The following is a 110047-nucleotide window of genomic DNA, read 5'->3' on the forward strand; positions in this document are numbered from 1 at the left end:
ACTGATGAACCTGTAAGGACACTAAGTGGAATGTGGGTCTCGGGGTGCTAGGGAGGGTACAGTGGTGGATAAAAGGAAGATGATGTCAACGAGTTCAGGAAGATATAGAATGCTTAGAAACGGATTGTGGTAACAAATGTACAATTCTGCTTGACTCGATTGAACTATGGAATGATATGACATATCCATCAACTCTCAGTAACAAATTAAAAAAAACCAATACTACTAACCGGTAGTCTGGTTTTATGTGATGGCTAAGGCTTTTTTTTTTAGGGAGGGTTTATTTTGGCCTTTTGTCTGAGACCTGAATTTTCCAGTTTCCACATACAACATACTCATATCTGCTTTGGAAGCTCTTAGCTTAGGTTCAGTAAGTGGCTTTTTCTTTGGATGGTGAAGTGCAAGTAATTTAAAAAATCTCCAATAAGTTAGTAGATATAAGTAACTTAGAAGAATGTTTAATTCACAAGATAAGCATGGTTCTTAATACACTAGTCGTTACTAGACTTTGACTATAAGCAGTGGTGGTAATAATGGAATTTTACTTCAGTGGCTTAGTTTTTCTGCCGGCAGAGCCATTACTTTGAGGACTAAGGTGCATTGGATCAAAGTTGTTATATTTTCAATTGCTTCCTATGTATATGAATTCACACAGCAGTGGTTCTCAACCTTACTCATGGGCAACCCCTGTTTTGGGGTCATTCGACCCCAAAGGGGTCATGACCCATAGGTTGAGAACCACTGCCATATGGTAAAATAGCGAGGCAGCAAAAGAGAGACCCTCAATAGAATGGACTGACACAGTGGCTGCAACAATGGGTCAAGCATAGGAACAATGGTGAGGCTGGCGCGGGACTAGGTGATGTTGCATTCCTTTGTATATAAGGTGGCTGAGCCAGAGCTGACTAGCTGATCCCCAACAGCAACAATAACCCTTCCCTGTGCTTTGACTGAGATCATATCAAAAGGCAGTTTGGGCATCCTCAAGGGACTGAAATCCTGTTCCTTTCCAATGTTCTTTGAGTTTTTAGGAACAAAAAGAAGTTGGAAAGGGTTTTATAGTAGGTGGGGTAAGGTTTCCCAACATTTTCATAGGGCAGCCCTGCTACCCTCAAAGAATGAGTAGTGAGAGGCGTAACAGAGGTGCAGAATTTAGCCAGGAATGTGAAGTTGAGAAAGATTTTATTGAGGCAGGGAAAGAATTACCAGGAGGGAAGGGAGAGCAGAAGAAGGGATGGAAGCATCTAGAGCCCCTGGGTGTGTTCCACGACCCAATGAATCAGGTCAGGGAAGTCGCGCCCGGTGCTAGGGTGGCAGGATATAGATATGCTATGAGCTTAAAGGCACGTGGGCCGGTCAGGGGAAGGGAGGTCCTTTGTGCTGCGGTTGCAAGTTTCGGGTCAGGAGATGACCTGTCAGTAAATCATCTTGTTCTCAGCAAACTTGCTTCCGGGACCCTAGGGAGAGGGGGCTGTGTTCTGCCCGGGAAGGTAAGCTTTGTGAAAGGCTGGAGGCAGCTGCCTTGAAGTTCAGCGGTCATTTGTCTTCCAGGCTGGTGCGAGGGGCACCTGGTCCAGACCCGGCCCAGACAAATAAGGTGTAGTATCATGATGAAAAAAAATTCTCTTCTTAAACCAGGGTGCAACTTCTCTGGCATTTTTCTCACCAAAGGCAATTTTCCATTCCTTTCAGACTCATTAATAAGCTCCCATGGTCGCTTGTGTCTTTGAGAAACTGTACTAAGACTCCCTTTGGAGTCCCCCAAAGAGTTGCCATAACCTTTTATTAAAAAAATCATTTTATTGGGGGCTTGTCCAATTCTTATCACATTCTGTACATACATTCATTATGTCATGTGCTTTTTTATTATATCTTTTAAAAATCATTTTATTGGAGGCTTATATAACGCATCACAATCCATATATACATTACTGTATAAAGCACATTTGTACATTTGTTAGGCTCATCATTCTCACCCTTCTTACCAAACATGATGTCCTTCTCCAGGGACTGGTCTCTCCTGAGGATACGTCCCAAGTGTGTCAGAGGAAGTCTTGCCATCCTTGCCTCTAAGGAGCACTCTGGCCTTACTTCATCCAATATAGATCTGTGTGTCTTTTAACTTTCAATATTCTTCAGTCACCATTCAAAAATCATCCACCAGTCAACCATTTGTCTGTCTCTACCACTTGTCTCCATAATCCACCACTTGTCTGCCAATTTGTCCTACTGCGGTGGCTTGCTGTGATGCTGGAAGCAATGTCACTGGTATTTCCAATGGTAGCAGGGGCACCCAAAGGGAACGGGCTTCAGCGGAGCTTCCAGACGAAGAACAGACAATGAAGAAGGTCGCGGCCCCCACTTTGGAGGAGGAAACCACTGAAAACCTTATGCATGGTTTTGAAGCATTACTTTCTAGTCCGCTCTTACTCATACTGACCCGACTGGCCAGGCTAGAGTTTCCCCTTAAGGTTTCAAAGGCTGTAAATCTTTATGGACCCACATTGCTGTAGCTTCCTCCCAATATACTGAGCTGTTGCTTAGTAGGCAACTACTTTAACTACTCCACCACCAGGACACTCCGTGAGGCACACGTGTTTCTAAAATCAGCCTTTCACACTTTGGAGTTACTGGACATTCTTAGACCATGCACAATCATGTGGAGTTTCCTGAATGGTGAGCCTTTTCTCCATCTTCTGTGCCATAATTTTTGTCCCTCTCTCTAGGAAGGGCCCTTTTCTTCTAAACTAAATTTTAGAACTAAAGGCTTGGCTACCTCTGGCGTAGAAGCAGGGCAAGAATTCTTGACTTATATTCAGATAATGAAGTCTTTGTGGTGTAATGGTTACCCATTGGGTGGTTTGCATGGTTGGCAGTTCAAAACCACCAGCAGATCTGCGGGAGAAAGACTGGACTTTCTACTCCCATAAACAGTTACAGTCTTGGAAACAACCCCCAACCCAAAGCTGGTCTGTCCCAGCTTTGCTTTGTTGGCCTTAACTGAACCAAGGTGGGCCAGATCCCAACCCTGAGATAATGGGTGTATTACTTTTTTATTTCTCATACGGGATATAGGACAGTAATGTGGCTTTAGTCAGGTGGCATTTTTACATATGTGTGTTTATATTCTACCCTTTGAATAAGCATCTAACATATGATTTGCTTTAATAGAAAAATACTGTGTTGACTATTTGTCCTGAATACAGATTTCTTTCTTTCTTGTTTATCTCAGATCTTGTTATGTCCCATACTTTACTGGACTCTAAGAAGTAAGCAGACAAAATGGCAGTGGTGCCAGCAGATTTTGGTTCCCATTTGTAAGTGAGGGAAGAAAGAGAATTCTCAGGGAAGGAGAAGTACGTGTGAGTTTTGTGATAGAACTTAAAATCATCCGCTTTCTTAGCTGATCGCTCTCCCAAGTGTAGGCTTTCCCTAAGAGTCACTGGTCGGTTTTAGTTGTAATGAGAGTTGGTGTTAGTATTTCAGCAAGTGCAGAATGCAGAAATGGGCAAATTGACTGTGGTGTGGAATGTCCATTGTTTGTTGTAATCAGAGCCTGTGTTCTGTAGATGGCTAATCTCCCGAAATTTTTGTAAACAAAAATTGCACTACGAATTTCTGTGGTGCAATACCAGAAGGTTTGGAAATGGTGACTGTTTCATCCCTTCCATTGAGGGATAGAGTATACATTGTCATAATCACGCCTCTGGGAAACTTAATAAGCCTAACTTTTATAGAACATTAACTGCATGCTAAATTCTTTGAAGCATTTTGTTTTACCCAGAGTTTCTCAAATGTGCTTGATTGTAGGATTCTTAATAATGTGCCTTAGGAGTTCATGGTTAATTTTCTGAAAAATGTAATTTTTGGAAGCACAGATTAATACATACATGCCTGACTAATTCAGTGCATTTTTGTATGGCGTGACTTATATGATTTAATTATCTTCCTATATTTTCTTTGCTCTATGAGGTTTGATCCCAGAGTTATTGCATCACTGTCCAATTGAAGATCTACAGTAAGTGGTCAGGTGTAACACACAACTGGGCTTAAGCTGCAGTTCTGCCATTGACTTGTATGTCCTTGGGGAAAATATTATTCCTAAGATATTTATTGAGCTTTAATTCATTCATTGAACAAACGTCTATTATTTCCTACATGCTTGTTACAAAGGAATCTAAAATGAAATGATTCCTATGTTCCAGGACCTTTTATTCTAAGATGAAAGAACATGGGTAAATCAAGCAGGGGCAAAGTGTTTGATAAATGTTAAAACCTTGAGTGAAGTCACCAAGGTGAGAGGCATTAATTCTGTTTAGAGGGAAGCAAAAGCACCTCACAGAGGAGCAGATACAAGCTGAATTTTCAGACCCTTCAGTTGCCAAGTGCATGACCTTGGAAAATTAGCTGAGTTCTGGCAGGTCCAAGTGCAAATTGTCATGACTGAGCGCGGCAGCAGGGCTGAAACAATCCACTTTATGTGTTATCCATGTTAATTCTCTGAGGACATCTAGGCAAACATTGAAGGAAGAAGCTCTTTAATTCAAGGATGCTAAGTGACATTCTGAGCAGAGGAAATGGGAGAAAATGCAGAGAAGAGCAACACTGAATTTCCCTGGGTGTTCTACAGTAGCTGAGTGGTTTTCAGGGACTATTCCTGATGGGCCACAGATTGTAGCAAGCCCCGTCGGCTCTCTTGACTTTGACCTGGATAGAGGTTGTCAGTTTGGCTTAGGTGTTGCCGTGATTCTGAAGGCCATGTCACTGGTATTTCAAATACACCAGTCACACAAAGTGAATCGGTTTCAGTGGAGCGGCACAAGACCTCTTTAAAGTGTTGAACTGAGGTACACTTGATCCAAGCCATGGTGTTTTAATAGCCTCATATGCATGTGAAGGTTGGACATTGAATAAAGGAGACCGAAGGGAAAAATCAATGCATTTGAAGGAGGGTGGTGCCGAACACGGAAGTGCCAAGGACTGTCAGAAGAACAAACCGCTCTGTCTCGGAAGACGGACAGCCAGAACACTCCTTACAGAACACTCCTTAGGCAAAAATGGCGAGACCTTGTCTCACGTCCTTTGGGCATGGTATCAGGAGAGAGCAGTCCCTGGAGAGGGGCGTCATGCTTGGTAAAGTGGAGGGGCAGCAGAAAAGAGGAAGGACTGACTCAGTCGCTGCACAGCGGGCTCAATCACAGGAACGATTGTAAGGACGACGCAGGACAGGGCAGCGTTCCCTCTGTTGTTCAGAGGGTTGGTATGAGTGGGATCTCATTTGATGGCACCTAACAACAACAACAACCATATGAGCAACAGCCACAATAGCAGCAGAGGTTGAGGGAGTTAAAGACAGATGTATATTCTATAGCATCTGAATTTTAAGTACCTAATACTATATTACCTGACAGCCATTGAGTCAATTTTGACTCACAGTGGCCCTGTAGGACACAGTAGAATGACCCCTTTGGGGTTTCAGACCGTAAACCTTTACAAGAGCAGAAAGCCTCATCGTTCCCCTGCAGAGCAGCTGAAGTGTTTAAACTGTGGACCTTCCAGGTATCTTCTCAGTACATAATCTGATATGCCATCAAAGCTCCTCAGGTCCCTGTTGGGTAAGAGGGGGACTGCTAAAATAGGGTTGGTAGTTCAAATCCACCATCTTCTTTGTAGGAAAAATATGAGGTTATCTACTTCTGTACAAATTAACAATTGCAGAAAACCTATAAAGGGTCACTGAGTTAGAACAGGTTTGATGGCAGGGGGTTTGATTTTAAAATGATAAATTAATATGGTATTAAAATATTATTTTGATTCCAAATTATATTATTAATCGTCAATTTTATTTATTATACAACATACAACTTTAAAATGTATCTTTACATTTTAAAGGCACGAACTCACATTTTTCTAACTAATCGTCACCGCCACTGTATGAAGGTGTTAGGTGGTGTCCAGTCAGTCTGACCCAGAGCGACTCTGTGTGTACAATTGTTATGTGTGAGCCCAGTCTTATAGCCACTGTGTCCGTCTGTCTAATTGAGGACCTTCCCATTTTTCATGACCTTCCAGTTTACCAGGCATGATGTCCTTTTCCTCTCCTGATAACGTATCCCAAGTATGAGAGACTAAGTCTCAACATCCTTGCCTCTAAGGAGCATTCTGACTATACTTCTTCCAAGACAGATTTGTTTGGCAGTCCATTAATACTTTCAACATTTTTTCCAGCACCATAATTCAAATGCATTTATTCTTCTCTCATTTTCCTTTTTCAGGGTTCAACTTTCAGATGCATCTGAGGCTGTTGGAAACACCAAGGCTTGGGCCAGGTGCACCTAAGTCCTTGAAGTGATATCCTTGCCCTTCAATACTATTATCTGCCTTTATTTGAATAGAAGAGGGAAGGGAAGTAAACTGGATATTTCCCAAGGTCAAAAGATAGATTAGAGACAGAAGCAAGATTGTAACCTGGAAATCTAGCTTCTTGGTCCATGTTCTTGAAAACAAAAATGAAAGGAAGCAAACAACAGAAAGGTAGTTGCCGTAGAGCTGATTCTGATTGATGGTGATTCCAGGCATGCCCAGTTAGAGCTGGGCTCCGTAGCGCCTTTAAGGACTATTTTCTCAGATCATCAGTTTTAACCTTCATAGCATATATGTCTTTACGCTATACTACAGCGTGTTCTCAACAAAAGGATCCCTGCTGGTGCAGTGTACTAAGCATTAAGTGGTTCAAATCCACTACTCCTTAGTGGTAAAAGAGGTAAGGCAGTCTGCTTCCCTAAGATTGACAGCCTTTGGAACCCTAGCGGGTAATTCTACTCTGTCTAGTATAGTGGCTGTGGCTTGAAATTACCTCCATGCCATTGGGCATGGCTTTGGTTTCCTGCACAACAGGTAGTACTGCCTTTTTTGAAAAATCTGCACTCCCGGACATTGACTTAACAGTTGATTAAAACCCTACAGAATTTGACACATTGTATAGGTCAATGGATAACTTTCTTTAAGAAGGCATTTAAATGATCAGTTGTATTGCATTTTAAACCGACCAGGACTCTGTTCGTAGATTTTGTTTTAATTGTATATATTTTTATGAAAGATAAGAGAACAGCTAGAATTTAGATATATTAGCAGTTATATCTTCATATACAGTGAAAGTTGCTTAGTGGACGTTTCTTCACTCTGAAGAAATGGCATGGAAGCCACGTCTGACCTTCTGTGGCTACACAAAGGACACGGATAATCGGACCCCCCAGCAATCCAAGGCTGCTTACAGAAGGTAGAAGCCACGCATGCGTCCACTCTCCAGCCTTCTTTATCTTCAGACGCCAGTCAGCCTCCTGTTTCTCTTTGCTTCTCTGCTACATTCCTTATCTGTGGCGGTGGCCATGCAGCTCTCTCAGGATTCTATGGGACGTAGTAGAGCAGCTGACAGGTTGTAACATGTTAAGCATACAGTTAGGAAATGAGAATGCCATTAAGAATACAGTGAGAACGCAGGACACTGCAGCGCCTCTTCTCAGCCATGCTGCGTGCTGGCCTGCATGTCTCTGCTGGCTCTCAGCCTCTCAGCCACACGGACCCTTGTTCTGTGGGTGCATTGCTTTGTTTCACAGTCTCTGCTGGTTCGCTCCTCTCTCTCGTGACCTTGGTGCTGGGGCCTCTGGGGCTTCTGCTGCCTCTGCCACTTCAGACAGGAATCTTTACTGTTCTTCCTGGATGGTCTCAGGAGTCTTGCTCCCTGTTTCTGGGATGGCTCACTGGAATGACAAGACTGACCGAGCCTCTATCAGTGTTCCACACACCCCGTTTGCGTGTTCCCACTCAATCATTCGGTGAGCGTTACAAAAGCGTGGATAGAAGGGCCGTGCCACGTCATTTTACTTCACTAGACGCCGCAACTAGAATATGGTGAATGTTTACTCAATGCACCAAGTCTTCATTATGGAACAAGTAGGGAAAATTTGACCTTATTTTCAAAGACAGAAAAAAATTTTTGTTCAGAACAGCACCTGGCTTCCCTCTTCATAAAAGAAGAACTCAAAACTTACTGCCGTTGAATTGATGCCGACCATAGGGAACAGAGCAGAACTGCCACATGCGTTTCCTAGACTGTAGCTGTCTGCTGGAGTAGAAAGCCTTGTCTTTCTCCCTCAGAGCATCAGGTGGTTTTGAACTGCTGGCCTTTTGGATTGCAGCCTGGCATATAACCCCTATGACACCAGGACTCCTGTCTGAAGGACAAGAACTCTTTATAACTTCTCAAGACTCTTAAGAAGGCTCTGGTGGTTATGCATTGGGCTGCAACTGGTCGACAGTTCAAAACCACCGGAAGCTCCGTGGGAGAAAGGCTGGAGAGTTACAGCCTTGGAAACCCACAGGGGGTAAAAGGGTGTGTGTGTCTCCATGAGTCAGCACTGAGTCGACTGCAGTGAGTTTGGTTTTTGGAGGAAATCTCTGCAACTGGGCATATTTGACTGACTGAGTTTTGTGGCTGATTTCAGGCCTTCATTTTTCTGGGTGAAAGTGAAATTCAATCATCTCTGTAAACATCTCTTCTGTATCTAGAAGGATATAACCATTTGTTCTCATGATGCTTCGTTTGAAATGTTAATGTGTGGAGTCTCAGGGGGGAAGGTGTTAAAGTATTATATACTCAGCGATGCACAAGAGGTAGTTGAAAGCCAGGAAGAAGTGAGGGATTGAGATGAAATGAAACTGCTGGGAACAGTTCAAAGCCAGGCTTCATATCAATGGTCGTTTGATGGGAGATATGGTTGAGGAAGCGTCTCTGGGAAAAAAAAAGTGTTTTATAAGATGAGAGACCTCATCCCTCAAACCTTCAGAATTGGTATCAGAGAGACCGTCAGGGAGCAGAGGGTGGCTGACAGGGGAAGCCCAGGATGACAGGAATCAGGCCCTGGGGCATGATCAGACGAGAAGGAAATGGGCTTCACAGACGCACAGCTCTGCCCTCCTTGGTGACATCATCAACTCCTCGGAACGCTTTCCTTCCCCTGACCTTGGCGCTTGTCTATTTTTCTATTAAACTTGGTGTCATTGACCCAAACCAACTGGGATTTATCCACTCCCACAAAACATTGAAGTCAAGAAACTGCAATAAAGTGTATTTGTTGTTTTAAGATGAAAACTGCCTTTCCCATTTTGAATTTCCAAAGCTACTTTTCCTATGTCACTTTATCTAACTAAGCCCAAACCAAACCTTCTTCTATGGAGTCAATTCTAGGCCACAGTGAACCCGACAGGACAGAGGAGAGCTTCCCTGTAGGGCGACACTCTTTCTGGAGGCTGACAGCCACCCCCTTCTCTTGTGGAGTGGTTGGCGTGGTCCAACAATTAACTGCCGGGTTAGTGTTGAACGCTTACCCATTGTGCCCCAGGACTTCTTTGACTTCATATGGTCGTTTTGCAACTGGAAAGGACATCTGGAGAAGGTTATGCCATGGCTGGGAAATGCTGTTTTAGGTAGAACTAATGTCATGTGACTTCTAATTCGGAGTAGTATTTCATTTCAAATAAGCACGGTAGTTTTTCTTAGTTCAATCTTCGCCTTTGGGCCATGGTACTACAGGGCGTCTATTAGACAGAGCCCTAGGCCCTGGTTTTCCTTTAATAACTAGAAAAATGGAACTATCTTGTCTGAAGACATACACAAGTAGAAATTTGGGAACTTTATGGCCGTTCTGAAAGTCTTAGGATTATTTATCACAGATTTATTAATTCTATGAGTATACATAAGTATATATATGTCTACATAAATAATATACCCATACACATATGAGGATTACCTCTCCCCAAATGGAATTGTGCTAGCCAGAGCAGAGTATTCATAATACACATTTTTCCTGCTAGGCATGCATCAAGCAACTGGCTCTGAGTTAGGGCACCCAGTGGTGTCTGCGAAGGTTCTCTCTGGTCACAATGAATTTTTCGTGAAAGCAGTTTCATTCAAACCTCATTTTTTGATGTGGTCTATTTAAGAGAACAGCATGCGGCTGTGAAATTTTGTTTCCTGCTCCAGAAAAATGGTGCAGAAACTGTTGTGATGTTGAACATAGCTTAGAAGGACAGTGCTGTGGGAAAAAGTCACGTGTAAGGGTGGTTTTCTCATTTCAAAAAAGGTGAAATACTAATTGATGACAGAAGAAAATGGTGACTCATAGTGCAGTTGGAGTTCATTCCACCAGGTCAGACTGTTAATCAAACTTTTTATTTCGAGGTTCTGAAAGGATTGCATAACAATGTGCCACAAAAGAAGGCCTGATTTGTGGCAGATGGGGACTTGTTTTTCCCACCACAACAATGCTTCTGCTCACTCAACCATCTCTGCACCAGTGTTTGGAAGAGAACAGCATGCCCTTCTTGCCCCATGCACCTTACTCACCTGACCCGGCTCCATGCGACTTATTTTTGTTCTGCAAGTGCAGCGGGGCACGATAGGACAGATTTGACGAAGTCGAAGAGATGAAGAAAAAAAATGAGGGAGGCGCTGTCAGCCATCCAAACTAATGAGTTTGAAAAATGTTTTCCAGGATGGAATGGCAGGTTTGATGAATGTCTTAAGTGTAATGGAGAGTATTTTGAAGGTGGTAAGCTTTGTTTTGTAAAAGAAACTTAAACATATATCTTCGAAAAAAATTCTGCTTTTTTGGGGCATGGGGTTCCTCCCTCGTATGTAAAACTAATACATCTTTTTAATGCTCACAAGTATTCACTCCTGATGGAGGCGTTGCAGTCTCTGTCACTATTAGAATTTGGACAGGCGCTTCCTTCTATCATCCTCTTCCAGCCTCACGTTGATCACAGCAGACCTCGATGTCCTTCTTCCAGGGAGCGTTCGTTGCTGTCTGGTTGATTTTGACTTAAAACCAAACCAAAACAGCCTTGATGATAAATAATAATGTACGTGCTCTGTGCTCATCCTTGTCTCTTGCTCTCATTTTCATTGAAAGAAAGATGCAAAAGAAGAGCTCTTTTCCTCTCCCAAGAGTCCCGCAGATAAGTTATAAAGGAGCGTTAAAGTGTTGTCCTCAGCAGCAGCTCGGAGGGCGGAGGAAGAGCTCAGATTTGCTGGTTCCTGGTGCTGCTCATTTCCTCTAACATGTGATCTCCTCATTTTTGTTGGTTTATTATGAGCCCTGGCTGACATTTAAACTTTTAATTATCTTATAATAAGTTATAAATTTGGAAAGGTAGACATGATCATCTTTTTTGAGGTCCACCAGCTTTATTTTATTGTTCCTATTTGGTACTGCCCATAATGTCAGTGAGTCTGAACAGTTGCCTGAGTATCTTCCTTGTGTACTCAGTAGTATAATTTCTGTGGAGTTAAACTAATTTACCTTATTTAAATGAAGCTCCCTACCTAATTGAGAAAAAACAGGCATACTGACTCCTCTTGATCCAGGACCTGATTTAGCCAGTGATTTTCATATTAGTATATGTTATTGTTTCATATTTATGTATTAGCTTTGGCTAACAAATAAGATAGAGTCTACATTGAATTCAACTGTAGTGGTATGTAAATTTGACCTATTTTGAGGAAGATAAGTTTCCTTCAATACCAGGGACTCACTGAGAGTGAGAATTGTTTTTAACTTAGTCCCTAAAATAATCATGGTTTCTAGTATTTGCCTACTATATGAACGAGACTCAAGAAATATCTGATAAATGAATTAATCTAATTAGTAATTTTCAATATGTAGTCCCTAAGTATTTATCTGTAGTAGAATTGCATTGGCTCACTATAGTAGCATCTCATTACAGAATTTGATTAAAATCCCTTTATTACTATTTTTTTTACTTACTGTTTAGGAAAGACATCTTTTTAAAACATTTTCTTAGGACCTCATACAACTTATCACAATCCATACATATACATACATCAATTGTGTAAAGCACATCTGTACATTCTTTGCCCTAATCATTTTCAAAGCATTTGCTCTCCACTTAAGCCCTTTGCATCAAGTCCTCTTTTTTCCCCTCCTTCCCTGCTCCCCCCTCCCTCATGAGCCCTTGATAATTTATAAATTATTATTTTATCTTATCTTGCCCTATCTGGTGTCTCCCTTAACCCCCTTTTCTGTTGTCTGTCCCCCAGGGAGGAGGTCACATGTAGATCCTTATCATTGGTTCCCCCTTTCCAACCCACTCACCCTCTACCCTCCCAGCATCACCCCTCGCGCCCCTGGTCCTGAAGGTATCATCCACCCTGGATTCCCTGTGCCTCCAGCTCCTATCTGCACCAGTGTACAACCTCTGCTCTATCCAGACTTACAAGGTAGAATTCTTCATCGGTGCTACGTCGCACCCTGACTAACTCATCTCCTCCTCTAGACCCCTCTGTGAGGGGATCTCCATTGACCAACAAATGGGCTTTGGGTCTCCACTCTGCACTTCCCCCTTCATTCGCTATTGTAATATTTTATTTTTTTTGGATGATGCCTTATACCTGATCCCTTCGACACCTCATGATCACACAGGCTGGTGTACTTCTTCCATGTGGGCTTTGTTGCTTCTGAGCTAGATGGCCGCTTGTTCACCTTCAAGCCTTTAAGACCCCAGACACTATCTCTTTTGATATCCGGGCACCATCAGCTTTCTTCGCCACATTTGCTTATGCACCCATTTGTCCTCCGCGATCGTATCATGGAGGTATGCACCCAATGATATGATTTTTTGTTCTTTGATGCCTGATAACTGATCCCTTCGGAACCATGTGATCACACAGGCTGATGTGCTTCTTCCATGTGGTCTTTGTTGTTTCTGAGCTAGATGACCGCTTGTTCACCTTCAAACCTTTAAGATGCTGTCTCTTTTGAAAGCCGGGCAGCATCAGTTTTCTTCACCACATTTGCTTGTTCACCCGCTTTGGCTTCAGTGATTGTGTTGGGAGGGTGAGCATCATAGAATGCCAGTTTAATAGAAGGAAGTATTCATGCATTGAGGGAGTTCTTGAGTAGAGGCCCAAGGTCCAGGGAAGACATTTTTATAATGAATGAAAAAAATAGAAAAAAGAATGAATTATAAATGAATAGAATTGAGAGTCAGAGTATTTCTAAAGTCTCTGGCAGAAGAGAAAACAAAACTTTAGAGGCTCTTGTGTTGAAGAAAAATAAATGCTTTTCATGAGGTGTTAGTCATAGATGATAATCAACATATATAATTCAATTAGTATACCTTTGCTTGGTAATTTGTGCTGGCATGATCATAGTAATACCTTGAATTGCCATGGTCACTTTTTACTTTCAGTGTAGTTTTGATCCCTTATTGACTCACCACAGTCAGTCCTGTGAGGCAGAGGGCAAGGTCAAGTTCTTCTTGGAATGTGAATGGATGGTGATAGTGAAGGCATCTTAGGTTTTTAGTGCTGCTGTGTTAGAAATATGGTTAAAATGAGTGGCTTTAGAAAGCCTACACTTATTTTTAACCAGTTTATGAAGCTAGAAATTTAAAGGCAAGGTGCCAGCTCTAGGTAAAGGTATTTTCCGTTTATCTGCTCTGTGGGGAAAGCTCCCCTAACACAGCATCTAACTCTCTCCCATTTTTACTTTCTTGTTTCCTTAATTTACTCCTTTTCTGTATCAAAAGTGATTGGTTTAAGACATAGCTTACACTGAAATGGGCTCATTAATGTAAGAAATAAAGCTATATTCCAATTGGAACTTTATCTGTTAGTATATAATATAAACATAAGAGTTAGGATTTACAACCCAGATTTAGTGGGACACTATTCAATCCATAATAGAAATTAAGCAATTTGCTTAAGTCATTTTGCTAGTTGGTGACAGACAAATCTGATCAGGATCAGGGTAAACTCCTTAACAACCTGCTATGTACAGATAGCACACCGTGGCTTGCTGAAGGCAGGGAGAAGCCTCAAAGCTCTTATTGCTGTAGAGCAAAGACTTCAATATCGATCACACCTCAACTTAACCCCCCCCCCAAAAAAAACCCAAAGTACTCACAGTTGAATCAGTAAGCAACATTGTGATAAAAATGAAAATTTCAAGTTGTCAAAGATTTCATTTTACTTAGATCTGAAATCAATGTTCATGGAAGCAGCAGCCAAGAAATCAAAGGACATATTGCACTGGGAAAATCTGTTGCATAAGACTCTCCTTAAAGTGTTAAAAAACAAAAAGATACTGCCTTGAAAACGAAGGCATGCCTGACCCAAGACGTAGGATTTCAGTCCTTTCCTGTGCGTGTGGAAGTTGGCCAGTGAGTAAGGAAGATGGAATCGTTCATGTATTTGAATTATAGTGTCGGTGAGGAATATTGAACCACTGTGGACTGCTACAAGAATGAACAAATCCGTCTGAGAAGAGCACAGTCCGAATGCCCCTTAGAAAAGAGCATGGAGAGACTTGGGATGTGTTATCAGGTCAGACCGAGCCCTGGAAAAGAATGTCATGCTTGGTAAAGAGTCAAAAAAAGCGGAAGATCCTCAGTGTGACAAATTGAACAGTGGCTAAACCAATGGACGCACCGTTTACAATGATTGTGAGCAGTGCACAGGACTGGGCAGTGATTCACGCCATGATTGCCATGAGATGGAGCTTACTCATGTCACCGAGTAGTAACACCTGTTTAACTACCTCTGACTGCGTTAATATGATAGAGATTTAAAAACAGTGCAGAGGCAGATGCTGTTTTCCAAGTGTGCCAGTGATTGTAGCAAACATTTAGTCTGTGTTTTATGTCAGGCACAATGTTAAATGTTTATATAGGTTATCTTAGTTATTTGTACAACACTTCTTTGTGACAGGTGCTATTGCTATTTCCCTACACACGTGAGGAAGTTGACATCCATACAAGAAAGCAATATGGTCAAATATTTCAGGAACGGATATCATAGGTATTACACATGAAGAAATCTGCGAGAAGCCTGAGAGAGGAAGTGCTTCTTGCTTCACATTACACATGACCATTCCTTCAGGGTTCCGGACAGGAGATGAAGACTGCTGTGCCATACAGTAATTCCACCGGAATCGCCGTGTTTCTGATTAGACTATAGTAATACTTGCCTGAATCAAATTTTCTTTGAAGTACCAAATTTGGAATAAGATAGAGCTGAATTTGAAGATCAGCTTTGCCAGTAGCTAGCGGGCACCTTTCATTAGATTACTTAGCTGCTGCATCTGATAAATGGGGATAATATCTTTCTTCCTGATAGTTGTAGCATAAGTAGAAATAACACTGCAGAAAAGCACCTCATATGTAATAAATATTCAATCATTTGCTTTCAATTTCTCTTCCTTTTCCTTCTTAGGCAGAAAAAACCTTGAAAAGAATTAGGAATATTCTTCATGATTTTAACAAGGTAGAATCACTCTCTGAAGTAGCGTTAGTGCTGAAAGACATGCTTCTCAAGGACATTTCTCTCCTTTTTAGCTTCTAGGATCCTTTATAGAAGTGTAGCATTATGTGTTGGGCCGCTAACCACCAGGTCAGCAGTTTGAAACCACCAGCTGCTCTGAGGGAGAAAGACAGGAGTTCCTAGTCCAATAGAGAGTTACCGTCTTGGAAATTCATAGGGGTCATTCTAGCATGTCGTATAGAGTCCCAATGAGTTGGAATTGACTCAGAGGCACTGAGAGTTGAGGGTTGCTTATAAAATTTATCATATAATATCACTTCACGTTGATTAAGTTAATAGTTAAATTTTGGACACTAAACGATGATTTCTTAAAATAAAGATTTCTTTTACTAGTTAGTAAGTAAATGTTTTCTGGACTGTGTAGCCTCTATCGAAACTGTTCATGGTTGCCACCCTGGTTTGAAAGCAACTGCAGACAATTTGTAAATGAATGATCATATATTTCAATAAAACTATGTTTAGCAAATAGAACGCTAGACCGAGTTGGTTATGGTTTGTTGAACCCTGATTCAGTATAATGTTGGATTTTGGTTTATTTAGGGAAGTACTGTCTGACTCTAAACCTAAGAGACCCATAAACTGCTATGTGGTGTAGCTGTGAGTGGTCGTTGACTGGATTCTAACTCGTATAACCTCGCGTGTGCAGAATCGTATTGCCCCGCAGGGATTTAAAGGCTGTGCCCTTTCAGAAGCAGATCATCAGGCCTGCCTCCTGGGTACCTCTCAGTGGATTTGAACTGCTAGCCTTTCGGTTCTTACTTACCTGGTTCACCATTGGCTCCAACTCCAGGACTCCTTTTAAAGCCCTTGCTCTGAGGGGTCCAGCTAAACACAGTAACTGAAAAGGTTAGACGGGAAGCTCAGCGGGATGTGAGCGTCTGTCATCAGGGGAGGAGTGGATTGCAAAATGAGGATGCGACAGCTGCATATACTGTGGACTAGAATCAGTGTTGCTGTGTAGTATATGGAGAATATATGTAGTATATGTTGGGGTGTGTTTTGTAGTATTTATTTTTAATAACAAAAAGACCTAGAAACTATAGGAAGTAAATATTTTTCAGGATTTTTTAGGTGGTGCTGATAATAATAGTAACGTGAATGATCATGTACTGCATGCTAGGCGCTGTGTGCATACCATATCTGTGCATATAAATTTGTACATATACATACACATATGAATGTATAGCTCTAGGAGGCAGGTGCTGGGACTATACCCTCTTTTTCTTTTCTAAGCAGAAACCAAGGTCAAGTAAGTCACTTAAGTTCACAGTCTTAGGAGGTGACACAACTGGATCCCAAGATAAATCTCGACACTGTAGCCCACATGCAATATTTGCATCTGGCTGCTGGCGGAAAGGTCAGTGGTTTAAGCCCACCTGCTGCTCCGAGGGAGACAGATGTGACAGTCTGCTTCTGTACGGATTTTAGCCTTGAAGACCACATGGGAGAGCTCTATTCCACTCTACATGGGTCATGATGAGTCAGAGTAGACTTGCAGCAGTTTAAGAAATATATTATGACATTTAGTAATTATGGAATATTGATTCAAGAGTCAGAAGTTCATTGTATGGTACCCATGCCCTTTCTGAAGGTAATAATTATATTAATTCAGTACATAGGCAAATAGGTGGGTGTACCCCATAGCTCTAATTACTTAATTCGTTTTCCAAAATTACCTTGTTTTTATTTCTGGCTACGTTTTAGAGTCCTCTAAAAGAGGAATCTAAATGCGAGGCTTTGTTGCTTCATTCTCTGCTGGGAAATTTGTTTTCCTTCGTTGGACAATTTGGAGGCTTATTTTGTTCTTGATTCTTTAATATCCTGATTAAAGGATTAGAAAGCCCTTTAAGAGATTTGAGACACTAATACCACCCCGACACAGTGCCACATTCTTGGAGGCGGGCATTGATTTGCATAGGTTTGCGCTTTTTGAATGAATAATAACTTAGCAGCAGAACTACTTTTTTTTCTGTTACTGTCGATTATTCTTGCTTGATATCACTCATACCTGCTGTTTCTGGATCTAGGTCTCAAAATTCACAGGGAGCTTGACATCAGTAATAAGACGTAAGTTGCAGATATGAGCAAGTTGGGGTTGTGGATATTGAAAAAGTTGGCTCATGGTTTCAGAGTAGAGATAAGAACTTCCCGTTGGAAATAAGAACTTCCTGATGCCCCCTTTTTGCTTAGGTCACCGCATTAGAAAATAGTTTATTTGCACGTTGTGCAAGATACAGTTAGATACAGTTAGGGGCCCAGTTTCACATTAACTGGCAATTGAATTGGTCTGTGTATGTTAATTCCTTTGATAGAGTTACTGTAAAAAGGGATTATAAGAATATACACCAAGGTCACGGGTTTGATCCCCATACGGGCCACCCAAAAAAAAAAAAAGAATATTGAGGGAGGTACAACTTAGTGTCTCATGAGGTCAAGGTTGATGTGGTTATATAGAATTACAAAAGGGAGTTTTCCAGGGCGTGCATCTGATCCGGTCAGGATCTTCAGGACAGAGGAACAGAGCATCAGGAAAAGAGGATGAAATAGCTGGGGAATGACATGACTTTTGTTACAACTGGAAGAGGGTGGGGCCGGGCGGAGCCTGGCCTAATCGGTTGGGGCCAGATAATGAATGTGTATGCAAGTCACTAGAAGCTTTCAGCTAGGGTGTGATACGGTCTGAATTTTATAAAAGTAATTCTGGACAGTGTGTGAATGTGAAGGAACTTGATAGGGATGGCTGGTGACTCATGGGGTGTCCATTCTTCTGCCTTTCAGCCTTCTCCTGTGCTTCTGGAGAATATCTAGAAATGAAGAACCAGGTTTGCAGTAAGTGTGGTGAAGGGACCTACTCCTTGGGCAGTGGCATCAAGTTTGATGAATGGGATGAATTGCCATCAGGATTTTCCAACGTTGCAACCTTCATGGACACTGTGGTGGGCCCCTCTGACAGCAGGCCAGATGGCTGTAACAAGTAAGAACCCTCAGGAGCTTTTGAATCCTGCCCCAATTCTTGAGAAAGGTGTACTTGCTGTTTTCTCGAGTGAAGTTGAGAATAATGCCAATTATATTTTAGAAAAACTCATTGTAAAGAATCCTATTTCTTTGGACAGTCATTGCAAATAATGAAGGTGTGCTTCCATCAGATTCAAGTTATTTCCTCCAGTATAGTCTAGTTCTGTATGTTAAATACATTAAACAAAATCAGGAGAAACACATTATTTTCCTAATGATATACGGCTATATTCAAACCAGTGCTGTTTCTCAACCACTTTTCTCTACACCCGTTTATAATGTTTAATGAACAAGCCTGGATAACCATAGACTTGGTTAACCCTTGTAATAGAATAGGCTAAGAACCTCAGGTAGGAAGTTTGTATTATTATTTTTACTTCTGACTGTGCCAGAGGGCTATGGATTTGCTTAAAAAAACAAACAAAAACAGAAGGGAGCTCTAGACCAACTCCTACTCCTTGATCATATAACATTTCTTCTTTTCATATAGCTGAGTTCAAGAAGCTTAAACTTTGGCCTCTGGCTACCTTCTGACTAAAATGACTGATCAGGAATTAATTTTCCCCCTATGAGCCTAGAGGTCAATAGTGATAGAATGCTCATGCTTCATGTCTGAGGCCTGAATTCAATTCCTGGCCAATCCATTTCACCCACAGCTACCACCTGTCAGTGGAGGTTTGTGAGTTGCTATGGTGCTGAACCTACCACTTGTCTGTCAGTTTGTTGTACTGTGGTGGCTTGCATGTTGCTGTGGTGCTAGAAACTGCCACTGGTATTTCAAATACAGCAAGGTCACCCAAAGTGAACACGCTTCATCAGAGCTTCCTAAGGAGAAACTATGAAAAAGGAATAGGCTGTCCACTTCTTAGGAATCAGCCACCTAAAGCCGGGAAACATTATTAGATACTATAAACCTCATGAATATCAGCATAAAACTGTAAGATACAGTACTGGATGATGACCTATTCAGGTTGGAAGGTTCTCAAAACACGATGGAAGGAGTAGAGTTGACCTTAATGATGCAGGTAAAGTAAAGCTTTCAGGACTTTTGTCTGCTGAATGGGTATGACTGAAAATGAGAAGAGCTGAAAACATCTATTAATAGTTAGAAATTGGAATGTATAAAATATGAATCTAGGAAAATTGGAAATGATCAAAAGTGAAATTGAATGCATGAATAACAAGATCTTGGACAATGGTGTTAGCTATACTGAATTGGATGGTCATATCATTCACTATGCTGGGAATGACAAATTCAAGAAGAATGACATCACATTTATTGTCAAAAATAACATTTCATCATCTATTTTGAAGTGTAATGCTGTCTGTGATAGAATAATATCTGTCAATATACAATGAAATCCAGTTAATACAACTAGTATTCTTGTTTATGTACCAACCACTAATGTTAGTAATGAAGAAATTGAAGAATTTTACTAACATCTTCCATCTGAAATTGATAAACATGAAATCAAAATGCATTGATAATTATTGGAAATTAAAATGCAAAAGTTGTAAAGACGAAGAATAGTTGGCAAATTTGACAGAGACAAGGCTATAGCTAGCATGATAGTATATTGTAAGGCCAATCACTTCTTCATTGCAAATACTTATTCCAGCAACACAGGCAGAAACTGCGGAGGTGGATTTCTCACAATGGAGTAGACAGAAATAGCATTGAATACTTCCGTGGGAACAGATCATGGAGCTCAGCCAGGCAGCTGGGCCAAGGCCAGGGCTGGCTGTGGAATAGACCATCAGTGCGCAGCTGTTAGTCCAGGTTGGAGGTGAAGAAAATGCAAAGGGTCCCACGAGAGCCACAATACAACCTTGAGTATATCCCACTTGAATGTTGAGAAGATCGCAAAAACAAATTTAATACATTGAACACTAATGGCGAAGACCCTAAGAACTGTGGGAGGACATCAAGAACTGCATTCAGGACGAACGCAGAGGCCCTGAAAAAGACAAGAAAGAAATGACCAACGCAGAGGTCCTGAGAGACTCTGAAACTTGGTCTTGATTGTAGCTGAGGCAAATGGAAGCAATGGTGAAGTAAAAGAGCTCAACAGAAAATGTCAAAGGGAAGCTTGAGAAGACAAAGTGGAATGCTATCATGAAATGTGCAAAGACCTAGAGTTAGAGCCAAAAAAGAAAAAAAAAACACGCTAAACATTTCTTAAAATGAAAGAACTGAAGAAAAGAATTCATGTCTTGAGTTTCAATATTGAAAGATTCTATAGGCAAAATATTTAACAATATAGTAAATATCAAAATAAGATGGAAGGAATGAGCAGAATCATTATATCAAAAAGAACTAGTTGACATTCAACCATTTCAAAAGGTGGCATATAATCAAGAACTGCTGGTATATGTGAAATGATATCTCCTTATGGCTTTTGTTTGAATTTCCCTGCTTTTTAACAATGTTGAAAACTTTTGTCCATTTGCCTTCTTTCGTTCTTTCTTTTTTGGGTTAGTATTGAGCTAAAGAAGTTCTTTGTATTCTGAGTACAAGTCCTCATCCTCTGAATATTTAGGTAATGTTTGGTATCATCAAGTCAATACTCACGGATAGCCTGTTGATGCTATAGAACAGAGAACTGCCCCATAGGGGTTCCCGGACTTTGATCTTTGTGGGAGCAGGTCACTAAGTCTTTTCTCTAAAAAATAGGTGGTGTATTTCAACAGCTGACTTTTCAGTTAGCAGCCAACAGCAACATTGTGTCACAAGGGTTACTTACATACAATATAAAATATTTACTCCCTGTCTATAGCTTGTCTTTTCATTTCCTTGAGGGTAATCTTTGGCAGTTAGAAGGGGAATAGAACTATGTACTCATATCTATATGTTAAGAATCAAGATTGCAGATGGACATTGGGTCTCAACTCAAGTATTCCCTTAACACAAGAACACTTGTTCTAACAAACCAGCATTCTGTGATGCTAACCTTCCCGACATGATCATCGAAGACAAAATGGGTGCATAAGCAAATATGATAAAGAAAGCTGATGGTGCCCAGCTATCAAAAGATACAGGGTCTGGAGTCTTAAAGCCTTGAAGATAAATAAGCAGCCATTTAGCTCAGAAGCAACAAAGCCCACATGGAAGAAGCACACCAGCCTGTGTGATCATGAGGTATCAAGGGGATCAGGTATCAGACATCTAAGACCCAGAATAAAACCACACCCAAGGTGAATGGAGGGGGCATGGAGTGGAGACCCAATGCCCATCTGTAGACAATTGGACATATCCTCACAGAGAAGAGATGAGCCAGTCAGGGTGCAGTATAACATGGATGAAACACACAACTTTCCTCTAGTTCTTTGGTGCTTCCCTTTCCCCACTATCATGACCTCAATTCTTCCTAACAAATTGGATTAGACCAGAACATGCACACTGCTACAGATAAGAGCCTGCAACACAGGGAATCCAGGATAGATAAACCTCTCAGGGCCAACAAGGAGAGTAGAGATAGCAGGAGGATTAGGGGAGGGTGGGTGGGGGGAGATACGGGGAATCAATTACAAGTTTCAACCTATAACCTCCCCCCAAGGGGAGGAATAATGAAAGAGTGAGTGAGGGGTTGTGGAAGATGATGTAAGATATAGAAAAAATTATAACTTATCAAGTGTTCATGAGGGAGCACAGGTGGGGGAGAGAGGGAAGAAATGGGGAGCTGATATCGGGCTCAAGTGGGAAGAGAATGCTTTGAAAATGATGATGGCGGCATATGTGCAAACGTGCTCGACACATTGGGAAGAATGTATGGATTGTGATAAGAGATAAGAGCCTCCAATAAAAGTATTTTTTTAAAAAGAAGTTATGGTTAATTTAAAATTTCCATCCTTTGAAATTTAATGAGATTTGTTTTATGACTTAGCATATGGCCTGTTCTAGTTAACATTCCATGTGCACTTGAAATGATTGAGTATTCTGCAGTTGTTAGATATTGTTTTCTAAAAATATCAGTTAAGTTGGTTGATAGTGCTAGTCAAGTTGTCTATATTGGTCTGTTATTCAGAGAAAGGTGTTAACATCGTCAGATATTTGTAGATTTGAAAATGTATCCCTTTGTTACTGTCGGTGTTTTCTCCGTGTGCTTTATAGTTCTCTTGTTTTGTGCAAACACACATAGGATTGCTACTTCCTAGTGATGAACTAATAGTTACAGTTATGCACTTTCCCAATTTTTCTCGTTTTACCCTTTTACTTGGAGGCTCTCAAGCTGACATTAATGTAGTTTTAATTTTTACACTTGTGGTTTTTTATGGCATATCTTCGAGTTTTAAAATATTAAACTATTTAAAATTTCTCTTTGTGTCTTCATATTTAAAGACCCTTGTGAAAATAGCATATAGGTAAGTGGGGATTTTTTTGGTTTAGTTTGATGATATTGTATATTTTACTTGGGATCTAAGTAGATTTAATGTTATTACTGATGTGGTTGGTTTATCATCTTTATTGTATTTGTCCTGTTTTCCTTCTCCCCTTTCCTACCTTACTTTGAGCTACTATAATTTTTTTCTTTAGAATTGTATTTTATTTCTTCATTTACCTTTTTAACTATTTCTCCTTGGATTTTACTTTTTTTGGTATGTGTGTGATGGCTGTAGGATAGAAACTACGTTACACAATATTTTTATAGTGTAGTTAGAGTTGTACTTTCATATCATATGTAAAAACATTAAAATAATATAGTTGAATTTACAGGGTCATCTTTATGCTATTGTCAGGTATTACATTTGAATTCATATAATAAGCCCAACAATATACTTGTATTATGTTTTAAATAATGTATTATATGTTTAAGAATTATGACATAAGAAAAAATGAAGCTTTATATACTTATCTACATATCAATTGGGGTGCTTTTCCCCCTATAGAACTGAATGTACACTAATGTCATTTTCCTGTAGTCTATAACATTGCCTTAATTATTTCATTTAACTGAAGTCTGTTGGTGACAAATTCTTTCAGCTTTCGTTTGTATAAAATTTTTTTTTATTTCATCCTCCTTTTGGAACAATATTATGTTGGATACAGAGTTCTATAGTTTCCCTTAACATCTTAAATTACTTAGTTATCATGAAAAGTATAGCCTTTATTTCCATTGAATATGATGTGCTTCTAGCTCTTTATAAGATGCTCTTTTGTTGAATCTTCAGCAGCTTAACTGAGATGTGTCTCAGATTGGTTTTCTCTGCCTTTTGTTGGTTCAGGATCACTGAGCTTCTAGGGTTATTTGGGGGCTGGCATTCTCACCAAGATAAAACTATTTACATATTCATTTCATAAAGTTTTTTTCTGATAGTCTTTCTGTTACTCCAATTAGATGTATGTTAATATTGTCTCATATGTGGAGACTCAATTTTTTCCAAATTGTTATTGTTCTGTATTTCAGATCACATAAATTTTATTTGCCTGTTAACTGTCAGTTTCTTTTTAAATCTTCAATTTGTTGATAAATTTATCTAGTGAACTTAAAAAAATTCATATCTTGTAATTCTCAGTTCAAGAATTTTCACTTAGTTTATTTGGATAGTTTCTATTAGTCTTAAAATATTTGCAATTGTTCTTCTACTTACTCATTATGTTAATCTTTAATGTTTTAAAATTATATTTATAAGAGCTATTTCATGCACTGTCTATTTTTATTGACTTAATTTTCTCAACCAAGGTTTTTTTTTTGCCCCCCACCATCTTATTCCACGTCAGGTAAAAATTGATTAGATCCTGGGTGTGGTATTTATGTAATTTTCAATTTGAGAGGCTTATGAGTGAAGGGGTAGAGTCTATTATATCAATCAGATCTTAGCCAATGAGGCTTCTGTGTGGGCATGGCCTTCTGAGAATTCTGGGAAATTTGATATTTCTTCCTTGGAAGTGGGAGACTCTCTGCTCACACTCTGGAAGACATAGCAGCTGACAAGACACATGGACCCATCCTGATGCAGCTCTGGGTGCTGGAAAAGCCATGCAGAGACCCCTGCAAGCGCTGAGATGTCTCCAACGCCACTGGATCCAAAGACTTTCTACCCACTGGCCTGTGATCTTCTCCATTTGGCATCATTGCATCTGTCTCGTGAGTTTGAAGAGGACTTCATAGATTGGTATCAGACATATGGGCCAATATCAGACTTAGGGACTTATCTGGACTGGGCTGGGATGTTTTCTCAATGTTCAATTGCTCTTGTATATAAATCTCTTTCTTATACACATATGTGTCCATGGCTCTATATTAATCAAACATTTATTTCGATCATGACCTTTACTATAGGGCATATATTGTCCATATATGACCTGTGGACTGCCATTTCCTTTTGTAAATCAAGCTATATTGGAACACAGATGCACCTGTTTTAAACTATATAGTTCATCCACCCCTTCTTATTTAGACAGACCTGCGGAGATAACATGCACAAAAACAAGACAGCAAACCAAGCAGCAATATACAACAAAACAATAACAAAAAAACCAATGACACAAAACAAAACATAACAAGAAAGAAAAGCTTGTAGTTAGTTCAAGGACTGTCTGATGGCCTTTAGGAGTGTTTTCCAGTCCAGTGTGTTGGGGCACCATGACCTGGCCCCGAAGTCTACCTTCAGCATTCCCTGGGGACCTCACCGCTCCATTCCCTTGCTGTTCTATTGCACCCCTTAGTGTTTTGCCTCGGTGTGGCAGGATCAGATCGGGTGCAATTCCCAAACTGTGTCTCCGGTGTTGTCCCCTGTAGGGCTATGGGTCAGTGAAGGATGTAATTTCTCATAGTGGGGCTGGCTATGTGGGCCTGTCTGTGGACTGGCTGCTCTAATAGGGAACATCGTCCTCGAGGCCTGGTGGGCCAACATTTGCTCCACTCTCTCCTCCTCCCCCTTCATCTGCTCCCGTGTGCTCTGATCAGACATGTCCCTCTCCCGGAGCTGCAGATTCAATGCTGTCTTTTGAAATAAATTCTTCTGGGGGGGAGGGCAGGTGTCCACGTAGTAGTTGGGATTGGGGCCAGCCCCTCAGACTTCTCCACTGGTTCCCTACTCCACGCTGGCATGTTGCATTCACATCTTGGAGCACTGGGTTGAAGTCTGGTCCCTCTTTCCCTGTGAAGATATAAACAATACCGTCCCCTTGACTGGGTTAGCGCCCCATGCCCCCACTACCCATTTCTTTATTATTATTTTTCCTTTCCCCACCTCCTTTTAGCTGTCTACCATATGTATCCCTGTGTTTGGTCTGGTCCCTGCCAAATTACCTGGTCCTCACCCCAGGAATGTTTGCGTACAGTAACTTTTTCCCTATGCCCCTTTTGCATTTTTTTTTAAAGCTTACCCTAGCGGACTTATGTTGTACTTGTCATTTTGTGCTTGGCTTACTTTGCTTAGCATGATTTCCTCCAGTTCTTCCCATGAGGCAATGTGCTTCATACGTTCATCACTGCTTTTTAGCGATGCTTAGTACTCTATTGTGTGTGTGTGTGTGTGTGTGTGTGTGTGTATCACAGCTTTTTAATCCACTCGTCAGTTGATGGAAATTCGGGTTGTTTCCAACTCCTTGCAATTGTGAACTGTGTCGCAATGAACATTGGAGCACAGATGTCTGGCTTTGGTTTGTTTCTTGCCTCTTCTGGGTATATGGCCAGTAGGGGGATTGCTCAGACATATGGTAACTCTATTTCCATCTGTTTTAGATATCACCAGATCGATTTCCATAGTGGTCGTACATACTTACAGGTCTACCACAGCCCCTCCAACACTTGTTGCTTTCTGAGTTTTTGAATTGGGCTACCTTTGAGGGTGTTAGGTGGTACCTCATTGTTGTTTTAATTTGCATTTCTCTTATGGCTAAAGATCAGGAACATTTTCTCATATGTTTGTTGGCCATTCGGATTTCTGCCCCTATGAAACTTCTGTTCAGGTCCTTTGCCCACCTCCTCTGTGAGCAATTAGTTTTTTTTTTTTTCTTTTTGGAACCTAATAGAGTATTGTAGATTTAGATTTTTGTAAGAAGGCCTTTTTCTGATGTGTCATTGCTAAAGTTGTTTTCCCAGTCCGTGGACTCTCTTATTCCGCTCTTGGTGAATTCTTTCGATGTGCACAGGTGTTTTATCTGCAATATATCCCTGCAGATATATGTCAATTTGTGCCTCCTCTGTGTGTGTGTCCTTCCTTATTTCTGATAGCCTGTGTATTCTCTGTGCCAAAGTTCTCAAGTTGGTCCCAATTCTCCCATTGATGGCCCTAATAGTTTGGGGTTTAACTTCAAGTTATGTAATCCATCTTGAGTTTATTCTTGTGCATGGAGTGAGATAAGGGTCTTGTTTCATTTTTCTGTAGGTAAATATCCATTTTTTTCCAGCACCACTTGTTAAAGAGGGCACCTGCTTCCCATTGGATATTTTTGGGCTCTTATCAAAGATCAGTTGTCTGTATGCTGATGATTTTATTTCTTGGGTTTCAGTTCTTTTCCATTGATCTGAGTATCTGTCATTGTACCAATAACACACGGTTTTTACCACTGTGGCTGTATAGTATGTGCTAAAGTCAGGTAAAGCAAGCCCTCCCACTGTGTCCTTCTTCTTGAGTTCTCTGCTAATTCTGGGCTTCTTCCCTCTCCATATGAAGTTGGTAATCAGTTTTTCCATTTCTTTGAAGAAAGATGAGGGTAATTGTATCGGGATTACATTCAATTTATATAGAACCTTTGGCATCTGACAAAGAACTCACATCTTGACTATATAGAGTCTTTCAATCCACAAGCATGGGATATTCTTCCATGTGTTGAGGTTGCTCTTGGTTTCTTGTAATAGTGTTCTATAGTTTTCCCTATATAGATCTTGTGTGCTTTTAGTCAGGTGTATCCCTAGATATTTCCATTTGTGTTCGGCTATTGTGAAGAGTACCACCTTTTTGTTCTCTTCTTCTGTGGTTTTATCTGATGTGTATAGCAGTCTGATAGACTTCTGTTTGTTGATCTTGTATCTTGCCACTCTACCAAACTCCTGTATTGCTTTCAGTACTCCCCTTGTGGAGCTTTTGGGATTTTCCATATATAAAATCATATCATCTGCAAATAATGATAGTTTTACTTTTTCCTTCCCCAGATGAATACCTTTGTTGTCTTTTCCTTGCCTTATGCTGTTGTTAGCTAACAACTCCAGCACGATATTAAATAAGAGTGGGGACAAGGGGCATCCTGATCTGGTCCCTTTTTTCAGTGTGATTTTGTTAGTCTTTTCTCCATTAACTAACACATTGGCTGTTGGTTTTTCACATATAGCTTGTATTTTGAGGAATTTTCCTTCCATTCTTGTCTTCTCAAGTGTCTTAAACAATCTGGATCAACAATCTGGAGGAGAAAACAACGGGACCCACAGTTCTGGGGCCACATGGGAGGGGGAAGTGGGGCGAAAGGTAGTGGTGCTAACAAACTCAGGGACAAACGAACAACAAGTGATCCAAATCGGTGGTGAGGTGGGTGTAGGAGGCCCAGTAGGGCATGACCAAGGGTAATGTAACCAAGAGGAATTACTGAATCCCAAATGAAGACTTAGCATGATAGTGGGACAAGAGGAAAGTCAAATGAAATAGAGGAAAGAGCTAGGAGGCAAAGGGCATTTATAGAAGTCTAAATAAAGGCATGTACATAAGCAAATATATTTATACATGAGGATGGGGAAATAGATCTATGTGTATATATTTATAAGTTTAGTATTAAGTTAGCAAATGGGCATTGGGCCTCCACTCAAGTACTCCCTCAATGGAAGAATACTTTGTGCTATTAAACTGGCATTCCATGATGCTTCCTTTCCCTACAGGATGACTGAAGACAAATGGGTGCATAAGCAAATGTGGTGAAAAAAGCTGATGGAGCTCGGCTATCAAAAGATATAGCGTCTGGGTTCTTAAAGAATTGAAGGTAAACAAGTGGCCATCTAGCTCAGAAGCAACAAAACCCACATGGAAGAAGCACACCAGCCTGTGTAATCACTAGGTGCCGAAGGGATCAGTTATCAGGCATCAAAGAACAAAAAATCATATCATTGTGTCCTCACCTCCATGATATGATCTCTGAACACAAATGGGTGCATAAGCAAATGTGGCGAAGCAAGCTGATGGTGCCTGGACATCAAAAGATATAGCGTCTGGGGTCTTAAAGACTTGAAGGTAAACAAGCAGCCATCTAGCTCAGAAGCAACAAAGCCCACATGGAAGAAACACACCAGCCTGTGAGATCATGAGGTGTTGAAGGGATCAGGTATCAGGCTACAGGCATCATCAGAACAAAAAATCTTACCATAGTGAATGAAGGGGAGAGTATGGAGTGGAGACCCAAAGCCCATTTGGAGGCCACTGGACATCCCTTACAGAAGGGTCTCAGGGAGGAGACGAGTCAGTCAGCGTGCGATGTAGCAATGATGAAACATACAACTTTCCTCTAGTTCCTAAATGCTTCCTGCTCCCCCACTATCATGATCCCAATTCTACCTTACAAATCTGGCTAGACCAGAGGATGTACACTGGTACAGATAGGAACTGGAAACGCAGGGAATCCAGGGCAGATGATCCCTTCAGGACCAGTGGTGTGAGTGGTGATACTGGGAGGGTAGAAGGAGGGTGGGTTGGAAAGGGGGAACTTATTTCAAGGACCTACATGTGACCTCCTCCCTGGGGGATGGACAACAGAAATTGGGTGAAGGGAGACATCGGACAGAGCAAGATATGACAAAATAATAATCTATTAAATTATCAAGGGTTCATGAGGGAGGGGGGAGTGGTGAGGGAGGGGAAAAATGAGGAGCTGATGTCAGGGGCATAGGTGGTGAGCAACAGTTTTGGGAATGATGAAGGCAATGAATGAACAAATGTGGTTTACACAATTGATATATGTATGGATTGTCATGAGAGCTGTATGAGTCCCTAATAGAACAATTTAAAAAATCCTCCTCAAACGCCTATATAGTTAATGGCTGCTATAGAGATAAAATGGCAGGATAAATTGTTGAAGCAGAAAACAGCTTATAAAGCCAAAATTATTTATGTATTCTCAGGTTTTTTATTTGAACACTTGCTGACACTTCATGTCTTCCTTCTAAGGCATGGCAATTTTGTAGTCTCGAATGAATATCCAGAGTCCTCATTGCGTGCTCTCTGGCTGACCTAGAGCTCTCATTCAGTCACCTCTTAGATTTTCTCTCACCATGCAGCATCTGTTTTCTGTTGACTTGTGCAGTAGGTCCATTTCCTAGAATCTACAAGTGGACCCTCTGCATGAACTTCTAAGTCTCTGTTTTTTCTTTTTTGGGCCTTCAATTTATTACCACTTTAGCTTCCCCAAGCACTTAGCTCATTGAGACCACTGTGTACTAAAGAGAAAAGGCAAACTCAGTACCTAATTCCAGTTATGTCTGCATGTGGAAGTCTTGTTTTTCACCAGAATCTTTTCTGTTTGAGAAGAAAAATAATTCCACAAAATCTCACTTTTAATGTTTTAGTATCTTGAAAATTGTTCAGATAAACAGTTGAATCTGAAGGGAAGAATGTTAAGTTGTGCTATCAGACAGTGTAGTTAGGAATTGTTTTGCCTCAAAAGGTGGCATGATACCCATTACCAGTTATATTTTTTGTTTAAATTTTGTTGACCACAAAACATGCATTTTCTTGATATTTGATATCATTTTGTATACTAAATCCAAATAATTTTCCTACTTTGTACTTTGAAACTGTGATTTATATTTTATGTACATTTACTTTATTTATTTATATCATTTTATTGGGAGCTCTTACAGATATCATAATGCTCCATAATTCAATCCCATCAAGCAGTATCAGACAACTGCCATCACAATCAGTTTCAAACGATTTTATTTCTTCTTGAACTCCTTGGGCTCGCAGTGCTTTTTCTCTTAAAAGAAGAACACCCTTCCTTTGTTTCTATATATGTATAAAATAAAACTTCATATGTGTGTCAGAGACTAGTTCCCCCTAAGGATTATTAGAATCAAGGGTCAAATTTTAAGTAAAAATTGGTGGTCACATTTGAGAAAGATCATTTTTCACAGCAGATATCTACCATGTAACTTCAGTAAGATTGCGATAAACAGGTGCCTTAAGAAAGGAAACTCTTCTGTGAAAGAGCTAGCCTTTGAGCTCTGCATCAGCTTCTGGTTTTCTTTGCTGTTTGGAATTTGGGTTTTACGGCTTTGTGAACTGAAGAGGCTTCTGAATGCTAACACGAAATACCTGGATGTTGTTTCCACAGCTCTTCTTGGATTCCTCGTGGAAATTACATAGAGTCCAATCGTGATGACTGTACCGTGTCTTTGATCTACGCTGTTCACCTGAAGAAGTCAGGTTATGTCTTCTTTGAGTACCAGTATGTCGACAACAACCTCTTCTTCGAGTTCTTTGTAAGCCCTTTTACATTCGGTAATTTTCATTTTAAGGGATTTTCATATGAAATTCCTTTTAATCAGTTTTTTCCATTCTGCTTTGTGTTACCACAGGTTTTTTTCTGTTAACCACACTTTTAGAAAATCAAAGAAAACTTTAATTTTGAATGATATTTTGATTTTTATTTAATATTACTGTAGGCCTTGGTGCATTAGCACCTGGTAGAGCACCCTGGGCATGTTTTACTTAGTTGTGATCTTTTGTGGGCCATCTTGTTCAAGCTTGTGACAAATATTTGCCTCAAGATTCATTTTAGTTAAAAATGTTTTTTAGCTACATGTGCTTTTGTTAAAAATGAGTTTTTAACTACTTTTAATTATCACTGAAAAGATGTTTTTCTTTGTAGTTTAAATGTTTTCCTTGCTAGTTAGAATGATTTCAGTGTGTTCATGCACAACATTTTAGATGGAGAAATGGCTGTGTATTTCTCGCGTGCAGTTTATGTAAGCTAAAGCAGTCAGTGGGTGGATTAGTAGATGTCTCTGGGAAGAGGCTACATACCATCACTGAATATGGGATAAAATAATAGTTGTTCTAACAAAACAGAAGGTTACCACTAAAATCATCTCAATATTTAAAACAAACTATTTTTAAGCTATAGGCTCACCATGAATTGAAATGGACTCATTGTCAGTGGCTCTGGCTTGGGGGTTTGTAATCTAGCAACACTGCTTGTTGCAATTACTCAAACGCTTGAGAAAATATTGTCATATTGACTTCTCTTACTGAACACACTGTGTTTTGCAGGCAACTAGGAAACATATTTCATTAAGTGTTTCAATAGTCCAGACTTGGAGACTACACTAATAATTCTAAAACACATTTATATGGCTCCTGAAAATGGAATTTTCTAAGTCCAAAATTTGGTAGCAAGGGACATTTTCCATTAAGCATGAGCCTTGAAGTTGAGATTCTGGCTCTGTTCCAGACTCTGCAATGGCTAGCTATGTTACTGAAAAATTGAGTTAACATACTGTCTCTCAGCACAATCTTCTGTAAAGTGGATCCTTTTAAGGATCCTCCTACCTCTAATATCCTTTTAAGAATTTAAGATACTAAGCACCATTCAAACTGATTGACTTTTAAAGCTATAGTTTATTTGCTAAATTCTTCTCATAGGGAATAAGTTTTTTCATGGAATATTTTGGCACTATTGCTAAAATTGAGATAATTAAGCAAGGCAGTTATCTAACATTCAATATTCCTATAAATTCTGCCCCTTTGCCCCAGATTGTGAAGGCAGTTCAAATTCTAGTCTATGTCAGCGGGTCTGAAATTTAGCTGTTCACAGAAGTCCGCTGAGGAACTTAAACAATATAGTTGCTTGGGTCTTACTCTCAGGTACTGAATTGTTCTGGGATGAGACTTGGGCATCAACATTTTGACAACACTAACTTACTCCAATAGGTAGCCTACGAGGACAGTGCCTGTGCTCCGTCCTCATCTCTCTGTTCACCGAGCACTTCTAGAGCACCAGGGCATCACCCCCTGCAGTCTAGTTAGATTAACAACTGGTTTTGTATTGTCCGGTAAGTCCTTTTTGGTCGATTAATAACACTATTCTTGACCTGGCTTCATGATTTCCTTTCATTGATGACTTTGTTGTTGTTATTGTCTGAAAGATATGTGTCCCTAGTTTCTCCCTTGCCTGGATGTTTCCATTTTGTAGGTGCTACTTATTGGCTCAGTGCATCAGCCTTCTCAGGTGCCATGATCATTAATGGAAAGGAAGCAATGACATATTTGATTTTAGAGCTAAATGACTTTTAAAATATTGAAACTGAAACAAAAAATAAGTGATTGGAATAAGACTGTATCTTCACTAGCTACTTTTAGAATGAGTAACAGATATTAAAATTAGAATGTACAATAATTCACAATGCTTGTGTTCAGCAACAGAACAAAACCTCAAAGTTTAGTTCATCCAAATAGTGACTATCAAGGGGATATTTAGGTCCATATTTTTCCTTAAGTGTTGTAACACTTGTACATGTATCTAGATGGCCATTTTGCTAATAATATAAATAAGACACAAATACAATTAAAGTCAATATCTTCATTAGCTGTTATTCTTTGGTGTTTGGATGCTAAAAGGATCTTTTGTCTAGTAAATTTTTAGGAAATATCTTTTTCTTTCTATTTTTTAAAAAAAGTCATTTTATTGTGGGCTCATACAACTCTTGATCACAATCCATACATCCATCCATTGTGTCAAGCACATTTATACATTTGCTGCCATCATCATTCCCCAAATCATTTGCTTTCTGCTTGAACCCTTGGTATCAGTTCCTCATTTCCCCCCTCCCTCCATGATTCCCCCTCCCTCACATGAACCCTTAAAATTTATAAATTATTCTTATTTTGTCATGTCTTACACTGTAGGAAATGTCTTTTACTGAGAATATTTGTATATTGTTTATAAATTAGTCAGGAGGATAAGTAAAGAGATAAAATGAATTAGAGAAGAAACAGTCATTTTGATTCTGTTTAACCTTATTGCTGCCTGTTGTAAAATACTGAGAAGATGTACTTGCTCCTTTAATCTTAGTAGACCTGGAAATAATGAATGTTTCTGCTCCGGGGTCAGTGGTTCGAACCACCAGCTGTTCAAAGGGGGGAAAGGTGTGGAAATATTTCCCATAAAGGCTGCAGCCTTGGCGGTGCAATGGGACAGCTTGCTCTCCCCTACGGGGTTGCTATGAGTCAGAATACACTGAAAGACAGTGTTTTTAACCTATAGACATTTTGGAAGAATTGTCTAGAAAACACAATACAGTAGGTGCTAAAGATATTAGCCATCTGAACTGGCATGGTAAAGGATTACAGTTTCCCCCAAAATAATCATTGGGGAGTTTTATTTTGACCAGAGTCACCTGTCTGCACATTTGGCTTAAGAACCGTGAATTGATAACAAAGGAGACCTTACTTACTTATTAGCTTAAAATGTTATTGCCCCAAATATTATAAAAACATGTTTTGTTTATTTTTATTCAATTGGGCTTGATCTGTCAGTGCAAGCTGTGAAAACATTTTGGTAGATGGGATGGTTTTCTTGGTAATGACTTTTTCTCTTTCATGTGCATTGTCAGTGTTAACTGCACTTTCTCTCTGTGGCATTTGCTCTCCTTAATGGGCCGGCCTTTTGCTATATCAGGACTGTTTACATAAATCCACTCACCCATGTGCGTTTGAAACATAAACTCCAGAGGCCCTGTTACAGTTACTTGTTGGGAATGACCCACAGCCATAGCTTAGTACAGTGGTTCTCAACCTTCTTATTGCCGTGACCCTTTCATACAGTTCCTCATGTGGCGGTGGCCACCCAACCATAAAATTATTTTCGTTGCTGCTTTATAACTGTCATGTTGCTGCTGTTATGAATTGGGCGACCCCTGTGAAAGGATCGTTGAACCTCCAAAAGGGTTGCGACCCGCAGGTTGAGAACTGCTGGCTCAGTACGTCTGGAAATAAGTGGTTACAGTCTGCCCTGTGGTGAGTGCAGAATTTCGTAAAAGGCGTTATTCAAGAAGCTTACTGGGGCCCTTTGTCTAATTCACAGATTCAGAACGATCAGTGCCAGGAGATGGACACCGCCACGGAGAAGTGGGTGAAGCTCACAGACAATGGAGAATGGGGCTCTCATTCTGTAAGTCTCTTTGTCCTTTCTTATTTTTTAGGAAAAATTATTATTAATTAGAAGTTAATACATATGTTCTATCATTCCATACTTCAGTCATGTCAATCACCATCAGTTTCCAACCATCCTTTTCCTTCCTGGGCTCCTTGACATGGTCTTCCTTCCATTATCCCACCCCGTCGCAGGGTACCCTCCACCCCGAAGCCCTTATTCTACTTGCTGTCGCTATAGATTCATCAATCCTGGGTTTCATATACCCAAACACAGAGAACCATACAGCACGGCTTCAGGAGGGTAGCCTCCAACGACATAACATCTCTGAGATAGACCGTAGTATGAACAAACAGAAACAAAACAAATTACAGAAAATGTTGAAAACCAAATCAGTTCCATCATGCATCGGAGGTGGAAACCACGGACACGGTTTTAACTGCTCTCGCAGATTTGTGCCTTTGATCCTCTATACTCATCTCTCCAGTGCCCTCTGCTCAGGAACCACTTTCCCCCCACCCTCAGCCGTGGGAGCTCACTGGGGGCTTCTTTCTTAGGCAGTCCCCACAAATGAATCTTGGACTCCCACTGTCATCCATCCACAGCCTTCTGAAAGCATGATTCTCACAATTTAGGCTCTGATACGAATCCCTCCTTCAGCTTCAAATGATATGATTTACAATCCTTCGGTGAATGATGAGGTGGGCTTCGTCCATGTGGACTTAGTTGACCTCTCACATAGATGGCTGCTGGTTTGCAGACAAGCCTTTAAGACCTCAGACACTATTTTATCTGATAGCCAGGCACTATCTAATCGTCCTTTATTCTTTTCCCACCAGCCACACTCTTCTCCTTTTTTTCTTTCCAATCATCCTCCAAAGTTTACTTTAAGGAAAAAATATGAAAGTGATCTGTTTTGAATAATTTACCGAAGAGCTGGAAAGAAGTAGAGAATCCATTGCCCCGAGTTGCATGGGCTCAGATTCTTCCCAGAGAATTTTTTCCCTGCCTTTCTGTTTCTCCATAGCTTCCATTTCACCTTCCCTTTGTAGCAAGTTTCTCTCCTCTCAGAAGGACAGTAACAGGGACCATAACTATTCAAATCTGATATACAAAACCTTGAGTATGCATGTTGACACATGTGCCTGCTACCTGGGATAGAATCAGTGACTTGGCGTTGGAAGGATCTTTGAGTTCTTTTCATCCAACTTTCTCTGCGTTGTCCCCAACAAGTGATTTTCCAGCTTATCTTGCTGGGAGATTTTCAGCCTGTCTTGCTGGGAATTGTGCTGTCTGCCTTGTTGGACAACTCTGAGTGCCAGCCTGTTTATCCATGTTTGGGACTCTATGTATTTGCCACTCATTAGTCGAAGTTTTACCCTCTCTGGTCCCATGGAATAAAGTAAATGTTTCCATAGGACAATTTTTTAAAATGCTTTAAGGCAATTATTAGATAACATGATTTCAAGGATCTGCTCTTATTTGAGGTAATTTCTTTGGAAAGAGACATAGACTTTAATTCTAGCTCTGAATTGCAGTATTCATGTTGATTTAGTCTCTTTAACTCTTATATTTTATTCGAGAACTGAGGATAATCTGGAATTGTTGCATTAAGTGGGAGGACTTATGAGAGGCACGTGAAGTGCCTCAAATGTAGATTAAACTCTGTTTCAACAAGTGACTGCCCATCCTTGCCTTTGGTTTTAGCGTAGGTGCTTAACAAGAAACCCTCTGAGAATATTTTGTAACCTCTATGTGTGAAAGTGACCTTAATACCACTAGCAAACTCTCACCCAGTAGTACACGAATCTCTTGGCCACAAATACGCTTTTGTCACAACAATGTAAAATCAGTGAAAGCACTTAATAAACTACTTCTGTTGATGTCTGGCAGGAGAAGGGACTGGGTATGGTTTAGTTTTATACAGCTTGAGTTGGACTTGCCAGAAAAGAATAAAGGCAACAGATAAGGAAGCCAGGGACACCTAAAAAAACCACCATGAAATTGATAGAAAATTGGTTTGATTTCTAATTGGAAATATTTTCCATGAGCAAAAGAAGTAAGTAGTAGACATAGTCCTGGAGTCAGAGAGTTAAATTTGGTCATTCTATTAGAACAATTCTATTTTCTCTAGTTGCCCTTGTACTGCTGTTTATTTCAAAACTTTAAAAGAAACAAACTCAGTTTGTGGCCTTTTAACTTTTAGAACTCAAAAATCTACATAGAAATAGTCCCAGCTATTGTGAGCGATGTCACTTTTGCCCTCTAAGTTGACTCTCATAAATATAAACTTAAACATTCCATGCAAATGACTTGGAGTTCATTTTCTCTTTTTGTTTGTACTTCTTCATGAAATAAAATTCTATAGTATTTTACATATGATTTTGTTAGCAGACTTCTTTTTCATGAGGAACTATGACTTCAGCCGAGCCTAGATGTGAATTAACTGTAGACTTAAATGTGTGCGTATAAATTAATGATAACTTATAGTAATCGTGTGATAAAAAGTGTACCATGGCTTTTAGGGATGGAAGTGCTGGAAGCAGCGGGGCTTCTCTGACCTGGGGTCTTTATCTTTGCAGGTCATGCTGAAATCAGGCACAAATATACTGTACTGGAGGACGACAGGCATCCTTATGGGCTCTAAGGCAGTCAAGCCCGTGTTGGTAAAAAATATCACAATTGAAGGTACTTACAGAAACTGGTCTGAGTAGGCACTTAGCGCATCTTCTTCTCAGTTAAGATGCCTGTCGTCGTTTTGGTTTGGCTGGTTCAGGCTCAATAGGGTAGAGAGAGAGGAACTGAGATTTAGACTTCAGAACAGTCTAGAAACCCTAGTTATCTTCTAGGCATGCTGATTGTTTTTTTTTTTTTTTTTTTTTTACTCTTAGAGAGAATTAAGGGTAATTTGTGGAATTAGGGGTAAAAACCAGGATGATGACCAAAACACCCACCAAGCCACAGTCACCAAGTCGATTATGTCTCACAGTAATTTTAGTCACTTAAAGAAAAAGGATTCTGTCAGTGGTATCTGTCCACTGGGCTACCAGGTCTTCCTGCACCACCATAAGAATAAATAATAAAATAGCCATCTTGCCCTGTGTCTCCTAAACCTCTTGTGTCTTTCTGGGCCAAGCTATCCCTGTCCTCACCCAAGGGAATGGCTAATAGACTCTGGCCTGGACCGTACTCAGCGAGGGCTACTTTTAACCAAAGCATTGATTCTCCTTCGTCGAATCAGTTTGCCCTCTACTTTGAGATGGTGGCAGGGTTTCATCTCACGTACTTTGGACATGTCAGGAGAGACCAGTCCCTGGCAAAAGGCATAATGCTTGGGAAAGGAGAGGATCAGCAAGAAAAGAGAAGACGCTGGGCAAGGTGGCTTGGCCCAGCGGCAGCAGCAATGGGCTCAGACTTAAGAACAATTGTAAGGATGCTCGGAACCAGGCAGGGTTTCCCTTGAGCATTGTGACCTGCTCGCTGGCACCAAACAAATGTGCCTGCTCTTGCGATGACGCAGTAGTAGGAGAGGCCTCCTCTAGCAGAGGCTATAATTTCAAGCCCGAAGAAAAGTCAAGGCCTGCCTGGGCTCTCGGAGCCTTGGGGGCGGAGTGGTGACAAGTTGGGCCGCTATGCCCCAGGTCAGCAGCTCGAAACCACCAGCTGTTCTGCGGGGGAGGACAAGCTTTCTACTCCTGTAGAGTGACAGCCTCAGAAACCCACAGGGGCAGTTCCCCTGTCCTGTAGGGCCACTCTGAGTCAGCATCTTCTGGGTGGCCGTGCGTCTTAGGTCTTACCGATGGCTTGATGAGCAGCCGAAGAGGACCCCGCGCCCCTCCGCAAACCCAAAGATCAAAGAATAATAGGCTTTTGGTATTTGAGGGGACTTTATCATTTATTTTATTTTTTTAGTTAGCAGGGTAGTTGTCTGAGACCCACAGCTTTCAATTTATATACTTATTATCCCTGATCAAATGTCCCTGTTTAAAGCATTTCATTCCGTCTGTAGACCAGTGCCTTGTGCTCACTGCTGAATGAGTCAGGAAGAGGGTTTATTTGTGCTGTTCTCTCGTGCTGGCGATGTCTCTCTTATTTCTGGAGAGACATGACAAGTAGGTTCACACCTCCTCTCTTTTCCCCTCTCACACAGGGGTGGCATACACGTCAGAGTGCTTCCCGTGCAAGCCAGGCACGTTTAGCAACAAGCCTGGCTCGTTCAACTGCCAAGTGTGCCCCAGAAACACCTATTCGGAGAAAGGAGCCAGAGAATGTGTCAAGTGCAAAGAGGATTCCCATTTTTCAGGTAAGACTACACGTGGCCAGTCTATGACCTTTTCTTTCTAGGTTTGTGATGACAGAGTATTCACTCTTACGTTAGCAGTTCACACCTAACAGGTGGCACGAATGGTGGTCCTTCAACAGAGTGCCGGAGTGGATCAGTGTTCAGCGGACAGATTTAGGACTCCCTGTTATCCCTTTGTGGGCTCCGTTCCTCTTTGCTTAAAAGTGTTTTATTCCACATCCCACAAGCAGATGTGTTTATACAAAATCTGAAACATAAAGGAAAATATTTGCATTATACTTTTAGGTGCTTAGCTGTTAGAGAGACATGCTTTAGTGCTTACTGATCATGAGAGCAAACTCTAATGTATTTAGAAAAAACTCTGATTTTCATCAGGTCTCTCCTGGAAACATTGATTGTTTTAGGAAAAATAAAAGTGTAGACTCTTGCTTTTTCTAGGCCCAGCAGTTCTGCCTCATATATTCCTGTAAAGGTGCTATTTTCTGTATTGATAAGTTGCCTTCTCCCACCGTGGGTTGAGCAGAGTCTGAAGGCAGCCGACCTTGTCTGAAATGCACTTTCTGTTGCAGAGGAAGGAGCCAGCGCATGCACAAAGCGCGCCCCCTGCACCACCAAGGACTATTTCCAGATCCATACTCCATGTGACCAACAGGGAAAGGTACATATCGGCCGTGCGCAGTCCCGCCAGCCCACATTTCTATCACCTTCCTCCCAGGCTCGAGCAGCCGATTTACCCAGGGAAGCTTACGTAAGCTGGTGAGAACACCTGCGGGCCAGGTAGCAGCCGAGAGAGCAAAGTGTCCAGATTCTGAAGCCTGCCTGTCTGCGGCTGCTGACTGTGGGGGCCAAGTTTCTTGATGTCTCTAAGCCTCAGTGTTCTCATCTGTCAAATGGGCTAATATAATTCTCTACTTCTAATGGCACTCGATGGGAAATGCTCAGCATGATGCCTGATGCGTGCTGAGCTCCCGATCCTTTACTGCTATTTTTAGCAGTTAATGCTTTTCCAGCAGTAATAGCATCTGGAAGAGCAAACCTCAAAAATGTGCATGGTGACCCATAGGATAGAAATGCTCCGTAGCTTCTCTCTAATCATTTGGCTGCTCAGGAGATGTGTGGAGGCAGGTCCCGCCGTGGCTCGTTCCCGTGTGACCGCATTTAGGCGTCACAGAGCAGTTACCATCTCAGTGGCACCCATCCAGGGGCAGGAGGTCTACCTGCGCTCTCCAGCTGACCTGCCTCTCTCTTAAGCAGAGAACCGGCTGGGAACAGGCAGGAGGGCCGGGCAGGACAGGGGCTTGCTATGCAGGCCTCCTTATGGAGGCTTACATCTTGTTTGGATCAGGCAGACGCCAATGCATTTATTACTGGCGTTCCTGTTACTGTATTCCTAGGTTCAAAGCTATACTTCTCATACTTAAAGTAGTTGCTCATTTTACCTCGAAAGGAATGCACTTTTGTACATGTAAGGTCAAGTACGTTCTTATTTGTGTAGTACAGCATTTGGCCCTAACTGACTGGGGAAAATTGGGGGGAAGGCTGATTTAAATAAGTGAAGGATTTCAGTGATAAATATAACGATTATTTTCCATAGGAAGAGTCACTCAAACTTATCAGCTGTTTTCTCTAAAATAAGGTCTTGATGGCCCTGCACCAGTGGCCAAATGCTACCACTAGGTTCTAGTTAGAGCATCTTTGCAGAGAGGTGAGGAAGTGGCATGCCCTCCTTAGGTGACACAGGGCGAAGGAGCCTCCAGGATCATGTCTGCCCAAGGAGGATTTCTATGCCTCCAACATCCACCTTCCTCTATCCCATTCCAATACCAAACACCCCTCCAGTGACCTCCTACTTCTCCATTGCCATGGCCACCCGGAACTCACAGACCATGCTCACTCTTATGGTGTTCATTAGGGAAGCTAACAGCTTACAAGCTAGGATAAACAACAGCAACACTAAGAATATGATCCTTTTGTTTATCATGCCTCTGCCTAGCCAGACCGGCCAGCATGTCTTCAGCCACGTGGCCCCTTGGCCCCTGCCCTGCTCGACTATGAGACAATGCTTCTTTCGAGCTGATCTATGCTTAAAGGGCGCCCCACTCTGTACTTCCACCTCCTGCCCAAAGGCTCCTTGCTTTAGTTATTCTGTGGGCTGGGAAGCAGCCTCTGTCTCGTGGTCACATGCTGAGGTCTGTGGTGTCTCTGCTGCTGCCACCACTGCAGGCAGGGAGCTGCTACGCTGTCTGCTGGTGGCTGTTCTTGTTTGATGCTCCTGAATATCTCTCTTCCGATTTCTGAAATTGCCAAACTGACCTGTCCCTGAGCGACAGTACCCCCTGCCTTCTTTTCAGGTTCCCACCCAGGCACTGGGTGGACATTACAAAGACCATGGCTGAGAGCAGTATAGAGCAGTTTGACTTCATGAAGACGTAATGCTGCAGCAGGTTAGGAAGTAATTTGAAATGATGCTATTTTTGGCTACAGTTGCTGTCCTGAAAAATACAACAGAAATAAATTTAGTTTATTTTGGATAATGATGTATCCAGCATTACTAAAGCTTGAAAGAATGAAAGCTGGTGGAGAACCTTGAACTTTGTTATAACGAAAAGATCCCCAAAGCTGGGTTTCTGCTTTCTGTCCATAAGTAGTTAACTAAAGTGGAAGACTCGAGTTGACATAAGCCAACACGAATGAGTTCTAATGCACACCACACACACACACGTCGTACACACACACACACACGTCGTACACACACACACACACGTCGTACACACACACACACACACGTCGTACACACACACACACACACACACACACACACACACATACACAAGTGATGTTTTCCTCTTGAATCTGAGCGAACTCTGAACAGTCTTTTGGTACCGACCACAGAGGTACTAGCTAGAATGAAAAAATTCAGTGACTTTTTACAAAGTAATTTAAGATACTTGTCAAGATACTTGTTTCTAACTTAAGAAGTAAATAAAGTACTAAGCAGTTCCAGCATGATTGATTCCTTCGGGAGGTACTAAGGGTCTTCACCGTGCCTTGTAGTCCTACCTCCAGCCTGCCCCTCTGCCTTCAGTGGGCTTCTCTCCTGTGCATCTCTGGGTCTCCCGGCTCCCTGCCTCAGCATTTCCTTTTCTTCTCAGGACCATTGTCGTTGGGTTTGGCTCTCACCCTAAATTCAGGATGCTTTCTTACCAAGATCCGTAACTTAATGATGTCAGCAAATATCCTATGTGCACCAGGGTAGCATTCACTGTACTGGGGGTTGGGACTTGGAATATCTGGTTTTTAGGGGGAACACCAGCCAATCCACTACAGAGAATTAACTTTCAGTTAAACTATTCAGAGTTGAGAAACACAAGCTTCCTACTAGATTATCAATAGCCACAAAGATTGTCTTGATACCTGCAGATATCAGTATTGCTAAACTGGTGACAATTATGTTGTTCGGTTTCAGCGACTTAGAGAAAACACAGACTTACTTGTTTTGGGTTCTAGAACTCAGTAGAGAGCTTTGTTTGTGTGATTTGTTGGTTTATCTCAGGGTTCTTTTTCCTAAACCCCTCCCCCCCACCGACTGTGGGATGTGTTGCATGCTTTTTTTTTTTTTTTAATGGTGGCAGAGCAAGGTGTCAAGTTTTGTTGCCACCTTTGAGGCTCATTATGACATACTATACGAATTGATTTAAAAAATATAGAAAGCGAATGGGAAAGCTTATTCATGGGAGAGATACAAGATTAGAACCCTGTGAAACTGGGGGGCTGAGACCCGTTGGTCATAACTAGCCAGAATCAGTATAGATCCAACAATTCCATCAGAACCTTTCTCTTACCGATTCTTGCTGATAGTCTTAGTTCAGTTTCATTTCCTTATCAGAGAGACTGTCTTCTTCTTGGGCCCCTCTGGCCCCTCTACCCAAGCCACCTTCCCCCCTCACTGCTTTTGATCCTGCGAGTGTTGAATGGGCCACACTGGACTCCCTCCAGCCCCAAGCTGATGGCCAAGAGGCAGGTGTCAGGTGTGCCTGCACCTTCTGTTCTCTTTGAACCTGATTCTGACACCTACTATCTGTCTCAGGGCACTCTACTGCTGTGACAGGGCTTCATGGAAATGGCCACATACAACTCCGACAGTGTCCACCATTGTGGGTTTTATTTGGGAAGGGAACAGTGGAGAAATGCTCAGAGTACAGTTACGCAGTCAGCACAGTGTGTTCTCTTTCTTTTTTAATCATTTTATTGGGGGCTCATATAACTCATCACATTCCATACATCCATCCATTGTGTCAAGCACATTTGTACATTTGTTACCCTCACCGTTCTCAAAACATTTGCTCTCCACTTAAGCCCTTGGCATCCGCTAAGCACAGTGTATTCTCTACCATGCTCATGAACAAGCTTTTCTCTGGCTCTCTCTCAGCACTTGGCCTGGACTCATTGCTGCTGAAGGATGTTACAGGGCTCCTTTAGGGCTGCCACTATATGCCTGAAGGTCATGTCACCTTGCCATATGCCTCAGCCAGAAGGCACTCAACTCCAGCTCTGTGGGTCAGCAAGCCAAGCTCCCCAATTAAGTGCCCAACGGCACCTTCACACGCCAGCTTCCTGCCTAAAAGCAGCCAGCTCTGCTTTCTGCGTGGCCAAGGGGCCACTGCTCTGCCCCTCCTGCTGCCGTTGCTGCTCTTCTTTCTCTCCTCAGGTGACAGAGCTGTCTCCTGGGTCAAGGAGGTTCACTGGGTGGGGATTTGGGGGTCTCAATGTGTACCCCCTTCCTGGCTCTTCTCACAGCTTGTAGTGAGATCCTCCCCCTCCTCTTACCTTCTGATGTGGCTCGTTTTATACATTACAGGATGACAGTTATAATTAATCATGGTAGCCATCACTGAAGTTAAAATATATAATCAAATCAGTATCTTCCCCTCCTTCTTACTCAGACTCATTTAGCAAAGGCCATTTGGTGAGACCATGGCTAGAGGATTCAGTGCAGGGCTGGCCAACGTTTCAGAAGTGACTGATGGATCCTGCTGGAATCTGAGCCCATCCTAGAGGGATCATTTCATCACACTGAGGCTGAGCTGCCTCATTCACCTGCTCCTTGGGGCAGACAGACCATACACTAATCAATCCTTTCAAGGACAATGAGTCTCTTTCTAAAGAGAAAAAACCATTGTCCGTTACCTCCACAAATAGGGGTTCCAAAATGCTGGGGATTTTCTAATAGTTTTAACACACCGTTTTTAACATGATGTGATGGTTGAGAGCACTTGCTAGGGTTTTTTAGTATCAGATCACTTGATGGCAAATACTTGCTGAGCCGACTCCTTCTGTCACAATACTCTCGTAGATGGTCCAGTCCTGTAGTAGGGACTGGCTCTCCATCATTAGAAATTGAAAACAAAGACCACTGGAGTCTCTGGTGTATAGAGGGCAGTGAAGCAGCTGTTGAATGAGTTAATGAATGAGATAATTAGTTAGAGAACGAATGAATACCACACATGGAATATGTTCTGTACAGACACAGGGCTTGAAGACTTAAACGTTTGAAGTCTTAGAGCAGACGCAATCAATCTTTCTCTATTATTCCACAAGGTAAAATGTGGACGAAAGGCAAACTTAGAGAAGGTGAATTCCAGCGAGGCTGAGTCCTAGAAAATGAGATTTTATTAATAGGGCACTTCCCCCAGGCTAGGGGGCTTCCTGGAAGGGAAGACTTTCAAAAGGGCTCCGTCTTAAGAGGAAATATTAGACGGTGCCACTTCTTCATCTGAGAGTTGAGGAAGTCCATGGTGAGCCTGGCGCGCTTACTAGTGCTTTGGTATCAGACTGCATTCACTTGCTTTGCCCGGAAGACGTTCCAGCGGTGCTCAGAGGCTGTAACGCAGGGTTTCTGAATTACGTCGCAGAGTGAGACGCAAGGGCGGATGGGAATAAGGAAAGGAGCATGGGTTTAGCTCTGCCTTTATTCCTACATAGTTGAGTATGAATGCTTAAAGGTAAGATGGGCTTACATTTCTTTGATCCCACAATGGGAAGAGACCATGGTATTTCTTAGCAACCAGGGGTTTCTAAATTTGTGTAAAATTAAAAATTCCCTAAAGTATTTTAAAAAAATGGTTTTTAGTCATCTTTATTGAGACATAATTCTCATACCATACAATCCACCCAATTAAGATAGGAGATTCTTTTTTTTACAAGATATTCACAAGGTTATGCAGTCAGACCACCATTTAATTTCAGGATCTTTTCCTGCCTAATTTTCTGGGTAGAACCTCTAGCACCATGTTGATTTCCATAGTGTCGCCAACAGAAAAGGAAAATGCCTGGGCCCCTAGGCTTTGGAAAGGGTAGAAGCAGGCATCCACATGGGAAAAATGCAAGCAGCACAGTGTTCACTGAGAAGGGATCCAAGTGGATGCTGATACAGTGGGTGAGTTGCGAATGTACTTAGCCCAGGCATGGGTGTTGAATAGGACTTTGAGGAGTGAGGGGTGTCCCGCATGATTTAGCAAAATGACATAATTCAGGAAGAGACAAATGATGAGTGCTCAGTGACAGGAGTAAGGAGGCACCCAGTAGCCTGCCTGTCATGAAAAACATGGCAGTTGGGTTGGAGTGGCGGCTGAGAGACCCTTTTCTAGCACATTTAATTCCATTTGGATGGCATTAGTCAGCCTACAGAGCCATGGCGCGTCTGGGCAGGGACATTTGAAGGAGTAAAGCCTGCAGACACATCCATTTAAAGAAGGTATTGAAACGCTTGGTCCTCCCTGTTTAGAATTTGTTTTGATATAAGAAACTGCTTCCAATTGATAGCACCACCATTTTAAGATGAATGTTATTACTTAATGTAAATATAAATTGACAATATAACTTCTGCCATCCTAATGATAATCTGGTTAGTTTTAGTCTATTAGGGGTTTGGTTTCATAAAACATTTCATAATTTTAGCTCAAGTTGCCAAGGGGAAAATTGGTAGTTGGTTTTTCATCAGCACTGGGAGCCATCTGGCACTTACGATCATTAATATTAAATACTCCCATCCCTTCATCAGCCAGACTTGCAGGCACCTGTTCCCATTAAAAAGAGTGGGGGAGAATCAATCTGTCCTGTGGAATAAAAAGGAAATTTTTACTCTCGAGCATTTGAAATTTAAATGGGAAACTCTCTGAAAAGTTTCAAAGTGGTTGACATTTTCTGAGTTCTCGGATATTTCATTTACTTGGGTTGTAAGTTGTCTGGATAACTGACTCAAAGGCATTCGCTTAGTTTAGTTTTTACCCTCACCAACCTGGCTCCCTTTCCCATTTCCGAGCAGCGTGTGCTTGGGGGGCAAGTTGTTTCCTAGTTCTAATCAGGAGGGATTCCATTCATGAACATGACGATAGTCTTACCCCCTCCCAGAGTGCTTCAGGGTAGATGACATGATGAGCCCCTGGTGCAGTGACAGCCCAGCCAGGTCCCCATGTGGGAATCAGTTATTCCCATCAACATAGTAGCTCACAGGTAATTCGAAGTAAAAAACAGTCAGCAAACCGTGACTTGTTTTGAGTTTGAGATAACTCCCCTTCCAAACAATGTTCCCTTTGCTTAGATTATCTGACTTTTATTTGCTTTCCGTAGGGCCGCTGAGAGCCCTTTATGGACACAGGATCTAATTTATTTGTTCAGCTACTTAGGAAGTCCCAGCAGGGGTGGCCATTAGTTTACAAGAGGCAAAAGGGTGAAGTCGCTAGTTAACGGAACCACCATGAAGTAGGTTGTAAATTGAATGTGCAAGAGTGTTTTAAAAAGGAAAAACATGTTATTTACAATTCTGTTGAGACATCTACCTTTTAAACCATCTCCTTAAGTATCCTTCTGTAGATAAGGTGAATTTTTCTTCCAGAAGAGAATACTTGAGAATAAAATTGAGTGTCCTGAAGGGGTTACTGTGCATGGCTTTCTCTGAACTGAACATCACTATCGGGAAGAGCCTGGAATGGTGGGCCTCTAGTTTCATGTTTGGATCCATTGCGTGAGAGGTTGCTTTTAAGGGGAACGACTATTCTCAGATGATTATATTTCTAATGAAAAGACATTCCAGTCCTTTGGAAACTGTGTTCATTTAGAAAAGAGTGGATTTCCTCTGTATGCAGAATGTGCCCCCCCCAGCCCCTCTGTTTATGTGTATTTTTGCTAAGCACATTCGTTTTGCTTCAATGGAGGCACACTGAGTATTTCTGGCTGCCATGTTTCAGCAGAGGGTGGCGTGGTGAGGGAGTCGTGTGCTCTGGCAGTGGGACACCCTCCCTGGTCTTCCGCGGTGCTGTGTGCATGTGTGAGACCAAAGGGCAGGATGTGCAAGTGTTCACCACCCTCCCACAGCGGCCGGCTTCACCCTAAAGCCTGCCGCACACCCGGCACGGTCTAGGAGCCGCGGAAGAAAACCCTCCAGCGAGAGCCCTGCCCGTTGCATGTCAGTTTATTGAGAGAGAAATAAAACACCGAGCGCAATGACAAATACTTACAAAATGCTGTTGTGCTTTGTTGCTTTGCGACCCAGGAGCACGGAGCAGAACTAGCTTCCCGGGTTCCTGGGCTGTGAGCATACAGCCATCGGGTCTCTTCTCCCTGCGGCCTCTCTGGATGGGGCAGCGGAGCCGTGAAGGCCGGGGTCACACACAACAGGAGCCCCAGGCGAAGCTTGCTAACAAACGCTCTTGTTTCTTTGTTTGTGGCCATGCTCTATGTGCTGTGGTGGGGGAGGAGAACGGACCCGCCAAGGCCCCCCCGCAAGGAGCCCCTTGTGGGAGTTATGACTCGGAGGATGATAAGGAGCGTGGTTGGTATGAGGTCAGGTCGTTTGTAGTGCAGGGTAAACGAAAAACTGGGAGGAAGGATGACAGACCTCTCCATGCTCTCTCGTTTTTTGTTTCTTATTTTGCCAATGATATTGCAGATGCTCTAGCTGGCCCTTCCCTTCTGTCGGTTATTTAGATTTTTCATGGATGTCCGTTTAGCATTTTCATTATTGGAACTTTAAAGCAAGATACAGCATATTTTGTGATTGGCTTGTTCTTTTTGCAGACACAGATAATGTACAAGTGGATAGAGCCCAAAATCTGCCGGGACGACCTCACAGATGCTATTAGGTTGCCCCCTTCTGGAGAGAAGAGGGATTGTCCACCTTGCAATCCTGGATTTTACAACAATGGATCATCTTCTTGCCATCCCTGCCCTCCTGGAATGTATTCAGATGGAACAAAGGGTAGGAAGTCAACTGATGCAGAAATTGGACCTTGAGCAAAATAATATTGGTGGAATACACAGGCCCTTCCCTAACTTACTGTTACAGAGGGATTTATAAAATATACAGCTTCTTATAGAGATTGAAGACAATTTGGGGAAAGATTAAGTGTACGTGAGAGACTGCAGCGGCTTAAATAACATGTCGTAACTATAGTGAAAATGCCTCTTAATGGGGTGCACTTTAACCTTTGGAGACTGATAAGAAAATTGTGACATTACTATTAAACGCTTCTGTTCCTGGGTGTGTAAAAGTACATGTGTATCTCTAAGTATAAAAAAGCTGGAGCCCTGGTGGCCCAGCGGTTAAACACGGCTGCTAACTGAAATATTGGCGGTTTAAAACCCATCAGGTTTCTTCCACGGAAGAAAGATGTGGCAGTCTGCTTCTGCACAGACTGACAGCCTGGGAACCCTGTGCAGCAGCTCTACCTTGTCCTAGAGGGTAACCTCAAGGAGACACCGACTGGATGGTAGTGAATTTGGTTCATAAGAAAAGTTATTCCCCCTATGCCCGTGTGCAAGTGGGCTCACAGTTTATGCTGTGGTAATGGCGAGAACTGTTCAGTTTTGTTTGAAAGTGTGCAGTTAGGAAACTTTTAGTACTTACCAAATACTAACTCAGACAGTAGTTGCAGACTTTGTTGTAATTATTATCGACATTTTCATGGTAGGTGTCTGTAATTGGAGTGGGACTGCATGCTTAGTATCGAGAGTCTTTGGGGTTTAGCCCAAATAGGACTCTGGGGTCCATTTGAGTTTGAGCCCAAGTTCTATTTGCTACTAATAGCGTCCCATATCCTCTCCCAAACCCCTTGTCTAGATGCTTGAGGCAAAAGGTTTGGGCTAAATTTGCAAGTTCTTGGAAAAGAGCCTTCCAATTAAATGTTGCATATGTTGGTTCATAAGAAGTTGAGTTAACTTCTAGAACCCCTCCATTTCTGGAGCCGTTTCTCAACATAGTCGATGTTTGGACTTCACGAAACCAGTCCATAACTGAGTGGCATTATATGAAGTTTAATAACCAGTGAGGAGAGTGAAATATTTTCTTATTTGTAAGGTAGAAAGAACTAGTTTCTAAAATTATCTGTGAGAACTTGAACTTCTTTCCGATTTGCTATTCTTGTGCAGGGGAATTCAGGATTAGCAGAATCTTCCAGAAATTAAAGGAAATATTTATTTTGCAAGAATCTGTATCTTTTCTCTAGCCAGCCCCCACCCCATTGGTCAATGATATGTGTGCACCAGAACTAGGATTTTTTTCTTTCCAGACGGCTTTTGAAAAAGTTACTGATTTCTAAAGGGATTGCTGTCCTAATAGTTCTCCTTCTCAAGACCCTCTCTGCTAATTGGAAAAGTTTATCAGTGCCTGGCACAGACAGAAGCTGTCCAGATGTAGTTCACTTGTAATTGTTTGCCTGCTTCTCTCTGTAGAGTGCAGATCGTGTCCAGCAGGAACAGAGCCTGCGCTTGGATTTGAATATAAATGGTGGAATGTCCTTCCTGGCAACATGAAAACTTCCTGCTTTAATGTTGGAAACTCAAAGTGTGACGGGATGAACGGTGAGTTCAGAATTGATCTGCTTGGTGCTTTTTGGCAACAGAGATGATTCCTCTCGGATTTCTAAAAGCCAGCGCTTTGAATTGGCTCTTCCTGGTTCAGCTCTGGCTGATGAAGCAACACTGGAATGGATCCAAGTCCGTAAAATGTGAGTAAACTGGAGTGATCATAAGAATGGGAAAAATTATGAGCTTACCCCGTGCTAAAAACGCAATCTCCCACTTAGAAAACAAGGGTAGCATGCACACTGCATTAGAACCAAATCTCTGGACCAGCAGAGTCAGAAGCAGCAGAGTCCCTAGAGACCGACAGTGCTGCTTCCAGGTGGGTGGCACTCCCAGTCCTGGCCGTCATCCAGTCTCCTGTCTCAGGCTCCCGAAGGAGCTTGTCAGGCCTCTTCGGAGCCTCTCATACCACAACTTCAACCTGGACTTCCCCTAGCTGGCGACTGTTCACATCCACCTACATTTTACAAATGTGGGTCTGTTGTGATTTTGCTGTGTCAGCCATGACTGAACCAGTTTGAAGCCTGCTCCAAACACACTGCATACAGTGGCATGGACACTTTGCTTCTATCATTTGCTTGCTCTCCTGCTGTCAAGCCCTCACATAAACATAGGACATCTGGTATCATCGCCAGATGGCTTTCTGTTATGAATATATACTACTAAATTTGCCATTTTGTCTGAGTCAGTTTGAAGTAAATATTGAAGACTAGCCTGTCATGCCAAGAGAGGTCATGAAATCTATATCCTTTGCTATGTAAAGAGGTAGTCTGCCAGCATTTTTGCCTAAATTTGTTTCGCATGGCTCAGCACTGAGCCGATGTGAGGGGTTAAAGAACCTCAAACTCTCTTTGCCTATGAAGTTTATGTTTGCAAATATAAATGACATAAATGCTAATTTATGCAATTCAAAATATGTATGAATTCTACTTTCTGAAACTTTGAAAATATAGCAGAGCCGTATTTGATGTAGGGTATTGCTGAACTTTATTCATTTTTGTATTTCCAGTACTTATTTGTTGGTTGCATGACGATGGTATCTGTGTGTGCATTGTAACACTTGACAAGATGCATCCGTTCACTTTATGAGCCCGCGAGCATGCTTCATTTTCCCTCTGCGATACAGCGTAGTTCTGAGACACAGCTTCACTGCAGGTCTTTTAGCTTGTTGCCAGTCCTGAGTAAGCGAGCTAGAGATACCCGACTGATGTGCACACATGAGAATAGAAATGGACGAACATTAATTGTCCTTGAATAATGGTCAGTGAACATGGACCTGAAAGGCGAGAAGACAGAGCCTTGATTTATATGAAAGATGATGGAATACCCCTCTTTCTGGACCCATAACTAATCATACTTCTAAGAAATTATCCAAAGGGAGAATTAAAAAAATATGGTAGTTTTTACCTGACCATTAGGCTTTTCCGTATATTTTTCTTTAAAATCTCATTGCTAAAATTATTTTCTTAGGGAAAAACTGACATATGAAAGAGCTTTATTACCCATACTTTAATTGTGATGTTATTTAGTCAAAACAAAACCAACTTAAATGGTTAAAATAGAAGCGCGGTCAGCATGCGGCAAACCCTGCCGTCAGAGTGACTTAGGAAATTTGTACATATCCACATAATGAAATGTGAACACAGTCACGAGCGTGCTGCTGAAGTATTTATAAAGAAAACACGGGTATGCCATTGCAGTTTATAAAACCATCCTACGGCATGTACTCTACGGGCACCCCCAAAGCTAATTGCTGTCGAGTCAACTCCAACTCGCAGTGGTGCCACAGGACAGCGTCGCACTGCCCTGAGGGTTCCCAAGGCGGTGGGCTTCACCGTGGCAGACCATCATGCGGTCTTTGTTGTAGCCCAACCGCTTACGTCACCTTAATAAATGAGTGTCATTGAAGGTTTAATCCTCATAGTTTGTGTCAAGAGTGTCCAGTCACTTGAGTTTGTAATATGTATAAATCAACAGTCCATGTACGTTAGTCTAAAAAGCTGCCCTACGATGATGTACTTTCATTTTCTAAGCAGCAGTTAAAATTCTATACTATTGGCTACATTAATGGTACGAGCAACGGAATTTCCATATGCCTCATGGGGATGCTTTATAATATTTCTCAATAAAATTATACATTTTTTCTAAAACGGACTAGGCATATGCATAATATAGGCAGGGGTGGATTTTGAGAGGGCATAATTGCTGTCCCCGATCTCAGGACAGTTCATTGTGATGAGGTGTCCCTATTCAGTACTTGGCTTCATGAAGAGGTGAGGTTCCTGACGATGAGGATGCTACAGCAAAGTGTGATGAAGAAACTACTTGGTGCTTGGCTCTCAGGAAGAGTAGCATCTAGGGTCTCAAAACAAGCGATACCGTGTCAGTTCAGTCCATATGGAAGAAGCACACCAGCCCGTGTGATCCAAAGACTGTAAATAAAAATATCCAAGACCAGAGGAGGAAATGGTATTAGAGTTTACATTCTGAGCACTCAATTTGCAGAAGGGTATGGATGACAGCAAAAGCCCCACCTCCATATGCAGGATCCCCCATGGACTCCCGAGTCGACCAGGAATGTGTGTCGCCTGCTGTCTGACCCAGAACACTGGACAGTGGACTAATGCTGATGCAGTGAGGTTAAAACTTAACCCCTTAACATGTGTCCTCCCTTTCAGCCCATTTGAAGGTTGTTGTAGTTTGTATTCTTTTCTGCTGACTTTTGGGTTGAGAGTTTTCTGTATCCTAGTTTATAATTGTTGCTGGGGTTTGTGGTTTTTTTTTTAATTTTTAAAAAAGGACTTTTTCCCATGAACGTTTTGAAGTTCCTTTGTGCATAAGGTCTAAGAATAGAAGGAGACAGTGAGGACGATGTTCCTGATGAGAGCAGCTAGTCCACAGACAGGACCACATGGCTGGACCCACTATGACACATGAAGTCCCTCACTGACCCAGAGCCCTACAGGGGACAGCACCGGAGACACAGTGTGGGAATTGCGCCCGATCTGATCCTGCCACACCGAGGCAAACCACTAAGGGGTGCAACAAAATAGCAAGGGAACACAGCAAGGTCCCCAGGGAATGCTGAAGGTGGACTTTGGGGCCAGGGAGTGGTGCCCCATCAGACTCAACTGGAAAACACTCCTAAAGGCCAACAAATAGTCCTTGAACTGACTGCAAGCTTTTTTTCCCTTGTATTTTTTTTCCTTTGGTTTGCTGTTGTTGTTTTGTTGTATATTGTTGCCTGGTTTTGCTTTGTCATGTTTTTGTGCATGTTATTATCTCCATAAGTCTGTCTAAATAAGATAGGCTGGGTGGACAATCTGGAGGAGAAAACAATGGGACCGACAGTTCCGGGGGTACATGGGAGAGGGAGAGGTGGGGGAACAGGCAGTGGTGTTAACAAACCCTGGGAAAAGGGAACAACAAGTGATTCACATTGGTGATGAGGAGGGTGTAGGAGGCCCAGTAGGGCGTGATCAAGGGTAATGTAACCAAAAGGAATTACTGAAACCCAAATGAAGACTGAGCATGATAGTGGGACAAGAAGAAAGTCAAAAGAAATAGAGGAATGAGCTAGGAGGCAATGGGTATTTATAGAGGTCTAAATTAAGGCATGTACATATACAAATATATTTATATATGAGGATGGGGAAATAGATCTATGTGCAAATATTTATAGGTTTAGTATTAAGGTAATAAATAGAAGGACATTGGGCCTCCACTCAAGTACCCCCTCAATGCAAGAACACTTTCTTCTATTAAATTGGCATTCTATGATGCTCACCTTCCCGACACATCCGCTGAAGAAAAAGCGGGTGAATAAGCATATGTGGTGAAGAAAGCTGATGGTACCCGGCTATCAAAAGATATAGTGTCTGGGGTCTTAAAAGCTTGAAGGTAAACAAGCAGCCATTTAGCTCAGAATCAACAAAGCCCACATGGAGGAAGCACCTCAGCCTGTGTGACCACGAGGTGTTGAAGGGATCAGGTATCAGGCATCATCAGAACAAAAAGTCTTATCATAATGAATGAGGAGGGAGTGCGGGGTGAAGACCCAAAGCCCATTTGGAGGCAACTAGACACCCCCTTACAGAAGAGTCTCGGGGAGGAGAGGAGCCAGTCAGGTGCGATGTAGCAATGATGAAACATACAACTTTCCTCTAGTTCCTAAATGCTTCCTCCTCCAGTACTATCATGATCCTAATATTTCCTTGCGGGTCTGGCTGGACCGGAGGATGTACACTGGGGAAGATAGGAACTGGAAGCACGGAGACTCCAGGTCGGATGATCCCTTCAGGACCAGTGGTGTGAGCAACGATACTGGAAGCGTAGAGGGAGGGTGGGTTGGAAAGGGAGAACCGATTACAAGGATCTACATGTGACCTCCTCCCTGGGGAACACACAACAGAAAAGTGGGTGAAGAGAGACGTCGAACAGAGCGAGATATGACAATATAATAATTTATTAAATTATCAAAGGTTCGTGAGGGAGGGGGCAGCAGGGAAGGAGGGGAAAAATGAGGAGCTGATGCCAGGGGCTTAGGTGGAGAGCAAATGTTTTGAGAAGGATGAGGACAATGAATGTACAGATGTGCTTTACACAACTGATGTATGTATGGACTGTGATAAGAGTTGTATGAGCCCCTAATAAAATGATTTAAAAAGAATAGGAGACATATAGAAATTGAAGCCTCTGGATGTGAAAAGAACATGCCCACTGACACTCTTCTCCCGGTTTTTATGTGCCGAGAAAAACGCAGTGTTTTCTACTGCTAGTATGTCTCACTCTCAGGCCCCTGCTTTCTGTTCTGTAGACGCACTCCCCAGTGCACACCTTTCTCCAAGAATTAATGTGAAGAAAATAAAATGCATAATTATAAAACGTTAGTGTTGATTGCATGTTGAAATGAGGGTATGTTACCTCATTGGGTAAACAAAGTATGTTAAAATGAATTTCATTTCTGCCTTTTCATTTTAAAAACAGGACTGTTAGAAAAATCACAGACATGGCTCACATGTCTCTTTGGATAACTCCGAACCGTACCTTAATTCACTTAACAGCAGGTGGCACCTTAGTTTCTTCCATGATTGTCTTCTGACTCTTCTGGTCAGTTCCTTCCTTGGCGTATGTCCTTCCTTTGAAGCTCTACTTCCTTGGAATTCTCCAGACGGGGCTTGCCGTGCCGAGCACTGGGTCCCCGTCCTATCTGTGGTGCATGCCTGTGAGCATTGTGTGCCGTGTTCAGCACGAGGAAGGTTTGGTCCCCCTGGCAGAAGAATTGCTTCCCCTCCAGCTTTACCCCACTATCATCCACCTGTTTTCTTCCGTTTGGGCTTTCCTCCGCCTCTACCCTCCAGGGTGGCATTTCCGATGGGACGCAGGTGCTCTTAGAGAAAGCGTAGCGAAGTTTTCCCTTTCTTGGTATTGAATTTCTCTGGAATGTTGCTCTCCTTCTTCCCCCACCACAACTTCGTGAACTTTCTTTAAAGCTCCACGCTTACCGTATTACTTAAGCCACAGCTGAGGGCCTGCTCCCCTCTGGTCGGAATGTGTTGTGACTGCTCACCACTTAAGCTATGGAGCTGGCGCCTCCTTCTCTCTCTTGACAACCACAAGAACACTTAGATAGAAGAACCACTGGCATTACCTCCTAAGTGAGTGGATGGGCGCATATTATTTTTAGATGAGCTTGACTTATGTATAGGCAGCACATCACTTTTCTATATAGACTGCTGATTCTAGCCCAGCACGAGTTGCCGAATCCCTGATCCAGCTCTCCTGACGATCTCTCCCGAAGTCGCTCTCCTGCCGCTGCAGAGCAGCGGGTGCTGGGGTCTTCTTTTGAAGATGATTTCCGATGGACCTTCCTTGACGGGGGGTGGGGTGTATGTGGGAGAACGCTTCTTTCATTTTGTGGTGATTGTTTCGGCCTCTGTGCCGCGGCTCTCTCTCTGTAGAGGACGGACCTCCCACAGTCTGCTCACAGCTCTGTCATCCGCACTGTGGACGGCGTGGTCTGTATACTTTCCTGACCCCTTAAAGAAGGTGGACCCGTGTGCTCCTTGTATAGCCCGTGTCTGGTATAGAGCTGGCCATGCAGTGCTAGCTGAAGGAGGGAAAGGAGGAGGAGGAGGAGGAGGAGGAGGAGAATGGATGTAAGAGCAGAGACTAAGCCAGGTACACAGCACTGCCTCAAACTGTAAGAAAGGACTCTGGACCCTAAATCTTTACCATCAGGAGATTTTTCTTTCTCATTGGTTACTTGAAGACTAGAATCTTCCATCTCAATCTATTAGAATGGGCAAAGACTAGCCATGGTGTAGTGTTTGTTCTTTTCATCGCATGACTCATTATTAGGACTCCCACTAAAGAAGCTTAGTGGAAACCACAGGGCTTGCAGTGTTTCGTTCTGTTGTTCACAGGGTCGTTGTGGGTCAGACTGATTCAGTGGCACCCAACAACAACCACAGTGCAAAGCAGTGTATTACCTGATTCCTCCGGGAAACCATATGGAAAATTTCAGTTGGTATCCAAGAATCTAGGTCTGCATGCAGTGGACAACTTAATGTAAAAAATGGGGAATTTGGGGGGCATTTCTAACTTCAAGCATAAATACTGATACTTCTTTGGACTTTATTTGAAAATGTTGTTGGAAAATATTAAGGGGATTTTTATTAATAAAATGCCCTTTCACTTGTAGGTTGGGAGGTGGCTGGAGATCATATCCAGAGTGGAGCTGGAGGCTCTGATAATGATTACCTGATCCTCAACTTGCATATCCCAGGATTTAAGTAAGGAAACAAGCCCTGATTCTCTTCTGTGAGATTCCTCACCCTGTTTCCCATGAAAACAATTGCAGAATGATTGTCATTTTAAGCTGTGCTAGTATCGTAAAGGCTCAGAAAGTAAATGGTCACAGGATAGTGTATTCTACTCAAGAATAGCTAGAGAATCGGGGGTTCTCTGTTCTACGTTAGGCAGATGACACTGAACAAGGTTAAAATGTGATATCCCGATGCTATGACAACCATAATTCTTAGGTGCTTAATCAAGAGAAATCATACTCCAAGTGATCTGCAGGAGTTTCTTTTGGCTTATTTATTTTTCTCAGTGTCACACATAAAATTTGTGTTACAGATTCTTTAATTCCCCCTCCTTTTGTTTTCCATATTTGGAATTTCCAAATTAGAGTCTTTTCTCTCTCATTTTGCTTTTGCATGGGCAGCAGAGCTTGAGTGAGGAAGGGGGTACGATGGGGGAAGACATCAGGGGAAGATAAGAGCATGCTTTTTACGGGCATGAAGGTCAACAAACAGATCTGGAACTAGTTACAGGCCTTTCTCTTTTGTTGTTGTTTTGCTGTTTTGTTTTTGTGCTTATTAACATGTCTGCATGTCTATCTAGATAACATAGGCGGGATAAACAATGCAGAGGGGAAACAATGGGGACCTGTGATGGGGGTGGGGTGGAGTTGAGAGACACAGGAGAGGGCCAGGAAGGGGGGTTGCCAACAAATCCAGGGACAAGGGAACAGCAAGTGATCTAAAATTGATGGTGAGGAGGGTGTAGGATGCCTGGTAGGGCTTGATCAAGGGAAATGTAGCTGAAAGGAATTACTGAAATCTGAATCAAGGCCAAAAATGATGGTGGGACAAGAAGAAAGTAAAAGGAAATAGGGGAAAATCTAAGAGGCAACAGACATTTATAGAGGTCTAAATATAGGCATAGGTAGATAAGTAAATAGGTAAATACAGATCTAAATACAGGCATCAGTCTAAATACAGCCATAGGTACATAGGTAAATAATTTATATAAACGATAGGGAAATAGAGCTATATACATATATGTATATGTTAAGTATTAAGGCAGCAGATGGGCATTGGACCTCTACTCAAGCACTCCCTTAACCCTAGAACACTTTGTTCTAATAACCTGGCATTCTGTGATGCTCACCTTCCCGATATGCTTGCTGAAGACAAAGCGGGTGCATAAGCAAATGTGGTGAAGAAAGCTGATGGTGCCTGGTTATCAACAGATATAGCATCTGGGATCTTAAAGGTCTGAAGAGAAATAAGCGGCCATCTACCTGAGAAACAATAGAGCCCACATGGAAGAAGCACACCAGCCTGTGTGATCATGAGGTGTCAAAGGGATCAGGTATTCAGGCATCAAAGTACAAAAAATCAAATCATTGAGAATGAGGGGGTGTGTGGAGTGGAGACCCAAATCCCATCTGTAGACAATGGTACAGTTCCTCACAAGGGTCACCAGGAAGAGATGAGCCAGTCAGAGTACAGTTTAGCACCAATGAAACATACAACTTTCTTCTAGTTCTTTAATGTTTCCTCCCTACCCACTACCATTATCCCAATTTTACCTTACAAATCCAGCTAGACCAGAGCATGTACACAAGTTTAGATATGGGCTCGCAATATAGGGAATCCAGGACAGATAAACACCTCAGGACCAATAATGAGAGTAATGATACCAGGAGGGGAAGGGAAAGGTAAGGGGAGAAAGGGAGAACTGATCACTATGATCATATATAACCCCCTCCCAGGGGGATGAACTACAGAAAAGTGGGTGAAGGGAGACAGTGGTTGGTGTAAGACATGAAGAAAATAATAATTTATATATTATCAAGGGTTCATGAGGGAGTATGAGGGAGGGGGGTAAATGAGCTGATACCAAGGGCTCATGTAGAAATAAAATGTTTTAAAAATTATGACAACATATGTATAAAGGTGCCTGACACAATGGATGGATGGATTGTGATAAGAGCTGTAAGAGACCCCAATAAAATAATTTTTTTAAAAGTGTTTTTATGCTTAATAAAAAAGTAGGTTAGTTTTGCTCCAAATTATATTTGGAATGCACGGTAAATAATGCTGTTTTATTCCGTCGAATAGGCCCCCAACATCTATGACTGGAGCCACCGGTTCTGAGTTAGGAAGAATAACCTTTGTCTTTGAGACCCTCTGCTCTGCAGACTGTGTGCTTTACTTCATGGTGGTAAGTGAAGGGAGGTTTCAGAAGGCAGCCTTTTAAACTTAGCGTTCGCTTTCAACTGGAATTCATTTAGCTATGGTTTCTTGGGTAAGAATTCTATTTTCTTGCCATTTTAAGGGCCTGTAAAACAGAATTTTAAATGTCTCACAAAGTCACTGATAGTTGCGCATAAAATCTCGGAAGAGAGGAACTCTTGTAGGCATATCCATCCCTTAAGGGCAGAACTGAAAGAGAAAGGAGCCAAGGATACTGATTATTAAGTTGGTGGAAAGTTTCTTCAAAAACTATGCCCGCAACTGAATGGAAATCCTCTCCTAATAGCCATGCAGCAATTCAAACATGAGGAGATGAAAAGGTATGCTCATAAACGAGAGTGGAAAATGAAGCTGTACAACACTTGGAAGGAAGAAAACATTTCCTTGATTACATGAATACTTTTAGATGAAGCGCTTCACTAAATACACATCATAACTTTGATCATTGGATTTTTTTATGCAGTGTCATGCAGTATGAACTGTTAGTTTGAGAAAGGTAGCAATATAAAATTTACTAAGACTTGTTGTGGGTATTAGCAGGTTGTTAGCTAAGATGTTAGCATTGGGGTGAAGTACTGACTCTCAAGCATGGTTTTTACTCCTCCTTCCCTCCCCTCAGCCACTCTGCAATCGCTCAGTCATTTAGTCAGCAGTTCCCCCGTGAGGTAGGAGTTGTGTGGAGATGGAAACACTTCTTGATGATGACTAACAGCTTGTATGAAGGTAGACTATTTTGCTCTGAGAAACAAAAACAACTGAAGTAGAAAAGATCATAAATGATCACTGCAACACATCCACCTCTTACCACAAACAACCATGAAGTGTTTAGTTCTCGCAACTCAGCCTCCTTATTTCTTTACTCTGTGAGCTCCTGTGCACACTGGAGTCATCGCTCACAGGCCGACTCCTGCTATTCCTCAAAGGGTCACTGGGGGCGCAGTGGTTACGGGCTTGGCTGTTAACTGAGCGCTTGGTGATTGGTCTCCCAGCTGCTCTGCAGGAAAAAGACATGGCAGTCTGTCTCTACAAGGGTTACAGCCTTGGAAGCTTGGCGGGACATTCCCCTCTGTCCTGTAGGGTCACTCTGAGATGGACTTAACTGGATCGAAATGGGTATCGTGTTAGTCTGGGTAGACTAGAGGAACAAATCCATGGACACTCTCATGTCTGAGAAAGAGCAGTTGACTAATGAGAAAACATCCCAGCTCAGTCCAGCCCATATGTCTGATACAATCTATAAAGTCCCCTTCAGAATCACAAAAGACATGCAGTGACGCTGAATGCAGGAAGATCAGTCAGTGGTGGTAGAAGCATCGCAGTGCTGACAGAGGTCTCCATGTGGCTCCACCAGTTCCCAGGGCTGCATCAGGGTAGGTCCATGTGGCTTCTTCTTAGGGATGTCTCATAGGAAGTAAACAGAGAGAGAGAGTCTCTCTTGCCTCCAAGGAGGAAATCCAGGAATTCCCATAATTCTCGGGAGAAGGCCATGCCCACACAGACTTCATTGGCTGTGATCCAATTGACAGACTAGACTCCACCCTTTCACTCTTATCCTCTCAATCCCAAATCGACACCAGGTGACATAACTACCACAGGCATGCTCGTTGTTTGCTCTCCAGTAGACTATTCTGAATTTTCCGGTTCATTTTTCTCATCTCCACTCTCTCATGTTGCTGTGAAAATTATCAAGCACCAGCAGTGCTATCAATACACAACCACCCCTTACCGTTACCTTCAAAACAAACAAACCAACACTATAGTAGTCGTTTGCCAAGTGTCATTCCAGGACAAGTCAAAAAACAGAACAAACACCCCCACACTCACGATCATCGAGTCAGTAGGACAGGGTAGAACTGCCCCTGTGAGTTTCAGAGACTGTAATTCTTACAGGAATAGAAAGCCTCGTCTTTCTCCTGGTGAGTGGCTGGTGGTTCCGAACTGCTGACCTTGCGGTTAGTCAATCAATGTGTAAGACTCTGCGACTAGGGCTTCTTTCCAGTACCAGTACCACCAGGAAAATGTTAGAAATTCAAATGTCCTGGTCTCACCCTCTTCTTACTGAAGTGGTAACTGGGAAAGGCCCCAACAGTTTGCATTGTCCCACGCCTTGAGTGCCGTTCATTTTCATGCACACTCGGTTTCCTTCCCGGCCTGTTACCAAGCCCACTGGTCCCGGAGCTTCCCTTAGGGGTAGTGGAGCTCCACATGCTTCTTTCTCTTCTCCAAGCTAAAAGGACATTTCTCAACATGCTCTTTGTCTGGGGAGCGCCCGTTATGCTACAAAGACGGCTTACATTTTACTTCTCCTTGGAGGCATTCCGCATTCTCTTATTGCTTTAAACGAAGTGTTCCTAAAACCTTTTTTAATTATGAGAATGTGTTTCTTTCTCTCTCACTTGGCCCAGATGTCCCCAAGGGGAGGGATCCGACGCTACTTACTTTGTAAGCCAGTTCAAGATATTTTAGCGCATAGCAGAATCTAAGTGTTCTTTCTTCTTCAGTGTGATTTGGCCCACGCAGAGGACTTTATTTTTGAGATCTCAAACTCAGTCCCTGCTGTGAACCCTGAGTGGCTGCGACGACTGGGCAGCTGGAAGGGACGTTGAGGAGTTCTCCAGTTACATGTTCTAAGGATGACGATTCATCGGCTCCCCAGGTTTTGATGTGTAACGAAAAAAACCTATTTGTAATATATTCATATGAATACTTAGTTTGTGCTTTGTCTACCTGTTCACTGTGCTATAGGATATTAATAGAAAAAGCACCAACGTGGTGGAGTCATGGGGCGGAACCAAAGAAAAGCAAGCCTACACTCATGTCATCTTCAAGAACGCCACCTTTACATTTACTTGGGCTTTTCAGAGAACGAATCAAGGACACGCTGTAAGTTGCAAGCACGTCTTTTTTTAGACACACGAGACAGATGCCCCCTGGTGGTTATGCTTAGAAAGCCACCTCTCAGGTCTACTGGAAGGAAAAGTGCTGGTGATATATGTGAAATCTTGTTGAAAGCAAAAAATGGTCAGTTATTTTTGAGGGTGAGGATGTATAGAATGGAATAACACAGTGTGTCTTTGAATTGTTCTTAACTCTAAAAACAGTATAGCATACAAAAATGATCGAATTTTGTAGTAATTTAACTTGATACAGTTGTAAAGCTTCCTAAGTCTTTAATAAAGCTCGCAGAATTATTGATTTTAATTTGAGCGATGTTGCTTTTACCTGGAAGCCATTAACTGGTGTGGTTTCATTATTCCATTACTATAATGTCACCTTTTATAACTGGAAGAACTTGTTTGCAAACAGTTGGGCTAACGCACGAACTCTTGCTCTCCTTTGTTGTTCCTTCTTGAATGGAAGCCCCACCACCCCCAGTTCCCACCCCAAGCATATCTCGCTGTGGATTTTAACTGTAGTAAGTCTGCCATCTTCCTGGTACAGTTATTTTGTCAACCCCATAGAATTGGCCCCCAAGACAAGAACCAGGTAATGTGCTTGCGCAGCCACTGCCTTAACACTGGAATGACAAGCATGGACCGTTTTCTCTCCGGCTCTCACTGTGGACCCTTCTCCCAGATTTTACTTCAATTGCTCTTTCAGAGTGTCCGGATGACCTTCATGTGGGTCAGGAACGTGCTGCAGAACCCAAATTTTTACTTTTTCTTAAAAAATATTTCTTTTATGATAATTATTATTTTAAAATCGCTTTAATGAAGGCTCATACAACTCTTATCACAATCCATACATACATCAGTTGTGTAAAGCACATTTGTACATTCATTGCCCTCATCATTCTCAAAACATTTTCTCTCCACTTAAGCCCCTGGAATCAGCTCCTCATTTTACCCCCTCCCTCCTTGCTCTCCCCTCCCTCCTTGCTCCCCCCTCCCTCATGAATCCTTGATCATTTATAAATTATTATTTTGTCGGCTCTCTCTCTCTCTCTCCCCCTCTCCCTCTCCCTCTCCCTCCCTCCCTCCTTTCCTTCCTTCCCCTCACCTCCACCCCTTTGAAAAAATTATTATTTTGTCATATCTTGCACTATCTGACATCTCCCTTCGCCCACTTTTCTGTTGTCCGTCCCCAACCCACCCTCCCTCCACCTTCCTGGTATCGCCACTCTTACCACTGGTCCTGAAGGGATCATCCGCCCTGGAATCCCTGTGTTTCCAGTTCCTATCTGTACCAGTGTACATCCCCTGGTTTAGCCAGATTTGGAAGGTAGAATTGGGATCATGATACTTGGAGGGAGGGGGAGGAAGCATTCAGGAACTAGAGGAAAGTTGTATGTTTCATCATTGCTTCACTGCACCCTAGCTGGCTCATCTCCTCCCCACAACCCTTCTGTAAGGGGATGTCCAGTTGCCTACAGATGGGCTTTGGGTACCCACTCCACACTCACCCTTATTCACAATGATTTGATGTTTTGTTGTTTGATACCCGATCCCTTCGACACCCCGTGGTCACACAGGCTGGTGTGCTTCCTCCATGTGGGCTTTGTTGCTTCTGAGTTAGATTGCCACTTATTTACCTTCAAGTCCTTAAGACCCCAGATGCTGTATCTTTTGATAGCTGGCACCATCAGCTTTCTTCACCACATTTGCTTATGCACCCACTTTGTCTTCAGCAATCATGTGAGGAAGGTGAGCATCACAGATTGCCAGGTTATTAGAACAAAGTGTTCTTATATTGAGGAAGGATTTGAGTACAGGCCCAATGTTTGTCTGCTACCTTAATACTTACCATATAAATATGTGTACATAGATCTATATTCCTGTCATTACATTTACATATATACATGCCTATATTTACACCTCTATAAATACCTTTTGCCTCTTAGTTCTTTTTTTTGACAAGTCAAAGTCATTTTTATTAAGTAGAGGGGAAAAAAGCCTCATAATACAAAGTTAGATACCATCTCACAAAAACCCTCGTCGTCTGTGTGGGGAGGACTGTGGCCAGTACCAGGGCCAGGGGAGTGCCGGCTGCCACCTGGAGCTACCTTGCAGCTGTCGCATCCAGGATCCATCTGGCCTGTCCCAGGAGGTGAGGGCACGGCAGTCCCCGCAGAACTACTTTACAGATAAATGCTACCTGATGCTCAGGGGTCCCTTGCACCACTTATTGGAAAAGATCTGTGTGGAGAGGAGGGCAGAGGGCCCTGTAAGCAGCAGTGTGTGGCTAATAGAATGTCCCCATTGATGGCATGGTGGTAGCTGGGGAAACATCTGCCTAGGCATTGTAGGAAGAGGATGACACGTTGCCACCATGGCCTGTCCAATTCGTGTGGATGAATTGTCCTGATTTGGCTAAGAGTTCATAGGTATGAGCCCCAAAGTAATCCCACTGAGCCTGGATGAGGTTGGCGGGCAGCATCTCGGGTGGGTAGCCTTCATAGAAGGAGAGCGCAGTGGTGAAGCAGGCATGAGGATGCCAGTCTGGACCCCTGTGCTGACTGCCCGCCACCAGGAGTCCTGGCAGTTTTCGACAGCTGACTTGAAGAAGTCATCCAACAGGAAATTCTGAAGGTCTGGGTTTTGGGTGAAAGCATCCTTTATCTTCCCCAGGAAGACACTGCTGATGATGCAGCCCCCTCCCACCAACCCATCAGGGCACTGCCACCATAGTTGAGGGTCCAGCAAATTCAGTGTCTGCCTGCCGGAGCAGCATGAAGCCTTGAGCATAGAGATGACCTTGGACGCATAGAGGGCCTTCCAAATGTCCTCCAAGAATGCCTTCTTGTCTCCGCCAAACTGGACCTGGGGGGTCTGTTTAGCTTTTTGCTAGCCTGTATCCTCTCATCCTTCAGCAATGATAAGCACCGAGCAAAGACAGCTTCTCTGATGAGGGTGACAGGCACCCCGTACTCCAGGGCTGAGATGGCCGTCCACTTCCCGTTGCCCTTCTGCCTGCGCTGTGCCATGGGCATCTTGGAACGTGAGGCTGTTGGCCGTGATGTCAATCAGGAAGGAGTCTGGCTCCGTCTTATTCCATTCCTCACATGCCTTTGTCCTCTCATCCTGCTCCATGCCGAGAAGGTCTTTCACCGCCTCGCAGATGAGCTGCATGTCACCGTACTCAATGCCACTGTGCACCATCTTCACAAGTGGCCTGCTACCTCCTCTCCCACTCAGTCACAGTGGATTGTTGGTGCCCATGTTCATGGCAGTGCCTTGGAAGATTGTCATGATGTGCGCTCAGGCTTGTTTCCTCCTGGCATGAGCGACTGGCCGTACAGGGTCCCGTCTTCACCACCACTCACTCCACTCCCCACAAACAAGATCCCCTTGGCCTTGAGATCCCGACATCGTCTGTGGTATCCCTGTACGCAGAATTTCCCCATGGACGATGATGTCACCAGCACCCAACAAGGGCACCAGTTTTTCAATGAAATCGTCAATGGCTTGACCAGCTTCAGCAGCAGTACCATCTGCCGAGGCGTCTTCAGCTTGGAGACCATTTCCTTCAAGGAGAGAGTACCAACCACTTTGGTGCCCTTTGCCTCGTTGGCCAAGAACTCCTCAACTTTGGAGACCATCCTGTTCAAAGCACAGACCACAGAGCTGTGGTTGTTCATGCTCAGAGGGAGGCTCTAGTACGGCCAGTCCAGTCGGTACAAAGTCAGCTCTGCATTTAGGTGTTATTCAAGGCGTGTATCTCTCCTCGGATCCTACTCTATCTGATCATTGTATTTTATGACACAGGTCCATCTCCTTGAGCCCTGGGGAAAGGAGCCTCGTTGTCTGGGCTCCAAGCATGCCTCCTGGGGTGGGAGGGTCGGGGCCGGCTCCCTCCTGTTCCCCTCCGCCCTCCATGGGCTGGGGACCCGATCCGGCGCTGTGGGGTCTTTCCCAATTCTTTCCTCTATTTCCTTTTACTTTCCTCTTGTCCAACTATTATGTTCGACCTTCATTCGGGTCTCAGTAATTTCCGCTACATTGCAGTTGGTCAACCCCCACCAGGCATCCGATGCCCTCCTTGCCATTGATTTTAGATTTGCTGGTCCTATGTCCCTGGGTTGGTAGGCTCCACCCCTCTCCCCATCTCCTCCTCTCCCATATAACCCCAGAGCCATCAGTCTGTTGTAAACAGTCCTGCTTATCTTATATAGATAGGCATGGGGAGGGAGGGGCCTGTAAATAGTTCCAGGTCTGTCTGCTGACTCTTATGAATGTTTTGTGATTGAGTCTGATGAGGTGCCAAGCCCTGCCTGCAAATCCAAAGTCTCCTTTTGGGATTCTTTGGGGACTTCATTGCTTTGCCCCGCTTATTGCTCTGTTGTGCTCCCTTCATGTTTGGTCCCGGTGTGTGTGTGTTTGTGTGTGTGTGTGTGTGTGTGTCTGTCTGTCTGTCTGTCTGTCTGTCTGTCTGTCTCTCTCTCTCTCTCTCTCTCTCTCTCTCTCTCTCTCTCAGGCCGGGCACAATTCTGGCACTGTGTTTCCAGTACTGTGGGTCAGTGAGGGGATGTCATGACCCGTGGTGGGGCTGGCCCTATGGTCCTCTCTGTGCATTGGCTGCTTCAAGCAGGAGTGTCATCCTTGGGGCTTGGTGGCCAGGATGTTACGCCACTCTCTTTTCCTCTTAGTTTGCTGCTGTGTGGTCTGGGCTAACCAGCCACTCTCCCCAGACTGTATCTTCAGTGCTGTCCTCTGTATTGCCTTCTTCTGGGGAGGGGGGGTCATTCTAGCTGGGATGGGGGTCACCCCACAGTCCTCTGTTAGTTCACTGGTCCAAGCTGGTATGTTGCTCTGAAGGCTTGGCGCACTGGCATGAGGTCTGGTCCCTCTCTCGCTTTCCTGTGGAGACTTTAACAATATCATCCCCATGAGTGGGTTAGTGCCCTGTTCTCCCACTAACCCCACCCACTTTTTTTCCTTGTCCCTTCATTTTTAGTTGGCTGCCATATGCATCCCTGGGTTGGGTCTGACCCCCGCCAGACTTTTCAGTCTTTCTGCAGTAGGTGACAAGGAATGCTACTAGTCCATTGTTAATTACAGACTGCACTGTTTACTAGTATGGGTGAAGGTTATATATATATCTCTTTGTGCGTGTCTCTGTCTCTATAAATTAAATGTTGTGCAACTGGAGCTCAAGACCGACGCCGTCACTTTCTGCTCCCTTTTTAGAACAGACGGTTCATCAATGACCTGGTGAAGATTTACTCCATCACAACCACTAATGCCATGGATGGGGTGGCGTCCTCATGCCGTGCCTGTGCCCTGGGCTCTGAGCAGTCTGGCTCATCATGTGTCCCCTGCCCTCCAGGCCACTACATTGAGAAAGAAACCAACCAGTGCAAGGAGTGTCCAGCCGACACCTACCTGTCCATCCATCAGGTCTATGGCGAGGAGGCTTGTGTCCCATGTGGGCCTGGCAGTAAAAGCACCCCGGTGAGTGGGTCTGCCTTGCAGGTCTCTTAATGCGTGTGCATTTCCACAGAGGAACTCCATAATTCCTAAATATTGCTCCAGGAAATAGGAAGAGATTATGTTGAAGAAGTCTTTTCATCCCCCCCTCTTTTTCTCTTGTCTTTTCTTACATTATTGCATATTTAGTGTGTACCAGCCAAGTGTGGGTTTTATGGGGAAAAGACAATATTAAGAAAAGTCCCTCAAGAAGACTACTTTCCAAACAAAATACTCTGATTTGGCTGAGTGAGTGAACGACCACTATAGGTAGGCTGGTGATGGGATCGTCTGCAGAGCAGCCTGCAAACCTTGAACATGTCAGGGACAACGATGAATAGTATGCTATGAGTGAAAGAGAAATGATGGTTTCACTGCAAGTGGCCTAACAAGGAAGCCTGACCATTTTTGTATGTTGCTTTTAATCAGAAGCTGGTCTTAGAATAATAATGTAACTCCTCTGGCTTTGAAATGATTATAAGTCTTTTGACCTTTGTCTAGCAAATTCTAGTTAGAATTTAGGAATTCTCTATACTGGTGTGTTACGATGTTCCTAAAAGAGAAGCACCTGCATAGTTTTTGAAGCTGTGCTTTGAAACTCATTTGCAGTAGTTGCTAATTCTGTCGTCTTCTTTTTCATTTACATTTCCTCATCTCTGATCACAGGACCACTCAGTTTGCTATAGTGACTGCTTTTTCTACCACGAGAAAGAAAACCAGAGTTTACATTACGACTTCAGCAACCTCAGCACTGTTGGCTCATTAATGAATGGTCCGAGCTTCACCTCCAAGGGAACTAGATACTACCACTTTTTCAATATCAGCTTATGTGGCCAGGAGGTGAGTTCTGGTTGTCACTGTGAGATGGAGCTATTTCTCAGTCTGATTGATAGCTACCTGTCCAGATGGACCAATATAATATCTGTACTAGCGCACAATCAAATGTCACACTAAGCTTTGATTACTTAAATCCTCTATTGCCTCTTGGCATCTTTCCCCACCAAGGGCAACCCTGTATACTTCTCAATCCTTCAAAGTATCTAGTCAGTTGAACCCCAAAGCCTGTGGCTAAGCTATAACCGCATTGAGGACCATTCTTCTTTTTCGTAAAAGCGGGTCAGATTTTTCAATCTTAAGCTAATTTGTTTAGGCTGGAGAGTACAGTTTGAGAGTTTTACTGTGGCTTATAGTGTCAATTTGGTTAATAAAGAAAAAGACTGTCAAGAAGAAAATTGCCCCCCAAAATACAAAGGAGACATGTAAGTAACATAAGCCATTTCATTAGGTAAGCCGTTGTTGAGAAGACACTGTCAATAGAGAGATTTTATTTTCCTTCAGAATTGGAACCCTAACTGATACTGGTAATGAGAAGAGCCGGAGGACCATGCCCAGTATTTCAGTGAGCATTTGAGGGTGGTGTTGGGAAATACATACTTATCATTAGCAAGGATGAGAACAGGGGATTTCCTCCAATCTACTTTCCATATCGACTCTACTGCTTCCACTTTTCTTTCTTGGGAAATGCCTTGTCACACTTTTTACAAAGGTAGTGCTGACAGATAAAACATTGACACAAGTTTTCAAACAAATGGATCTCTACATTTTCAGGATATGACATTTGCCATGTCCCAATATTCCATTGATCCATCACTCAGTTCAGTCAACCAATAGATATTGAAACCTTGTTATGGGTCCAATCTTCTATGAAGCAGTGGATATGATGAATCCCATTATCAACCACAATTCCAATATTCTTCTCATATTGCCAATGTCTCTTCTTCTGTCTTCTTTCCTCTCCCCTTCTGTCATCTTCTTTCTGCCCTGTTCTTCCTTTTAATTATGTATCTGCTCTTCTTTCTTAATCCTTTCTTTTCTTTCCAATCATTCCTTTGGTCTTTGCTTCAACATTTTATATCAGCTTAGTAAAAGTATGTACTTGTTTGGAAAACCTGTTGGAGGGGGAAGAATTTTTTGGGTTATTATTGTTCATTTTAAACACATAAAAATTCTTTGTACTTTCTTTACTTTCAGCTGTGCCATTTCAACCTCTCTAGCCATTAACATATTTCATATTTACATTCCTTTGAAGACTCATTGCAGACTTCATTTGCAGAATTCAGTGGGACTGCAATATTCTCACTGTTGTAATGCCGAGTGGATTTAGACTCAGTGACCAACTCTGTATCTTACAATGACGACCATGTCTGCCTGCACCATCCTGACAATTGTCACTGTGTTTGACCCCATTATTGCAGCCACAGTGTCAAGCCATCTCATTAAGGGTCTTCATTTCTTTTGTGGACCCTTCTGTATCAAGCATGATGCCCTTCTCCGGAGACTGGCCCCTCCTAACACATGTCCAAAGTACATAAGATGAAACCTCTTCATCCTTGCTGCTAAGGAGCACTCTGGATGTGCTTCTTCCAAGAGATTTACTTGTTCTCTGGCAGTCCATGGCATGTTTGATATTCTTCAGCAACACCACAATGCAAATGCATCGAGTCTTCTGTAGTCCTCCTTTTTTACTGTCCGATATTCACATGGTGATTGAACCATGGCTTGTGCACTTTAGTCTTCAGAGAGATGGATTTCCTTTTGAATGCTTCAAAGAGAGATTTTGTGGCAGATCTGCCGAATGCAATTTATCATTTGATTTCACGATCATTTGATTGTGGATCCACGAAAATTAAATCATTGACAACATCAATATTGTATTCATTTATACTGATGTTGCTAATTAGTCCCATTGTGAGGATTGAAGCATAGATGAGGCTTTCTATTCCTGTAAAGGGTTACAGTTCCAGAAACCCACATGGGCAGTTCTTCCCTGTCCTATAGATTCACTAGGAGTCAGAATCAACTCAATTGCAGTGCGCGTGCACACACACACACATATATATTTATATATATTAAATGAAGAGTCACTGGGAGACACAAACAGTTAAGCACTCAACTACTAAGCCGAACATTGTGTCCACCCACCAGAGGCAACTCCAAAAATGCTGGCACTCTGCTTCTAAGGCCATGGCCTTGAGAACCCTGCGGAGCCCCTTGTACTGGAACACACCTGGGTTACCATGAGTCTAAATCAACTTGGTGGAAATTAACAACAACACCCTGTTTAAACAGCCTTCTAGTTACCCTGAAAATGATTTTTAAAAGTAAGCCCCTGTGTTCCTTCAATAATTTGTAGTTAGACAGATACACTTCATTGCAAAATTCAAGAGTGGGTGCATCATGAAGCTTGTAGTGACTGGCAGTGTGGAACTCAGGACACTATCTGGGAGCGGAGGATGGGTGTTTCTGCCATTTGACTCTCCTGTGTTCTTTAGACTTCAAACTACTTTTCTGCCCCACACAGGTTGAAAGAGAAGGAAAAGCGTGGCACTAAGATCTTCACCCGTAGATTGCTGATGCGCTTGTATGTGCCGGTGTCCTTAAGTTGTGGGTTTCATGGGTGACTCCGACTTCCCAGTCAGATAGCTTTCATTGAACACAACGGACGATTGTGGTGAGACAAGCAGGGCAACTCTGAATTACCCCTTCATTTTTGCTCTGTGCCTCTGAACCCTGAAGACTATTTGAATTTTCTGGGCCGCCTCTAGCAAATACTGGTACCTGGGCTCTGTACCAGATCAATCACAGGAGACTCTCCTGAGTGAGGAAACCGCTGTTGTACTAGGGTTACTATTTGAGACTTAGGTTAGAGAGTGACCACCAAGAAAACTTCTCCCTTATGACTTTGTTTTCCCAGGGAAAGAAGATGGCTCTCTGTACCAACAACATAACAGACTTTACCGTGAAGGAAATGGTAGGAAAGTCTGATGATTATACAAATTTGGTAGGGGCATTTGTATGCCAGTCAACTATTATTCCTTCTGAGAGTAAGGGTTTCCGAGCAGCTTTATCATCACAATCTATCATTCTAGCAGACACCTTTTTAGGTAAGCCTCCTCTGGTTTGTATATGCATGCATACGTACATACTCAAAAGTATGCTACCAACATTTTTGGTTGCATTGGTGTTTGCCATAGATGATTGAGACACATTGATAAGTCTAAATCATGGATTTATAATATGACCGTAAAGGCCTGTATTCCTAGGGTCTCGGTGAATCTGAGGGAGTAAAAGTAGCTTCTGAATTTAATTATCAACTGATGTGTGAGAGAGAGGGTCTGTGTTTTTAATCAGATTCTCTAGGAATTTAAGAGGCAATACAGTTTTAGAAAGCCAAGTTAAAAAATCATAACAGCACACAAACACAGTCAAAGTCATGGTTTCAGATGCCAGTTTTCATCTTTTACCATGTCAGAAGTGAACTGGTACTAGGTAGCAAGAGCTGGGGGTGCTATATTGTATTCTCCATATGACCTTTCTCTTTTGGTGATGCTGGAAGGTACAGGGAAGCTTAAAGGAAAATCCAAAATGCAGAATTCAGGGTTTTCTGCTCCTCTAAATAGTGCCAGTCCCGGAAACTCACAGGGGACAGTTCCACCCTTTCCTATACGGTCACTGTGAATTGGCATCAACTCAATGCAGTGAATGAGTTTTGAGAGAGGGATCAATTTCTTTAGAATTTCTGTGATAGGGGGTTTGAGTCTGAGGTTTTTAACCATCTTGTGAGATCGTTTCATGTGCAGCCAGATTAACTGACAGAGAAATTTCTTTAACTTTCAGCACCATGGTCAGTAGAAAGAGGAATTTCTTTAACTTTCAGCACCATGGTCAGTAGACAGGACTTTCTTTAACTTTCAGCACCATGGTCAGTAGACAGATTTATTTATTTAGTTAATCTTCAGCACCAGGGTCAGTTACCGACTTGGTGCTCAACTTGAGAGCTCTCAGTAATGGCTGCTGTTAGGTCTTGCATTTGGACTTTGCAATGGTTTCACTGTAAAAGATGAGACAGATAGCATACTTTTGTGCTTCCTGCATTAATCAACGTTTGGGGTTAGATTCTGGAAATTATTAGAGTCTCGAAATATGTCTATATTTAACATGACTGAAAAGTTGTATTATTAAAATAGCATAGCTCATTGAACAAAAATTATCCGAGGTGGAGAATTTTAATAGCAGATTCTTAAAATATTAAAACCAAAGGGACTTTAACTGTCATCTAGACTAATGCAAGCATTTTATAAATTCAGAAAATAAGACCCAGGGGAGAGAGATAACTAAAGCAAATTCTTAAAACCAGAAAATACCATATTTTCTCTTTTATTGTGAAAGCTTTAGAAATTTCTTATGAATACCATCAATGGACAGACATTATATATATATTTGGTAAAATGACAGCCATCAAAGTAAAACTATTTTTTATTCAGGTATACAAAGACTAAGTAAATGGAATCTTCTCATATTTCTTAATAGTTTCTTTTTTAATTGTCATCTAGGAGTGACTGTTGAAACTACATTGCATAATATTAACATAAAGGAAGATATGTTCCCAGTTACACCAAGCCAAATACCAGATGTGCATTTTTTTTATAAGTAAGTGAAGACACTACTTCCCTTGATTGCCTTTATTTTTAACTGTTAAAAAACATGAATTTTATTTCATGTTATAAATGTTTAAGTATATGAGAAGCCTTCTAAAAATTCATGGAAACAACTCATTCTTTTCTAATCCCTTGTTTCCATACACTTATATTGTGTCACCTTAGTGTGCCCAACATGGGAGCTTGTACTTAATAGAATGTCAGTAATGAAAGAGTAAAAAGTAGGATATATGGGATGTTTCAAAAATTCTGTATCATTTCTTTCATATATATTTTAAAAGCATTACGTCAGATAATTCAGAGACTCTGTTGTCTAAACCGGGTAATTGTTTTTAACAGGCATATCAAATGATTAGCCTAGGTAGATATGACCTCTATTCTCTTTAAAATATTTTCTAACTGTGGTAGCTGAACACAATGAGTGACCACTTATGACTTTTCTGGGAAAGTAGTCAACTTTTCAAAGGCAGTGAGATAGAAGGTGCTCAGTTTTATTACAGTGACAAGTTGGTCAACTGTAGTAATTTATCATTGGTTGCTAGAGCATGGGAATGATTTTATGCACGGTATTTTTCTTTGTGTCCATTTACCTTACAATAGGTCATCTACAGCGACCACATCTTGTGCTAATGGCCGGTCGACTGCTGTGAAAATGAGGTGTAATCCTAGTAAACCAGCAGCAGGAGTGATTTCAGTCCCCAGGTATTCTTATTTCTATGTGATTGTTGTTCCACATCCATATTTAGTGTGAAGAATCAGCGACACCCATAATTTGACTATTTCAAGTATATCCTTCATAAGTGTAAATCAGGAAGTGAGCAGAAGAACCCAGAGGAGGTCGTTGTAGCTGTATTCCTGTTATCACAAATTACTCCTTGCCTTCTCTCAGTTCTCTCCAGTTTCTTTAATGACATTTTTCATCCTTTTTGTCTTAAGAGTCTAATTTTCTTGAACACAATTTAAGTAACACACATTGAGCTAAAATAATTGTTTTCCTGGTATTTATTTGTACCACTTAATCTCTATTTCTTTGACAATTAGTTTAGAAAGTTTCTTGGGTTATAGTTCTGGATCTACAAGTCACCATGAAGATTATCTGAGTTATAGTTTATTTCTCTGTAAGCTGGGGCAGGACAGGGTAGAGAATTTGTATAGGCTGTTTACTCATATAACTCTTTAATTTTCTCATTAACAGTGGTAGAATTGGTAGGCAGTTCACTTAACCGGTGGTCATTGAGACAATAGGTCTCCACAGTCTGGCTCTTAACTAATATGTTCCATGTAGATGGGAACACTAGAGGAGAGTAAGCAAGTTTGCTGACTCGGAAGGGCTATTAACTTCAATCAAGTCTATCTTCATAATATTAAAAGACACTTAAATGTTTCCTTCTTCCCTCCCCCCTCCCCCACAGTTTTTCATTGTTCATTCATTCATTCACTCCCGCAGCCATCAAGTCAATTCCGGCTCACAGTGGTCCTATAGGTGATAGTAGAACTGCTGCGTAGTGTTTATGAGACTGTAAATATTAATGGGAGCAGACAGCCTCATCTTCTCCCCCGACGTGACTGGTGGGTTTGAACTGTCAACTTTGTGGTTAGCAGCCCAGGGGTTAACCAGTGTCTACTTCTATTGTATGGTAATGATTTTTTAATACTTTTAGAGTTGAAGTACTTAGGGATCATAGCTTGATTTTCAGGTTTCCTTCATCAAAGTACAAAACGTGTATATTAAATGAATTGATTTTATGCAGTCAAGAATTTTACAACACCCTGCTAGAGATTTTAAGAGTTCCTATTTTGTGTAACACCAGCTATAGGAGATCAGTGGTTTATATATTACTTCAGCTAATTGTGTGTCTTAAAATTCACCCACATGGTAACACATATTTTGAACTTCTGTTTCAAAGTAAAGGCACATTGACCTTCACCCTCACCAATTGTGTTTTTCCGGTTCTTGTATACCTGTGATGTATGCTTTCACATATCCAAGACGACTAGACTGTGATGAGATATTAAGATAAAAGATAATATCCATTAGTGACAGAAACAAGGGGGCATCCTGATGTTCAAGGGCAACATACAGTGTCCAAGTTAGAGACACCAGACTGGTTTAGCTCTTAAGACAGCAAAGTACACATTGAGCAAAGCTGACTCAGACATTCCAGCAGTAAAAGCACTCGTATTTCATCATTCTCCAGTATCCCACCATGAAACTTTGAATTTAGGCACTTATTCTATTTCCTGTGGGTCAGTTTTAGAACCTTGCTGACCTCTTGATAGCAAGCCTCTAGGAGTCTGCTTGGATGACCTTCAGATCTTATGGTCTTTGGAGGTTAGGTCTGCCCTTTGAAGTCTTTCACACTATCTGACCTGTCCAAGGTGGATTTTAATACTTTAAAGTAAAAAAAAGTAGTATATCTTTTCATGGTCATAAATATGAAATCTAGAAATGGGATTTTATTTTTTCCTTGTGAGTGGAAGAAATGATGTTTCCTTTTGACCTTAGCAGTCTGCCACTTAGGAGCATGTCCATCTTAGGCCTGTCAGGATGCCCTCCTGTGTGATAACACCCTGAGTGTCCGTTTAAAAAATGGATTTCTGTCCTTTCGCGGTCAAATGTCTTCATACTGAGTCCAGAAATAGTCATTTAAAAGCACCAAGTAATTATTATGTATATTAAAACCTGAGAATCGTTCTTAGTAATGTGCTTCTTAGAAGGGTGACTTTTAAAAAATATCCTCTTGAGATAGATTCTCAAATATGCTACGTGTTGCCATTTTCTGGAAGCTGTTTTAAAAGGTTGTAATCTACAGGGTGGGACCTGATAGCCATAAACCACATGTTGGTTATGATCGTGATGGAGTCCTTGGGTGGCACAAATGCTTCACATGCTTGGCTGCTAACTGAAAGGTTGGCAGTTTGAGTCTATCCAGAGGTGTCACAGAAGAAACCTTGGTTATCAGCTTTCAAAAAACCAGCCAGAGAAACCCTGCGAGATGCACATGGGTCTGCTGCCCCCATCAGAATGAACTCAACAGCCACTGGGAACTGGCATAATTCTGGGACCTGTTTAAACCCCACAACCTACATGTGTTGACATTTAGTTCATTCTGGAATCAGTTTTCCATCAGGACACCAGGGGGAGCTCAGAGATCAGACTGTAGCAAAGAGTTGAATACATTTTTATTTATTTTAGCTGTGGGATGAATGGAGATTTTCTACCAACACTTAAGATTGATTAATAAAGTCAAAAAGCTACTTTTTGAAATGAACTTATGGTGCATTAAAAACACACACATTTTAAGATCTCGATGGAAGAGAGGGAGTTGCGATGAAAAACTGCATATACCCACTGAAAATCTCGGAGGGAGCTATCGCCTCTATATTTCCTCTCCTGCCCCTGCATCTTAGCCAACCAGACAAGGTGACGTCCGCAACAGTGATGCTTATGGGGGTGCTGTATCCGAGGGACAGATACAAGATCCCAAGTCCTGGAAGAATGACGATGCCATAACAGAAAGTGAATGAGGTGGAGACAAGGGGGATGTGTGTCTGCTAGGTACCTGAGGTGGAATGTAGAGGAAGGGTCAAGTTGCCGAGGCTGCCTATTAACCTGACATTAACACCCTGTCCTGTGTGTTTGACTGGGTGACTCTAGTTGGTTTCTAGTTTCACAGTCTGGAGGGTGTGAGACATTTTAGAGAAAAATATCAACAGCATGAGGTCTGTGGTAGGTGAAACAGGGGAGCTGGAGTGGACTTTGGAGGTCATCCAGTACAATTTCTTGGGTAAGGAATAAACTGCTAATATAATAAAAGACTAATATTCTCAAACAAGCCTCTTCAGCCTCCTTTTAAAAGACTTCCTAAGCCAGTAATCATGATCCCAGAGGGATTGGAGGCTTTGTTTTTACTAGGGAAATGGTCAGATTTAAGCATTGTGCTCAAAGGGCTCTCTGAAAAACGTGAGACATTTCAATTAGTGAAAAGGTTATATTTTAAAAATTCCTTAGTAGGGACCAGAGGGAGTCAAATCTATTGTGAGAAGCAGAGATATCATAGTACATGAGAGATTTTTGAGTCAAACCAGTTATTTTGCAGGTTAGGGAGCATTTCAGACCCAGGTTGCTTAGCTGGAGGGTTGTGCAGTGAGATGGAAAGCCGATTTCCTGATGGTCTCTTGTTCCTTGTATGCATCATACTTTCATCCTGACATTTCCACCTCCAATTCCCCATGGAGAGAGATGTGCAATGAAGCACACTAAGCGAAGAGGCAAATACCACATTTCACCCAGGGAACGACACAGCGGAGCAATTGGTACTATCTTTTAAATGAGTCATCTTTCCTCAAACAGGCTTTTCTTTATTAACGATGAAAGGAAAATCACATCTATTCCTTAACTAATGACTATATTTAACTGCTTAAATAGTTTATAAATCAGTCTAAGGTTGTTTTGCCAGAACCAGCTTCGAAGCCCAAATTCATCTTCCTTATGGAGTATAATCTCTGGGAATGTTGTATGTCACCAAGGGAGATCTTTCTCAGTTATGGGCTGATAGTGGTCAGGGGTTGAACACTCAAGGGTGGTTATTTTATAAACTCTGCTTCAGAGTGTCTCTCAAAGTTTTAGGATCTGTTGTATGTTAATGTAGTGTTAGCTTTGACCTCTGGGAAAGGACTATTCAAGCCCCAAAGTCTACCAATATATTTATTTTTACTTTGGGGAATTGAGTGAAGATTTACAGAGGAAATTAGTTGTCCTGCAGTAATCCCTATGCATTTTGTTTCAAGTCATTGATTGCACTCTCCGCAGTTAACGTCACCTAACACGCACCTCCTTCCTGTGTCTTGTTTCCATGGCTGCTGCTTTCCTAACTCTTCCGAACTGTGTCTTTGGGTACATGCTGCTCTTTCAACCCCAAGTGGTTGGTTATTTTAAGATGTGTACCTCACTAGGGTATTGTTACCCTTATAGACCTTTCTGTTGTTTGGCTGAAAAAAAGCAATGAGAAAGGAGACCAGTTCCAGGAATGAAAGATTTCTAAAGGTCTTTGGGGTTCCACGAGTCTCTACATGACCTATAATTCAGGTTTAAATTTTTTTTAATGATTTTGAGATTTGTTCTATATTTCCTGTCCACTCTCTAGAACCTTCTAATATACCTTTCAGAACAGTCCACAGTGGTAGCTGAGCTCCATCTAGCTCAGCTAGCAAAAGTCCCAGGTATGGATGATCTACTGGTCCATAGACTATTGGATTCATTGTTTCTATGTATCTTCTACCATTTTCTTTGCTCTTAATTCCTCTAGGAAGGGAGGGAGAGATGCATTGTTGTACTTTAGGTGGCCACATGCCAAGCTTTGATTAAGGGACACTGAGCTTCTGTCAAGGGTGATAAAAAATGTGGAAAATGATAATGGTGGTGTTTGAACAACATAGTAAACATAATATAGCATTGAATTGTACATGTGAAAAATATTGAGATAGCAAATATTTTGTGAAATGTATATTTACCACAATAAAACACATACATACTGAAATAGAATATTAGAAAAAAACTTTTGAGGATGTATTTCTTATTTGCATAATAATGACTTGCCACTTTTAAAGTAATTACATGTTTATGATCACTTAACCCTAATTAACAATATGCTCTCTCCTCCCCAATTTATTTTTTATTTTATCTTTTTAACATGGAGAAGTTTTAAAGAAAATAAAGTACTGTATATACTCATGTATAAGCTGAGTTTTTCAGCACATTTTTAATGCAGTGTTTGTGGTAAAATTAGGTGCTTCAGTTTGTATTTGGGTCGGCTTATACTCAAGTATATAGGTACTTATCTTGGGAAAACAAGAATAAATACATTAAAGTTTTAGGGGGGAAAGGGTAGCAAATTTTTTTAAAGGGGGGGAAGATTAAACACATTTGCAAAATGTCCCGGAGGAAATACTTGAATCATACTTTGGACTTGACTTCTAAATGATTGTGTGCCTTTCTACAAATAATTTACCTTCACCTGGCCTCGTTTTTATTATTTGCCAAAAGGAGAACATCTGCTTCACTTCCTTCCCAGAATAGTTAAAAAGATAAAATGAGAGAACAATTTAGACAAGTTTAAAGCACTGTAAAAACACAAAGGCCTGTGAACAATACACATATTTTCCAAAGAACTACAGAAACTGGTGAAAAATTCGAAGAAGACACTGATGTACTTTATCAAGCTGCCATTTAGGTGTCAAAAATCATGATGAGTCAGTGCCTTTCTTCCTGGTAGGCTTCACTTTTTAAAAGATACTCTCAATTAAAAGTACTTTAATGTGGAATCAATTTTTTAATTCTTTTAACCCAAGGAACCATGTAAGATGTGGAACATCCACATTTGATCTTTTGCTATAAACATATTTCACAGTTTGAATCGAGTCCTCCCTGTGAAATGACAAACATTATATGAACAATAATTCCAATTATGTTTTTGGATACAATGAAAATAAAGAGAGCAGAAAAGAAAGACTCTTTACCAATAGAACAACAAAGTACACGATAAAACATAAATGCTTCACGTGGCTAATGTTTAAACTACTCTTTTCCTTTGATGGCCTGAGCCAATACCCTTTCCATGCTCCTCCCTCTAGTTTTTAATGTTGGAAAGTAGATGTGCCACTTGAATCAAGATAACGCCTTGAGTAAGGTTGGCATCTTTACCATATTGAGTCTTCAGATACACAACCATGGAATATTTTTTCCATTTGTGGGGTCGCTTTTGGTTTCCTCTAGTTTTCCTTGTATAAGTCTTTTTTGTTGTTGTTAAACATATTCCTAAATATTCCAATTTGTTCTCGGCTGTTGTGTAGGGTACTGCCTTCTTGACCTCCTCTTGCATGGTCTTGTCCAATGTATATAGAAAACCAATAGACTTCTGTTTGTTGATCTTGTATCCTGCCACTTTTCCATATTCCTCTTTCACTGTCAGTACTCCTGTTGTGGAGCTTTTGGGATTTTCAATGAACAGAATCATGTCGTCTGCAAATAGCGCCAGTTTCATCTCCTCCTCTCTCATTTGGATACCTTTAATATCCTGCTGTCTTATGTTAACTAGTACCTACAGTGTGATATTGAATAGAAGTGGGGACAAGGGGCATCCTTGTCTGGTCCCCTTTTTCAGTGAGATTGATTGTCTTTTCTCCATTGACTATGATGTTGTCTGTTGACTTTTCTTAGATAGCTTGTATTAACTTGAAGAATTTTTCTTCCATTCCCATCTTTCTGAGCGTCTTAATTAGGAATGGGTGTTGGATGTTGTCAAATGCCTTTTCTGCATCTACCGCTATTATCATGTGATTCTTATACTTTTTCTTATCAATGTGGTATATAATATTGGTGATTTTGCATGTTAAACCATCTCTGCATCCCTGGGATGAATCCTACCTGATCATGGTGGATGATATATTTTATATACTTTTGTATTCTATTGGCAAGTATCTTGTTAAGGATTTTTGCATCTATGTTCATTAGAGATAGTGGTCTGTAGTTCTCTAGTCCTGTGGGATCATTGCCCTGTTTGGGTATCAAAATTATACTGGCTTCATAAAATGAGTTTGGGGCTTCGTAAAATGAGTTTGGGATCTTCCCATCCTTTCCTACACTCTGGAATAATTTTCAAAGAATCAGTGTCAGATCTTCCCTGAATATTTGGTAGAATTCTCCTGTGAAGCCGTCTGATCCACGAGCTTTTTTTGTCGTTATCTTCTTGATAACCATATTTATTTCTTCTTTTGCTATGGGTCTGTTGAGGTTCTTGACCTCTATCTGGAATAATCTAGGGAGGGATTGATTTTCCAAGTATTTGTCCATGTCTTCCACATTGTTCAGTTCACTAGCATACAGACTTTCATAGTACATTATAGTTATCTTTAATTTTATTGGGGCCTGTTATGATTTCCCCGTTTCATCTCTCATGCTGGCTATTGATGTTTGCTCCTTCCTTTTCTTGGTTAGGTTTGTTAGCGGTCTGTCAATTTTGTCGATCCTTTCAAAGAACCAACTTTTTGCTGATTTAATCTTTTGCATCATTCTTTTATCTTCCCAGTACTTCAACTCTGCCCTAATTTTTATTTCTTTTCTTCTGGTATTGGAGGTGTTGTTCTGTTGACTCTGTTCTAGTTGCTAGAGCTTTTGTGATAGCATATAATTCATAGGTTTCTTTTCCTTTTTCATATATGCATTAATTGCTGTCAAGCTACCTCTGATAACCGATTTTGAAGTATCCCATAAATTTGGCTACATTGTATTCTCATTCTCATTAGTTTCTAGAAACTTCCTAAACTCCTCTCTAATCTGGGTCAGTACCTATTCATGTCACAGAAGATTGTTATTAATCCTCCTATTGTTTGCCCTCACCCCTTTTTTGGGGTTATCCTTTTATTAATCTCCATCTTTATGGCATGGTGATTCAAGAAGGACGTCTGTGTTTGAATTTACTCAGGCTTCTGTCCCAGCATGTTGTCTGTTTTTAAAAATGAGCCATGAGTGCTTAAAGAGAATGTGGATTTTTGTGTGTGTTGGTATGGAAAACTATATATATGTCTATCAGGTCCAGTTGCTTAACTGTACTGTTTAGATCTGTAGCTTCCTTGCTGGGCTTCCTTCCCAGTGATCTAGCTTTATCTGATAGCAGTGTATTAAAGTTACCTACTATGATTGTTGAATCTGTGATTTCTTTTTGATCTTTTGAATAGTTTGATGAATTTCATGGGTCTCTTGTTAGGTGCATATATATTTTTATGCTCACAGGTTCCTAGTTTGCTGATCCTTTTAGCATTTTATAGTGCTCCTCCTAGTCTTTTTTTATGGTTTGAACCTTGAGGTAAATTTTGTAGTAAATTAGGATTGTAACCTTTGATTTTTTAAATTTTTGTTTGCCTGGTATATTTTCCACCAACTTTTTATTCTTAGTTCATTTTTGTCTGTGAGCTTAAGGTGTATCTCTTGCAGGCAACAGATTGATGGGTTATGTTTTCTGAGCCAGTCTGCTAACCTTTATATTTTAGTGTATGAATTGAGACCGTTGACATTTAGCATGCCTATCACAATCTGTGGATTCATTGCTTTCATCTCATGCCTTTGTGTTGGGTATTTTCCTATTTCCCTTCATATCAGTGTGCTGTGTTTGTGTGTGGGGCTTCATTCTTGACTGCTTTCTCTTTGAGGTCATGTTATCTTGGTAATTGTTATCGGCACATTGGCTTCTGGATGGAGTTGGGCTATATGGTGGTCTCCTGCTTGTGCGTGGTGAATTTTGGGCTTCTGACCATAGTGACTCAGCAAGGACCTTCCATAGGGTTGGATGTCTTAAGGCATATTCTTTGAGTTTTTCCTTGTCCTGGAAGATCCTTATATCTTATTCTATCTTAATAGATAATTTGGTAGGGTAGAGGATTTGGGGGCAGGGGGCAGGTATTATTTTTTTCTTTCAGCTTTTGGAAGATGTTACTCCACTCTCTCCTCCTTTTCATGGATTCTGCTTATAGGTCTGAGCATATTCTTACCTGAGAACCCTTTTAAGTGATTATCTTTGTTTTTCTTTCTGCTCTTAAATTTTTATCTTTTTCCTCAAAGTTGGATAATTTAGCTATTATATGCCTTAGTGAGTTCTTCGTAGGGGTTAGTCTATTTGGTGTCCTCTCTGCTTCCCGTAGGAGTGTCTGATTCTCATTCTTTATTGTAGGAAAGTTTGCTTCCAGAAATTCCCTTGCTAATGACTTCTTCATTGTGTCTTGTTCTGGTAGAACAATTATTCAAATATTGTTCCTCTTCATAGTATCTCTCATTGATCTCAGGTTTTCTTCTACCTCTTTTATTATCTTGCTTGACTGCTTTTTCATTTGCTGAGGTCTGCCTGATTGTCTTTGAGATTACTAATATGATTCTCAGCCTCCTCTAGTCTGTTCGTGAGATCCATGATCTTGTGTTTAGCTCTTGTATTCCCCTTTGGTGCATGGACTTCATCCCCTCTATTGTAGACTTCATCTCCTCTATCATTGCACCTTTATTCTGTGTTGCTTCCTTCATCTCTTTTATTAATCGAAGCAGCCTTCTGAAAATTTCTTTTTGTGGCAGATCCACTTCTGATTCATCTGTGAGTGTCATTAGCTCTGCTGTTGCATTTTGTCTTTCTTTTTTTCTTGTTGGGAGATTTGTGGTATGCTATTGTCTACATGGCAATTTTGTAGAGCTGGGCGCCATGTTTTTGGGAGATCAAGGGGCCCTGTGCTCTTTCTTTGTGTGACTGGTAAGGGTGTTTTCGAGGGATGCCTGTGGCCTACTATCGTGGTGGGTTGGACTGCTGTGCTTTCAGGTTGCTGCTGTGATTCAGTGGCCAATGGTAATAAAGGGCCACAGAGACTGGAGTGAGGCTGGAGACTGTTTGTTTGCTCCTGGGCCAAGTTAGTCTGGGCTGTAAGGCCATGATTTTCAGCCTTATTTTTTTTAAAGGCACCTAATAGAAGACAACAGTGGGGGAAGCCTCACTGCCACGAGAGGGGGTGCTGAGCAAAAGCGGAAACAAACTCACTGCCACTAGTGCAGGCGCCTGGGGGGAAAGGCTCCACAGGGTGGAGCTGCCCGACTCTGCTGGGGGCTGCTGTTGCTGCTGTGGGCGGGAGCTCTGTGCTGGCGTGGGAGAGGCCACTGCTGTTGTGGGTGATGGGAGGGGAGGAGCTCTGGGTGTAGTGATAAGTCTGAAGGGGCCAATTAGTGAGTAGTGGCCGTGTTGCAGTCTGAGGTAGTGTGGCCAGCATGGGCTGGGGAGCCACATGGACGAGGTCACTGATCTCCTGGGTTCTGAAGCAGACTAGATGTTGGGGAAGGATGCCTTCTGGACCAAGATAGGCACTGCTGGGGAAGCAGCGGGCACTGTGCTCTGCAGATGGGCACTATAGATGTGGCTGTGTCAGCGGCGGAGGGGTCTCAGGCAAAGGTGCAGAGAGCCCCCTGCAGCCTCAAGTGACCAGACTTACTGTAGGTCGGCCCCTGAGGCTCCGGGTGGGTGATGGGAGGGACCAGAACTTGATGGCAGTGGACCAGGGCCTTGTGGAGAGAGGGGAACCATGGGAGAAGGGAGTAGCTCTCCTAGGGGAGTGCTGCAGGTGGACATCTGCTGTGTGGTGGTCAAGCTGCGAATGTGGGGAACTCAGCAGGGCAGCTGTGCAGCTTCTGGTGTGGTGACCATGCTGGGGGAAGGGGTTGTAATTGGTGAGTGGTGACCATGGCTGCGTGCAGAAGCAGCATGGCACAGCCTGGAAATCCCAGGTATCAGATTTCTGGGGCTCTGGAGCAAGGCAGATGTGGGGGAGGGTCACTTCCCAGACAGAGGAAGCAATCTGGATTGTTGTTGGGGTCTTTTCACTGACCAGAATCTTCCCACTTGCTCTGGACACTGATGACCATGGAACTGCCAGTATGGGCTGCTTACCTGGACACCATCTTGCCTCTGTTTGAATTGTGTTAATTTTATAACTTAGTTTTTGATCATCATGCAGACCAATGGGCAAAATTGTCTAAAGAGATTGTATATGCCCATGGTTGGAGCGTGTTGGAGAGCATGCTACAGGATTACTAAAACATGCTGTGAATTCCAGACAAAAATGACCATTATTTCAAAAAGATAATTAGGTGGATGTCAATTTAGTTTGAATTGAGGAAGAGACACTTCAGATATCTTCTTTTGCTTCCAGGGTTGCCTTACTTATACATTGGGATGGCACTCAAAATGGGTAAGAATGCAGAGGAATATCTTTCAGGAAGATAGGCATTGGGGCTTATTATGAACTTTATTATTACCCCTCCTATGCTGTAAATAAAGGTATATTGATATTCTAACCATTGGCACCTGTGAACACGCCTTTGCATAGAAATAGAGTCTTCGATGACTATACTACCCATTAACATGAGTCTAGACAAGAATAAAATTGGTTTCTAAACCAATCTAAAGGCTGTTCTTTTTTCTGTTCCCTTATGTCTTCCCTTGATAACCAACTAATAAGCTTTAGTCTATTTTCACTGCCTATTCTAGATAAGCCATATATGCGGAAACATCCAATGTATGTCCTTGAACTAAAACTGTGAGCATCTGCATATCACGGGAAGTGCAGTGGTTAAGTTCTTGATTACTCACCATGAGGTCTTGGTTACTACCCATGCGCTTCAGGAGAAAGATGTGGCAATTTCCTTTTAGAAAGATTTATACCTTGAAAATACTATGGTAAGAGTTTTATTCTGTCCTGTAGTGGGCCCAGTGAGTAGGAATTGGCTTGACATCTCTGGTTTTGTGCATGTGTGTGTGTGTGTTTTAGTTTTGGTCAGTATCATCAGAAAGGCATTTGAAGTTAAATTTTAAAAGGAGGAGTCTTGGGATTCTACCTATTTTGGTGTGACTACCTTTTTACCATTAGATATTCAGGACCCTCAACAGTAACAGCTAAGGTTTGAAAGAGACTTTTCAAGACATCTTATATTTATATGCTTTGACTTAAGGGAGTTGGAAATACAGTAGAACAATATTTTCCTAGTCTTAATAAATTCATGACCAAACAGCCATCCCTCTTAAAACTTTCCAAATAGTTCCCTACTTCAGTCAGTAAGGCTTCTGTACACAGTAACAGCAGGTTAATTTAGCGCCATGCTGTGTTTGTCCCTAAAATGAGAGAGTAAGTTGATGAAATGGACCCATCCACCAGAAGCCGAGTTTCACAAAGTCTCTCTGCAGGCACTGAATAGTGATTGACTCACCGCACCTGTCCCTTGTCCGCATTGTCCACAGAGTGCTGATGCTAACCTCTTCTTTCAGAGTCGTGCTGAACCCAGGGAAACCTAGGCTAATCTTGTTTGTTTGTGTTTCCCTTAGGCATTCACTTTCTGTCCCCACTCTCTGGAGACTCTGGTTCTATGTTTCATTCTGTCTGTAGTCAGAAAACCAGACTTACAGCCATTGAGTTGATTCTGACTGTAAGACAGAGTAGAATTTCCACGTTGTGCTGTACATCTGGACAGGAGCAGAAAGCTTCACATTCTTCCCCAGAGCAGCTGGTGGGTTCACGCTCTGGCAGCCCAGCTCTTTGCCCACTATGCCACCAGGACTCCTTGTGTCTATATTACCTTAAAGGAAACTTTATTTTCTCGAACTGAATCATAACCTTAACCACATTCCTCTCTAGATGATAGTACTCACTATAAACCCAGCAATAACCTGCTTGTGATTTCCTTCCAGGAACCCTGGTGGCGCTGTGGGGTAGCCATTGGACTACTAATCACAGAGCCAGTGGTTCAAAACCACCAGTCTTTTTCAGGGAGAAAGAGGAGGCTCTTTACTCCCATAGATATTTGCTACCTTGAAACCCTATGTAGGGTCTCTAGGTGTCAGAACTTGATATGATGGCAATGGATTTAAAACATTTATGTCTGATTCATTTTACTGTGAGGGAATTAAAAGGTAATGGATCTTTCCGTTTTGAAGCCCCTCTTACCGTTCATTAGCAAGAATACCTTTTCCTTTTCTCCCTCTCTTCTAGTTACTGGATCATCTAGACTCATCTTAGACATCACCTCTTCCAAGAAGTCTTCCTAGAACCTTGTGTCATGATCTGTTGATATCTCTCTAAATTGTTAACTGCCTTGTATTTGGATGTGTCACTAATGTTGCTGCTTTTATTGTTTCAGCAAGTGTCCAGCAGGCACCTGTGATGGATGTACATTCTATTTCCTGTGGGAGAGTGCTGAAGCTTGCCCTCTCTGCACAGAGCGTGACTTCCATGAGATTGAGGGAGCCTGTAAGAGAGGATTTCAGGTAAGGGGGCAGACTTACCCAAGCAGATGTAGGCCATCAAAGATACAATTCTTTAGTCCAGTATCACTTGCACCCAAGAAGTTCAGGTTCAAAGACATGACTGAAGCTTACAGTTACCTGCAGGTAGCATTTACAATTAAGTCCGGTAGCTAAACTGTCATATGCTAGGGTAGCTGTGGATGTGTCTTGGGATTGGGGAAATGAATTTTGACAAGGGAGTTATGGGCCAAATTGCCTGGATATTAAAGAAATGATACCACTCAGGCAAAGTGTTACTCTTATAGTGATTGTGGGTATAATTAAGATGGAATGGTATAACTGGTTCACCACAAGAAGCATCTTAAAAACTAAAGTGTGTTTCACGAATATTATAGTCTATAGTGTGCAATAGTTTTCTTTGGCTAGCCTGTTAGAAAACATATGCATATACTTACTGAGGTCACACTTTTGGGTTGCATCAAGAACAAAGGGGCAGCTGCCCATTGGGGCGATGTCTAAATAGGTAGGTTCACGAGGTTGACTCAAGCCAGCACAATGGTTAGGCTCGAGAGTGAACCAGGAGTCGGGTCCAAAGGCTGAGGGAGAACAAACAGTCGAGCCAGTGACGAGAGTAGGGTTTCAAGTAAACAGAACTCTTGAGATAGCAGCTCATAGAGGTTAAGAACATAGGCTCAGTCTCAGGTAGATGCCAACCTATGCACGCTACCGTGTTATCTTCGGTAAATGATTTTTATCATTCCGTGCCTCAGTTTCATTGTAAAATAGGCACAAATGCTTCACAAGAATATTAATATGCTTATCACGTATCTGACATATGGTAAATGCTCAGTAAATGCTAGCTATTCATTTAGTTTCCTGCCCAACCCCCTCCTTATTTGTTTTCCTTACCTGATCACCCCATAGTATGCTCAGAGGAAGTTATCTAATGAGATTAGAAGTTATGTAGGTTTGAGGTGATAGTGACATATCTCTACCTGCCTTTCAACTACTACTTGTGTGAAAATTTTCCCCTCATCATTAGGATAAGAGAAATGCTTCTGATATTGGACCCCAGTTCTGGGGGACCAGCACTTCAGAAAAGCAGGATTCTGCTTCACTGCCATTAAATATTTAAAAATTTCCCCCATGTTTCTGAAACCAAAGCAATGCAAACTAACATGGACAATTCAGGCTGCACACACTAGCAAAATGAAAATAAATTAAAATCCCAGTTTCAGTCTCACTTCTCAGAAATAATGATTATTTAATTATTATTTTTGCATTTTCACTTGGTGTCTCCCTTTTGTTTGTCTCATACATACACATCCACCCATACATTCTGCAGTTTGTTTACTTTTTTCTCTTATTTTTCAAAATAAGTTCAGATTCTATCCTATACATTTCTGAGTTTGACTTATGTAGTTAATAGATCATTAAAAATTTTGCCTTAAAATGTATATTTTTGAAAATATGGTCTTAATGATTAATAAATATCCTATTATTTCTACAATTAGGGATTTATTACCTTCCCTGTTGAACATTGCAGAAACAAATGGAAAGTAAGCTTTTATACATAGTTCTATGATAAAACATCTTTGTTAGAGATCTGATTATCTTCTTAGAGTATACTATTAGGAGACTAGTTGGATCCAGGAAACAGACATTATGTTCTAAACTGCTTTGGTTGTGTCAATTTGCACAACTGCCAGGAGTATTTGATACAGCCTTTTCATCGTAGCAGCTAAGAGTACTATGAAATGTAACTTTGCTTGCTTCGAGGCCAATTGCTTACCCTGTTTCCCTCACGAAATTACTGGAAGGGTAGTACAGAAGCGCCAATGAGGATAAGTCGGTATTGACGTTAGAGTCCTAGTGGACAGGAACATCACAAGGTCCGAGGGTTTGGTGGACGTTCTGAGAGGTGGAAGACAAATGGAACCCTGGTGGTGCTAGCATTAGACAGCTAACCACAAGGCCTGCAGTTCAAAACCACCAGCGTGCTCTGAGGGAGAAAGAAAGCTTTCCACTCCTATCAAGAGTTAGTCTTGGAGATCCACAGGGGGCCGTTCTAACCCATCCTATTGGGTCGCCTTGAGTTGGCATAGACTCGATGGCCATTCGTTTGAGTGGCCAAGGGGACAAGAGTGGTCTTTACGTGCTTACCACGGAGCAGCAGGCGAGAGTGCTCACAGAGCTTCGGGGAGCTGTTCAGTGCACGGAAGTCTTGCCGCTGCCATCCAGGCGATTTTGAGAGCCCATACCTTAACTCTTGTTGAGAGCAAAGAGCCTTGTCTTTTCCCACAGAGCGGCTGGTGGTTTCAAACTGCCGTCCTTGTGGTTGGCAGCCCAACATGTAACCATGATGCTCCCAGGGCTTCCAAGGAAGTCTTGAAGGGCTTTAATTGGAAGATTTCAAGGCAGGAATGTGAGAGGGGACGAAATCAGTGACCCCTTCCCCCTCTTAATCTCATGCATACACGGCAGCAACGGTGTTTGCTCTTGAGGTGGGGCTGGCAGGAAGCGTATAGGTAGGTATTATTCAAATGGGGTATTTTCAAACTTTAATAACATTGAACCTGTAGTAAAAAATGTATTGCACATTGAACCTAGTACATAGACACAAACACACAAGATTACATCTAGCAATGAAATTGTTTCAGGGAGCAGTGTATTTTTTAAAAAATGTGTGAGTACAAGCATAAAGTTAACGTAAATATTGTTTTATTAATATTTTAATACAAAGATGGGAAAAAAATCCAGAACTCGCACTAAAAATAAAGAAGGGAATGTTTTATTCAACTAATCGGGTATGATCTATAGAGAAGTTTATCTCAGCTCAGAACCTGCTGGGAAAATGCTCACACATGTAGCATCCTGTTGCGCTAGTTTCTTTTTTTAACATTTTTAAGTGGGTCAAGGATGAAAATTCCCATTTCACAAAAATAGTTCCATATTAATTCTCATAATAATTACAATGTGCCTTTTTGCCTTGCAATGGGAATTCTTCTTTGCTCTTTTCCCCAAATCATCATAAACTTATGATCACTCTCAGAGTAAATAAAAAGTGGAGCTATGTTCTTTGGGCACCAAGTTTAACTCAAGTGTTTTAGATATAGAAAAGATATGTTACCCAAATGTTCTTTAATATTTAATACTGCCTTTTGGAAGGCAATGATTTCAAGGTGAAGGTAGTGGAGCCACACCAATTTCTCTAAATTTTTATTCTAACTGCCTCCATTAAAAAGTTCTTTTCAGCATGTTATCAGAGTCCTGGGAACAGAGCATTGCTAGATGATTTTTTTTAATATGTATTTTTTCCTAAAGAAAATTATCTTTGGGAACACGTTGATGTGTTTCCTATTTTGAAATATATGACTTCTCACTCTGGTTCCAAACTTAATTTGAGAAGTATAAGAAAAATCAATTAAAGTATACCCTTCTATCATACCAAATGAAAACCTTTGGCAAATGTGATTGAGTTTTAAAAAGCAACACGCGAGAGTAATTCCTGACTTGGTACACATTCCTTAGTATGAAGGACGCTTCAAATAGTTTGTGGAAAAATTGTCCTTTGTTTTATTTCCATTTGCCCATGAATTTTGAAGCCCCCTTGTATATTCCGTGCAACAACAAGCAAATATGGGTATGCTGCAGGGAGTGGAGTGGATCCCTTCCAGCCTCTAAATGTTTCCAAAAAGCCACCCTTCAGCGATCGCAGCATCATACAAATAACAGCTTTCACTACTATTTCCATTATGCCCAGGCGTAAGAATGGATTGCTTTGGATACCAGAGCTTTATGATAGGAAAAAAGATAGTGCCAAATAATGATGAGTATATTTTTTCTTTTGCAATAATTGCTCAGAATTTCAGCTTGACTGTCTGCCTTATCCTTTATAATTTATCACCTTTTGTTGACAGTGTACTTTCGTGATTCTGTAAATATAGCTAATCCATTTGTGCATGAAGTTAAATTTAAACAACATAATAAGTCCTCCACATATATCTAGTATAACGCACAAGAGCTTTTCAATTTGTGATAAAAGTCCTCTTATCAAATTGGATCTCCAAAAATCTATACCAGACTCTAAGTGTATTAGGCATTACTTCCAAATGTCCTGCAGGAGTGAAGATAGAGGAGATACTCTGTTATCACTAAGAGGAATGCTCTTAAATGTACTCTCAAATGTACCTCCCTCTGTTCACACAGTAATCTTTACATTCAGAGAGAGTGATTTTTTCCCTTCACTGCAATGTCAGCCATTTTCTTGATTACCAGTGATGTAAGATGGAGTGACATAGTAGTGGAGCTTTCTGAATAACCATCATAGAATGACTTTAGGACATTTTACCAGTAGCTTGATGTTGTTTTCTTCTTTGTCAGTGTTTGAGAAGCTAATTGAAATTGTAAGCATTTTGAGTGTTCAGACTATTGTGTAAGACTGTCTTTAGACAATGGAGCCTGCCATTTAAGACCCAGAACCACATACACGCTTCCACAGTCTCTCTTTCTTTTCTTTTTATAAGATTCCAATCAAGTGAAGTCAACCTTTATTGACTGAAGTCAACCTTCTTTTTTTTTTTTTTTTACAGTCGCCCTGTTTTGCACTGGATGTAGCAGCTGAGAATGTGTCTGTATTTCTCACTTCGTTTCTTTGCTTACAAAAGTAATGCAATCCACTCTAAAAGTAACTCTTTGAACGAAGGTTAATGAAAATGCTATCATTTTCATGTGCTAAAAAAAATCAATCACTAAGATTTTTTTTTCCCCTGAAAAACACGCAGCAAATTCTAGTTCAAAACTTGGCCAAAGTTTTGGTCTAAGTAAGATTCTACTGCACGGCACTCCATGACTCACTGCAAATTAAGTTAACATAAAAATAAATGTCATGGCATTATGCTTCTCTCAGGATGTTGATCAAAGTTATTATCACACACTAGAAAATTTAATGAGACACAATGAGCAAAAGATTTAATATCCTCTTCTTAATCAATGGTATAATTGTCATGCAAATTGCTATTGTGCATGTTGAAGTCTATAAGGATCCGTGAACTGTCTTCTGGTTTTCTCTTCTAATCTGCCCCATTGTACATATATTAAATTGTGGCTTGAAATCCAGTATAGTGCAAGTTGCAAGGCGCAGTTTGAAAAATATTGCCATAAAGAACTAGAATCATCTAGTTTGGAGGAATCAGAATAACTGGTATGAGTAGTGATTATACAGAATCGTAGCCTTTCTATTTTGGTGTGAGGGAGACAGGTGCAGTTTGGGTGCCTGCTTCCATACCACGTACCAAAGCTGGCTGGACATGGTGCTCCTCCATGCCCGGAATTCCCGGTCTGCTCTTCTACTTTGGTGAGATGCCAGTGGGGTCAGTGAACCTACGTTATACAATGGTGGCATTCAAGTAAGCTAACAATATTCACTCACTTCTACTTCTACTCAGAAATGACTTACAGAATCAGAGGTCACCAGACATTTGAGGAAAATAGACAAAAATGATGTGTCCAAATGGAGTCATTTTTACTCAGCTTCCATACCGTTATTCACGACTTCCTTAATCACTCTTTAGTAGATCGCTTTCTTGTCTTCCTGGAGTTTCAACAGGTGAATGCTGAACTTCCTGGACTAATTTTCTGTGCCTCCTGTGAATAAGGAATTGGCAACCGTCCTCTGCCCCATGAGAAACTCACCTCTCAACCTATCTGCTTGAATACAGACCTTGTTTTCACGAGGTATTGTTCTGTTTGCTTGTTTAAAAGGAGACCTTATACGTATGGAATGAACCTAAATGGTGCATTAAAGGAATTTCTTTGCCTGAGAAAAAGCTGTCAACCTGCGAAACAGTTGACTTTTGGCTGAAGGTGGGAGCAGGCGCGGGAGCTTTTACCGCTGTTTTGCTGGTGGCCCTAACTTGTTATTTCTGGAAAAAGAATAAAAAGTAAGTAACGTCACTGGAATAATCACATTCCAACAGAACTGGGAATCCCAACAATTGGGAAATTTTGGATTTAATCCTTATATACAAAAGACTTTCTCAGACACAAGACACATATCTCCTAGTCAAACATTTCTCCTCGAAGAAAGGCCTTTAAGAAAGCAAGCCAAAGCTTTGTCTATTTTGTTGATATCACAAAACATTAGAGATCATTTGTTTGGACCAATTAATTACACAGACTAAGAAAAATGGAGGCTCCTGGTCACACAGGTAGATGGTGGCACAGGTGAAACTGGAAGCTGATTTTCTTTCTGTACCTGTTGCTCTTTTCATGATATCATGCTGTCTTCTTGACCCATCTTTTGCTTTGCTGTTTCCTGTAGGAAACTGACTAAATATATTGACAAATATCACATTTCTTTATTCAGGACTAAATAAATCTGAGGTTGAATATAGGGCTAACCTCTGGACATGTCTTGACTTGTTACATGATTTGAATCTTTAAAAATAATTTACATAGTGGGCTTGTGAAAGTTCAGTATTTTTATACCTCGGGACAATTGTAATATTTAGGATGTTAAAGATAAATGAAGAATGATATAGAGCCATAATAAAGACCAAGTTCTTTTCCTGCTTGATATTATCGTATTTTTAAACTAAACTTTGACCAGTCTTATTGTAAATTAGCTTCCAGATATTCATACATTAAGAAAACAATTGTCGCCTTCTTAATTGGGCAATGTAATCAAATTAAAACAGTGGTAGAGTTAACTGTTTTGTACTCTGAAATTCTGGGAAATATTTGCATGTCAAATGATCGACAAATGAAAGAACACATAGCTTTGGCTATAGATGAGGGGAAATTGTTGGTGGAGTGGCTATACAATAGACAATTGAATGAGCTGGAGGAATATAGCATGGATTAAATTGTGCCCCTCAAAATACATGTCATTTTAGCTGGACCATGATTCTCTGGCTTGGCAGTTATGTAATGATCATCTCCTACGATGTGCTCTAATGTGATAGGTCAATCAGTTCTACAAGGATTTACCATTAAGCTAGTCCCAGCCTTGATCTGATGTTGGGGATGTTTTCCTGGGCTTTACCCGGCAATGCTCTGGCAGGAGGGCAAAGCAGGAGAGGGGGGCCTGTTCCTGAAGAAGAGCTGAAATTGGCATGAGGTTTTTGGATCCAGGGTCCTTTTGCTAGTGAACCCCTAGCCATATGGAAGCACTGATGACTAGGACCTTCCCTCAGAGCTGCCAGAGAAAGGATTCCTGGGCTTAGAGTCAGGCCCCTGATTTTGGACTTTTAGCTTCCTCAGTGGTGAGAGAATAAATTCCTGTTTGTCAAAACCATTCACTTGTGGTATTTCTGCATAGCAGCAGTAAATAAGACATCCACCTAAAATATGTATGATTTTATTTTAAAAATAAACTGCCATTTATTCCTTTTTATTAATTTGTTCATTTATAAATTTATCTTTTAATCACTCTTAAGATTGGAGTACAAATACTCCAAATTAGTAATGACGGCCAACTCAAAAGAATGTGAGCTTCCAGCTGCAGACAGTTGTGCAATCATGGAAGGAGAAGACAATGAAGAGGAGGTTGTGTATTCCAATAAACAGTCACTACTGGGAAAACTTAAATCCTTGGCAACAAAGGTGAGACTAGAATTTTAACCTGCTATTACTGTGCTTTAGTAAGGTCGCCTTACAGTGGCATTTATACAAGTCCTTTGATTCAGCATGTTTATGCCTCGGTGGGTATTTATGCAAGAGAAATATTTTTCAAAGTACACGATTATGTAAATATAAGAACAGTCATTTCAGCTGACCCAGATGATCAGATCAGTGGCTAAGATTTATTTCTAAAGTCTGTGGGAACAAAGAAGGGCGTCTTCAATCTGCCAGTCTGTAGTTTCCCATAAAGCAGACCAAGCAGCTAGATCATTGGCAATAGCTCAGCTGGTGAAACTATAACAAGGTTCATCAAGAAAGGTATTGACCACATCTATGAGAATGGCTTTGAGTTCTGACTGAGCTGAATGGTATGATCTATGTTTTTCATTATTTCTATCTGTGCTGAGCCTGAATAGCTTCAGCAGTCAAATGGACACGGTTGAGTTCCAATTTAGCTGAACTATTTGTAAGCTAGGATCAGGCATTTGGTAGGACTTTGATGAATCGAAGGAAGCAAGATGGGGCTTTCAACTCCCGTAAAGAGTAGCCACAAAAAATACAACATTCCTCTAGTTCTTTAATGCTTCCTCCCATCTCACTATCATGACCCCAGTTCTACCTTACAAATCTGGCTAGACCAGAGCATGTACACTGGTACAGATAAGAACTCTCAACACACGCATCCAGGACAGATAAAGCCCTCAGGAACAATAATGGGAGTAGTGAAAACATGAGATTAGGGGGAAGGCGGTGGGGAGAAAGGGGGAACCGATTTCACATATAAATCTCCCTCTCCTGTCCCCCTCACACACGCAGGGTGACAAACAACAGAAACATGGGTGAAGGGAGACAGAGGATGGTGTAAGAAATGGAAATACTAATAATTTATAATTTATCAAGGTTCATGAGGGGGTGTGGAAGGAAAAAAAATGAGCTGATACCAAGGGCTCAAGTAGAAAGAAAATGTTTTGAAAATGATGATGGGAACATATGTACAAATGTGCTTGACACAATGGATATGTGGATAGTTATGAGCTGTAAGAGCCCCCAATAAAATGATTTTAAAAAAAGAGTTACAGTTTCTTAAACCTACAGGGGCACCTAGCCTGTCCCACCGAGTCGCTGTGAGTCAGAATCTGCTCAGTGGCCATGAGTTTTTGATGGTCCCAAACTCCAGTTGGCCCAGTTGCTCTCTTTTAGTTGCAGAGGAGGGGATAAAGTTTATCCCAAGAGTAAAACCCACACCACTGTCTCTGAGTATTCCAACTCAGAGTGCCCCAGTAAGACAGAGTAGAATGGTCTGCACAGAGTTCAAGGCGGTACACCTTACAGAGGAGACTGCCATGTGCATCTCCCCCAGAGTGGCCGTTGAGTTCCACCACTGACCTTGTGGTTAGACAAGCTCTTGAACTATCGTAACACCAGAGCTCCTCCCAAACGTAAGGCACTGCTTTTTAATTAGATGCTGAGACACTGCTGGGTAAACGCCGCTGCACTTTAAGCATACTATTTTCAGTTGACAAGTGGGTTTTGGACCTTTCTTAATTGCTAACTCCCCTCCAGCCCCCACCTCCCACAAGTGGGACGATCAGGCTGTAATCTCACAAGAGTGACTTGGAAAAACCATTCATTTTTGACATGAGGCCAGAAATGAGCTAATAGCACTTTTTGAAAAGAGGTGCACCTGGAAGTCTTGTCAAGGGAGGCGATACATCCAAAATGTCAAAGGGTACTTTGGGCCAGAATAGCTAATTGGCAAAATTGCCAGTTCCTCAGAATTGTTACCCTAGAGTCTACTGAAGGCTAATCACCTTATGGGTAAGTTGTCTTGCCCGGGGGAGAATGAAGAACTCCCACTGCACTAGTCAGGCAAATGTCTGTGCCTCTATATTCCTGTACTTAGCCGTGATTATCCCCCCAACTCTGCTTCATCACCAGGAATAAAGGGCTATGGCCAAGCAATAATAAGTTGGTAATAATTTGGTTAGCATGCTTACCACAAATGCCATGCTATATTTTTCTCAATGCTGTCTCTCTTTCAATTTCCCGTCATTGACATCAAAAAGGTGAAAACTGTGAAAGCAGCACCATTTTGTTACCTCTACTATTTAAAAAGTTAGCTAGCTACAATTTCACAGAAAAATTTGAATACACGACACTCTTAGGCCAGAGAGGAAACACAGTTTCGTACTCACAGCAATAGCTATTACCCAAATGTCAACATCACATTGATTCCTCAAGCCCTAGTTTCCACAGGACCAGGTAACATCTGTGCACACACAGCAGGATGCTTGATAAGAAAGGAACCTTCGGCTGAGTAACCTGAATCTTTTACAATAGACAGTAAGCAGGTCTGCCACTTATTTCAGAGAGATGCATTATCTTTCAAAACTTTAAAAATACAAATGTTTTTGAGAAGATTCCCTAGAACAAAAGACCATTGGTGATTTTATCACGACATATTAAAATACAAGAGGCTCTTTGAGGATTAATCCCAAGACATCTATTGATTCCATGTACATTGTGATAGAAGTGAGCTTAGGCAGTGGATAAGGTTTTTAAGAGAAAGCCATTGATGCACTGAACTTTACAGAGTCTGTGGGGATGAATCAGGGGGAGAGAGTATGTTAAACTATCCAATAAGCTCGGAAGTATTCCCTTGGCAGTATCTCCTATGTTGTTATCGCATAGCCAGGGCCTTGCAAGCTTACAAAGGTTCTCCATAGCCATCCCTGCAGTCAAGGGAGTGTTTAGTTTTTATCTCTGAGAAAGTTCAGTGTAGCAAATTTATTTTGAAAACCATTTATTTTTCACTTTTTAAAATGAGATGTTGAACCATAACAAAAATACTACAGAAAAGTGGAAAGCACTGTGTAGCACAACCAGCTACATTTTTTAGCTTTTATGCTCATAATTTATTTGAAATTATGGTAGTTATTAAACCCAGTGCTAGATTCAATTTTTAATGTGTTATCATAGAAAACAGCTACATTGCTCTGTCACGTATTGAAAATATGCTGAGTATTTTTTAAATCGTTTTATTAGGGTCTCATACAACTCTTATCACAATCCATACATACATCACTTGTGTGAAGCACATTTGTACATTCATTGCCCTCATCATTCTCAAAACATTTGCTCTCCACCTAAGCCCATGGCATCAACTCCTAATGTTTCCCCCTGCCTTCCCACTCCCCCCACCCTTATGAACCCTTGATAATTTATAAATTATTATTTTGTCATATCTTGCCTTGTCAAATGTCTCTCTTCACCCACTTTTCTGTTGTCCGTCCCCCAGGGAGGAGGTTATATGTAAATCCTTGTAATCGGTTCCCCCTTTCCAACCCACCCTCCCTCTACCCTCCCAGTATCGCCACTCACACCACTGGTCCTGAAATGACCATCTGCCCTGGATTCCCTGTGTTTCAGTTCCTATCTGTACCAGTGTACATCCTCTGGTCTATCCAGATTTGTAAGGTAGAATTGGGATCATGATAGTAGGGGGTGGGGGAGAAGGAGCATTTAGGAACTATATAAAGGTATATGTTTCAACGTTGGTACATCGCACCCTGACTGGCTCATCTCCTTCTCGAGACCTTTCTGTAAGGAATGTCCAGTGGCCTTCAAATGGGCTTTGGGTCTCCATTCCGCACTCCCCTCCTCATTCACAATGATATGATTTTTTGTTCTGATGGTGCCTGATTCCTGATCCCTTCAACATCTCGTGATTGCACAGGCTGGTGTGCTTCTTCTATGTGGGTTTTGTTGTTGCTGACCTAGATGGCCAGTTGTTTACCCTCAAGCCTTTAAGACCCCAGACACTATATCTTTTAATAGCGGGGCACCATCAGTGTTCTTCACCACATTTGCTTATGCACCCATTTATCTTCAGTGATTGTGTCAGGAAGGTGAACATCATAGAATGCCAATTTAATAGAAGAAAGTATTCTTGCATTGAGGGGGTACTTGAGTGGAGGCCCAATGTCCTTGTGCCACCTTAATACTAAACCTATAAATATATGCACATAGATCTATTTCCCCATCCTCATATAAAATATGTTTCATGTGTATATCCCTTTATTTAGACCTCTATAAATGCCCTTTGCCTCCCAGCTCTTTCCTCTATTTCCTTTGACTTTCCTCCTGTCCCACCATCATGCTCAGTCTTCATTTGAGTTTCAGTAATTCCTCTTGGTTACATTACCCTTGATCATGCCCTACCAGGCCTCCTACACCCTCCTCACCACCGATTTGGATCACTTGTTGTTCCCTTGTCCCTGGGTTTGTTAACACCACTTCCTTTCCCCCCACCTCTCCCTCTCCCATGCCCCCCCGGTACTGTCGGTCTCTTTGTTCTCTCCTCCAGATTGTTCATCCAGCCTACCTTATTTAGACAGATCTGCAGAGATAATAACATGCACAAAAACACGACAGAGCAAAACCAAGCAACAATATACAACAAAACAACAACAACTAATCAATTACAAAAAACAAAACAAAACACAAGAAAGAAAAGCTTGTAGTTAGTTCAAGGACTGTTTGTTGGCCTTTAGGAGTGTTTTCCAGTCCAGTCTGTTGGGGTACCAAGCCCTTGCCCCAAAGTTCACCTTTGGAATTTCCTGGGGATCTCGCCGCTCCGTTCCCTTGCTGTTCTGTTGCAGCCCCTTAGTGTTTTACCTCAGCGTGGCAGGATCAGATCGGGTGCAGTTCCCACATTGCATCTCCGGTATTGTCCCCTGTAGGGTTATGGGTCAGTGAGGGGCGTCATGTCTCATAGTGGAGCCGGCCATTCGGTCTTCTCTGTCGACTGACTGCTCTAATCGGGGACATCGTCCTCAAGGCTGATGGGCCAGCATGTGCTCCACACTCTCCTCCTCCCCCTTCATCTGCTCCCAAGTGCTCAGATATGTCCATCTCCCGGAGCTGCAGATTCAGTGCCCTCTTATGAAATAAATTCTTCTGTGGGGAGGGGCAGGTGTCCCCGTAGTTATTGGGATTGGGGCCGGCCCCTCAGACCTCTCCACTGCTAGCTGCATTTTTTGATAATTTATTTATTATGTATTTCTATATCCCTCAATTTACTTAACCCATCCTTTTGCATTGTTGGCATTTCAAAGTAAGTGGCAGATTTCAGTGCTTTCCTTTATGGTATTGATTGTCATTGATAAGTATTTTATAGCTTTCATGATATTTTTTTGCATAGAATGAAATGCACAGATTACAGATATATCATTTGAGGAGCTTTGAGAAACGTGTGCACTCCCGTAACCCCCAGTCCTACCAAGATAGAGGACATTAGCGTCACCTCCCACCGCCCAAAAGCAATCACTGCAGTGATTTTGACAATCACAGATTCTGTCAGTTAGAACTCCAAATGATTGTACTGATACAGTGTGTAGTATTTTATGTAAGAATTCTTTCATCTACTATGTGTTAATCAGTAATGGATTCATTTTTAATGCCAAGCAGCATTCTAATGTATTGTGGTATCGTTAGGCGTGATTCCCTACTCATAGCGACCCTTTGGCCATCAGAACAAACACTGACCAGTCCTCCACGCTCCTCACATGGCTGTGCTGTAGTCCAGTGTCGCTGTCTCTGTGTCAGTCCATGCCTCTCTCCAAGTATGAGCGACGAAGTCTGGCCGTACTTACTTATAAGGGGCACTCCAGCTGTCTTTCTTCCAAGACAGATTTGTTGTTAGCTGTTTGGTAGTCTACCATATTTTTTGTTCTGATAGAACTTTCAAAATTCTGTATATATTTTCACCAGTAATATAGTGCAAACACACCAGTTCATCTTCAGCCTTTTTTATTCATTGTACAACTTTCACATGCATATGAGGCAATTGAAATTACTGTGGCTTGTGCTTAGGAGCACCTTCGTCCTCCAAGTGATGTCCTTGCTCTTCAGCACTTTAAAGACATCTTGCGCAGCTGGTTTGCCCAGTGCAATACGTCCTTTGCTGCTTCTATGAGCACTGATCATGGATCCAAGTAAGATAAAATCCTTGATAATTTCTATTGTATTGATAGATGAAAATTTTGTTTATTGTTTGTTGCTTGGAACCAGCACTGTTTTCAGTGTCTGTCCACGTGTTACACGTGGCTTCTTGGAGCAAAGAAGTACAGTTTCCAGCTGTTATGTCATATAGCATTTATTAATAAAGCCCAATCTATGTCCTAAAAACCATATTATTATCTGATATTTCTCTCCTACTGCACTGGGCAGTTTTTCCACTGACTCGGGGCTCAACAATTTGTTTTTTATTTTTAGTTGTCTTTTATTTGTTTCTCCCCATCCTTTATGAGGTACTTTATGCACCCTGTTTGCAGATTTTAAGGAGTTGCCAACTAGAACACAGCCCTTCCCTCTAGGAATCTCTAATTTGTGGCACAAATCACTCCTCACTCCCGGACAGGGAGAGGGCCAAAGAGAGGGAATGTGGTAGGGTGTGCAGTCACCCGAGAGGGAGGGGCTTCTCAGAGAAGTTGGCTTTTGCGTAGCTGTGTGAAGCTCAAGCCTGAAGGGGACCTGAAGCCCAGAGAGGTCTGTGTGCTTGCCAGTGAACTAGAGGCCACTCACCTCTCCAGTTTTCTTCTGCGATGTGGTGTTTTAATGGACGTGTATGATTATGGACTGAGAATTTACCATCAGCTTGGTCTTAGGTCACATCTTAGCAATTTAAGAATGAATGGATACATTTCTTGCCATCATGAAGCAACCAGTCAATTCGTGGAGCTAGCTATTGACATAGATGGTCTACCACACCGGCCACAGGATCAAAATCCCGGGTCAGATCTAAGGACTTGGTAGCTACCCCCTTATGAACCCAGATTGATATTTTAAAGGGCTTTCCATGTCTTGCTCCAAATGTTACACTGAGGATACCCAACAGGTCACCCTTTTTCCTCTGGGAAAATGTTGAGTCGTATCATCTTACATGAAGCAGTGCATTTCCTCCCTCTCCTCTGTTTGTTTCATGGCTGTAACCCAGAGTACCTTGCTGTAATACAGTGTTTTCTCCTTGAAGGCGCAACTTTTGGTGCCTTCATCTTTGTCTATCTGAAGTCTGGTCCATTCCTAGCAACTGGGGGTGCTCAAGTATGTGCGTTATGAGGACTCATCGTAACGTGTTACGGCGGATCTAGTCCGCGAGAGGGCCGAGGTCCACCCCGAGCGCTCTCCGGAGCCTGTAGCTCAGCAGGGGAAGGTGAAACTGGTATGTGGGTGCACTTGCTGTGACTTTGGTCATCTGGCCACTGCTGATCTACATCCAGTCCAATACCTTGGACTTCTCCACCCAAATGAGAGAAACACAAAGCCAGCGTTGTTCTTCCTGACAGCTACTCATTGTCAAGTTCCTGATATTTTCTCATTTCGCACTTCTACTTTCGACACACACTCACCAATCAATACCCAGGACTCCCCTCCCTCATTTTTCCTTTATTTTACACAAAATAAGATAGATATAATCTATACACACATTTATTTCTATTTATTTTGCCCTTCAATAGCACTGGTCCTATTACAGCAACATTCAGGAAGTTTTTATTCTAGAAAATGTTGAGGGAAATACAACCCCTCCTTATTTCATTTTTCCCATTAAAAAATAATAATTTTAAATGTTTTGAAAGATTACCTAACAAATACCAGCAAATGATATATTGGAGTTAAGATTAAAATTGTTATCTGGGATGGCTAATTTAATATCTTTAGTATGCGTGTCATTGTTTTGTGTGTTGTGGAGTCAGTATGGACTCCCTGTGACCCCGTCGGGCAAAGCAGAGCTGCCTCCTAGGTTCTGCTTTGCACATACAGCTTCCCGCGCTGTCATCCTGATGGCACTGGTAAAGGAGCTCTGGTAGGGCAGCAGCCGGTGGGCACTAGGCTGTGAACTGCAAGGTTGCCAGGTCATTAAGCGCCAGAGTTGACTCCATGCAGGAGGTGGGGTTTTGGTTGCCATCTTTACAGAAGCTGATTGACATGACTTTCTCCGCTGGCATAGCTGATGGGTTCAGATCTCCCCATCAGCAGCTGAACTTCAGCCTAGCCGGACTAAACAACAGCACAACACCCACTGCCATGGAGTTGATTCTGACTTGTAATCTGCATAGAGCTTCCGAGACCATAAAGCTTGATGAGGGGAGCAGACAGCTTCATCTTTCTCCTGAGGTGCAGCTGGTGGGTTGGAACCATTGACCTTTCAGTTAGCAGCCCAGCATTCAACCAACTGCTCAGCATTGAGTTCATTTCAACTCAGAGTGACCCTAGAAAACAGTAGAACTGTCCCCGTGGCTTTCCCAAGGCTGAGAAACTTTCACAGGAACATAAAGCCTCATCTTTTTCTCACAGAGCAGCTGATAGATTTGAACTGCTGACCTTGTGGTTCTAAGACTAATGTGAAATCCATTACTCCACCAAGGTTTCTCAAGTAGAGCTTCTTTAATAGCTATATATCTAGAAGATTTTCCTAAAACGTATCAGTGAATTCAGATGATCTTATGGCTCCCTGGCGTCCTCTTTACGTATTTGTGTCCTGGTTTCTTTTTACTCAGACCATGTTACAATGAGACTATTTCGTTTCTGTCAGTCCTACTTTGCTCACTCGTAATGTAACAAAGGCCCCTCTTTTAGCATCCAGTCTGAGTGTCCCCTTAGGGAGGGTCTCAGTGGTTTATTCATAGGAATCACAGCTGCAACTTTTGGTATATCTTATAATCATGTGCCTGCTTGTATTTTAGATTTGTCGTCTTATTTTCTGCACATCAAAACTACCCTTCGGGGTAGCCGTCCTCTTTCATATCTGCTATCCACTTTTAAATGTAAAATCCTCATGACTAGTGACAGGCACATCACTTTAAATGATGTCTGGAAATTTCCTTTTGGACATTTAAGATCTTAAACTCTTACTGCCATTGTAGTTAATTTTGTGTATTTTCCTTTTAGGAAAAAGAAGACCATTTTGAATCTGTTCAACTGAAATCCTCAAGATCTCCAAATATCTGAAGAGGCAAGGCTGTCGCCTTCAGACTAGGAGACACAGAGACCTGCTTTCTAGGTTTCCAGGGCCACAGCTTAGACCTTGGCACCTGTCATATTGGTGATCCCTTAAAGGAGGACCATGTTGCCGACAAAGAAAGGAGGTGAAACGGTTGATTGCCTTATCACACGGTCAAGTACCTTGCCAAAAAAGGAAAGCGAGTGGTTTGGGTCTCAACTGAAGATGAAGCTCAACTCAGGAAGAGATTTCTCTGTATATAAACCTAACAGAAAACCCAGTTTAAACCCACCAGTGCACTACTGATGCATGCCATATAATTAATGGGTAACTTCTATTGTTTGTAACTTCTACAGAAACAGTATGCTTTGCAGGGCAGATAATGCATTGTATTCCCATTGATGGTCCCCCCCCCTTTGTTTCTATCTTGGTAAATATTTGGAAAAAATTTTAAAGCATAGTTATTTTCCCCATTATTTATTTTCATGACCTTAAAAAATCTTTTGTATTAATACTGGTGAGCATTGAAAGACAATAAATTTTTCATTTTTTCCATAGGGTATCTTCTCTTGATTTCAGAACTGTTATCGGTAATTTTTAAGAAAGTCAGCTCTGCCCGGGTTATCCCAATGTAGAGTCTGCTCTGAGATGTAAGAAGGGCTTGACAGAAGTGCTGGCAGGAAACAAGTGCCATGAGGAGCACCCTTGACTCTCCATCCAGACAAATGACCTGGCACTGTTGTCAATGTCCAGAGACTTAGAGCAGTTTGTGTTTTATTTGAAATATAATAATAATAATAAAAATCCCTAGGATAGCCTGTTCATGAAATCACTTGCATAGAAAATGGGATGGCGTTTTAAGTCTGGATCACTGTAAAAAGGTTTTGGAAGAGTTTTGTGGTCTCCAGAAAATGGAAACGTGGATCGTTTTGCTAGCTTCAAGTGTCAGTTTGAAAGGTCATATAATTATTTTTCTTCTGCAAGACTTTTAAAGCATATGAGCTTTTTTCTTTTAAAACCAAAAAGCAAGAATTCAATTTCAGAAAATTGCATATAACTGTATTTGTAATCAGAATGTGGTTGTATCATTAGCAGTTAATGAACTGAGTGCTGTTCTTCAGAAGTGATCCAGATAATTGTGAGTGTCCTATTATGGGTTACTAGCATTGGCACATTACAAAGATTTGCTGAAAGAAGTTTAAATGAATTTGGACCTGATAAATGTTGTATAAATGGTTTTGAACTGGGGGGTGGTGGTGGAACAAAAAAGGGTGGGGGTGTTTTCTAACCTTGAATGAACACTATGGTGCTTTTGTTTGTTTCCAAACATAGTAATCCTTACAGATCCTAACTCAGATTTTCTCAAGGACTAGTGATGGACCGGTGTAGGCAGGGTTTGTCGACTATTTTGTCGCAATCATTTTGATTACATTTGCCTTGTAACTTTTAACTCACCTAGTCATGTCTTTATTTTTGTGGAAACTGGTAGAAAAAAATAAATCATTGCATTTATTTGGCTGGTCTTCTGTGAAACCCGAGGTTATTCTATGGTTATTGTTGGATGGTGTTGCGTTTGCGTCTGTCTCTCCTGTGGTGCACACAAACAGAGGTTGAAATCACCACTCATTTGCTGTTTGTGGTGGGATTCTAGAGGTCCCACTTTAGTTTCTGGAAACATTTTATAAAGAAAAAGTTATTTTGGCATTGCTGGCTGTTCTGCCAGCAGAGTGCTGATAGGTCTTTTCCTATTTGATAAAAATTTAAACAGAAGATGGCAAATCCCTTTGAAACGCACCCTTTCCGAGGAGCCCTGCCGTCCTGCAAAAGTGGACAGTCAGCAAGTTTCCACCTGTCCGCCTGTCACCTCTCTCTCCATCTTCAGCGGCGCTCCGTGTGCTCCAAGCCAGAGATGATTGGGATTTGCACCCAAGTAGCTTCTTTCTTCTCCTGTCACTGGACTAAAATATCTGACATGTCAAAAATGCCTTAAATTTTAATGAACTCTCTGCAAATGTAGTTGATTTTGAATAGAGCTTATTTCTTTCATTTCTGATTTTAGGTATCAGGCTCAGTTCTATCTTTGGAAAGACACTATTTGGCTTTTTTTTTTCATTCGAATCCCAGGGCTTTGTCATCTTATTCCAAGTGTGGAGGAAGCATGAAGAAGAATATTTTGTGAAGAGAATATTCATACCAGGCCTGGCTATAATTCACTTCAATTTTATGTAGGGCTTTAAACCAGTACATTCTGGTTCTATCCCCTGCTGGGAACATAGGTTTTTACCCCAGCTATGCTGAATAAGAGTCTACATTTTAACAAGATCTCTAAGAAATTCTTACCCCCCATTTTCTTGTTAAAATGCATATTCTGATTCAGTGTATCTGGGTGGAAATGCCAATTCCAGGTATGGTAGAAAGGGAACAAACCAATTTGAGGCACTGGTTTAATATCAGGCCTTTAGAAATCTCAATGTAACATTGAGAAACAAATTAATCATGTTCCTATGACTTTTAATTGATATATTTTGTCCCCCTCCCCTCTGCAAGTGGTAATTTTTTTTTTTTGTAAAAGGCACATGTTTGTTGCCTTAAATACTTCATTAGGTCAACTCTTATCTATAATGTCTCTTAGTATCTTTTAAGACATATTTAACTTTGATTTTCCAGCAGATGAGACATGCTTTCTCGGGGTGAATGATTTGCCACTTAGCATTGTTGAACAACTTATATGCTCACTTGATTAAAAAGACTGAATTTTAATATTACTGTTCCCCCCTTTGATTACTAGTGATCAATTCATTTCTAGGTTTAAAAATATGCATAGACTTGTCATTATTTTCTTGCCAAGAAGATAGGGTAATTTAAATGGGCTCTTCGGAAGAAATTGCTTGTGTCCAGTCATTACTAATAGAATCCTCCATGTCCCCAGATGGCGGGGCATGATTGACTACACTTCTACAAGACAACTCTAGTGTCATTTGACTTCTATCCACAGAGCTTCTCTTGTTGTTCGCAATCATCCCTAGTGGGAGGCTCATAGCAGATCATTCCTCTTCACGATCAATTTTCTGGGGGTTGGGTTGGCCAGATGACTCCACTTGCTAAGTTGTCAGTTTATTTTTCACATTTATCGTTCGACACTAAAAAATATTGACTATAAGAGTACCAGGAATACTGTCACATCTACTTTATAGTACCTTTGAATATTATCCCAGACTTACAGTCTTAAAGTTGAGCTAAAGAAAAGTTTTCAAGGAAAATACACGTAAACAAAGCCCAACAGCTGACTTATTCTTTGGAAGCTAACCTGGAGTTCACCTTCATAGTTACCGACAGAGAAGATTACTATTTTACTGGATTTTATTTCTTTTAGCTTAACATTTCCCATGCATCCATGTTAGGATCATACATGAAAAGCACATGTACAACTTTTAAGATGAGGACCAATTGAAAAGAAAATGAATTTATATGAGTAGTGGGATTGATAGTAATATTACTATCACAATGTGTTACGTCAGAGGGCAGTAGACTTCCCCTAGATCTTTGACTCTGCAGGCCATATAGTCTTTGCTGTCACTACTCACACCTGCCATTTGTCGCATGAAAGCAGCCAGAGAGACTATGCAAACTAAGGGGCATGACTGTGTTTCGATACAAGTTTGCTTATGGACATTGAAATCTGAATTTCATATAAATTCTATGTATCCTGAAATACTCTTTGTTTTTCCAACTATTAAAAATAGAAACGTCCTTGTCAGTGTACAAAAACAGGTGGCAGGGCTAGATCTGAGTGCTGGCTGTGGCTTGTGGACTTCTGGTTTGGGGCCACCGTTACCCTCCCCAAGCTAGAGCTTCCAACTGGTTCAAATGGTCATTAATTTCCATTACAGCCAAGGGTTCTGGATGCACTGCATAGCAATCAGGTGTATGCCTGTGGTATTCTGACCGATGGCTGTGTCACGCTCAGAGATGGCAGGTAACTGTGACACTTTGAATGTGTGTTGTTCTTCACAAACTTGCCATTCTCCAATTTTCCTTACCAGGCACTTACAGCTTTCTGGGGGAGGACTGTGCTCGGGACTCCAAAGAGTGCTTTTCACGGCAGCAAAAGATCACTCAAAAGCATGGTTCCTTTAAAATGTACCCAGGTGTAGTTTAGGTGCTGGGGCATAGTGAATGAGGTGCGGATGAAAATAACTTAATAAAAAATAATGAAATCGTAAGTTAAATAAAAGGAAAGAAAGACCAAGTTATGACTCATTCCCTACTGCCCTTCACTTGCTTCTGACTCAGAGCATCCTATAGAATAGACTAGATGTGCTCCTGGAGGCTTCTTCATGTGAAGCAGCTGGAAGATCTGAGCCACTGACTTTGGATTCATCAGTAATAGACTGCACCGTTAGAGTTTCTAAGACATAAGAAGAGATTCTGGAGTTTGCTCCTGAATCCACTAAACTGAAAAGAAGAAATCACATAAAAGAACTGACCAGAAGGCTTCAGAAGGCAGCTCAAGAAGACAAAGTATTATAATGTAGAATTAGGAAGATCCAGAATTATAGCTACAGTTAAAAAGCCTAAGGAGAAGAGCCCATCCACCATTTCTAGAACTAAATGAAGAAAAACATCAGGCTTGATGTTGCACGATTGAAGGATTCTAGGGACAGAATATTGAATGAGACAGAAAGCATCAAAAGAAAATGGGAGGAATAAATTTGAAAGGAGTAAATTTGCTGGCAGTGTGTGTGGTTTTTGGATTGGTACCAGAACTGGTTGACATTCAACCATCCCAGGAGCTGTATCCCATGGTACTAAAGAAGTACAAGGTGCACAGGACGTACTTGCAAAAAACACTTCCAACAAACGCATCCATGCTGGAAGTGCTCAGTCATCGATGCCAAGAAAATTGGCCACCTGACCGGAAGAGAGAAACCTCTATGGGCAATTTTTACGAAGAAAAGTGATCGGACAGAATGAAAATATTATTGAGCAATATCATTCATCTCACCAATTTTACTGATAATTCAAAATCCGTTGCAGGAGTAGATAGGCAGGGGCCTGCCTGGAACTCAAGCTAGATTGAGAAGAGGACATGGACTAAGGGACTGGGATTGCTGGCATCAGCTGGATCTTGTTTGAAAGCAAGGAGTCTCACTAAACATCACCTGTGTTCAATTGACTATGCCAAGGCATTCAACTCATAAAAACCATGGATAATGTTACAAAGAATGGGAGTTCCCGAACCCTTTATTGTGCTCTTGTGGAACCAAGACGCAGTACTTGGAACAAAACAAGGGGACATTGCATGGTTTAAAATCAGGAAAGGTGCTCACCAGGGTTGTATCTCCTCGCCATTGTCATTCAGTCCTGCGGAACAAATAGCAGCGGTCTACATGAAGGGGACACGCCATCAGGATGGAGCAGTAGGAAGCCCCAGTAACAGCCTTCACCATGCAGATGGCACAGTCTTGCTCGCTGAAAGTGAAGCGAACTTGAAGCCTTTACTGATGAAGATAAAAGAATAGAGCCTTCGGTATGGATTACACCGGCCACAAACCCATGTCTTCATAACTGCATCCGTAAGCAACATGAGGATGAAGGAGGAAAGGATTAAAATCGCCAGGATTTAATTTTACTTGGATCCATAATCAACACCCCTGGAAGCAACAGTCATGACATCAAAGTATTTATTGATAAATCTGCTGTAAAACTTTAAAATGTTAAAAAGCAAAGCTACCACTCGGAGTACGAAGATGCCCCTAACCCCGAAGATGGTATTTTCAATGGTCTCTTAAACATGGAAAATCTGGACAATGAATAAGGAAGACCAAAAAAGTGGACGCATTGGAATGGTGATATTGTCGAGAGTACAGCAATGACCATGGACTCCCAGAAGAGACGCTTGGAGGATGGGTGGTGATAATAATTACGTCTTACGTGTCTTGAACATGTTATCAAGGGGGACCAGTACCCGGAGAAAGGCGTCACTCTTTGTAAAAGAGGGTCAAAAACAAGGAGAGAAAAATCTCTCAACAGGATGCACTGCTACGGTGGCTGGACTGAAGGACTCAGACAGAGTAATGCTTGTGAAGATGGGGCAGGACTGGCTGCGGTTCCTGCTCTTGTGGACAGGGTCGCTGCGAGAAACAGCTGGACCACAACAAACCTGTTAGGGGGTAGGTGTGCTGATTGTGAGATTTCTTGCTTGGACCTTAGTCGCTAGAGCAGTGGGGGTTACAATCTACACATCTGTCCGTGCACTTTACCTGGCTTGCCCATGTTTACAGCCCTGTGCTGAAGAACTCGGGGCCCAGAGCGCTCGTGTTGGCAAGTGCGGCCGAGAGAAGCTGAAGGCTGTAAAAACACACTGACTGAGTTACTGCCCTACTTTGGCCGTGGCATGGCCCGCTAGCCAATTTGTCTCCGCAGGAACATGGGACCATTTTATTTTACAACACACTTGAGTAAGAGAGTCTATCAATAGTTAAACTAGAGGCGAACGGGAGCACTTCAAATGCCGTAGACATACAAACAAACAAACGAAGGTCAATGATAGGCATATAGGTGCTGGTGTATTTTTTTGTATGTCATTTGGATTGGGCTTCTTAGTTTCTGTAATCTTGCAAAGATGGATAGGCTCAACTGGTTACAGCGAGAAAGGATGAGATGTTATTGTAGAAAAAATGGTTTTGAACTGGCTTATGGAAAATATTTTATAGCTGTTATTTTGCATACATTGTTTTATTTTTAAGATTTCTCCAGGGATTACATGCTAGATGATGCACTTTCAAATTGACAACAAAGCTTACGGCAAGGAAGACGAAGATGACAAAAACTGCTAGTTTGTGCATTTTTTCAGAGTGCTAGCAGGGTACGAAATAACAATAGCCAGAGGTCAAAATCTAGCTCTCAGAGACACAGTTTTCTTAAGAGTCAGACACAAGTGTAAGTGTCTTGTTTCCGAGAGCTGTGATCAGTCTGAATGTTGGAGGCGTCA

The 110047-nt window shown here is 41.7% G+C and overlaps 1 protein-coding gene and 1 pseudogene across 1 annotated transcript; one reads left to right on the top strand and one right to left on the bottom strand.

The window, feature by feature from the left end:
• The first annotated feature begins 18198 nt into the window (after window positions 1-18198).
• On the top strand, window positions 18199-103061 carry ELAPOR2 (endosome-lysosome associated apoptosis and autophagy regulator family member 2). The gene is made up of 20 exons (XM_075557641.1): window positions 18199-18377; window positions 30678-30825; window positions 34428-34514; window positions 37079-37184; window positions 38647-38799; window positions 39369-39457; window positions 47875-48055; window positions 49528-49656; window positions 56363-56453; window positions 58572-58674; window positions 61452-61589; window positions 66833-67096; window positions 67778-67951; window positions 70866-71055; window positions 72505-72601; window positions 73210-73311; window positions 86324-86450; window positions 92193-92371; window positions 93869-94034; window positions 103002-103061. Exons 1-20 carry the CDS (start codon window positions 18214-18216, stop codon window positions 103059-103061), a joined length of 2748 nt encoding a protein of 915 aa, XP_075413756.1. The 5' UTR covers window positions 18199-18213.
• On the bottom strand, window positions 63939-66593 carry LOC142457006 (6-phosphogluconate dehydrogenase, decarboxylating pseudogene; annotated as a pseudogene).
• Window positions 103062-110047: the final 6986 nt, after the last annotated feature.

The sequence above is a fragment of the Tenrec ecaudatus genome, chromosome 9 (genome assembly GCF_050624435.1).
Source record: "Tenrec ecaudatus isolate mTenEca1 chromosome 9, mTenEca1.hap1, whole genome shotgun sequence".
In the NCBI taxonomy this organism is placed as follows: domain Eukaryota; kingdom Metazoa; phylum Chordata; class Mammalia; order Afrosoricida; family Tenrecidae; genus Tenrec; species Tenrec ecaudatus.

Coding starts and splice junctions, on each gene's coding strand:
- ELAPOR2 (XM_075557641.1), top strand. CDS start 18,214: ATGAAGAACCAGGTTTGCAGTAAGTGTGGTGAAGGGACCTACTCCTTG. Junction 30,826..34,427: donor ACCTCTTCTTCGAGTTCTTT/GTAAGCCCTTTT, acceptor TCTAATTCACAG/ATTCAGAACGATCAGTGCCA. Junction 34,515..37,078: donor GAGAATGGGGCTCTCATTCT/GTAAGTCTCTTT, acceptor TTATCTTTGCAG/GTCATGCTGAAATCAGGCAC.